Source organism: Oryctolagus cuniculus, chromosome 12 (genome assembly GCF_964237555.1).
Source record: "Oryctolagus cuniculus chromosome 12, mOryCun1.1, whole genome shotgun sequence".
Classification (NCBI taxonomy): Eukaryota; Metazoa; Chordata; class Mammalia; order Lagomorpha; family Leporidae; genus Oryctolagus; species Oryctolagus cuniculus.
Window position 1 is genome coordinate 24,181,597 of NC_091443.1, and position 121,896 is coordinate 24,303,492.

The following is a 121,896-nucleotide window of genomic DNA, read 5'->3' on the forward strand; positions in this document are numbered from 1 at the left end:
ATATATATAAATCCATATAAATGAAATGGTTGTTAAGTAATTAAAGCACATGCAGTGATATGTGTTAAATTTGCAAAAAATTTCTTATATAAGTAATATATGCTAGCATATATGTGGGAAATATGGAGAAATGATACACTAAGCTTTTGACAATAGTTACAACTAGAAACAATTTATTATAGGAGACTTCTGTATGCTATGTAAATTTTTGTAACATTTTAATTTTTGATAACATGCACCTATGAATTTGATATAAAGACTACTCTAAAATCTGGATATACAGATAGCAAGTGATATGAAAAGATATGAAAAGATGCTCAACATCATTGACAATTAAAAAATAAAAATGAAAGCCAAATGAAATTTCACTATTCATCTAAAAAGGGTACTTCAAAAAGCTTACGAAAAATGAAATTAAAATAAAGTTTATTTTGGCACAATAAAATTGAAATTTATGTATAGCTTTTTTCATAGCATACATTTCCCATGAACTTTTATTTTAAAGATGTATTTTATTTGTTTATTTGAAAGGCAGAGTTGGGGGGAGGGGAGACACAGAAAGAGACAAATCTTTGTTTCACTCCCCAAGTGGCTGCAGCAGTTGGAACTGGGCCAGACTAAAACCAGGAACTAGGAACTTCACTGGGGTCTCCCACGTAGCCACAGGGGCCCAAGCACTTGGGCCATCCTCTGCTGCTTTCCCAGGCACAGTAGCAGGGAGGTGGATCGGCAGTGGAGCAGCCAGGATTCGAACCAGCCACCATGTGGGATGCTGGCGTTGTGCTGCTTCACCTGCTACACCACAGCACCAGCCCCTACCTGCCACTTGTATCATAAAGGCTAAAATTAAAAATAATGACAACACCAAAGACTGGAGCAGATGTAGAGAAACCATGTCATTTATTTATTTATTTTTTATTTTTGACAGGCAGAGTGGACAGTGAGAGAGAGAGACAGAGAGAAAGGTCTTCCTTTTGCCGTTGGTTCACCCTCCAATGGCCGCTGCGGCCGGTGCACCGTGCTGATCCGAAGGCAGGAGCCAGGTACTTTTCCTGGTCTCCCATGCAGTGCAGGGCCCAAGCACTTGGGCCATCCTCCACTGCACTCCCTGGCCACAGCAGAGAGCTGGCCTGGAAGAGGGGCAACCGGGACACAATCCGGCGCCCTGACCGGGACTAGAACCTGGTGTGCTGGCGCCACAAGGCAGAGGATTAGCTTATTGAGCCACGGTACTGGCCACCATGTCATTTATTACTGGTGGGAATGTGAACTGGCTTAGCTACTTTGAAAATAGTTTGGTAGCTCCTTATAAAGTAATACACCTTATAAAGTTATTATATACCTGGTGTATAATCCAGCAATTCTCCTTAAAAAGAAAAGGAAAGAAAAACGTATTTTCACATAAAAATCCGTACGTGAGTGTTTGTAGATGACGTGTTCATAACCATCGACACAGGCAAACAGTTGAATCCTCCTCAAGTGGAGAACAGATAAACTAGCACCCATAATGAGGATTACTACTCGGCAATCAAAGCAGCAAGCCACTGATGCAGGCAACCACGTGGAAGAATCTCAATTCATTTTGCTAAACCAAAATAACCAGACTCTAAAGGTTATCCTTTTCCTGTTAGGTGACATTCTGGCAAAGGCACTGCTCTATAAGGTTCGTGGTAGCCAGGGCTGGGGGATGAAGAAAGTGGGAGCGCTGGAAACTGTCAGGGGGATGGGGCAGGGAGCTGTTCTGTAATTGTGCTGGTGACTACACATCGCTAAGCTTTTGTGGAAACTCAGAATTGTACATCAAAAATGAATTTTATTGCATGTTAATTTAAAAATAACTTTAAAGTCATACAACTATAAACAGATCTAATTAATCCTTTATGTAAAAAAAGTCTCTAAGTTTTGGTTCATCCTAGAAATTTTCTAGGTATAATTAAAAGAAACTGCTTTCAAATGGCCTAGGAGAGTTGTCAAGTGTAGATTGGCTAATACTCTTGCTCCTTGAAAGATTAGATCAGCACCACAGCTTGGAAACTATAGAAATGCAAACAGAAAGCAGTGGCACCAACACACAGTTCCTGAGGTGAGTGCTATATGGACTGTGGATGGCGCCTGTTAGGGCTGAACACCAGGCAGCTGGAGTGAAACAGATACAAGAGATGGCTTGACCATGTTCCTCTTAAATTCTTCAAGGCCATTCTTTCCATCGAAACGATGAATAAAAAAGATGCTTGAGAGGCAGAGCAAGGTTCTCCCTCCTGTGAGAGCTTTGCAGACCCAAATTCTGTCTGTGATACCTATTTGGACCCTGGAGTGTAAACTACTTAGGTCGGACCATGGTTTGAACAAGATTTGGCTCCCCTATGCAAATAGGAGGTTCATTCCCCAGGTCATAAATGGATGATATTAACAAGGAGGGAACTTAATCCGATTATAGTATGTGGGAGGTAGACCTAGTGTGTGGGGGGTCCTTTGGTTACTGGGGCCATGCCCTTGGCAGGTGATCTTCACGAGGGGCCTGGTTACAGAAGCCTGAGCAGGACCGGGCTGTTCCCTCTTCTTGGCTCACCTGTGAGCCTTCCCCCGGCCCACGCGCCTCCATTCCCATCCTCCACACCCAGCAGGCGGCACAACCTCTGGGGCCACCTGGTCTTGCACTGCGAACCCTTGCTGCATAAACTCTTTCTCTGATAAGCTTAGGTCCCCCTAGGAATCTTGCAGTAGCAGAAGATTGTCTAATAGAGGGGCAGCAGGAGCATCATCTCTTTACTAGTTACCAACACAGTGCTGGTAACAGTGCAAAGTAATAGCGCTGTTTCCAATGGTGTTTCAAGTTTGGGTGTTGTGTGAAGGGGCACTAAAAACAAAGCAAAAGCAAGAGAGAAAGAGGAGGAGGAGAAGGGGAAAAACATTCGAAAATAACACAGCAAGAATGTGCAAAGTTTTGTTTTGTTTTGTTTTTTGTTTTTAGCACACTTTCCAGCTCAGCCTACAAAAGAGGCCTACCCGATTCTCTTGGCTAATGGATGATTCAGGTCTGACAAATTTAGGGTTGTAAATAGAAGAGTCTCAGACAGTGTTCTGTGTAAAGAAGTCTCCGGATTGTCAGCCTAAGTAACGTCAGGCTGTGGAGCACCAGTGATCCTAGTGAGGAGACCGCTTCACCTGGCTACATGCCCGAGGGTCTCAGCTCAGGGCCGGGCCCTGTCCCAGTGCCTGGTGGTCATTTGATTCCCTTTCTCATAATGGTTTGCCTTTCCCCTCCTGCCGGGAAAGCCCATGAGGAAGCCGGCATTGTGCTGATGCGATTCTGTCTGTTTCTCTGTTTGCTGTGGCTGCCTCAAGCAGGGGCTGAAGGAGGTCTTCTCCACCCCAGCTATGGAGTTAACACCTGCACGTCCATCACGTGCCCTCCTGTGTCCTTGTCATTGAAGAGAAGGCAGCCAGAAGGCCCCAAGGAGAGCGACACTAATACTCCACACTGAGCTAAGGGAGGGTGCACTGTTCTCGTCGCCCTTTATCCCTGGCTTGAGTGGAACAGAAAGGGCTGGGATGGGGACTCCCTGACTGCAAGCTGGGAGACTTGGAGACCAGGCTCCATTCCTGTTGGTTCTGTGACATCTTAACAAGTGACTGTGTCCTCCTGAGTCAGTTTCATCACACTGCAGTGGGGGGTTAGATTACAGCATGTCCCACAGTCTATGAAATGGGGGGAGTACCTGAAATCCCAAGTGGAACCCAAGATACTTCCAGGGCCATTCACTGGAAAATGTCCCTGAGTGACAGCAGCCTGTTCATTCAATGCACAGAGTAAAAGGTAAGGAGGTGGCAAAGGGAGACACATGACACTACCAAAGGGTAACTCAGAAGGGTAGAGGTAAGCCTAACGTTGTGGGGCACAAGGCATTTGGTGTTTAGGACTTGGGCTTCTGAGGCAGTCCACTCAGGTTCTGATCTCAGCATCACCAGCTACAAGACCCCAGTACATAGATATAAAAGGGGATAATCCCTATCTATCTAAAACATCTATATTATAATGTTAACTAGATATAAAAGGGGATATATTCTCTGAGAGTTTCTGGAAGCATTACATTAAATCATGCATGTATATCTGGATCATGAAACATTTGATAATGTTATATATTATTTCTACTAGTATAACTACTACTGCTACTGATGGGGTACAGTGAATGACTCCCCCAGAACTCCATCTAGCAATGGATGGTGCTGGGGAAGGGACAGCAGTGGTGGAGAGATGGAGGCACCACATTTGGCATCCAAAGTTATGGGTTTTAGTTCAAGATCACACAGAGATGCAGAATGAGACTGCAAACAAAATTCCACAGTGCAAATGTCATCATATACTGCCACTTACCAGTGGAGATTTTTTTTTAATATTTTATTTATTTGAGAGGCACAGTTACAGGTAAAGAGGGAGAGACAGAGAGAAAGAGGTCTTTTATCCTCTGGCTCACTCCCCAAATAGCTGCAATAGCTGGACCACTGCTGATCCGAAGCCAGGAGCCAGGAGATTCCTACAGATCTCCCACGTGGGTGCAGGAGCCCAAGCACTTTGGCCATCTTCTACTGCTTTCCCAGGCCTTGGCAGAGAGCTGGATTTGAAGAGGAGCAGCTAAGATACGAACTGGAGTCCATATGGGATGCTGGCGCTACAGGTGGAAACTTAGCCCACTATACCACAGCTCTGGCCCCTAGTGGGGGTCTGTGAGAATTTTCCCTAACCTCTCTGTGAAGTACTAATGCTTTGCTCTCATGCATATTGGAATGAGTTACATGAGATGGCTCCTATGAAACTATGCATTTGAAATCACAAATTCTTCTACCTGTGTGAGGCTTGCTATACCCTAGCAAGGTTATGATGTAAAAGCTAAAACAGAAGTCTTTCTAAAAGATGACAGCTCTTGCTCTGTCATGCTGAAACATGTGGCTTGCCTTTTTCTTCCCCCTGATACCTTGGGGTTATCTTCCTGAACATCTATTACTGACAAACACAATGTTGCCATCTGTGGTGCTTTACTGTTTTAACTTGTTTCCAGATGTAACAGTACTTCAAAAAGATCATGGAGCATTAGAAACTAAGTGTAGAAGTTGCATTTAGCCTAGTGGATAAGACAATGGTTAAGATGCTCACATCCCAGTATGGACACCAGTTCTAGTTTCAGCTGCTCCTCTTCTGATCCAGCTCTCTGCTATGGCCTGGGAAAGCAGTAGAAGATGGCCCAAGTCCTTGGGCCCCTGCACACACATGAGAGACCCAGAGGAAGCTTCTGGCTCCTGGCTTCCCAACAGCTCAGCTCTGGCCGTTGCGGTCATTTGGGGAGTGAACCAGCAGAATGGAAGACCTCTCTCTCTGGCTCTACCTCTCTCTATAACTCTTTCAAATAAATAAAGATAATTCTAAAAAAAAAAAAAAGTGTGGGGCCAGTGCCGTGGCACAATAGGTTAATCCTCCGCCTGCGGTGCCGGCATCCCATATGGGATGCCAGTTCTAGTCCCGGCAGCTCCTCTTCCAATCCAGCTCTCTGCTGTGTCCTGGGAAAGCAGTAGAAGGTGGCCAATGGCCCAAGTCCTTGGGCCCCTGCACCCACATGGGCGACTAGGAAGAAGCACCTGGCTCCTGGCTTCGGATCGGTGCCGCTGTTGTGGTCACCTGGGGAGTGAACTAGTGGATGGAAGACCTTTCTCTCTGTTTCTCCCTCTCACTGTCTGTAACTCTATCTCTCAAATAAATAAATAAAAATCTTAAAAAAAAAAGATGCTCACATCCCACATCAGAGTACCTGTTCAATTCCTGGCTCCAGCTTCCTCCTAATTGCATACCCTTGGAGGCAGCTGGTGATGGCTCCAATAATTGCATTCCTGACACCCTCACTGTAGATCTGGATTGAATTCCTGGCTCTGGGATTAACACCAGCCCAGTGCTAGCAGTTGTAGGCATTTGGGGAATGAACCTATGAGTGTGAGCTCTTTCTCTCTGTCTCTCAAATAAATAAGTTAGACTTTATAAAAAAATATATATATATAGGGTCTGGTGTTATGGCACAGCAAGTAAAGCCACTACCTGCAACACTGGCATCCCATATGGGTGCCAGTTCATGTCCTGGCTGCTCCACCTCTGACCCAGCTCCCTGCTAATGCCCCTGGGAAAGCAGTGGAAGATGACCCACATGTTTGGGCCCTTGCCACCCACATGGGAGACCTGGAAGAAGCTCCTGGCCATTTCAGCTATCTGGCAGGGAGGAGGGGTATGTGAACCAGTGGATGTAAAATTCTCTCTTTCTCTCTCTCTCTCTCTGTAACTCTTTCAAATAAATAAATAAAATATTTTTTAAAATATATAAATTTATTTTGGTGCCCCAATGGTTCCAAAGTTCTTTTGTTTGGTTGGGGTTTTTGGTAGCACAATAAACTTACCTTTCCACTCCCTTTCCCCTCAAACTGTTTGAAGTCCCAATGTTCATGGTATCCTTTCCTTCCCACAACCTGAAGGGTGCAGGATCTGTTCTGTTCATCTACACCCTGACCCTTGACTGCTGGTTGGAGTCTTAGCTCTCCCTTTATATCCGCTGTGGTTTGGCCTCCACTCCCACTTCTCTTCACTCATACCATGTAGTTATTATTGGAAGCAGATGTAGGACTGATATTAAACACTCGCTTCGAATGCCAGGTCAAGGGGCGTCCTTGAGCAATAAAGGGACATATTGAGTTCTTTCAGAACATTTAATTGGCAGCAGTTGAATTCTCACAGACTGGAGCTTGGGGGCCAGAATGGGGAATGCATTACAATGAGATGGGCCCGTGACACAGTGATGGCAAAGGTGGCAGGGCCTGTGCCTGTTGTGGGAAGTAAGAATGGGAGAGAGGCAAAAGTCTTTGCAGGAAGAACTCCATTCATTCTGTATTGACTGAGCTTTGGCCAGGTATCAGGTATTGTGGAAAACATTGGTAAGTAAAACAGACAAGATACTGATCTTTGCTAGCGTGCCCTTAGCAGTGAGAGGAAAAGTGGGCCATCAGCTGGCCATTCGCAGCTCGGGGTATCAGGAAACAGTGGTGCAGTGGGTACCGATGGGAGACAGAGTGGGGCTTGGTCAGTGGGATAGGTGACAAAGTGAATATGAACAATGGGTGCTTAATTAAAATGCCTTTCTAAAATTAAATAAACTCTGAAATTAAATGCTTGTGTTTAGTGGTTGATGCCAAGTCGCCTGTGCATAATTACAAGCTTTGCAAAATCTCATGAAGGAGGCATCCAGTTTGCTGGATACCCATTTACTCTGGGTCTCAAAGCTTAGGAGACTTTTTTTCTTTTTTAGTAAACCTTTTATAAGAGATTCATTAAAATAGTAGACAGTGTCTGCGAATATCCTTTTATTAAAAAAAAAGATTCTCAAATGGATTTCAGGTTGGTTTTTTGCATAAAGACTTCCTATAAAAGTTAAAAATATGTAATTAAATCTTGACTTAGTCAAGGTATTTTGAGGGATGTGGTGAAATAGCATAATCCAAGTGCATTATTTTTTAGTGATTCAACTTACTATAGGAGTAGAATGTAGAAAATGCCATGTTTCCTAGGCTGTGAAGTGTGCAGGAAACTATTACCAAAAGCTGGATTTTGGTTAATTCCTGAGCAACTTCTCTGCCTGGTGCACAGTGATACTGGGCATGGTTCATCTCAGGAAGCTGCACTGGCCAAGCAGTGCAGCACCAGCCCTGCCACAGTCTTGGGAAACATTAGGACCCCTCATTTTCCCTCTTGCTTCTCCAGAAGTGGGGCCAGGTGAAGCTCATTCTAGTTCCACACAGAAGTGGGCCACCCTGGCGCTGTGGCGTAACAGGTAAAGCCACAGCCTGCAGTTCCCTCCGACACCCCACATAGATGCCAGGTCGAGTCCAGGCTGCTCCACTTCTGATCCAGCTCCCTGCTAATGCACCTGAGAAAGTGGCTGGAGATGGCCCAAGTCCTTGGGCCCCTACACCCACGTGGGAGACTCAGAAGAAGCTCCCGGCTCCTGGCTTCAGATTGGTGCAGCTCCAACCATTGAGGCCAATCGGGGAGTGAACTAGCAAATGGAAGACCTTTCTCTCTCTCTCTCTCAATCTGTAACTATATCTTTTTTTTTTTTAAAGTAGGCCATAGACAGAGTAAGAGATTTTTTCCTTCATAAAATCATGTGGAATCTGTCCAGACTCTTAAAGAATTTATATAAATCTTACTACTTTGTTCTGTACACTGTAAAAGAGATTATTTTATCTTGAAAAAAAAAACAGAAAAATCATAAGACTTTTGCAGAATCATGGTTCTCAGCATTGGCTAAGTTTTGCATGATCTGGGATATAGACTGGTTTCTGGTTTTAGACAAAGTTTCCCAGGCGAGGGTCATGTTGGGCTCTTGTTGAGAACCATGGCTGTTTCTGAAGCCTGCTCCAACCTCCTAGTACTAAAAGCAGGCTGCCTGCAGAGGAGTGGGCTCTTTCCCACTGCACTTTGGCAGTGGGGATGCCCCTGTGCAGCCCATGCAGTGTTTACCAGGTTGCCCATCATGTGAAAAGGAAAAGGAAGAGTGGTTTGGGGCCATAGCCTCCTTTCCGTCATGTAAAATGTGAGAGTTGGTTCCTCTCCATGCTGATCTCAACAGAAGGAACAGGACTAGTGGCTATGGGGGCCTTGTACTGGTTAGGACTGATCTACTCAGTGTAATCAAAAATAAGGAGGGGAGAGTGTTTGGCACAGTAGTAGTTAAGTTGCCACTTGGGACACCGGCATCTCATGTAAGAGCTCCTAGGTTCCCATCCCAGACCCTCTGCCTCTGATCCAGCATGCTCCTAATTCGTTCCAAGGAGGCAGCACTCTAGTGCTTGAGTCCCTGCCACCCAAGTGGGACCTGGGTTGAATTCCAAGCTCCTGGCTTTGGCCTGGCCCAGTCCTGGCTGTTGGTGGCATCTGGAGAGTCAATGAGTGGATAGAAAACATCCCTCACATCTCCTCCCCTTCCCTCCCTCCCTCTCCCCTTCTCTCTCCCTCTTTCTCTCTGCCTTCAATAAATAACTAAATTTTAAAAATAGATTTTGGAGCCTTCACATATCTTTTTTTGTTTGTTATGTTCTTTTGGTGTCATTTCTGATGTTCACACTTAGAGGATTTCTGATTCATCCTGGAGTTCACGGTCACTTTGGATGGATGGCTCACAAGCTGGGCTCCTGTCACTGGATTAATGAAGCACAGCAATGTGTGCTATTCAGATCACAGTTCAGCTGCCACTGGCTGTGGTGCCCTATGTGAGTCAGTTAAATTCTCAGAATCTCATTTTCCTTATCATATAGGTTGCCAGACAATTGCAAATAATATATTACAGTGTCTACTACATAATACTCAAGAAATATGGCTATGATTATGTCTAAATCTAGGTTGCAAATTCCTTAAGAGTGTGAGTCATGCTTTCTCTATGAAGTTTAGATGTTTATAATTCTCTGAGCATTTTGAGATGATATTCAATAAAGTAATAAAAGTTCAATTTTACAAATGATAGGGGCTGGCCTTGTGGCACAGTGGTTTAAGCCTCTGTCTATGATGCTGGCATCCCATATGGGTGCTGGTTCATGTCCCGGGTACTCTGCTTCTGATCTAGCTCCCTGCTAGTGCACCCAGGAAAGGAAGGGAAGATGGCTCAGATGCATGAGCCCCTGCCGCCCACATAGGAGACTGGGAAGAAGCTTCTGGCTCCTGGTTTCAACCTGGCCCAGTCCTGGATGTTGTGGTCGTTTGGGGAGTGAACCTGCAGATGGAAGATTCTCTCTCTCTATCTCCCTCTCCCCCTCCCAAAACTCTACCTCTGAAACAAATAAATAAATGCTTTAGAAATAGCATATATTAGGAGGAATTGTCTTATCAAGTTAGCAGAATTACAAGCCCATCATGTCATCACATTACTGAGCAAGGTGACTAGTCTACTGGTCTACCAAAGAATCAGTTCCACAGTCTTGGGTGGTAAAAAGCTTGGGTCTTGAATTATATTGCCTGATTTTCATCTGGTTTCAGCCCTCACTCGTTAGATTCTTGATAAAGTTACTTAACCCCTCTTGGGTCATTTTCTTTATCAACAGACAGTGTGCTTGTTGGATAAATGAAATGTTTCCAAGGATACTTCAAAAGGTTCATGGAAAATGGAATTAAAATAAGCTTAATGGTTCATGGTGCAAAACATTTTGCATTCCATGCATGGGAGTTTTTGAAAAGTTTGTGGAACTGCTATGATGAAAAAAAAAAACTACTTGCAGGTTTCAAAAATCTTTTACACTAAAATAAAGTAAAATAATCTTTTAGTTTTGTTTTCCCATGAATTTCCTGAAATGCTCTCCCAAATAGTCCTCAGCCAGAGTCCAATATGTTATAAAAGTTCCTTGAAGTCTTGCTATTCTTATTATTGGCTTTATTAGCATTGGTTTGACTCATGCATCAACTTCTCCAGGAAGCAGTGGCTGGCAGGTCATATGCAGCAGGAATGAGGTGACTCAGTTGGGTAAGGAGCACAGGACTTCTAGAAAAGATGTGCAGATGAAGCCAAGAGCAACAGGCTCCAGGAACACAGCCATAACCACCACCCAATGGAGATGGCGCAAGCCAGCACTTCTCGTGAGAAGTTGACCAACCCTATGTACTCAACCTTGTCTACAGCAGTCTTCATGGGAGTAGAACCTTTGAGGCATTTAGAGTCTGGGTGGGGAGGGATGTCTTTATGAAGAGGAGGGATACTGATGTTACATAAGGGAGTGCTCCATGGTTCGGTTCATCCTGTCCTATAGCTAGGAGTTGCAAGAGGGGAGACAGCGGTGCTGGCTTTTCTGCATCACGCCTTTGGCAATAGCATCTTCAAATGTGATGAGTGAGCAGTGGAAGTATCTTGTTTGCCAAAATCTTTTTTCCCCCCAGCAACAAGCCAGATGTAAGAAATATGTGAGGAATCAGGGAGTGGATTGTTCAAGAAAAAGCACAGGACTTATAAAGTGTTTTTTTTTATTAATTTATTTATTTGAAAGGCAGAATTATGGAGAGGCAGAGGCAGAGAGAGAGAGAGAAGTCTTTCATCTGCTGGTTCGCTCCCTGAATGGCTGCAATGGCCAGAGCTGGGCTGATCTGAAGCCAGGAGCCAGGTGGGTGCAGGGACCCACAGACTTGGGCTACCCTCTACTGCTTTTCCAAGTGGATTAGTAGGAAGCTGGATCAGAAGTAGAGCAGCTGATACTTTTTACAAGCACCCATATGGGATGCAGACACTGTAGACGGTAGCTTTACCCACTGTGCCACAGCACCAGCCCCATAGTGTGTTTTTAATTGTGGTTTTTGCAGTTCAAATTGGCATGGGTTTACTGAACAGCCCTTGTGTAGCAGGTACTGGGCTAGACTGTGAGATATAGAGTGTGAAAACTACATCCTGTCCTCAAGGGTGGGTTCACTTTCCAGGGCCACGTTGAACTACCAAGGAGCACTCTGCAAAGATCCTTTTATTTTCCTACACTTAAGGTCAGAAATAATGTGAAATGGAGATACCGAGTAGCTAGGAAGACACCAGAAAACAGGAAGACAAAAGGATACCATTCCATGAACATGACCGTGGACGTCATGAACATGACCCTGGAGGCCTGTTAGCCAGCTGGAGGGTTGGGCATCACCAGATCATCTCAGTATTGTAGGTGAGGAGCTAAGACAGGTGTGCCCAGGTGTTAGACATGCTCAGAGGAAAGGTTCCCTGTGGCAGGTGGAAACCACAGGAGGCTGCCTATGTGCTGTGACGACTAAACTGAATATTGAATGAGAGCTCATCGGAAGACAGGAAAGTGTTCCAGACAAGGAACAGCACACACAGAGGCCAAGCTGCTTGTGCAGATGGCAGCCAACAGCAGCCCATCTGAAGATGGAAGGCAGGAAACGGAAGGAGGTGATAGACAGGAGCCGATGTCGCTGCTGGACACCTGCAGCTTTGCCACGAAGGTGAGGGGGATCCACTGAAAGACTGTAGGTAGAGATGTGTGCAGGTCAGATCAGTTTTTAGATGTGTGTGGAGAAAGGCTCTTGAGAAAGACTGTCATTTAGGGCTGGGCACTGCTGCATGTAACAGTGGCTTTAGCACATGTGAGGCAGCTTCAAAAAGTTTGTGGAAAATGGAATTAAAGATGTTTATTTTGTGCAAAAAAATTTGAAATGCATGTGTAGTCTTTTCATAACACTTTCTGAGAACTTCAAAATTTTATTTATGTACTTATTTATTTATTTGAAGTACAGAGAAACAGAGACTGAGACAGATAGAGAGCTCTCCCATCTGTTGCTTTAGTCCTCAAATGCTGGGCCAGGTAGAAGTCAGGAGCCAGGACCTCAATCTGGGGCTCTCACATGGGTGGCAGGGGCACAAAGGCTGGAGCCATCATTTGCTGCCTCCCAGGGTGGGCAGAGCTGGAATTAGGAGTGGAGCTGGGACTTGAACCAGACAGCCAATATGGGACGTGAGTTTTCCAAGTAGCATCCCAATCACCATGCCCAATGCTGGTACCTCAGGACTTTTTGAATGCCACTCACAGGATCTCCCCAAATAGCAAGGAAACTGGTGACAGTCACTGACTGCCTTAGATACCTCTGTTCTCTGTCCTTTTGCTTTGCCATGCTTTTGCCCTCGTAGTTGGCATGATCAGAAGACAGCTGGCCAAACCCCAAACACCACATCCATGTGTAAGATGGGCAGAAGAGGAGAAAACAGCTATTCCCTTAATCTCACCAATTAAAAAGTCCTCCCAGAGGCACCAGACTTTAAGCAGATTTCTGGCAGTTAGGATGGGATGATACCAGATGGCCACTTTTGACAACAACAGAAGCTGAGAAAGCAAAAATCTTATTTCAAGAGAAGTTGTGGACAAGGGAGTAGGAGATTGGAATAAGCACTGGGAAAGCCAAGAATTCATTTCTGCCCCAGAAACTGGCAGGTGAGAGATAGGACAGGGCATTGGTAACACAGAAGGAGCAGACACTGTTGGCATTAACTGAAATTGAAAACGCTGAAATTCTGAGTGGTGACTCTGTTCTCCGATTTGGAGGTCTGAGGAGTAATCTTAGGGGATGTGCAGCAGAGACTTGGTGCAAATTCAAAAGTCAAGTGAGGGCTCCAGGCTAGGGATGTCTGTGGGGGTTCTTAGACCGTGGGTGGGGGGTGAGGCCATTGGAGACATCAGGCACTCATGGACAGTGTGGGCAGAGAAGAGCATTGGGAATGGGTTTTGAGACAATGGAGGCAGAGGAGGAGGAACTCATAGGAGATACCACAAAGAAATGGCCGGAGGCACTGCCTGGATCCCTGCAGAGGGGGCGGCTTGCAGCACAGCTCCTGGCTGGTGGTTTGCTCTCTGTGGTTTCGGTGACACACAGCCACAGTCTTAAATGATTACATGGAAAAATCCAGAAATAAAAATATATAATCTTTAAATAGCTCTTATTACAGTATATTGTCACAGTTATCCTATTCTTAGTTGTTATCATTAATCTCTTACTGTGCCTTATTTATGAATTAACCTTCATTATAGGTATATGTGTACAGGGAAAAACATAGTGTATATATATGTGTGTGTGTATATATATATATATATAAGCATGTCTTTGCAGATTCCTATGTATATGGTTTGGTACTAGCCGTGGTTTCAGGCATCCAATGAATATCTTCGAACATATCCACCAGGGATAAACAGAGCCACCTGCAATCATGATCTTCTTCAGCCAAGTGTAGCTCATTGCCAGGCCCGAGAGCTTACTCATTCCCGGGATTACTGCACCCATTACCTGACAATATGGGATCCCTGAGACCAAGGAACAAAAGCAGATGGCTGTCGGGAAAGCATCCAATACTGTCTGCCACCCCAGCTGTCTCTATGCTTAAAAATGTCATGGAAAAAAAATCGCATGTGCCGTGATTTATACCAAAAGAGTCAAAGTCCCAGAGTCTTCCCACAGTGATCGTTTTAATTCAGACACTTCCTCACTCGAAGATTTTTCTTGAGCATAGCACAATTGCCATTAAACCTGAGTCTGTGAAGACGTGCTAATTTGCTTGTCTATTTTTCCACACGTGAGCCCGCCCACCCTGGAATTTGATGGCTAGTAAAGTTATGCAAAGAATCACCATGTGCAACAAGAACAGGGGCAGTCTGTGCCAAGGCCACCTCTAATACCAACATGCACAGGGAGCCGTCAGCGCTATACATAGAACTTGCTCTTGAATGCCAACCTCTATTTGCCACCCTGGGGAACAAATGTGTTTTCATTCTCTTGGTTAAATTCAAAGGAGGTGTCATCATTCTTGAAGTCATGGTATTTATAACTGAAATATAAATACACACACACACACACACACACACACACATTGTGGAGACTTTGGGGAGGTCTATTGGCAAAGCCTCTGGTGCCATCCTGGCTTGGGATGAAGTCCTGCATGTAAATAACATTACTTCTCAAGCAGTGCTCAGTCCATTGTGAGGACCCAATCCAGGGCGACTAGAAACGTCTACCAAAGAAATTCTCTTTAAGCCCCAGCCTGAAAGGAACCCCTGCCTTCCTGCCAGTCTGGCAGGTCATGGAAATTCTACCTTGGAAAGGGAGATGTGGATACAAGAGAAGTACTAATTCAGTATTCACCTGCACGGGTGAAATGGCTATGACAGATTTTTCTTTCTTTTCCCCAAGGAACTAAGTGACATTCTAAAGCAGAAACTACTCTGTGGTGCCAAAAAGTCTTTAAAAAATATTATAATTATAAAAAATTATAATAAATGCTCAAAGGAGCGTCTGCTTAAGTAACACAGCTGTCCAGAGCCTCACGTTGGAAGGAGACTTCAGCCAATTTAAGGGGACAGAGAAGCAAGACCGTTCACTTTGGCCTCTTGTCTATTGGATTTACTGCTTTGTACTCAGTATCACATTCAAAACTAGTGACAACCTCTTGGTTCCAGGGTCCCCTTGGCCCATTTTGCTGTTCAATTCACACTACATGATAGCATCCCTTATTTCTTAACAAAGTTTGATGCCTTGTTTTCCCACACAGACTGTGAGCTTCTAGGGTCAGTGGCCACATCTTGTACTCCTTTATTTCTTACAGAGTTGGGTTTGTCAGGGTCAGTTTGCAGGAAATAGTTGTTGAATGAGTGAGTGACAAAAACTGGAGAGCAGTGGTAGGTGAGTTGCTAGGCAGCCTGGAAAGCAGATTGCAGAGTCAGGTCAGGGTGGCAGGAAAGGTGATGTAGGGGAAAGAATGTTGCTTTCAGGGCCAGCAAATAGAAGTCATCGTCTCCAGGCTGGCCTGCAACACACACTTCTTAAACTTTTCCTAATGAGTCAGGCAGGCATTGTGGCAGGCACTGAGTCAGATGAAATCCCTGCTTTGAAGGTGTGACAGAGGTGGTGAGGCGGACATGTGGAAGTCAGGGTTATGAAAAATATGCGACGGGAGATAGGCTCGTGGCACGCACAGGGCACACAGAAGATGCTTCCAGCTCTACTGTGGTTTCCAGGAGAGCTTTCATTCAAGCCTTTTTTCTTTTCTTTTTTTTTTTCCAAAGATTTATTTATTTGAAAGTTAGAGCTACTTACAGTGAAAAGGAGAGACAGAGAGAAAGGTCCTCCGTCCGCTGGTTCACTCCCCAAATGGCTGCAATGGCTGGAGCTGTGCCGATCCGAAGCCAGGAGCCAGGAGCTTCTTCTGGGTCTCCCATGCGGTTGCAGGGACCCAAGGTCTTGGGCCATCTTCTACTGCCTTCCCAGGCCATAGCAGAGAACTGGATTGGAAGAGGGGCAGCCAGGACTAGAACCGGTGCTCACATGGGATGCTGACACCGCAGCTGGAGGATTAACCTACTGCGCCACAGCACCAGCCCCCATTCAAGCATTGAAAGGAGAGTTGCTGTTGGTTTGAGGCTGCCTGGGAAGTTGCAAGGTCGTTAATGCCCTAGCACGTGAGGATGCACTAAATCATAGAAATGGATGTTGCATCTGAGAATTGAAATGTCAGCAGAAAGGTGGTGTGGCAGGAGATGAAGTTAGTGACCTAAGTTAGAAGCACTTTGCAAAGCGCACTGTGGCAGTTGGTACTGGTATGATTCCGCGGTTCAGAGTAGGTTAGAGATCAGACAGAACTGAGTTTAAATCTCAGCTCTGGTACTTAACAGCCACAGGATAATGAGAGAGGATGAATGTAGGAACCCCTCCTAATCTGATTCGTACCCAGTTCCAGTTCTAAACCAATCAGGAGCAAGGAGCATCCAGACCCCCTGCTGCCAAATCAGACTTCCCAACCCTCACTTGCTCACTTCCTGCAGAGACAGTAGAGAGCAATACTGCAATTTTGAGTGTGTCCTGTGCAAAATAAAGCACTGGGGATGCCCTGAATACTGAGCCGGGTGCACACCAAAGTGCCCTGCTTTATGCAGTTGGGGAACCAGAGACAGAGAAGATGTGGCCACACCTTCCCACAGGTGTTTCCTTCATTCAAGAACCTCTTCCCCTGTGCTGTCTCCCTTGTGCACCAAGCATGAGCCCCAGTCAACCTTGTGAGGGTGGCATCCTGGCCTCTTGTCCATTTCTATTGCAAAGGAGCCAAAGGACCTTGGGTCAGTATCAATGGAAAGTATTTTTAAGACTTAATTTCCTCAACACAGTGTCCAACTTGTATCATTTATCTGTGGCTGCATGATAAATTATCCCCAAATATAATGGCTTAAAGCAACGTGTGTTTATTAGTTCTCAGTTTTTGGGGGGTCTGGTATCTGGGCTCTGGCTTAATGGGGTCCTCTGCCTTAGGGCCTCTCACAGGACTGCAGTCCAAGGGTCGTCTGGGCTGAGTTGTCATCTCAAGACCCAGATCGGGGAAGGATCCACTTCCAAGCTCAGGTAGCATGGCTGTGAGTGGAATTCATGTCCTTGCTGGTTGTTGGCCCGGGGTTGCCCTCAGTTTCTTACTATGGGAGACTCCCCAGTGTAACAGTTGGGACCATCAGTCACTGAGATAATCTAGCAAAACGGAAATCACAATCTTGACTTTTTTTTTTTTTTGAAACATTCTATTGGTCAGAAGGCCAGGGGGTGGACATGTGGCCTAACACTGGCATGCCCATATGGCATATTGGAGGGCCTGACCTCAATACCAGACCCACTCCTGCTTTCAGCTTCCCATTGATACACACCAGGGCGGCGGGGGGGGGGGGGGGGCAGCAGGTGGCCATGGCTCGAGTTGTTGGGGGAACTGGATTGAATTCCAGGCTCTCAGCTTCAGTCTGTCCCCAGCTTGGCTGTTGCAGGTTTTCAGGGGAGTGAATCAGCACATGGGAACTCTGTCTTCATCTGGCTCTCTCTCTGTCCCTCTGACTCTCTAACAAATAAAGGAAGAAAGGGAGGGAGGAATCCCAAGGCCAGTCCCCATCCCTGGGCCAGGAGTTATGCGAGGGGGTGACACCAGGCACTGGGGATCCTTAGCCACCAGTCTCACCAGCTTGTCGCTGAGAGCCAATAAGGGAATATTAGTTGTTATTACTACGTGGAATTGACAGATTGGGAAAAACCATAGGGGACCCGTGGAGAATTTTAAATCAAGGGAGTAAATTTAGATGACTTTGAGCAAGTTAAGTCACCTACGTTTTCTCAGTCAACTGAAAACACCTGACCCTTGAAAAACACCATATACGTGGGAGCGTAGATAAGGTTTTACAAGTTGGAGAAAACAAACTGCTTTGGGCCAATTTTCCGTTTTGTGTTCGTGCAGCCTCACAGCTGGCCGTCTCCCGCGAGCTCGTTCGGACCTGCCTGGTCGGAATGAACACCCAGCAATCCATCTCTCCAGAGTCCCTCAGGGGCAGCTCCAAGGCTTAGCTTTTTCTTGCATTTCTTTTTAGGTAGCTCAGTTAAGGACCCCACAGAGGGGCTGAGAGAGAAAACAGATTCCGGGAAAGTGCAAGTCCTCCGGAATAAATAGAATCTGCCCCGGGGCCAGGCCCGCGGGCTGTCTCCTCCAGGGAAGGCGCCGGAGGTGGCAAGGGGGCCCGCCTGCGCCCCAGACGGTGCGGACCCCCCAGGTCGCGTCTCCCAGACTATCCCCTGGGAGGTTAAGCCGCCCGTGGGTATTTCAAAGGGTGGGTGGCTCGGGCCCCCGGGGCAGACAGAACTCGGGAGTCCCCCCAACCTCTGTGGGCAGTGACGCGCCCGAGAAGGCTGCCTAAATGCCCCCTGCGCATCTGGCCCCGATGGCGCGGACCCTCGGACGGCAGCGCCCCCGCACCCCGCGGCTGCCCCCCGGGGCTTGGGACTGGGCACGCAGAGGTCCCCTCCTGCCGCGCCGCCGCCCTTGGACCTGGACGGCCCCTGGGTCCCCCGACGGGAGAGCGGCCGGGGCAGCAGAGGACGAGGGGAGCGCGCAGCCCCGCCCAGCAGCGGCTTCCCCCAGCCCGGCCCGCAGCTCCCGGGACCGCTGTCTAACGAGAACCAGATGCGGGGGCCGCGGCCAGACTTTTCTCCGCGCTGGGGATTGGTCCCTGGCCCAGGGCCTCAGCCAATCCGCGCGCTGGGCGGGGTCCGAGTCGCCGCTGCGCGGCCGCCCGCCGACAGCCAGGGTCTGGGCGCGCTGCGGACCGGCGGGACGCGCAGAGCGGCGGGACGCGCAGAGCGGCGGGACGCGCAGAGCGGCTGGGCTGCCCCGGGCCGAGCGAGCATGCTGGACCACCGTGCGGCCGGACGGGCGCCGCCGCTCTTGCTGCTGCTGCTACTGCTGCTGTCGCGGGCCGCGGCGCTGCACCCGGACGAGCTCTTCCCCTACGGGGAGACGCACGGAGACCAGCGGCTGCGGGAGGGCGACGACGAGAGCTCGGCCGCCGTGCAGCTGGCCGTCCCGCTGCGCTTCTACGACGCCCAGTTCCGCAACCTCTACGTGAGTCCCGCCGCGGTGTGCGTGCGGCGTGCGGGGTCTCGTGGAACCCCTGGCTTGAGAAGTGGGGAAACGGGTCCCCTCTGGCTCCCGCGGCGCGACGCGGCGGCCGGACCCGCTGCCATGGGCAGCGAGGACCCTCGGCCAGCCCACTAGGGTCCGGGAGGAAGCTGGGGCCGCCCGGGGCGGGGTCTGCGGCGCGCCCCGCCAGGAGCCTGTGCGCGCCTGCGGGGCTGAGGGCTCCCTCTTGGGACCTGCGGACGTTCTCCCCGGGGAGTCGCCGCGGTTTGGGACCACCTTCACCGCTCGCCCCTCTCCTCTCCCAGGTGGGCACCAACGGCATCATCTCCACCCAGGACTTCCCCAGGGAGACGCAGTACGTGGACGACGACCTGCCCACAGACTTCCCGGCCATCGCCCCCTTCCTGGCCGACATCGACACGAGCGGCGGCAGGGGCCGCGTCCTGTACCGCCAGGACTCCTCCCCGGCGGTGCTGGGCCTGGCCGCCCGCTACGTGAGTGCAGGCTTCCCGCGCGCCGCGGCTCCCTTCAGCCCCACGCACGCCTTCGTGGCCACCTGGGACCAGGTGGGCGCCTACGAGGAGGTCCGACGCGGGGCAGCGCCCTCGGAGGAGGTGAGTGGCGGTGACCCGGGGTGCTGACCCCTGAGTCGCCCTGGGGCTGGCTGAATCGTGGGCCGGAAGCCAGGGCTTGCTTGGCTCGGAGTTGCCTGAATGCGCACGTGCGCCGATCCTGACTGCTCTTGTGGTGCTCGTGGGGCCAGAGTGGCTGGGAAGTGAAGAAAGGAACCAAGGCCCTGCCCAGGAGTCACTCACCCGGGAAGACTGCTTGGCAGCTGGGGCAGGAGAGGGCAAGGGCCGGAGGGCGGATGCTGATGCACTGTTTGGTTGCTTATTTCCAGGATTTCCCGCATGTAGGGATTTCTAATGAAATGTTCACTGCAGGGAAAATCAGAAAGTACGAAGAACTTAGAAAAGAACAGCCACGCGTTTTTCTACCCCTGTTAAGCAGTTCTATGCGCAGAGTTTCCAGCCCTTTCTCTGAGGCATATCTCTAATGCTATCGGTTGCCAATGATGAGTTCATGCTGTTTTGTAACTGGTTGTTTTTCACTGTGAGTAGGTTTCAGTGTCGATAAATGTGTTTCTGCAACATCATATATGGTGAGCTGGTAGGATTCCATCCCGTGGGCTTAGAGTCAGTGTCCTCCGTGGTAATTAAGGTTCTACCCATTTTTTTTTCATCCTTACAAATGATGCCATGAATCACCTTTCTAAAAAGTTAAGCTTTTGCACATGTGTTTAGTTGATATTCCTGGAGGTGCAGTGGGCAGGCCAGAGGGGATGTGTTTCTTATGAGGTTCTTGATGGCTTTGGCCAGGTAGCCCTCCAGGTATCGGTTTCCATGCCCCTTGGTGTACAGGAGCTGTCCTACGTGTGTTTTATGGTTTGTACTTGGAGAAAATGAAGCAATCAGGTTCCCAGTGTGTAGGCTTGGCAGCAGCATTTGGAGACTCCAGATGGACATGAGGTGGGGCCAAGGTGTCTGGATAAATGGCAGCCCTGTTCCTGGAGTGGGTAAAGGCTTCCTTCTTGGAACCTGGACTTTAGTCTCATCTGTCATAGTTCAAGGAGTGAAACTCTAGCCTGAGAAATGAAAAAATTGTGGACATTTATGGTATACAACAGGGTGTTTTGGTGTGTGTATAGTGTGTATACATTGCAGAATGGTGAAATCAAGCTAATTAACCAATACTGTACCACTTAGCACCTCTTTGTGGTGAGAATACTTAAAATTAACTTTTTAAACAAATTTTTATTAATATTTGAGGGAGGGAGGAAGAGAGAGAAAGAGAAAGAAATATGAGAATGAGGTCTAGCTGTTATTTGGGCCAAGCTAAAGCTAGGATCCAGGAACAAAATCCAGGTCTCTCACATAGGTAACAGGCTACTTTTATGAGCCTTAATGCTGCTCCCAGGGTCTGCATCAGCAGGAAACTGGAGTCAGGAATTGGAGACAGGTAGCATCTAGGGACTCTGCTACAAGATGTGGGCATCTTAACTGCTAGGCTAACCCCACCCCCCATCCACTCACACAGAATAGTTTTCAAGTATCCAGTGCATTGTTAGCTCCAGCTAGATCTCTTGACCTTCTTATGTCTAAATGAAATTTTGTATCCTCTAACATCTTTCCAATATCCCCCTAGGGCCGAAATCATTCTACTTCAGTTTCTCAGCGTGGAAAGATAGCACATACCCTTAACAAGTTGCTTTGCTGTGGAAAGATAGCACGTATCCCCTTAACAGGTTAAGCAGCTTATCTGCTGTCACTGACTAGTTCAAAGTGATGACCATTCTTCTTTAAACACTTTTTCTTTGTATACTTTATTTAATTGAAAGGCAGAGAGAGGTAGAGGGAGGAGAGAAGGAGAAGGAGGGAGATGGAGGGGGGGGAGAGAGGGAAAAGAATGAAGAGAGAGGGAGGGAGGGAGAGAGACAGAGAGAGAGAGATTTCACATCTGTGTGGCCTCAGTAGCTGGAGACCCCCTCAGTCTCCCACATGGGTGGCAGGGACTCTTGTGTTAGAGCCATCACCTGTTGCCTCTCAGGGTACATGTTAGTGGGAAGCCAGAGTCAGGAATGGAGCCAGAACTCAAAGCCTAGCCCTCCAGTAAAGGATGCAGCCATCCCAAAAGGTTTCTTACCACTGTGCCAAGCACCTGCTCCCAGCGCTGACTATTCTTAGTCCGTTTTCCTAGGGTAAGAGGATTATTTCCTAAAATCTGTATTAAGCAAAGATCTGGAAATAGAAATTTTTGAATTTATTACTTTTTACTTTTCAGCTTTTTGGCCAAGCAACATCTGGTTTTGTTGAGTAAATAGCTTCCTTTTTTAAAGATTTATTTGGAAGTCAGAGTTACACAGAGAGAAGAAAGGCAGAAAGAGAGAGGTCTTCCCTCTGCTGGTTCACTCCCCAGTTGGCCACAACTGCTAGAACTGTGCTGATCTGAAGCCAGGAGCCAGGAGCTTCTTCTGGGTCTCCTACATGGGTGCAGGGGCCCAAGGACTTGGGCCATCTTTTATTGTTTTCCCAGGCCACAGCAGAGAGCTGGATCAGAAGTGGAGCAGCCAGGACTTGAACCCGCACACACATGGGATGCCAGCACAGCAGGCATCGTATTTACATGCTACGCCACAGTGCCAGCCCTGTAAATAGCTTCTTTAAAAAAAATTATTTGTGAGAAGGAGAGAGAGCTCCCCCCCCCCCCCAACCATTGGCTCATTCCCTAAATGCCTACAATGGTCAGGGATGGGTCAGGAGGAAGCTGGAAGCCAGGAGTTCCGTCCAGTTCTTCCATATATAGCAGGGACCCAGTTGCTTGAGCCATCACCTGCTGCCTCCCAGGGTCCGCATTGGCAGGAAGCTGGAATCGGGAGTGAGCTGAGACTCCAGCCCAGGGCCCCTGATACGCGATGTGGGCATCCCGCACTGTGCCTTAACCACTGGTCCCAGTGCTTGCCGCTGTTGAAAGGCTTCTTAAGTGCAGGAGTTTGACAACTCAACGCTGATTGCACAGATGCACTGAACACATTCTTTGTGCAGGGCACTGAGCCAGGCGCAAGGCTGGGGAGGACATCAGGACAAGTAAGGCGAGGCCCTGTTTGTGGTGCTGCATTCCTCCATTGATTCATTGGTTTATTTGTTTGTAAGTCTGAAAAAATTTATTTCAAATTAGGTCTCGCGCGCCTATAAAAGAACATTTGGAAAACAAAGTAAATAGGTAAAACTATTTATAACCCCACTAGCTAGAACTTGCCACTACTCATACTTTACTGTGTTATCTGCAGCCTTTTGCTTAAAAGAACCTTATTTGTGGACTATTTATGTATATATAAATAATTCGCATGGAAACACAGTGAAGACTTACCCAGGAGACCGTCCATGTCACTTCCTGTCTGTCAGTCCGGGGACAGCCGGTGTGAAAACACACTCTGGCCCTCTATGGCTTTCCTGCGTTAGTAGGCACCTTGAGTAGTTTTCACTGCGAGTGTAGTGGTTTCCTGGCTTGGGGAGCTTTATGCTAACTAACCCTACCTGTGTAGGGGGCTGTAGTGAGGAAGCGACCCTGGATCTGAGTTTAGTGGAGGCATATTCCCAATAGATGGATGACCTGTGCCAGGTCCCACAAGCAAATAGAAGATAAAGTCTTCATGCAGAATTTCACCCTTAGTGAGACATAAGCAGGTTTCGCATAGAGGTGTGCTGATTCCTGGCTTTTTGGTTTTGATTGTGTTTTGCTTATACTCAGACTTCTCTGGCAAGGTGCATTTCCTTGGCTTAAGGGATGTTGATAGAGAGTTGCGCCTTTTCCAGAAGCTCCTAATGAATAAGGTTTGGCTTTTATCATCTCCATGTGATCTGAGTATCAGGGGAATTCTTGGAACCGTATTTCATTCTAAGGAAGAATGAACTTGGAAGGAAATCCGCTGTGAAGGACACTTCTGATGCCAGCGGCCCTTCCAAGTTCGTATCCCGATGCTTTGCAGGGGATTCAGCTGTGCTGTTTGACTTCTTCACGACAGAGAGACAGAGTTGAGTGAGGTGGATGGGGGAGAGCAGCAGGGCCCTGGAGGCTCGCGGGTGCTGAAGTTGTGCCAGAGCTCGGAGGTCCCAGTTTATGAGGGCTTCTTTGAAATGAAAGTGGCAGTTAGGACAAGATGACGTTTTAAATTGCCTTTCTCAGTTTCATCTGCAGCATGGGCTTTAGGCTTCTGTCATCAAACTTTCAAGGTGCTAGTGAGGACAATCATAAAAAAGAGACATTTTGAAGGAAGAAGTGGCTTTGGAGGGTTTTCCAGTGACTTTGTAAACAGTGACCAAGCCTCAGTCTTAGTCCCCGACCTGGGAAATGGGGTAGTGATGCCTCCCTTACAGGACTGCAGTGGAAATCAACCAGGGTGACTCACTGTGGCCCGGTGCAGGTGCTCGGCCAGCCTGCGTTCCCCCAGTTGGCTTGATGGGAGCAGATTCTGGCCGCTTTGTTTCTCTCCTGAGAGGATGCTGTGATTTCAGTTCTTTGCATCAAAACCCTTTAAATACACTTTTTCTGATTTACAGTGTTTTTCTGGTGTGTGTGTGTGTGTGTGTGTGTGTGTGGTGGGAGAGGAGTTAGGGTAGGGAAAGATTTGTAGATTCCATCTCTATGCTACCTTCCTAATTCAAGTCATTCTTCAGACACAGCCATATGCCGAATTGGCTTAAGAACTTGTTTCCTTTAGAAAGGTGATGAGGACTCTGGATTCAGGCTGGTTTCTTCCTTTTCTTTCTTTCTTTATCCCCCCCACCCCCCATTACCCATGTTGAAGGTTCTTTCGAATCTTTGAGTTCTTGTTTCAGTCGGTCTTTGGGGATGGATTTTTGGCAGTCATCTCTCCCGTTTGCAGGCCAGGGTGAGTTCTGCGTGGCTTTCTTTAATCTCAGCATGCTAACCTTGCATTGCAGAGTTACTGGAAACGGGAAGATAACAGAGGAGTGGTGTCTTTACCATTTAAAACCATTTCAGGTGGTGCCTTTTGCGTCCATGGGTGTTGGCATTGGGTGTGACTGGATGTTTTGATATTGCAGGAATGTCAAGATGTGATTGTCTCCGAAAAAATGTGAACAAGTAGAGTTTATCATCCCAGGGAATCTGAGATTTTCTGTCTTTCTTTTTTTTAACGAACAGAGGTGCGTCATAGAGCATGAGATCACGGTGTTGATCTTCAGAGAGCTTACTGCTGGGTGACGTGACAAGGACGGGTGTTTACTTTAGCCGTGTTTTCTTTGTGGGAAGGAGTATTTTGTTGTTGCTTTGTGGGTGAAGGTTGTGAACTGCCTTCCGTAGATCTGTGTCAGTGTGGGGAGTGTTTTGTTGACCTGGAATTCGCGTTGACGTGTGGATGTGGAGAATGAACTTGAGTTGGAAGAATGGACATGAAGAATCAAGTAGCGAGAGAGATTGTTCTGAGCTAGGGAGTGTCCTGAGGGAAGGCTGAAGAAATAGGCCAGGGAGTCCCGGTAGTGACGTAAGTCAGAGGCTCAGGAGGCTGCCCCGGCGAGGCCTCGGGATGGGGGCTGGCGACCTGGTCTGAAGGCTGGTGGGTCGCGGACCCCGGGCTGGGTGCTACAGGGGCAGTGAGAGACAACAACAGGAGTTGGGTGTAGCTTTCTGACTTGTGGGGCTGAGTTCCAGGGGCAGTGGGAGATCTGTTGTGTGCCTGGGAGAGCTCACCCCGAGTCTCAGGCTGAGCTGTGAAGACACAGAGGACAGAGACGTGGTGTGGAAATGGCCCAGCAGCACTGTGGCTTTGTGGACGACTGAGTCCAGGAGGCTCTGCCCTCAGGCATGTGATAGTGCTGAGCTTTTGTCTTGGAAGTTTTGGCAGGGTCTATGGGATTTTTTTTTTTTTTTTTAGGATTTTTTTTTATTCATTTGAAAGGCAGATGGATGGGGTATCTCCCATCTGCTGGTTCACTCCCCAAATTTTTGGCTGCAATAGCCAGGGCTAGGCCCAACTGAAGCCAGGAGCCAGGAATTCCATCTGGGTCTCCCTTGTGGATGGCAAGGGCCCAAGCACGTGGGCTCTCATTGGCTGCTGTCTTAGGCATGTTAGCAGGGAGCTGGAGCAGAAGCAGAGCAGCCAGGACTCAGCTGGCGTTCCAGTGTGGGATGTCAACATCACAGGCAGCAGCTTAACCCACCGCACCCCAACATCAGCCCCAGGATCTATGGGATTCTGTGTAGAAAGTGAATGAGGGGGGACTATGCATGGGCCAGTGTCCTGTGTGCAGTGGCAGATGAAGAGTGACACCAAGGAATGGGGTGTCAGAGGAGGACAGAGCCAGTGATCCACAGTGTGGACAGCATGTGGCTGGACAGAAGGCAGGGAGGAGAACCCCGTGACCCCCTGGGAGTCACCCTCCTTATTCATTTTCCTGTTCCTTTTGGACAAACCTCTTGCAGGGAGGGATGGCCTTGGTCTGCCTTTTTTTTTTTTTTTTTTTTTTTTTTTTTGCCAGGTGGCTGCAGTTGATGATTGGAATTGCAAATATGAGAAACTCTTGGAGGACATGGTTTGTGTCCATCAGCCCGGCTCTGGCAAGTATCAAGCCAGTGCTGGCCCTGGCAAGTATCAAGCCAGAAGGACTGGTGATGTCCTTTACCGGGAAGGGAGAGGCGGACCCCTGCCGGCTCTCTGCTGGGAGTCTGGCTTTTCTCTCTGATAACAGCCAGGCGGGAACCTTGAAGTGCAGCAGCTGCTGGCCTGCTGCTCTCTCTGCTGTTCCCTTCCCTGGAGGTGCCTCCTCCCCTCCACCCTGGGGTCCTGGGGAAGCTGGGAAGCAGTGACCCCTGTGTAGGGCTTGGCAGCCCATCTGAGGGTTTCCCTTCCAAGACAGAGCCCCGGGGAACCCTGGTGGAGGCTGCATCTGGGAATGCAAGGACCTTTCCCATCTGGAAGGCAGTCAAGGGGGGCTTTGAGAGGAGGAGTCCTTCAGGGCTGTGTGAGGCGGGCTCCCTAGCAGGTGGGTGGAAAATGGGGTAGACCTGACAGGGACATTTGCCAGGGCTCATTGGGTGTGGGAGTGGGTTTTGAACAGCTAAGCTCCTTCAGAGTGTCCTTCGTGGTCATAAATCCTAGGAGAAAGGAGCTGGTTTTCTTCCTCTGATAGCTGCCGGTTTCAGCAGAGATGTGGAAATGAAATGCTCGCCCTGGGAGAGATGGCTTGTCTCAAGGGCAGCATGAAGGAGGCGTCCAGTTGGTTTCAGCTGAAATGAAATCATTCGCTGGCCGCCTGGAGGAGAGACGGAAGTGGAGATCCGCGGGTTAAAGCCAGACCCTTCCCCCTCAGGGTTTGTGTGCTTCTCCCAGCCCTTGGAACTCTTCATGGTCTAGACACCCCTTATCTTGTAGTCTCCCTCAGTTTAGGACTAGGATTTCAGGGCTGGTGCTGTGGCTGTGGCTGTGGCGTAGGTTAAGCCTCCGCCTGTAGCACTGGCATCCCATGTGGGCATCAGTTGGAGTCTTGGCTGCTCCTCTTCCAATGCACCTCCCTGCTAATGCGCCTGGGAAAGCAGTGGAAGATGGTCCAAGTGCTTGAGCCCCTGTACCCACGTAGGAGACATGGAAGAAGCTCCTGGCTCCTGGCTTCAGCCTGGGCCAGCCCCACTGTTGTAGCCATTTTGAAAATTCATTCTCTCACTCTCTCTCTCTCTCTGCCTTTCAAGTAAATGAAAACTTAAAAAAAAAAAAAAAAAAAAACAAAACAAAAAAAAAACAAGAAAAGAAAAACCTAGGATTTCACCCATCTTGCCCTGACTTTGGGTAGTCAAGGCTGGCAACTTTGAAAGCTTCACTTTTAAGGAGGCTTTCTCTTTCCCTGATGGCTTTTCTTTGGTTAGATCTCACATTCACTGTGAGATGCCCACAGCAGCCCATGGCTGGGCCAGTCTGAAGCCAGGAGCTGGGAACTCAATTCAGGGCTCTCTGATTGATGTCAGGAACCCAAGCTCTTGAGCTGTTACCCCCAGGGTGTGCATTAGCCTCCCAGTGTGCATTAGCTGGAAGCTAGAACCAGAAGAGGAACCAGGACTTGAACCAAACACTCAGATACAGGATGCAGGCATCATAACAACCATGTCAAATGCCTACTCCTGAACTTCATTGATCGTGACTAAAGTGTAACTCTGAAGCATTACATCCATCTTGATTGATGATGTAGCGTATATTACATGAGCAGCCCCTGTTTACATTGGCATAAGTTATGGCTGCCTAGCTTCCAACAGATTCTAGAAAACATTCCTTGGGACCAGCATTGTGGCACGATGGGCAAAGTCACAGCCTGCAATGCCAGCATCCCATATGGATGCCCGTTCAATTCCTGGCTGCTCCACTTCTGATCCAGCTCCCTGCTAATGGCCTGGGAAAGCAGCAGAATATGGCCCAAGTGTTTTTGGGCCCTGTGAGAGACCTAAAGAAGCTCCTGGCTTCCGGGCCTGACCCAGCCCTGGCCATTGAGGCCATCTGGGGAGTGAACCAGTGGATGGACGCTCATTCTCTGTCTCTCAATCTTTCTCTTATCTCTGTCTTTCAAATAAATAAATAAATCTTTAAGGAAATAAGAAAGACAGCATTCCTTGCCTTTGGTTTGTGGAAAAGTCAAGCTTTGCTGATGAAACACCTACAACAATAACAGACCTGGGGGCCGGAGCTGTGGCGTGGCAGGTGAAGCTGCTCCCTGCGGTGCTGGCATTCCATTTTGGCACTGGTTCGAGTCCTGGCTGCTCCACTTCCAATCCAGCTCTCTGCTATGGCCTGGGAAAGCAGTAGAAGATGGCCCAAGTCCTTGGGCCCCTGCATCCATGTGGGAGACCTGGAGGAAGCTCCTGGCTCCTGGCTCTGGATTGGCTCAGCTCCTGTCATTGCAGCCAGTTGGGGAGTGAACCAGCGGATGGAGTGTCTCTCTCTCTCTCTCTCCCCTCGCTTCCCTCTCCCACTCCCTTCTTCCCTCCCTCCCTCCCTCCCTTCCTCTCTCTCCTCCTCTCTTTGTGTAACTCTGACTTTCAAATAAATAAATACATCTTAAAAAAACAAAGCAAACAATAACAGACCTCTCTGACCCGCTGTCTCTCACTTTGATGTTAAGCCTGAGTCTCTCTTGTCCTATCCACAGAGCTCTACTTTGAAATTAAGCCTCGAAAGGAAAAATGAGCCTTAGAAGAGAGCTAGAGCAGCATTTGGGGCGACTTAGGACATAACCCAAGGAGGGTGACGCTCCTTCCTTGCCGCGGTCTTCGGTGACATGGGGGGTTCCTCCCTTAGCCTCCCTGTGGCTGGCTGGCGATGGCGCAGGTCAGGGAATAGCGCTTCGCAGAGGCACGCTCTCTGTGAGGCCCCAGGGCCCTGCAAAACGTGAAGGGAGTGTGGTTAGCGAGAGAGGCCATCTCGGAGTCCCAGCGGAGCATCTTCTCGGGGTGATCCGGTACTGCCAGCACACTGAGGGGGGCAGGGCGCTGGACAGAGGTCGGGGCAAGCATCCGGCTGGAAACAGGAGAACGAGTGGGATGTTAAAGAATGATTCTTTAGGACCTGGGTGTTGCATGTGCGGCCGATCCAGGCTCCTGGTGTCTGTCTCTCTCCCTCCCTCTCCCCTTCTCTCTCCTCATCTGGCTCCCACATTCCCAGGCTGCCTCTGGGAACCTCCCCACCCCACCGAGGTCCTGAGCTTGCCCCTGCCGCAGATGCAGTGAGGAGAGCTCCTGGCCTTTGCTCCTTGGCACCGGCAGCATCAAGCATAATGTGGAAGGCGGCTCGGCGAATTGGCTGGTTGGCGTCCAAGTGAATGTACGAATGGCGTTACAAGCAGTCAACACCTAGCCGTCAAGATGAGCTGACCCGGCTGGAACCGGCTGCAGTGCTGTTTTGGAGGCTTTGAGAACTGACGGGTTTTGCCAGGCGGTCACGGAGCTTCTCGAGGGGCCGCCCTGGCAGTGCGGGGGGGGTCCCGGGGGCCAGGAAACTGGAGCGAAGTTCAAAACAAGGCTTCTTCAAAACGTTCACAGCAAATGCCATTAGGAAGAAAACCATGCATGGATTTCAAAATTTTTTTTGCGCCCAAATAAAACTATTGTTCAACTGAACTTTTTTTTTTTTTTCTACAAGCTTTTCCAAGTTCCCTAGTCTAGAAGCATCGAAGTAGATGGGGAAGATAGGGACCGTTAAATAGTCGGACGAAGATGCGGCATGAGCCTGGGCCACGTCACAAATGCCCTGGGATGAAATGCTCAGGAGTAGGTAGGGTGGCCTAGTGGTGTGGGGCATGGACTTGGAGGCCGACTGGCCTGCCCCTTACGTCCCTTCTGACCTTGGGCTCATCTGCTGGCCCCTGGATCTCTGGTTCCCCTGCCCAGGAACCATGGAAATCCCTGGATGTGACACAGTGCCTGGGAAGGAAGAGAGAGAACAGGAGGAAGGGCTTTTGATCAGCTGGTGCCTAAGACAGAGTCTGGCCATAGTGGGCGTGTCAGAGATGGCAAAATGAACGGGTTAGTGAGTGATCCAGACGGGAGCGGCTGACGCCCCAGTGCTGAATCAGGGCCGTTACTCTGGGGATGGATGAGTTAATTCTGCTTGGTGCTCTTAGCCCTGAGAGTGGTTTGCGTGAGAGAGATTTAACACCTTTTAAAAATACTTTTATTGCTTTAACATACGTTTTACCTACACATATTTCAGATCAAGTGTTGACCTAAATTGGTAGGAGGTGCTGGTCATAGTAAATAATAGCGCTTATAAAATTTTATCTGTAAAGTGAAGAAGACATTTTTAAAAGACTGTGTTGGCAGCAGCTCGGAGAAATTCTGAGAAAGGGAGGAATCCTTTGCACTTGGTGATGCTTTGCCTGCATTCAGGTTTTTTCATCTTCTGTTTATTTTTTTAAGGAGGTTTCCTGTATTTTTTTTTTTTCCTGCAGTTGAACACTTTCCAGGCAGTGTTGGTGTCTGATGAGTCTGATGCCTACGCCCTCTTTCTGTATCCTGCCAATGGCCTTCAGTTCTTTGGAACTCGCCCCAAAGAGTCTTACAACGTCCAGCTCCAGCTGCCGGCTCGGGTGGGCTTCTGCCGCGGGGAGGCCGATGACCTCAAGAGAGAAGGACAGTATCTCAGCTTGACCCGCACCGAGCAGTCTGTGAAAAATCTCTACCAGTAAGTGATGTGGGTGGAAGGCTTCCCTGACCGAATAGGGGGGCTTTTAGGAGGTACCCAAACGCAGGTGCCACGAGACCATTAAAGGATACCACGATGACCTCTAAGCAAGGTGTCAGGGCAAAACCAGGAATGAAATTGGACCCTGGAAGGTTCAAATTCTCCAGAATATAAAAGGCCCTGTTTTTCCTGCCCTGTTGGGTGTAGATACTAGAAATATAGCAGTGTGTGTATGTTTGCAGAGCTACTGAGGCTTGCTATAAAAAAAACATTGCTCTTGCAACCACATAAAAATATCCAGTGATGTAACTGCCTGGGTTGAGGCTAAGTTAATCATTTCATAGGAGGAAACATTGAGATTTAATCTTTTACTTTTAATTTTTAAAAATTTATTTATTTGAGAGATGGAGGCAGGAGAGAAGGGGAGAGAGAGAAAGAAAGAGAGAGAGAAAGAGAGAAGGCTCACATCCTCTGGTCTGTTCCCTAAATGCCCACGGTGGTCAGGCTCAGGCCTGGCCAAAGCCACGAGGTGGGAACTCAGTATGAGTCTCCCATGCGGGTAGCAGGAATGCAAATATTTGAGCTGTCACTGCTGCCTCCCAGGATCCACATTAGTGGGAAGCCAGAATCAGGAGAAAGAGCTGGGGTTGAACCCAAGCGCTCCCAGTGGGCTGTGAGTGTCCCGACTGGTGGCCTAACCACACTGGGTTACATGCTTGTCCCTGATTGACACTTTCATCAAAGCAGGGTGTGAGGCCAGTGCCCAGCACAGAGGTGCTGTTCCGGCTTCTAGCAGGGTTCCCATGAATGCACTGCTGGCTTTGCAGATGAAGCTCCCCAGATTCCCCACAAGGCGAGAGACTGGCTTTGGGGCATCTGCTGCCTTGCCACTTTCTGGAGGAACTTGAGCCTCTGTTTGGAGCTCTGCTGCAGGGGTGTGGCTGGCCAGGCATCTGAGTGACACTGACCTCATGGCATCTCAGCTAGGGATGCAGACAAGCAGTCGCACGCAGTCCCTGTGCTTTACTCGAGCCTTCCAGATGCAGAGCCCACGTCTGTGATCACCACAGGACGGGCCGATGGCAGCAGAAGGTCGATGCAGAGGGCGCCTCCCTTCTCCTGCTTGGTTTCCTTTGCTCCTTAAGTCTGCTGGGAGCTTGGTTCTGTGGTCAGCAGGAACTGAGCACCGCTGTTGTCTGGATTTTGCAAATGGACTTGATCACAGAGTTAAGTGGCCGGGCCCAAACCCAAGCACAAGACTGGGCCTCTGAACCATTTATTCTGCAAGTGGATTTCAAGAGGTTTCTGGAAAATGGAATTAAAAGATAAGTTTTTTTTGGTGCAAAAAAATTTGTGGTCCATGCATAGTTTTTTCATAGAACACATTTTCCCTGAACCTTTTGATTTTCCCTGAACCTTTTGAGGATCCCGTGTATTTTGTGCTGCGCCTGGGTCTCCTTTCCTGTTCTTAGGCTCCACATTCAGTGTCCTTAGAGCTCTAGCGAGGCTGCCTCTCCATCCAGGCCCTGCAGCAAACTTCCCTCTGTGTTCCTCTCTCCATTTCCCACCTCCTCTTCTACCTGGGAGCTCAGAGAGTCTCTCCTCAGCCTTGGCTCATACTGGGCCAATCAGTCGAACTGCGAAAATCCATAAAGTGTAGACCACACATTATCTACAGCTTTGACTCTGCAGACAGATCAGCGATGATAGAGTGTTGGAAAAAAGTGCTGACTTTTGCACAGGGTACAGGACGCAGTGGGGACCAAAGGAGTTATATTCCCCCACCAGAGCCATCCAGGCCTCTAACACCAACACGCACAGCACACGCGTGTGCACACACACATACACACACACACACACAGAAAGTACTTCTGCCTACCCCCGCCCATTCTTCCCTTGTTTTTACCTTTAATAATTCCCAGAAATCTCTGAATTGCCTGATGAGAGCAGAGTAAGACACTGGGCCAGAATGACTGATGGAGGGAGTTTTCAATAGCATAATCCACATTGACTGGAAAAAACAAAGCTGTATGGATGGTTCAAAGTACAGTGAAATAAAAGTAAAGATGATACACAATCACCACTTCAAGTAACAAGCAGTGTTAACAGTTCCTCCAGAAATTTTTTTTCCAAAGATTTATTAATTTAGGAGGCAGAATTACAGATGAGAGAGGGAAAGACAGAGAGCTCTTCTGTCAGCTGGTTCACTCCCCAGATGGCTGCAATGGCTGGAGCTGGGCTGATCTGAAGCCAGGTTCCAGGAGCTTCTTCTGGATCTCCCATGTGGGTTCAGGAACCCAGTCAGCCAGCCCATCTTCCACTGCTCTCCCAAGTACACCAGCAGGGAGCTGGATGGGAAGTGGAACAGCCGGGACTCAAACCAGTGTCCATAGGGGATGCTGGCCCGCAGGTAGGAGCTTAACCTGCTGCACCACAGCACTGGCCCCTTCTCCCAAAATGGAGGTGTACACAGGAACTGTTTTACACCCAAGTGGTCCTTGAGCTTTCCGTGCGGCATGTTCACTTCTCAGGTGGACGTCGTCTCTATTACCACATTAAGGTGGTAAAATACCGTGTCATTGACATTCTGTATGCAGAGAACTTACTGATGACCATGGAACATGTTTATGATGTTCCTGTTCTATATGTCAGTATAGTGGACAGCGTACTAGTCATTGCTGCCATTCTCATTTCCCCTTAACAAACGTTCCTGAAAGTGGGAGTGCTGAAGGGGCCAGTGTTGGGGCATAGTGGGGAAAACTGCTGCCTGCGACACTGATAGCCACGTGGGCACCGGTGTGTGTCCCAGCTGCTCTGCTTCCATCCAGCTGCCTGCTATTGCCCCTGGGAAAGCAGTGGAGGATGGCCCAAGTGCTTGGACCCCTGCACCCATGTGGGAGACCCAGAAGAAGCCCCTGGCTCTTGACATTGGCCTGGCTGTTGTGGCTCTTTGGGGAATAAACCAGCAGATGGAAGATTCTCTCTCTCACCCTCTCTCTCTTGCTCTCTTTTTGTCTCTTTCTGTCTCCTTCTTTCTCTCTAATTCTATCTTTCCAATAAGTACATACATCTTTAAAATATTTTTATTAATTTGAGAATGAGAGAGAAATGATGATGATGAGGGAGAAACAGGGAGCTTTTGGGGTTAGCACTGTGGCGCAGCAGGTTAAGCCACCACTTGCAGCACTGGCATCCCAAATGGATACTGGTTCAAGTCCCAGCTGCTGCACTTCTGATCCAGCTTCCTACTAATGTGCCTGGGAAGGGGCCGGCGCTGTGGCGCAGTGGGTTAACGCCCTAGTCTGAAGTGCCGGCATCCCATATGGGCGCTGGTTCAAGACCTGGCTGCTCCACTTCTGGAGCTCTCTGCTCTGGCCTGGGAAAGCTCCTGGCTCCTGGCTTCGGATTGGCACAGCTCCGGCTGTTACGGCCATCTGGGGAGTGATCCAGCGGATGGAAGACCTCTCTCTCTCTCTGCCTCTTCTCTGTGTAACTCTGACTTTCAAATAAATAAATCTTTAAAAAAAAATGTGCCTAAGAAGGCAGCGGAAAATGATGCCTGGCACCCACAGTGGAGACCCAGAAGAAGCTCCTGGCTTCGGACTGGCCCAGCTCCGGCCATTGGGGCCATTTGGGGAGTGAGCCAGTGGATGGAATGTCTCTCTCTCTCTCTCTCTCTCTGTCTCTGTCTCTCTCTGTAACTCTTTCAAATAAGTAAATAAATCTTGGAAAAAAAGAAACCACTGTTTACTTATGTGCTGCCTTATTCCCCAAGTGCCTGCAGAGGCCAAGGCTGAGCTGGGCCCAAGCTGAGAGCCAGGAACTCAATGCGAGTCTCCCACATGGCAGGGAGCCGACTGTTGGAGCCATCACCTGCTGCCTCCCAGGCATTAGCAGGGCTGGGACTGAGAGCAGAACCGGGACTCACACCTGGATACTCCAGGTGGCGTGCAGGCGTGCAGGCATGCTAACTGCATCTGACTGCACCGCCTATCAGCCAAGTGCCCATCCGTAGTGTTTGCAGGACAGCAATAATGTGTGTTCCCGAAGAGCCCACCACAGAACATTGCCACCAGCAGTGTCGAGCCGTGATTGATAGGTCTGCTCCCTGTAAGCTTTTGTGTCATCTTAATATTTGCAAATCTTACGCATAAAAAAGCTCTTATTTTCACTAATATCTTTGATTACTAATAAAACACACACCCATATCTTTGCTATTTTGTATTGTTTAGAAAGAACTTTTATAGATAAGAAAAATATGGCAAGGATATTTATCTCATACTCTGAATAGTTTGTCCAGTTGTCTTTAAGATTTAAAAGTTGCAAATTTCAGGTTGTTGAAGTTACTGATGTTTTCTTTTATGATTTTGGGTTCTGATGCTATTTTTAGAAAGACCTCCCTACTTCAAAATTCTATAAATGCACCTCAATATAATGTTCTATTTTATTTTTTTATTATTTAAATCTTCAAACATACACAGAAATATGGAGGGAATAGCTAAATGAGCATTCAAATCCCCATTACCTTGATTTATAAATTGTAAGCATTTTGCCATATTCCTCCTTATTTATTTTTTGGTTTGTTTTAAAGTAAGTCATAAGTGCTATGCCAGTTCACTCCTTAAAACTTCAGTATAGTTTTGTTTTGTTTTTTTTTTCCTGGTAAGTGGAATCTTTCCCTTCTTCAAACTTGTCTTAAAATTGTAAATGTAGGGGCTGGTATAGGGGTGTATCGGGTTAAGCCACTGCCTGTTACACCGTCATCTCATATGGGCACTGGTTCAGGTCCTGGCTGCCCCACTTCCAATCCAGCTCCTTGCTAATGCAGCTGGGAAAGCAGCAGAAGATGGCCCAAGTCCTTGGGCCCCTGCAGTCACGTGAGAGATCCAGAAAAAGCCCCAGACTCCTGGTTTCACCCTGGCCCAACCCTTGCCCATTGCAGGCATCTTGGGAGTGAATCAGTGGATGGAGGATGTTTCCCTCTCTCTCCCCTCTCTGTGTGTAACTCTGCCTTTCAGATAAATAAAAATCTTAAATTGTAAATGCAAAGGTCATAAATTACAGAGTTCTAAATGTTTGTCATACTCTTCAAATCTAAACAGGAATGCACACATTGGCATTTTTGAGATGGCAATATTCTATCTCATGGGAAAGAACAGTAGTAACTAAGCAGCTGCGTGTGCAGGGCCTGTGCTATGCGTGTTGCATGACTTCCTTATTAAATACTCGGCAGCCCCAGAAGGAAGGCACTGATGTCCCTTTTTGTGACCCAGTTTCCCTTTCGAGGAAATAAATTCCTTCTATCACCGAGCTCTCCAAATGACCTTGGATTTTTAGCATAAGCCCAGATTGCTTAATTTCCCATCATGCACAGTGACAAAAGCCAGAGTAGCAATTTATATTTAATTATAAAGTTATTTAGCTTTTATCTGCCATAATTTATGTTTTCCTCCTCTTTGAAGCTCTTCAGTTTTCTAACTTCGAGCAGACACTTCACAGCTGTAACACCTCTGATGTGATCATCAGCTCCATTGCCTCCGATCCCTAAGATTTTTTGCTTATCTTCTTTAGTTTTCTTTGTTTGCTTGCCAAAAAACACCACTGTTCATTCTTAGGAACTTACTGCGTGCTGCACACAGGATCACAATTTTGTTCTCTGTGCTCCTCTTTCCCTAAATGAGCTACAGCAGCAGCAAGCAGCAGCGTATATGAAAGGTCTTTGCAAGCTTCCTGGAGGAGGCAGGCGTCCGGCCCAGTGGTTAAGATGCAGGCCGGCGCCGCAGCTCACTAGGCTAATCCTCCACCTTGTGGCACTGGCACAACGGGTTCTAGTCCCGGTCGGGGCGCCGGATTCTGTCCCGGTTGCCCCTCTTCCAGGCCAGCTCTCTGCTGTGGCCCGGGAGTGCAGTGGAGGATGGCCCAAGTGCTTGGGCCCTGCACCCCATGGGAGACCAGGAGAAGCACCTGGCTCCTGCCATCGGATCAGCGCGGTGCACCGGCCGCAGCGTGCCAGCTGCGGCAGCCATTGGAGGGTGAACCAATGGCACAGGAAGACCTTTCTCTGTGTCTCTCACTGTCCACTCTGCCTGTCAAAAAAAAAAAAAAATGCCTGTCCCCCACACTGGAGTGCCTGTATTTGAATCGAAGCTCTGACTCCCATGTCCTGCTTCTGCCTGTGCAGACCCTGGGAACAGCAGTGACAGCTCCAGTAGTTGGATCACTGACATCCGTGTGGGAGACAGGGATTTCCTGGCTCCAGCCCAACCCACTGCAGCATTTGGGGAGTGAACTAGCAAATGGGAGCTTTCTCTGTCTCTGCACCTTTCCAAAATAAACAAGAGTTCATTTAAAATGTGTATTGTGAGAAGACTGTGTATGGATTTTAAAATCCTCACACTAAAATAAATTCTTAAGTCCATTTTCCAATTTTAAAAAATACCCTTGTACATATGCATCCAAATACACATGCATAAAAGAGAAAGACATTCATAAATTGTATTGAAAACTATTATTGCTATAGATATCCACACCAACAAATTAGTAAAGGTCTCTTGTTCTTAAGTAATTCAATGGATTTTTTAAAAGGATTTATTTTATTTATTTGAAAAAGTTACAGAGAGGTAGAAACAGAGAGAAAGAGAGGTCTCCCATTTGCTGGTTCACTCCCCAAATGGCCACGATGGCTGGAGCCGAGCCAATCCAAAGTCAGGAGCCAGGAGCTTCTTCCAGGTCTCCCATGTGGGTGCAGGGGCTCAAGGACTTGATTTCCCAGGCCATAAGCAGAGAGGTAGATTGGAAGTGGAGCAGCTGGGACTCAAACCGGTGCCCATATGGGATGCTGTCGCTGCAGGCTGGGGCTTTAACCCACTGCACCACAGCATCAGCCCCTTGGTGAATTTCTGATTATCTTACTAGTCATTCACTGTTATTCCTTGTTGTTGATTTTGAAGAAATTCATAGCATGAGAGAATTGGAGCATGATCTTTGGTATGCACACCAGAAGAGGACAAAAACTGATGCATTCAAGCTAGCCAGACCCTTGTTTGCTCAAGTTTTTCCTTATTTTTGGAAATCTTACAAGAAATTGTTCTCTTCAGAATACATTGCTGACTCTCAAATCACGGACTGTTGTAGTATTTGGGAGACCAAATGGAATGCATGTTCTCCTCCAGTGGAGAAAATGAGTGATCTATTTCCAGATGTTTCTGGAAAGACTTCTCACCGATGGTCCCCTTGCATTTTGACTAAGCTGTATTCTTACCTTCCCCTGAACTCTGTTAAGTGTTTGCTCAGTGATTTTTTTAGACTTAGGCTTTTGTGTTCCTTGGCATTTTGTTACATGAATTGAGCATTATCTGATGAATTCATTGATAATCCATGTGAACAGCGCAATAATTCAGGTGACTGTGGTGCATTGGTTTTCCACCATAATGCAGAGCCATGTTCAGAACATGGGCTTTATTGTTAGCATTCCATTTGGTCCAGACCCGGCCAGTTAGTAGTTATATGATTAATTAGATAGTTAATTTCTTGACACCTAAGTTTTCCTCTAAAATCAGGCCTGATCGCCACCTCTGGCTTGCACAGTGAAAAATATTGCACCTTGGTGGGCGGGCTGGCACAGAACCCAAAGCATATGGTAGCTTTTACTGTTGGAGGATTTGGAAAAAAATTGTAATCACACATTTTATTGGGTGTGTTACGTGTTTTTAGACAAGTAGATGAAGGGTAAAATATTCCCATAGTCCCTGTTGGTTTTATTTCCTTTTTTTTTTTTTAAGATTTGATTTTATTTATTTGAAAGGCATAGTTAAAAAAAAGGCAGAGAGAAAGAGAGATCTTCCATCCACTGTTTCACTCCCCAAATGGCTGCAGTGACCAGAGCTGGGCCAGTCTGAAGCCAGGAGCCAAGAACTTCTTCCAGGTCTCCCACGCAGGTGCAGGGGCACAAGGATTTGGGCTATCCTCTACTGCTTTCCCAGGCTATAGAGTGAGCTGGGTCAGAAGTGGAGCAGCCAGGACCTGAACCAGTGCTCATGTGGGATGCCGGCACTGCAGGCCTCAGCTTCACTTGCTGTGTCACAGTGCTGGCTTCCCTGTTGGTTTTCAAAGAACCAGATTTTTTTTTTTAATTTTGTTAAAGATTCATTTATTTGAAAGACAAAGTGACAGAAGGAGAGCAACAGAGAGAGAAAGAGATTTTCTATCTACTGGTTCAGTCCCCAAATGACTGCAACAGCCAGGGGTGGGCCAAGCCAAAGCAAGGAGCCCAGAACTTCATCTGGGTCTCTCACATGTGTGGCAGGGGCCCAAGGACTTGGGCCATCATCCACCACTTTCCTGGGCATGTTAGCAGGGAGCCAGATGGAAAGCAGCATAGCTGGGACTTGAACCAGCACTCTGATATAGGATGCTGGCGTCCCAAGAGGCAGCTTAACCTGCTGGCCTCAGATCCAACATTTGGATGGTAGAGCAGGTTTATAACTTGATGGTCGGACATTTGAAACATAAGGTTAAAAGGTATTTATATCAGAATTCCCATGTAATCCTTTTGGTTATCACATGAGCCTTTTCTTTGGTGGTGTTTATACACGAGTGAAAAATTCCAAATATGGTCTTGAGAGCTTTTCGGTGTTCACACGAAATGTCTGGGGTGTGTGGCACAGCAGTTGAAATGCTGCTCATGATGCCTGTATCTCATATTGAAGTGCCTGGGTTCGAGTCCTGGCTCTGCTGATTCCAGCTTCCTGCCAATGTGCACCTTGGGAGGCAGCAGTTGATGGCCCAAGTTCTTGGCCCCCTGCCACCCACGTGGAAGACCAATTGAGTTCCAGCGTCCTGGTCTCAGCCCAGCCCAGCCCCAGCTGTTTCAGGCATTTGGGGAGTGAAGCAGAGGATGGGAGATCTGTGTCTCTCTCTGGCTCTCTGCTTTGCAAATAGATTAGAAAAGATAGCATAAAATGAAATAGTGGCTGACTTTTACAGGAACATGGGCGAGTGGACGTGTTGGTTATGTTGGTAACAGTGCCCTGTTTCCTTCTTATTTAGATTGAGCAACGTGGGCATTCCAGGCCTGTGGGCTTTTCACATCGGCAGTGCCTCCCCGCTGGACAATGTCCGCCCTGCAGCCGTGGGAGGAGCCCTGCCCGCTGCCCACTCGTCGACTCCCCTGAAACATCCCTTCAGCCATGCTGTGGCCCTGAAGGCCGACCACCCTGAGGACAGTCTGGATTACTATGATGAGAACGAGGAGGAGGTTGAATACCCGCCGGCTGAGCCCGAGGCGGCCACCATGGACATTGCCTTCCACTCCAGCACTGACTCAGGGCCTGTAGCAGGTGGACTCTCTCCCCCAGACTCTGATCTGGCCTCCCCGCTACCTCCTCCAGCATCAAGTGAACGGCCATCCCACCTGCACTCAGAATCCACCACTGGGGAGCCTCCGAGCAAACAGGAGGCCCGGCTCCAGGAGGTACCGAGCCCGGAACGGAGACCCGGAGCTCAGCCTCTGGGCCAGACAGGGGCCGGGAGTGTGGCTGTGCCAGCAGTGGATGGAGACTCGGTGGCTCCAGCCCAGGAGGCCCCCACGCGGTACCCCGATGATGCGGGGGACACCCTCCCTCGTTACTCTGTCCCCAGCCTCTCGGCTCCCGTGGGTGGCGGGCGCTATGTGGCAGGAGTGGAAGAGGACATCACTTCCAACGCCGAGGGTGAGTGCATTCCGCTCGCATTGCCTGGAGCTGTGACTCCTCTCGCGCCTGGGAGCGTGGGTGCCAAGTTTGGCAAGAGGAAGGTTGGGATGGGTTTTCACTCACTGTTAAGGAGATGGAGTCAGTTTCCTTTGCCAAGGAAATCTTGGCAGGCAGATTCGCCTGGAGGCTCTTGACCATTAATAATGTGGGTTTTTTTTTTTTTTTTTTTTTTTTTTTTTTTTAAGTAAACGGGCCTCGTGAGGTGAGCCTGGGAGAGCGGGCCGCCAGCGGCAGCTGGGCTCTGCAGGGTATTGAGGAGTTCAGCAAGGGCAGCGCGGCCGGAGGCTTCCTGCGCGGTCCGGCGGCCCAGGGCCCCAGGCCTCAGTTGGCAGCCGCAAGCTGCAGAGGCACAGAGCTGTACTGTGCTTGCCGTGGTTAGAGAGACCTGGGGGAAGTGTGTGGGGGAGGAGAGCTGGGCGGGGGTGGGGGGGGTGCAGCAGATCGGGGACCACCTGTGTGTGTTGTGTCTGGTTCACGGCCCTGCAGCTGTGGCGTTCAGCTCCCTGGGGCCGCGTCCTTATTCTGAGTCTGGCGGAGCCAAGTGAGAGGAGAGAGGGACTCCTGAGCCCGGCCACGAGCCCCTGTGGCTTCCTCCTGGGGCTCACTTGTCATGGCTGCTCCTTCTTCTCAGCCAGGGCTGGAAAGACGGGACGGCAAACTGACCACAAGGCCGTTACATTTGTTCCAGGCTCTGAGAGAGGTCAGAGGTGCAGGCTTTCTTCTGAGCCAACATTCCCTCCCCCAGCCTGCACCCCCCAGCTTTTCTGTTTCCTGTCCCTGTTGGGGGAGGAGGGAGGGCAAACACATGCTGACTCAGCAGAGAGAGCCTTCGGGGTGCTTCCGGCGTGGTGGTGGTCAGCAGGCGTTTACTTGGAAAAGGTGCTTTGAGAGGAAAGTGGCAACCCCTAAGGTGTAACAGGGAAAGCGCTGGTGTCCGATTTAACTGTGGACCCTGAGCTGAGGCAGTGTCTGGGGCTCGAAAGCCTCCAGTTTCTCACGACCGTGTTGGGGGGATTCTATGCGGGATGCACGTCTGTGTCTCAATTCATGGTTGCCGACTGTAGAAGGTTTAAAGCCGTGGGCGTGGGCCAGGCTTGGGCGGACCTCAACAGAGGCGCTTACTAGATGAGAGCTTCCCTTCCCGCGAGCCTGGGGCCGGGCTGCAGAGGCTGAGCTTGCTCAACCTGCCGGTCCCCCCGATTATCATTTCAAGGACGTTCAGGGTGAGTTTCCTATGGCTAAGGAAACGTTCAAGGCAGGTAGTCAAGATGCTCATGAAGGGCCCTGGAGGGAAAGGTGCATTCTGAGCATCGTTTGCATGGAGAAGTTGAGGTTTCCTGCACTGGAAAGAGTTGGGACTGCAGAAAAGCAGCCCCCTGGGGTCGTCCATGAAGGAGGTGCTGGGGCCGTGCAGTGGGAGAGGCTGCGATTGGCGCACCGGGCACGTGCGGGGGATGCAAATGAACAGGAGACAGCAGCCTCCACCCTGGCAGCTGTGAGCCGTGACATTGACCAGCTGCTGGAGGGAGGCGGCCACTGACACCTTAGAAATGGCAAAATGCCTTTGAGGAAAGCTGTTGAGTCCACTGAGACCTTCAGAAAAAAAAAAAAATCCAACTAGCAGACTTTGGATCTCAGAGAAAAAGCCAGAGCAGCATTTTGAAGAAGGGGGTCTAGGAGATGTACGAAGTCCAGAAGCATGAAATTGTAAGATAACACTGGGGGGGGGGGGGCAGTCGATCTTTTTTTCAGATAGAACATTGGTGCCCCAGAGGTCTGTCAGGGAAGCCTGGGTTCCCCCTGGGAAGCTGGGGTGCTGGGCTGGCCGAGACCCTAAGAAGCAGCAGTGAGGCCGCTGCCTGGCCCTCCACTGACGGAGCTGGAGGCACGCGGGCTCTGGTGCCAAGTGCCCTTCGGCTTCCTTCCCAGCTCTGCCGTGTGCCAGACACCAAACATGTGCTCTGTTTGACCCGTGCATGGCTCGGCTGTAAAACAGAGACGACGCAGCCCTGGGGGCGGAGTTGGGAGAATTTACATCAGGCACGGGAAGCACCAAGCCCAGCAGAGTTTCCCTTTTAAGCCTCCTAGTAGACGTCTTGCTGAACCAGGATATTAACACTGGAAGTCCTAGAAAGATCTCGCCTCTCCTCTTCTTTCCAGGGGGTCTGTTTACAGACTTTTCCTTCAGAACTCCAGATTCTTTTCAGATCGTGTCGACACCAGCCAAGAGTCTGTCACACTCTATTTGGCTTCACGGATGTTGACCATTTGTTCTGCTTCTATCCGCCGCAGACCCTGCAGTAACACGGGGGACATAGAAGCATCATTTCTCTTGGGTGTCTTGTTTTTCCAGGGAGCCCCAGCAGCTCTGTGTGTGTGTGTATGTGTGTGTGTTTTAAGTTATTTGAGTGACGGAGAGACAGAGCAGTCCCATCTCATGGTTTTCTTCCCAAATGCCATCAATAGCTGGATCTGGGCCAAGTGGAAGCCAGGAACCCAGAACTCTATCCAGGTCTCCCATATAGGAGGCAGAGACCCAACTAATTGAGCCTTCCCTGCTGCCTCCCAGGGTCTGCATTAGCTGGAAGCTGGAATCAGGAGCAGAGCTGAATATTAGCCCGGGCATTGTGAAGTGGGGTGCAGAGACACAGCCAGAGAGATCTGCCATCTGCTGGGTTAGTCCCCAGAAGCCTGCAAGAGCCAGGGCTGGGCTAGGCCAAAGCCAGGAGCCCAGAATGCAATCCTGGTCTCTCACATGGGTGGCAGGGACCCAAGTATACTTGAACCATCATCTGCTGCCTCCCAGGTGTGCATTAGCAGGAAGCTGAAATCAGGAGCCGAGGCAGGACTCAAACCCAGGTACACCCTGTGGGATGTGGGTGTCCCAGGCAGCGTCTTAACCACCCATATGTCCACCCCTAGCTTTTTCTAAGTTTTTCTTTCTTAGTTTCTTTCTTTCTTTCTTTCTTAGTTTTTCTAAGCAGGCCATCTTTCTGCGAAGAAAAGGTCACTTGTTTTTCTTGAGGTAGCAATAAAAGGTGTTAGAAGCCAAAGTTGCTCCAGCTCACAGAGTGCCCCAGCACAAAGCCCTGTACCTCCTGGGACAGTGGGCTTCCCCTGCAGCTGGGCCGGTTCCTGTGGCTGGGCCAGAACCCACCGTGGAGAGGGCAGGCAGGCCCGGGACCAGAGATGAGCTGAAGTGTTTCTGGAAAAGTGGTGATGGGAGGATGGCTCAGGGTGAGGGCTGAGCAGGGTTTCCATCTTTGTTAAAAACTCCCTGTTGGGCCAAGCCTCAAGGACTTTGGCAGCTGCTGGTGCTGTTTCTCTTCGCTGTCCTCACCCCATTTTGCTTTCTATTAGAGGAGAGGCGAGGAGTAAAGAAATGCATTGCATGGAATACAAGAGTGAGAGTGTTTTAAAATCCTTGTGTTAGGATTCCTTTGGCAACTCCGAACCTCAGTGAACAGCGACCAGTAGAGCTGACTGGACCCTGGCCAGCATTCACCCCACCCCATGCCCTTAGATGCCTGCACACCTGTCTCTCTGTTGCTGCAGATGGTGGGTCCCAGGCTGGCCGGCCACAGCCACCCGGAGTAAGGTTAGGAGAGAGATAGGTGACAACTAACCTCCAGGTGTGAGCTCTATTTCATCTTTGTCTAACACACCTGGGCCCCAGGTTAAACACACTGACTCCCCAGCTTCACTCTGAGCCATAATCTGCATTTTTTTTTTTTTTAGCCAGATCCCATGATGATTCTGATAGCCATCGAACTTGAGTACTGCTGGTTTATTGGGAAGATTATTTCATCTCCGTGACCCTCAGTTTTGTCATCTGTAAAATGGGTACATGATATTTTTACCAGAATGAGGAAGCCTACGGGGAAATGTGAGCGTTCTTCAAAAACAGCTTTGGAAAACGGAATTAAACAGAAGTTGATTTTGGTGCTAAAGAATTTTGAAACCCATGCATATAATAAGTTTTCAAAAAGTTCATGGAAAATTCATATTATGAAAAAAACTATGCATGGACTCCAAGATTGTACCAAATAAACTTATCTTGGAATTCCATTTCCCATGAACTTTTTGAAGTCACTTCATACACTGAGAACAGTGGCATAAAGGGGCAGACAACTGACCCCCGAGATGGAGACTTTTTCTTTGGATGTTCTCACTTGCCATCCCGTCCAGCCTGCAGCCTCCAGGTAGTGGACCATCTTTGAGTGGAGCTGCAGTCCCTACAGAAATTGGAGAAGTCACCTTGGCAGGGATTCTGGGTTTTCCTGCCCTGGAAGCCTGTGGCATCTCGTTTCTCCCTGTCAGGGCAGGTACCTGCCCACTGGGCTTCTGCCTGACCCCTGCCCCAAGGGACCTTCACACGGCCATCTCATGGCTCAAGGCCCTGTGAGCCGTAAGCACTGACCTCCAGTTCTCCGATGGCCAGCAGTGAACTCAAGTGCCTCCTCTGGCCTTCTCCCTACCCTGAGGCCACTGAACTCATTTGTGACACGGATGCACAGTCCCCAGCTCAGAAATGGGAGGCTGGTGACTCTTTTGTGTTACCCCCAGGTCACGGGGCATGGCTAGAGGGCCACGGGGTGGCTGGGGTCCAACCTCACGCAGTTGCAGATGGCAGGTCTGAGATGGGCTTAGAACTGGCATTCAGCATCATCTCCAGCGATCCTGACACACTGGTCTTGGAATCGACTGAGGAGAAATGTTGCTGCCCCCGTGAACCCGAGTGGTGCCTGGCTACAGCCGTAAGTCACTGTCAAGGCCAGGCTGAACTTCTCAGAGGCTCCTTGGCTGTTGGCTGAACACCTGTTCACCCGTGCACCTGCTTCTGCACAGCAATGAAGCTCCCCCTTCCCCAGTACTCTCTCTGTCTCTCGTACCTGCTGTAGCCAACCCACCAGCCAGCCTTGGGCAGATCTCCAGAATATTCTCAGATCCCATCCCTTCCTATCTTCTGTACCATCATGTCCCACCACCAGGACACCAGCTTGCCCTCAGTGTACCCTTAGTCAGATCAGGGTGTGCTCCTCCTCAGTGTGCAGCCCAAGCCCTCCCCTCCCTCTCCTCCGACCTGGTCTCAGGCCCCTCCTGCAGGGCACAGTGATAGCCTGGCCTCTCCTGTCCATGCGGCTCCCTCCCTGACCTGCTCTAGGCCTCTGCACAAAACTCATCTTCTCCTGGCCTTGACCCTGGGTACACGGCCTCAGCTATCACAGCACACCTGTCTGTTCTCACCTGCTTGTCCTTCCATGCTTGCTTGCTGGCTTTTTTTTTTTTTTAAGATTTATTTATTTATTTGAAAGGCAGAATTATAGGGAGAGAGAAAAGTCTTCCATTTGCTGGTTCACTCCCCAAATGGCTGCAGTGGGCCAAGGCTGGGTCAGGCCGAAGCAAGGAGCCAGAAGCTTCATCTGGGTCTCTCACATGGGTGGCAGGGACCCAATCCCTTGGGCCATCTTCCGCTGCTTTGCCAACTGCATTAGCAGGAGCTGGATAGAAAGGGCAGCAGGGACTTGAACTGGTGCCCATTTGGGATGCTGGCACTGCAGGTGGTGGCTTAACCCACCACACCACAGCACTGGCCCCTCTTCCAGGCTTTCTTTTTCTGCACAATTCTTACCACGTCCATTCCTACCAAGTAACTGTGTATTGACTGCTACCCAGGAAAATCCAGGTCAGAATATGAACTTTCTTGGTCACTGTTCTCTCTCGTTTCCAGCTCTGTCTCCGGTGCCAGGCCTAGAGTGAGTGCTCAGTCAATGTTTGTGGCATTAGTGAGCGAATAAAAGAAAACTGCAAGAGGCATTTACCTTCTGCCTAACAGGTTGCCTGTGTTGTGTGTGCCCTTGGGCACAAAGGCAGGCATGGAGGAGGGTTTGTAAAGGCCCTGATACATTCCCCAGCTAGGGCTAGGACTGAATTCTCCTTTGCTGTCCTAGGGAGGGAAGAAAGTGTTCTTGGACCATAAGTTCCATCCTAAAAATACAATTTTCCATTAAAAAAAAAAACTGTTTGAAAAGATTCCCAGACTAGCTTACCAATAAGTAGTTAACCCATCGTAATTATAGTATGAGTCTTATGATCCTTTTGTGGGAACCTAACCACCATTATTATTCTGTAAAACAATGCAGTCTGGTTTCCAATTAACTTGTAAAGTTGTGTAGTTGCCGGCTGCACTGTGTTGCCTCTCCCAGTTTACCTACATGAAAGCTGTGGCCAAGCCTGGTGCTTTCCTTAAAGGAGCCACACTCCAGGTGTACAGTCTCTGCTCCAACTCAGCACCCCCTGTTTCACAGTGTAGCCCTGGAATGGGGATTGGGGCAGGGGTAGTTTTGCAAAGCCGCTGCCATGAAGGGAGCACATGCACACCCATCCTCTCCTTAATTTGTGGTCAGAAGACCGTGCAGAGTTGGGCTTTACGTGTACATGCATTTTCTGAGAACTGTGGCCCTGTGCACCTGCCGCAGGTTACCCTCTCCCCTTGGTGCTGAGAAGTAGCTGAAGACAGTGAGACTTCAGGCCATGCAGGTGTGAGGATGGGGCGCTGCCCTGGGAAACTGAGGCAGGCAAAGGGTGTTTCCTGAGGGCCAGCGGTGTGATGGCACCTGGGTCCTTCTGAAGCTGTCATCCCTCACCCCACATGCTCTGGGGGAGTCCTGGGGGTGAGGCTGCTGTCCCGTGCTCAGGGCCCTTAAGGAACTGCTCCTCTGCACTGGTTGCGGCTTCCTGAACTGGGGACCCTGGAGACTGACACACCACGTGGCATTCATTTCTTCTTGCCCTAAGTGTCTTTGTTCCTTACACGGAAATCATGTTCGCAGCAACCTCTATGACACTTTTGTCACAAGCCGTTCTATTCCTGTCTCGCCTTTTTTTCACTTTCCTGGTTTTTTTTTAAAAAGAGGTTGAGTTCTGCCTAACTTTCTATTTTTATCAAGCCAGAATCTCTCAGCCAAGTCTCCAGTCACTGACTCCATTCTCGCCATGGTCCTTATCAGATTTTCCACTTGGTCTTGGTGGTGTGTTTGTCCTGTCAACCCTGGGCTTGCTGCTGCCGGAGCACCTGTCTGGAAGCAGCGTTCAGCCCTGGTGCCGGTGCCGGCGCCGGCGCCGCGGCGGCTCTGCCTTCTCACCTGTGCCTCTGTTCCATGCGCGGCAGTGTTCACAGGTACTCTGCTTATCTGCCACGGAGCCTCATTTGGAAAGTCCGACTCAATGCTTTGCTGCTGAGGTCTGTGCTGATGAACCCAAGCACCTGATCGGCCCCTAAGCTAGTGCTCAGGATGTAGGCACTTGGTCCCCCGGAGCAGTGATGGAGAGTCCTGGTGAAGATCCTGGAGCCTGTGTCACTCCAGGGGAACCTCAGCTTCTTGGACTGCAAAGCAGGGATTAAAGGCAGTGCCTGCCACCCGGGGCTCTTGTGCGGCGAGTGCTTGTGGAGTAGCACCTGCGTGGGTTAAGCCTCATTCACTGTTGCTGTGTATTGAGTGCTTGTGGGGTAGCACCTGGCGGTGTATTTGCTAATTCAGGACTCTGTAGGGCTCTATTGTTACATAGATGCTGCTCTATCTCCCTCCATGTCTTTGTTTTCTGTTCTCCCCTGAGACCCTGAGTAAATCGGGTTGCTTCCTTCCCCTCTGGCTTCCTCCTTTTCAGACATAAACCTGGAACACAACTCCAGCCTAGCTTCTCCTAGAGTGTCCCTCTTCCTCGGAGCTGACCCTCGGCGCCAGCACCAGTGTCTCACAGGAGGGCTGCACACCACCCCGGGGATGTGCAAGCAGAGGTGTGCATGGCTCCTTTGCCTCCTGCTGGCTGTGTTTGCTTGGCATATTCCTCAGGGTTCCTGGGGGAAGGCACCCTCAACCCCAGCCAGCCACACCTGCCCCTGCGCTGGGTCCCTAGTGAACAATGACAATTGTCCACACTCCCGTTTCTGTGTAGCACGAACAGTCCTCTTTCTTTAACCTTAATTTTTTTTTTTTTTTTTTTTTTTTAATGAGCAGAGTGTAAGGCCGCCACAAAACACACCAAACACCAGAGTTAAGGGAAAGGTTCATTGTCTGGTAGGGGAAGCTCAACAGATTGGGGGTTGGGGTGTGGGGGAGGAGTAGAGAGAGGGATCAGGAGAGAGAGAGCACTGGTGCTGGAAGCAGGTCCTGGTATACCTTAGGGGAGGGGCAGGGAAGCAGGAGCAGCGAATCCCATTAGGGTGGGGGTGGAGCTGACATCTGTGGCTGGGCCATGGGGCTTGGCACCAAAGCTCACTGTGCCTGGTGGCGAGGGAGGCCAGAGCCTGCAATGGCGCCACAGATGAGATGACAGCGTTTTACTAACACAGAGTAGGTCGGAGATGGAAGATCCAGCTCCTGGTAGGGAGCCCACCCTGGTCCACCACGGTTTTCCATAAACGCTCTTGGCTCTTGCATGGGTATTGTGCTGTGCCGTGTGCATCACGGGAGACCGTAAAAAGGGACCTAGAGCGTGTTCCCTGTTCTCTCCCACCGCTCCCCATACACTTTCCTTCTTCCAGGCCCTGCTGTCCTCGGGAGGGTGTGGGATTGGGGGGGGCTGGCCAGTGAGACCAGCTGTAGCTCCTTGGTTTACAGTTCAAGGCTGCCTGTCTTCCTCCCAGGAGATCATTACTGTGAGACTGAACCCTGTAGAACTGCTTCTGTCGGGCCTTTCTAGACCCATAAAAATGGGGGTTTCGTAAAGTTCAACCCAGTGTGTAGTTCATGGTTGGCGTTCCTGTCGCTGCCCGCCGGACCCGGACGGGAGCAGCACGTGGCGCCGCTTGCCCGAAGACAAAGCCGGTTGGTTCTCCGAGCTGAATGTTACTCCTGTCTCTTGCCCGTCAAATCCCACGTGTTTTACAACCTCAACCGAGGGTGCGGCGTGCGTGGCGCGTGCGTGGTGGAGCTGGGAGCGACCCCTTACGCAAAGCGACTTTCAGTACGAGAGTGTTTTCCTTTTCAGTCTTCACGTACAACGCGGCCCACAAGGAAACGTGCGAGCGCAACCACGGCCAGTGCTCGGCGCACGCCTTCTGCACGGACTACACCACCGGCTTCTGCTGCCACTGCCAGTCCAGCTTCTACGGAGACGGGAAGCACTGCCTGCCGGAAGGTGATGGCCGGGGGCTGGGGCCGCCCCGCGCTGGTTGCTGTGCTGCCGTGAGCTCTGCTGTGTGAACCTTGCATCCGCCCTGCTTGGCTCAGCGCCAGAAACTTGCGCGCCAGAAACTTTTAGCGCTGCGTAAAGGAGGAATGAACAGTTTTGGGCTGGTTTCCCAATTTAAGGATTATTCAGAAATGTCCCTCCCTTCCCCCCTTTTATTTTTTGCCAGCTCATTAGCGTGGACAAGACGGAAGGGGGATGGGAGGAAAGAACCTCAGGATCTCTTTTTTTTCCCTGAAAATTGTCAGGAGTGAGCCATTATTTTAAAAAAAAATTTTTTCCCCCCAAATCTTTACTTGAGAGGCAGAGTGACAGAGAGTGAGGGAAAGACAAAGAGGTTTTCCATTCACTGGTTCACTCCCCAAATGACCTTAATGGTTAGGTCTGGGCCAGACCAAAGCCAGGAGCCTGGAGCCCCACCTTGGTCTCCCACATGGATGGTGTGGGCCCAAGCTCTTGGGCGATCTTCCGTTGCACGGTAGCAGGGAGCTGGCTCAGAGAGTAAGCAGCTAGGCTCAAACCAGCGCTGTGATATGGGTGCCACTGTTGCAAGGGGCTCAGCCCCACCCACCCGCCAGCCCGCAGACCCTTTCTCAGTGGCCAGGTGGCTGGCGAGGGAGTGGTTTAGACGACTTGCTGATGATTGAGCAGGAGGAGCTGAGGGTGGGGTTGTGCTGTCTGAGTGCCTCTGTCCCCAGCCTGTAGGGGTGGCCCAGGCTGGTAACGTTTGCTGTGTTTTAGGGGCGCCTCATCGAGTCAACGGAAAAGTGAGCGGCCACCTGCGCGTGGGCCACACGCCCGTGCACTTCACCGACGTGGACCTGCACGCGTACATCGTGGGCAACGACGGCAGAGCGTACACGGCCATCAGCCACATCCCGCCGCCCGCGGCCCAGGCCCTGCTTCCCCTCACACCCCTCGGAGGCCTCTTTGGCTGGCTCTTCGCTTTAGAAAAGCCAGGCTCCGAGAATGGCTTCAGCCTCACAGGTGAGGAGGGCGGCGGCCAGAGCTGCTCCTTGGGGTTGTGTTCTGGGAAGGAGGATGTGGGTGCCCCAGAGCCTAGGTGCGGTGTGTAGCTTCCTGCCCAGACTTAGTGGGGTGGGGGGGTGGGGTGGATCTTGCACACCTGATGTTTCTGAAAGTAATGTCATCCCCCTTGCAGCTGCTCTGGGGGAACGGGCTGATTGCCTTTGGAGCGGTTGTGTCCTCTCCCCCTGATTTGTTAAGGTACATTTGATTAGTTGCGTTATTATGCACACATGTGCAGAAGGCACCTGGGGAGGATTTTTCCTTCGTGGAGAGGAGGGGGTGCCTTTCCTCTTCTCTGACCCCCAGGTCACAAAGCCTCCCGGGTGTCCTGTGAGAACTGGGTTCTGGTGGAGTGGACCTGGGCCCTCTGCTTTTGTCACAAGCTCCCAGCACATGACAGTGCTTCTCAGCTAAGGCCTCCTTGTGTTGGCGAGGGTGGGGAGGCTACTTTGGGGGCTGCATCCCCGCCCCTCGGACAAAGCTTGCTTCCCTTAGTGGGCAGGAAACTAAGTGCAGGGAGAAAGGCTGTCTCTTTACTGCCCGCTGCAGAGCAGATAGCTCGTTCTGAGGGGTTTTCAGAAAGCTCATGGAATATGCGTATTATTAGGAAGCCGTGTGTGGACTTACTGAAATACCCTCAGGGAGGATCTTGCCTTTAATCAAGATGGAATAAGGATCATAGGTGCATAGCGGGGAGGGTGTTTGGCACAGCTCTGAAGATGCTACTTGGGACGCCTGCATTCCCTATTGGAGTGCCTGGGTTCAAGTCTCAGCTCTGCTCCTGATTCCAGCTTCCTGCTAATACACACTTTTAATGTGTGCCCTTCATATTATTGTGGGTCACTGATGAAAAAAATGTTTCATTTTTTTATCTGAAACTCAAATTTAATGAGGTGTCATGGTTTGTGGGATGGTTTTGTTGCTGTGTCTGTTCGGCGAAGTCTGACAGCCCTAGAGCAAAGTCAAGACTGTTCTCAGGAAATTGTAGGAACTCCACCCCGCCCCTACCCTCTACCCAAAGAAGCAGGGTGAAACGCCCGCTCTTGGGTGGGTCCTTAGGGAATTGACAGTTGATGGGGCTCCATCAGGGATGTCCCTGGTCTCCTTGGGCAGCTTCTTCTCCTGCAGAAGTGGGCAGGAGGAGGTGTGTCCTGGTGAGGCCTGGAGGTGCCTCTCCCCTGCCATCCTGTACCCAATGGCTTTCCCTCCAGGTGCCACGTTCGTGCAAGACACGGAAGTCACTTTCTACCCAGGAGAGGAGAGGCTTCGCATCACTCAGACGGCCGAGGGCCTCGACCCCGAGAACTACCTGAGCATGAAGACCAGTATTCAAGGCCAGGTGCCTTACGTCCCAGCCAACTCCACAGCCCACCTGGCTCCCTACAAGGAGATCTACCATCACTCAGACTCAGGTATTGGTCATCAGGCTCCGCCTCTGCAGGATGGGGGTGGTATCTGCCGTACAAGATAGTCATGAGGATGCGGTGGAAAGTTTTGGAACAGTGTGTGACCCACAAAATGAGCACAGGGTCAAATTTACGCCTGTTGTGCAATCCATAGTGAGCAGAGGCTGCTATGTGCAGGAGTATCAGTATCCTTGCCTTCCGATGAGAACAATGTATCAGTACCGGTGTTGTCTCTGGGGGTAGTAAGGGTGGTGTAATTACAGTTTGTAACCATTCTCCCTGGGGCACACATGGGTATGGATTATTGGAATGGCTACTTGTCTTGAACATTGTTTCAGCTGATGATTTCAGCCTGCTGTAAAATCATAGACAGTGTTACATAGTGTTGTAAAATTAACCTGATAAAACTTCATGTTCAGGACTGGCTGTTTGAAATCCGTGTGGTTTGGGGTGGGGATCGGTGTTTGGCCTGTTGGTAAAACCACAGTTAGGACACCTGTGTTCCTCATTGGAGTGGGATTTTGATACCTGCCTCGGGCTCCCAATTCCACCCTCCTGTTAACACGGATCCCAGGAAGCATCAGTGCTGGCTCAAGTAGTTGGGTCTCTGCCACCCACATGGGAGACCGGGATTGAGTTTCTGGCTCCTGGCTCTGTCTTGGTCCAGTCTTGGCCATTGTGGGCATTGGGGAGTGAGCCAGCAGATAGGAGTATGGACTCTATTTTGAGTGAGTAATAACTCTACAAGCATATTAATATCTCTGAGGAAGATTCCCTTAACATGTGTGGGCCTCTTTTCCCATGCTCAGGGTGGGAGTAACGTTTCCGTGCACCTTACACGGTGAGGACGCCGTCAGGTGTGATGTGTCCTATAAAATGCTGCCTGCCTGCCAGATGCTGCCGCGGTCTCAGCTGCTGTCCTGCAGCCACACCAGGAGCGGTTGGAGCTGTGCCTTGCCTTGGGCCTTTGCTTCTCCTGCAACGAGAGAGCTGGGCGCTAGCAGGAGACGTAAGGAAGAGAACAGGCAGTGCAGACCTGCGCTGTGCCCAGAATGGCCAGGGGCCAGCTAACTGGCTTGGGCTTGGCTCACAGACAGACTGAGGGAGATGGAAGGAACCACTGGAACCCTGGTGGATCGAATCAAGTCAGACTCAAATTCCAGCCACATCCCAGCTCTGTGTCTCGGGATGCTGGCCAGCCTCCACCTGCGGGATGGCAGTGCCAACCTCACGGGCTGCTGTGAGAGGCTGGCACCTGGTAAGGTTTGTACCTGGTGGGCACTCACAGTAGCACGTGTAGCAAGTCCCGCTCTCAGCCCTGTGACTCGCCGTGCACTCAGGTTCTTGGAATTCCCTCACATTTCCCATATAAACCCAGGGGCTCCCCAAGGGAGTGTGCTGTAGGAATTAGGTGGGAAGGCATGTAGGGAAAACCTGCCCCCCATAAACGTCTCGGCATTCAAGATGTTTACAAATTTACCAGCTTGCCTACGTAATGTGTCTGTCGCAGCTGTGACCTCCACGAGCTCCAGGGACTACTATCTCACATTTGGTGCAGTCAACCAAACGGGCTCCTACCGCATCCACCAGAACATCACTTACCAGGGGTGCAGGCATGCGCCGAGCCACCGTGCCATCCCCGCCGCCCAGCAGCTGACCGTGGACCGGGTCTTTGCCTTGTACAGTGAAGAAGAAGGTGTGCTTAGATTCGCCGTCGCCAATCAGATTGGCCCTGTGGAAGGTAAGGTTTTCTGCTGGTGTTGCTGCGGGGGAGGGCTGTTGAGGATGAGTGTGTGCCAGGCTCCGTGTGACATGCTGGCCGTAAGGAGGAATGAACACTGTCCCTGTCCTCGCGGTGGAGACAGGCAGATGTTGAACCTCTTGGAAAGTGTCCATGCCACGGTCCAGAAATAAAGCACAGAATGTGGGGCGCTCAACTGTGTGCCTGCATCCGGGTTCTACCTGTGAAGAAGGTGGAGCCAACCTGGGCCAGGTATTTGTGCCCTTGCTTCTACTGGGGTAAGCGCAGGGTGCTGTGTGCCTAGTGTGGAGGTGCAGGGAAGTTTGAGCTAAAAATTAAAGGACCAGAAAGATTCAACCAAACCCAGTGGGGCAAAAGGTCACAGCCTGGGTAAATACAACATAATAGAAATTCCTGTTTGAAGAGCTTTCAGTGCTCTGAGATTAAACACTGGGTGCTTTCCTGTTAAGATCAGGAACAAGCCACGGATGTCTGCTCTTGCCGCTTGCATTTGACATGGCACTGGAAGTTCTAGCCAGGGCCGTTAGGCAAGAATGTTGAACAAAGGCACCCAGATTGCAAACGAGAGGAAAAGTTATCTTTATGCTCATGCATCACGGATGTGTTTTCCTAAAGTATTTTTTTTCCTATTTCTGTTTACTTTTCAGTTTGTTTTTCAAATAAATATTTTTAACTAGAGGGAGAGAGAAAGCAGGAAGCAAAATACATGTACTGGTTCTCTCTCCAAGTGCCTGCAACAGCTGGGACTGAGCTGGGCTGAAGCTGGGAGCCCAGCACTCAATTCAGGTCTCCCCCCTGGGTGGCAGGGACCCAGTTATGCTGCTTCCCAGGGTCTGCGTTATCTGGAAGATGGAACTGGAACTGGATCTAGGTAGTGAACCCAGGGACCACAGTGCTGGGCATCTTAGCTGCTGAGCCAGCACCTGTCATCTTTCATGTAGCAAATTACAGAAATTGCTAAACACTACTAGAACTAATGACTAACTCACTTCAGTGTTGCAGGATACACACTCAATAGACAAAAATTATATTTTATTTTGCAATGAGTAAACTGAAAATGAAATTAAGTTCATTTCAAAAATAAAGTGCTTAGCAATAAACTTTTTTAAAAAAAGATTCATTTTTCATTTGAAAGTCATAGCCACACAGAAAGAAGGAGAGGCAGAGAGTGTGAGAGAGAGATAGAGGTCTTCCATCCAGTGGTTCACTCCCCAGTTGGTCGCAACGGCCGGAGCTGCACCAATCTGAAGCCAGGAGCCAGGAGCGTCTTCCAGGTCTCCCACATGGGTGCAGGGGCCCAAGCACTTGGGCCATCTTCCACTGCTTCCCAGGCCATAGCAGAGAGCTGGATTGGAAGTGGAGCAGCATGGACTCAAACCAGCATCCACATGGGATGCCGACACTACAGGCAGCAGCTTTACCACAGTGCTGGTCCCAGCAATAAAACTTTTTAAATATTCATTTAGTTATTTGAAAGTCAGGGTTAGAGACAGAGAAAGAGAGAGATCTCCCATTTGCTGGTTCATTCCCCAGATGTCAGCAATAGCTGGGGTTGGGTCAGGCTGAAGCCAGGAGCTTCATCTGGGTCTCCCATGTGGGCGCAAGGGCTCAAAGACTTGAAACCATCTTCCCATGCTTTCCAGATGCATTAGCAGGGAGCTGGATGGAAGTAGAGCAGCTGGGACACAAAAAGGTGCCTGTATGGAATATTAGCATCTCAGTTGGCGGCTTTACCCAGGAACAAAACTTTTAAGTAGTGCAATACTTGTTCAAAAACAATGTAGGGGGCTGACGCCGTGGCTCACTTGGCTAATCCTCTGCCTGCGGTGCCAACACCCCAGCTTCCAGTCCCAGTTGGGGTGCTGGGTTCTAGTCCCGGCTGCTCCTCTTCCAGTCCAGCTCTCTGCTGTGGCCTGGAAGGGCAGTGGAGGATGGCCCAAGTGCTTGGGTCCCTGCACCCGCATGGGAGACCAGGAGGAAGCACCCGGCTCCTGGCTTTGGATTGGCGCAGTGCCAGCAGAGGTGGCCATTAGAGGAGTGAACCAATGGAAGGAAGACCTTTCTCTCTGTCTCTCACTGTCTATAACTCTACCTGTCAAATAAAAATTAAAAAAAAAAATGTAGGTTTGAATTTACAAATTTAAAGACCCAAATACAAAGGTAGCTCAAAAATTTTGTGGAAAAATGGAATTAAAAGATAATGTGGATTTTATATTAACTTTCTGTAGACTTCTCACCAGTGGGAAGAGGTTCTGTGTTCATGACTTGAAAGACTTATTATTTAAAGATTTATTTATTTGAAAGGCAGAGAGTTATGGGGTGGGGGAAGGACCAAGGATCTTCCGTCTGCTGGTTCACTCCCCAAATGGTTGGGCTAAGCCAAAGCCAGGAGCTTCATCCAGGTCTCCCATGTGGCTGCGGGGCCCCAAGCACTTGGACCATCTTCCACTACTTCCCCAGGCCATTAGCAGGGAGCTAAATCAGAAGTGGAGCAGCTGAGGCTCAAACTGGTGTCCATATAGAATGTGGGCATCACAGATGGAGGTTTAGCCCACTGCACCTCAACACTGGACTTGAGACTTAATATTATTAATATGACAACACTGCCTATATTCATCTGTCAATACAGCATAACCTCGGCCGGCACCGTGGCTCAATAGGCTAACCCTCCGCCTTGCGGCGCCGCCATACCGGGTTCTAGTCCCGGTTGGGGCGCCGGATTCTGGCCCAGTTGCCCCTCTTCCAGGCCAGCTCTCTGCTGTGGCCAGGGAGTGCAGTGGAGGATGGCCCAAGTCCTTGGGCCCTGCACCCATATGGGAGACCAGGAAAAGCACCTGGCTCCTGGCTTCGGATCAGCGCAATGCACCGGCTGCAGCGCGCTGGCCGCGGCGGCCATTGGAGGGTGAACCAACGGCAAAAGGAAGACCTTTCTTTCTGTCTCTCTCTCTCTCACTGTCCACTCTGCCTGTCAAAAATAATAATAAAAATAAAAAATAAAAAAATACAGCATAATCTCTATCAGAATTCCAGCTGGCTTCTTTACAGAAATTGGCAAGCTGATCTAAAATTCACATGAAAATTCAAGGAACCCAGGGCAGACAAAACAATCTTGAAAAATCATGAATTTGGAAAACGCATCCTCAATTTCAAAGCTTAGAGTCATCAAAATAGTGTAGTCCTGCCCTCAAGATATACAAATCAATGTGACAGAAGTCAAAAACCAAAATAGATTGTCACAAGTAGAGTCATTGGCTTTTTAGACAAGGATGCCAAAATAATTCAGTGGGGGAGAATAGTCCTTTTTTAAACGGATGGTGCTGAGATAACTGAGTAGCACATGCATGAGAATGAAGGTAGACCCCGACCTCACAGCATCTGTGAACATGAATGCGAAATGGACCACAGATGTGAGAGCTAAAACCTGTAGAAGAAAACACTGGGGCAGATTTTCATGAGCTTGAATTCGGTGCTGATTTCCTAGGCAAGACACTAAAATTAAGGACAACGACAAAAAAATTGAGTATCATAAGGATGACATGTTGTAAAAAAATTATGTGTTGTGTTTCAAGGGACCTTAACAAAGTGAAAACGCAGCTGGTAATGAAAGAAAGTATTTGTAAATGATATTTAGTAAATATTTGCTCTAGAACAGAAAACATACTCATACAACTCAGTTGGGCACTTGAATTAAATGATATGCTCAGGGTTTGGGTGGGCCTTTCTCTAAGATGTATCTGTAAACATCCTATAAGCAAAAGAACAAAGTGTCAGCATCCTTAGTCATCAGGGGGATGCAAATCCAAGCCACTTTGCATCATGTGGATGATTGCAACCAAAAAATACAGTAGCAAGTGTTGGTGAGGGTGTGGAGTAAATGGAACGAGTGCAGGTGTACAATGGTGCAGCCACTCTGAAAAACAGAATAGCAGCTTCTCAAAAAAAAAAAAGTTCAATGCAAAGTTGCCATGCAAGCAGTTGTACTCCTAATTCTGTGCTCAAAATAAATGAAAACAGGTCCCCATATAAAGCACATAAATATTCAAAGCTGCCTCAGTAGCCAAAAGGTCAAAGGAGGCTAAATGTCTACTGATGAGTCAAGAAAAAAAGTCCGTGCATACAAAAATGTCATTGAAATGCATGTTTACTATGAAAAGACTGTGCATGGATATCTTTGGTTTTGCACCAAATAAACTTTTCCATATACCCTTTAAGGCATACCATGGGATGTTACTTAGCCATAAAAAGTAAAGTACTGATGGATGCTGCAGCATGGATGAATCCTAAAAATATTTACACCAGGGCTAGCGTTGCAGTGCAGTGGGCTAAGGTGCTGACATTCTTGTGGATGGAGTTTCTGGCTCTGGCCTGGCCCAGATCTTGGTGTTGGAAGATTTCTTTTCTCTATCTCTCTGCCCTTCAAATAAATAAATCTTACAGGAAAAAAAGCAGCCAGTCACAAAGAGCAGCATTTTGTATGATTGCGCATGTCTGAAATGTCCAGACAAGGCAAGTGCACAAAGAGCCCATTTTAGTGGTCACTCGGGGCTGGGGTGTAATAGGATGAGTTAATAGCTCAAGGGTCCAAGGTTTCTTTTGGAGACAGTAAAAATACTCTAAAATTCATTGTGGTGATGGTTGCACACTCTGAAAATACTAAAACCATTTAGTTGTACCCTTAAAATGAGTGGGTTGTGTGGCATGTGATTTTTATTTCTAAGAAAACTATTAGAGCAACAAAAGTCTAAAGCAGCGATTCTTGGCCATCAGTGAACCTGGGTTTAAAAATGCAGCTCTAACGGTGCTCAGCCAGAAAGACGTGGCAGCACCTTCAGTGCGTGCTGCTGAGTGAAAGAAGCCTTCAGAAAGGGTCGCACAGTGTGGGAGTCCAACCAGGTGACACTCCGGACAAGGTGCCACTGCTGAGAGGCAGCAGAAAGATGAGTGACTGTTGGAGCTTCAGGAGGAAGGAGGGAGGGGTGAACAGCTACAGCACACCTGTCCTGTGCACCGCTGTTGCGTGGGGACAACCGTGATGCATTTAGCAGCCTCCAGGACTGGACCACACAGGGTGAACCCTGGTGCAGACCATGGGTGTCGGTTAATATCATATCCGTGTGGCTCCATCACTTGTGAAAAATGTGCTACGCTGGTGCAGGTGTTAGTGACAGGTGAGACTGAAGGAGTGGAGCAGGCCTGTGACAACTCTGCTTTCCATTCACTTCTGCATGCATAGAAATCTGTTAGGGAAAATAGATATAATATAGTCTAGGCAAGCTAAAGGATGAGACCGTGAAGTCACGGAACTCGGTAGGTGGGAAATGACCTTGTCCAATCAAGGGGACAGTTTAATGTGGAAAATGAGTAAGTCTTGTTTTCTCCTGGGATCCCAGAGACCTGTAGGGGACGTGCACTGCCCTGGGGAAGTCTCTGGGTTCATCTCTGAGGTGCTTATGTAATCAGGAGGGATTCTGTGTGCGCACACTTCAGCTGGGACTCCTAGACCCTCTGCGGCTCAGCATGGAGATGTCACTTCAGCCGTGTGAAGCTGGGGAGTCTGGGCTTCCGTCTAGGGTGCACTGGAAGTGAGGAGCCTGAGTTTGGTTGGTTGGCTGGTTTGGCTTTAGGACACGTGGTTAGGGGTGTAGGCTCTGGGTGTCCAGAGCTGAGACTGGGAGGAAGTGAGTCCATACAAGACAGCACCAGAAAGGGAAGCCGTCAGTGCAGGCTTCTCAGGGAGACTTAACCACAACCCCTGGGGAAGCACGCTTCGCCGTTGAGTGTTCAGGCCAGCCCTTGGAGGGGTGTGAGACGGCTGATCTGCACAAGCAGCCACCAGAGGACGAGCTCCCCACCCAGAGAGCCATCTCGGGAAGCAGTGTGTGCTTGCCCTGGAGGGACTCCAAAGGGGACTATCGAAGATCAGACAAAGCCACAGAGCCAGCACGCCAGTGAGCACCGCGCTCCTAATCCAAGTCTTCAGGATTGTCTATGATTTTATCCCACCACGTCAAATAACAATAGTAATTAATAGTAAACAGCAAAGGGTGGTTTCCTGGGTGTTGAGGGCTGTCCTACCTCCCGTCCATGAATTAACTTATTCCCACAACCTTGACCGTATTAGGGAATTACTATTCCATTTTACAGGGGATAGGCGAGGTACAGGGGTGAAGGGGTTTGTCTGGTCTCAGCTGGGAAGTGATGAGCTGAAGCCAGAGCACCAGTTTCAGGTCGCATGTTCCAGCCCCCCACTGCCCTGCCGCTCCACATGGGCTCAGCGTCGTTTATTTTATTTTTTTAAGCTTTAGAGTTACACAGAGAAGGAGAGGCAGAGAAAGAGAGAGAGGTCTTCCATCCGCTGGGTCACTCTCCAATTGGCCGCAATGGCCGGAGCTGTTCGGTGTCATTTAGAGCAAATTTTAGAAAGAGGCAGTGCCTATCTTTAAAGGCTGCATTTCGTGCACAGTGAGAGGGTTCCTCTGCCTGACTAGAAGTTAATGGGGTGGGCAAGTGAGACGAGCAGGGAGGTGGCCTGGCAGTTAGGGTGCTGCTCGAGACACCAGCTTCTCCCATGGCAGTGCCTGGATTCGAGTCTGGGCTGCACCTCCCATTCCAGCTTCCTTCCAGTGTGCACCCTCAAAGCCAGCCTGTGATGGCTCAGGTACTTGGGTTCCCAGCCACCCACGTCAAAGATCCTCACTGAGTTCCTGGTCCTGGCTTTGGCCCGGCCCAGCCCTTGTGAGCATTTGGGGAGTGAACCAGTGGATGGGAGATGCCTGTGCAGGTCTCAGATATCTAAAAAGTAAAACAGCAAGAAGAAAACCAGCCAAACCAAAGCCTCTTTTCTTTCCCTTCTCGGCATCTTAAGAACCTTCTTTCCCCTTTTCCGGAGGGCGCTGTTGTCTGCTTGGACCGTGGGGACGACCACACGGCCGCTGCACCTGACGTGGGCTCGGGGTGCAGGAGGAGGGCGGCTTCCCCACTGAGTCATCGCAGCTTGCAGCCCCAGGTTGTCATTGGTGGAGCTTCCCGTGGGGGTGGCAGGTGCCTGTGGGGTCACAGGAGCGCTTCCTGTCCTTTCGCTTTGGGGGTCTTCAGATGGTCGGGAGCAGGCTTGGGCCGGGGCCGTGCAGGGAAGCTGAACAGATTGTTCCTTTAAGGAAAATAACCGCTCCCCTCTCGCTGAAATGAGTAAATGAGTTGCAGATCCTCTGTGGGCTGGGCAGCTCCAGCAGGTCAGGGTGAAACAGGCCGTGTCTGGAGGCGCACGCTGCCCTCCTCTGCTACTGTAATGGAGGAAGAGCTGGCAGGCCATGAATTACGAGGAGGGAAATGGTTTCAGAAGTGTCATTTTAAAGGGTTTTGTGCCGCTGCCTGCAGTGCTGGCATCCCATGTGGGCATTGGTTCAGGTCCTGGCTGCTCCACTTCTGATCCAGCTGTCTGCTAATGCACCTAGGAAAGCAGTGGAGGGTGGCCTAAGTGCTTGAGCCCCTGCACCCACATGGAAGACCTGGATGGAGCTCCTGACTTCTGCCAGTCCGGGCTGTTGCAGCCATCTGGGGAGTGAACCATCAGATGGAAGATCTGTCTCTCCCCTTCCCCTATGACTTTTTTTTTATTATTTTTAATTTATTTATTTGACATGTAGAGTTATAGACAGAGAAAGAGAGACAGAGAAAGGTCTTCTCTCTGTTGGTTCACTCCCCTAATGGCCGCTACGGCCGGCGCTGTGCCGATCCAAAGCCAGGAGCCAGATGCTTCCTCCTGGTCTCCCACATGGGTGCAGGGCCCAAGCACTTGGGCCATCCTCCACTGCCTTCCCGGGCCACAGCAGAGAGCTGGATTGGAAGAGGAGCAATGGGGACTAGAACCCCGTGCCCATATGGGATGCAGGTGCTGCAGGCAGAGGATTAACCAAGTGAGCCACGGCGCCGGCTCCCCTATGACTTTCAAATAAATTTAAAATATTTTTTTTAAAAAGGGAATTTTGGGGAGCTGGGTTCTGGGAGCAGGGCTCTGCGCTCTGAAGGGCTCCTGGCTCGGTGACCAGCTCTGCTGTCGCTGTCCGGAGAGGCTTCATTTTTGAACAAGGGGCCCTGCAGTCTCATTTTGCAATGGTCTCTGTGTGTGATGGATCCTGTCCGTGACATGCATTTTAAATCCGGAGCCTCTGGTTCTCCATGGTTGCTCCGCAGTTGGGCCAGGGCGGTATCTCCTGGCTGAGTTTGCCGGTCCCCTTGGAGTATGGTGATTTCTCCTCTGAGCGCCTGGCAGGGTAGCAACCCCTGCCTTCCACGTGAACTCATTGATCTTCCACAGAATGCGCTGCCGTGAATGCTCGAAGCTGGGATGCCCCGGAGAAGGTGGCTGAGCACTTGGGGTTATAAGTTAGAGCATCCTCAAGGTCATGTCTGCCTTGGGCAGGCTATGCTGAGCACCGTGTACAGAGTCTGCTCTGGGAGGAACAGAGTTGGTGTGGGACACTGGGCCATCTGCGAGAACATGAGCCTATAGATCTGGGTAGCACCCTGTGCTGGCAGTGACCCAGGAGCTGGGCCCATATCCTCAAGTCAGCTCAGCAGCCACAGCTCCATGGCTGCTTCTTTCCCGTCTGCAAGGAGACCCAGAGGGATGACGACTCCCAGGGCTGTCAGCGGGACCTGGGGAGCCAGGTGTGTGTGTGTGTGTGTGTGTGTGTGTGTGTGTGTGTGTGTCTCCACATGTGCTCTCAAATATAAGGGAGAACATGCAGTATTTGTCTTTGCGTGTCTGACTTATTTCACTCAACATGATGTCCTCCGGTTCCATCCATTTTGCTGCAAATGGTAGAGTTCCTATTTGGGGATGAATAGTATTCCATTGTGTATAGATACTGCAATTTCTTTATCCATTCATCTGGTAATGGACACCTTCTTTGATTCCATATTTGGGATGTTGAGAACAGTGCTGCTGTGAGTATGGTATTGATGTAATGAGTTCATGTCTTTTGGGTGTATTCCCAGTAGTGGGATTGCTGGATCATTTGACAGTTACATTTCTAGCTTATTAGAAAGTCTCCATACTGTTTCTCACAGTGGCTGCACTAATTTGTATTCCCACCAACAGCATGTCAGAGTTCCCTGTTTCTCTTTCTGCACATCTCCATATCCTCGCCTGCAGTGCTGCTTTCTGTCTTTCGGATAATAGCCATTCTGCCAGGGTGCGGTGAATCTCCTTGTGGCTTTGCCTTGCATTTCCCTGATGGCTGGTGATCCCGAGCATTTTGTCATGTGTTTGTTGGGCATCGGTGTCTCATCTTTTGAGGACTGTCCATTCAGGTCCTTTGCCCATTTCTTAACTGAATTGGCTGGTTTTGTTGTTGAGTTGCTGATAGGGCCTGGATATTAACCCTTTGTGGGAAAGGAAGCCCGCACGTGTTCTCTCCTCTGCTGTCAGATGTCTCTTCACTCTGCTGATTGTTTCCTTTGCTGTGCGGAGCTGCTAAGTCTGATGGGATCCCAAGGAAAGCAGACATTTCTGAAATCGGAATTTTGCCACATGGTTATTGAATCTTGGCTTCTAGAAGTAGTTATTATTTTGGGCAAACATGTATTCTTCAATTAGATGAAGAATTAAAATACTTTTTGGAATGACATAAAATAGTCTTCTGTAATACAAATTTTGAGAAAGAATTTATGTTCCTAAATTTCTACAGTTTGTAATATTTCTAGTGTAAAAACAGAATCAAAGATATAGAAAAAAAATCTCCTAAAAGTTATCTGATACCAAAATGAAAAAGTATCCAGAAAAAAAAAAAACCCACAAGCCTATAATCTTTGTATTGTCCCATTATAGAGGGGGAGGAGAAAGCAATCAGGGAGAAGCAATGATTAATTTAACAGTTTGGAGCTACAGAAGTGGTATTTAGGCATGAATAATACAGACGGCCTGTTGGTGTGGTTTACAATTCACAGTAAGAAACACGGATCCGAATAAGCCTTCACTGATTCCTTCTGTTATAACAAAGCTTTGCCTTGTGTTAGGTGTTTTCCAGATCAGTCATCTCTACAGTCCTTACTTCCCAACCCTTTGAAATAGACCAAGTAAAAGTTTAAAAAAATTCATTGGAATCAGGTTTTTATAAAATGGTTTGTTTTTCCTGACCAACTTTCTATGACAGGATAAAACAGGGGTAGGTAGACCCCTGGTCAATTTTAAGAGTGACTAGTGTATAAAAGTAAGTTCGGAGACAGAAAACTAATTTCCCAAGAGCATGCTTTACCTTGCTATCAGAATAAGTCTTCCTCGGCTGATGGAAGCCAGGGATCAACAATACCAGATTTGCTGGAAAATCCTTGGGGCAACAATATATTTTTAAAAATGGGTGAATTCCTCTCATCTTAAACTCTGGTGGAAGGTTGGCTAGCTGTATATTAAGTGATGTTTACTGTATAATTTTTAAAAGGTTTTTGTTAACTACTTTTTTAAAAAAAAGATTTGTTTACTTATCTGGAAGTCACAGAGAGAGAAAGAGACTTCCATCCAGTGGTTCACTCCCCAGATGGACCAGGGTGAAGCAGGGAGCAGGAACTTCGTCTGGGTCTCCAGTGTGGGTGGCAGGGGCCCAAGCCTGTGGGAGGTCTTTTTGCAGGACTTCAGCAGGGAGAAGGTTCAAGAGGGAAGCAGCCGGGGCGTGAACGGGCGCCCATGTGGGATGCCGGCCCTGCAGGTGGTGACTTTACTCCCTGGTTAACTATTTCTGCTACCATCTGTCTCACCCTATGAAACATTGGGCAGAGACTCAGTCCCGTAGCCGGTGATATCCAGTATATTAGAAAAGTCTGGGAATAAATTGTCTTCGTAAACTGTCTCTCCTGACGCCCAACTGAAAGTCCAGTCAGTGGCTGACGTAACCTGATCGGCTGATGGTGCGCTGCCCATCCTCTGTCGGCTCCCTCGGGTTCAGACTGAGTCTGGTGACTCAAAAATGGCAGGTGGAAACCACTTACCAAGAAGGCTCCATTGCCCACCTCCACCTGGAAATCATTCCAGGAACCTCTGAGGGGTTTGAGAGCTAACGGAACGGAAGGCAAAGAACCGATGTATAGGTATATGCTATTAGGAGTCTTCGCAGCAGCTCAGATCATTGGAACAGCTTTGAACTGAAGCTGTGAAGTTCGTTCCTTCCTTCAGTTCACCGCTCCTTTGGATTTCCTCTGGCAACATCCTGTGTCATTCATTACTGTCATTTACCTTTCGCATAAACCCTACTATGTGGATCCCTTTTCTAAAACCCTTATTCCTCTCCAACCCCGGGGTTTTCCCACTTCATTCTTGGCCTGCCCTTGATGGCATTCCTAATCTTCTCTGGGGTCACCTGCTGAGTCCATCCTTAGCCTCCCCCTGGGTACACTAGACCCCCGGCTTCTGTCCATTACTAAGACTCACCCCTGTGATGATGGACAAGGAGGACGGCTGGGCTTGGAGCTCAGGCCCCTGAGGTCACATCTCAGTCCTGGCACTCCCTGCACAGTTAAATCACTTTCACCTCTGAGGCTCATGTGCTCCATCTGTGCACTGCTAGACGAGAATGCTAAAGGCAGCTTGAAGTGCGAGGTGGTGTTTTGATAAGTCTCTAAGATTCTCTCAAATCCTGAATTCTGCGTACTTTTGATTCTGTCTCTAGAAAAATGGGAATACTTAGCTGGAAGAAATGGGGGGAAATAGCAGAACAAAACAGGAAAAGCAAAAAAGAATGTAAAAAAAAAATCAGGAAGATACCTGGGAATTTCATGAGATGTTGCTGAATGTGGAAGTAGAAGTTTGGGTTCTTGTTGTACCACTCCTGACTGTGCAAGCCTGGGCAATCTTCTCCACACCTCTGACGTATCCCTTCCTTGTGAAAGCTCCCTGTAATGGGACCAGCTGCTCACCACACAGACACCCTGAGAGTTACAGGAGCTGATGCAGCAAGAGCACATTTGAGATAAAAGGATGTGTTGGCCATTTAGTCCCTGGACACAAACCTATTGGAAGCAGGAAAAAGTACTAGTTGTCTGTAGGGTGGAAGAGCAGAAGCCATTTGTAATTCAATACTGAGGTGCAGGAGTGGGTGTTTGGCACAGTAGTTAAGGTGCCTCTTGGGATGCCCGCGTCCTGTATCCGAGTAGCTGGGTTCAGTTCCAGGAGGCAGCAGGTGATGGCTCAGGTACACTGGTCTTGGCCACACACGTAGGAGATCTGGCTGAGTTGCTGGCTTCAGCCTGGCTGTTGTGGGTATTTGAGGGGTGAACTAGCAGATGGGAGATCTCTGTCTGCCTCTCTCTTTCAAGTAAATAAATAAACAATGCAAAACCGAGATGGAGATAATTCAGCCTACTTTTGAATATTAATAATTTAAGAGAGTCCTGGGGTGTGCCACAAAACACAGATGGGCACCGACTCGGTTCAAAGGGTCCCTCTTCCCCAACACACACACACTGCTTTTCTGCGATTCTCGTTACTACAGCCGGATTGTGCTTTTGGGTTTTTGTTTCCTTTTCCTCACACAGGGGACTCAGACCCTGCTCCCGTGAATCCTTGCTATGATGGAAGCCACACGTGTGACATGACAGCACGGTGCCATCCAGGGCCAGGGACGCACTACACCTGTGAGTGTACGCCTGGGTACCAGGGAGACGGACGGAGTTGTGTGGGTAAGAGCCATGTTCCGTTTCTTGCCTGTTGCCCTTGTGTTCACTTGGCCATGGCCGCGTTGTATCTGTTGTCCTGGTAACTCTACCAATCCGCAATGTTAGCAGCTGCAGTCTAAATACAGTTATGGAAAATTAAAAGCGTAGTCTGATTAGGTTTGAGAGGATGGTGTGGAACCGCAGATATGGGGCTGGAACTGCGAAAACATTTATTGCAATTCTTGGATGTTTTAAGTTTTATTGTTTTGAGTCACTATATCCAAAAAGCAAGGGTGGGAATGTGGGGAGCAACTGGGAGCAACTCGGACTAGACTAAGTTACTGGAATTAAGACTTATTCTATGCATCTGCTTTCCCACAATATGGTGCTGGGAGAGGAGCAAACAGCTTCTACACAGCTGCCTCCAGTTCAACCAATAAACTGTAGGACCTGCTCCTGATTGGAGGAGAGCAGCGTACTCGGCATGTGGGTAGCAGAGTTGGGATTGGCGGAAGAGGACTATAAAGGAGGAGAGAGACAACATGCACCAGGAACATCTGAGGGAACACCTGTGCAGCCCCCGAGAGAGCCGGCCGGCGGTGTGCCGCTCCCCCGCGGAAGTGGGGAAAGTGGCAGGGGGAACCACCCTTCCACGGAGGTGGAAGGGACGGTAGCCAACCCGGGAAGAACCAGCAGCAAACCCGGGAAGGGCCGAGCAGACAAAAGAACAGCGCAGGGTCCTGTGTCGTTCCTCCACGAAGAGGGGGAGCGACATGGGAATATCTTTATGTATAAATTGTTAGCATGTTTTTCTTGTGAATACCTCTTATTTCTAAAATGTTTAAAGAATCCTTAAAACATTCATTCAAAACCAATCTCCCCGAGGCCCATCCTTGAGTGACTTGGAATACATTTGTGTTATTTCTGATGATTGGCAGTGTGCATTTGTGTGGGTGCTAAAAATCTTGCGTTTCGACTCCTGCGGTCCACCAAGCATCTGGCCCACTGAAGCACGGTGGGGGTGACGTAACCGAGTCTTCATACCTTCCGCCTCGGGGCCTTGAAGAAACAGCACTTTTCTGTTCTCAATTCTTTCCAGATGTAAATGAGTGTGCAACTGGCTTCCATCGCTGTGGCCCCAACTCTATGTGCGTCAACTTGCCCGGGAGCTACAGGTGTGAGTGCAGGAGTGGTTACACCTTTGCTGATGACCAGCACACGTGCATCTGTGAGTACCAAACTCAGTGCTCTCTCCGGACAAAATGGTGCTGAATTGTGCTCTGCAGTTCATCGGTGTTTTCAATTCTGCTGGCCAGAAGCTCTCCTACTTCTCTGTTTTGTTTTTAATATTTATTTATTTATTTGAAAGTCACAGTTACACAGAGAAGGAGAGGCAGGGAGACAGAGGTCTTCTATCCACTGGTTCACTCCCCAGTTGGCTGCAACAGCTGGAGCTGCACTGATCTGAAGCCAGGAGCCAGGAGCTTCTTCTGGGTCTCCCATGCAGGTGCAGGGACCCAAGGACTTGGGCCATCTTCTACTGCTTTCCCAGGCCATACCAGAGATCTGGATCAAAACGAGCAGCCAGGACTTGAACTGGTGCCCATATGGGGTGCTGGCCCCAGTTTTTTGTTTTTTGTTTTTTTTTTATTATTATTAAATTAAATTTGGGAGGCAGAAAGATGGTGAAAGATCACCCATCCACTAGTTCATACCCCAAATGCCTGCCACAGCTGGAGCTGGGCCAGGACAAAGCCTGAGGACCTAGGTCTCCATCCGGGTCTCCCATGGGGGTGTCAGAGACCCAAATACTGAGTCATGATTGCTGATGTGGAATGTGTGTGTGTGTGCATGCGTGTGTGTGTGTGTGTGTGTGTGTAAATTGCTTGGAGCATTGTAAGCTTCAATCAAAGATGGCTTGGAACTGATTTTCATGCCTATTTTTAAAAATTTAGGGCTGGGCCGGTGCCGTGGCTCAATAGGCTAATCCTCCACTTAGCGGCGCCAGCACACCGGGTTCTAGTCCCGGTCGGGGCGTGGATTCTATCTCGGTTGCCCCTCTTCCAGTCTAGTTCTCTGCTGTGGCCAGGGAGTGCAGTGGAGGATGGCCCAAGTGCTTGGGCCCTGCACCCCATGGGAGACCAGGAGAAGCACCTGGCTCCTGCCTTCGGATCAGCGTGGTGCGCTGGCCATAGCGCGCCAGCCGCGGCGGCCATTGGAGGGTGAACCAACGGCAAAGGAAGACCTTTCTCTCTGTCTGTCTCTCTCACTGTCCACTCTGCCTGTCAAAAAAAAAAAATTTAGGGCCGGTGCCGTGGTGTAGTGGGTAAAGCCACTGCATGCAGTGCCAGCACCCCATATGGATGCCAGTTGAGTCCCGGCTGCCCCACTCCCAATCCAGCTCTCTGCTATGACCTGGGAAAGCAGCATATGGCCCAAGTGCTTGGGCTCCTGCACCTGCACCCAGTGGGAGACCTGGAAGAAGCTCCAGGCTTTGGATTGGTTCAGTTCCTGCCATTGTGGCCATTTGGGGAGTGAACCAGCACATGGAAGACTTCTCTCTTTCTCTCCCTCTCTCTCTCTCCCCTCCCTCCCTCCCTCCCTCACCTCTGCCTCTGCGTCACTCTGCCTTTCAAATAAATAAATCTTTTAAGAAATCAATGACAGAGAGAGATATCTTCCATCTACTGATTCACTGACCAAATTGCCTCAATGACTGGGGCTGGGGCAGGCTGAAGCCAGGAGCCTGGACCTCCATCTGGTTCGCCCACACGGGTGGCAGAGCTCCAAGTACTTAGTCACCTTCCACTGCTTTCTTGGGTTTACTAGCAGAGAGCTGGATCAGAAGTGGAGCAACCAGGACTTGAACCGGCACCCATATGGGATGCTGGCATCCCAGGCCATGGCTTAATCCACTGTGCTACAATGTTGGCCCCCTCATGCCTAATGATTTAGCCACAAAATCAGTCATATAAGCACTTCTCAAACTTTAACATGCGTATGGACCAGCTAGGAAGTTTGTTAAAATTCAGATTCTGATGCCCCTGGGTAGGGCCTAGGGTACAGCCCCAGGTGCACCAGTGCTGTTGGCCTGTGGTGGTGCCGTGAGGAGCAAGGCTCACCCCTTGCCAGGCCTGACCGCATGGACACCTTTGCCTTCTTCTATTTTCAGTGATGGCCCCTCCTCCCAACCCCTGTGAGAATGGCACCCACACCTGTGCACCTGCTGAGCAGGCCCGGTGCATCCCCCACGGAGACGGCACCTTCAGCTGCGCCTGCCTGCCCGGGTATGCCGGCGATGGGCACCAGTGTTCCGGTGAGTACCTGCAGGTCGGCTCAGCGTCTCAAGCATCCCCTGGGACGCACAGCCCCGTGACTCTCTCCCACCCTTTGACTCAAAGAGCCTGCAGTTGGTAAGGATGACAGAGAGAGAGGTGTCCTTTGGGTAGAAGTTGGGCCTAGAGTGACTTGGCCCTGGACTGCACTGGGGAGCTTATCTGGTCGTTGTTGGAGAAGGCTTCCTTGGGATGTTGGGAGTGGCCGCCGGGGAAGCGGGCACAGCCACGGCGTTCCTGTTGAGAATTCCCCACCCTGCAGCCGCTGTGGCCTATGGCTCAGTTCCAGATTGGCAGTTGTGCTGTTCTTCCGGTTAAGCATCCTCTAAACTCACATCCAGTTCTTTCCCAAGAACTCTCCAGAAATAACTCTCCAGGATATTAATGCGCACCCAATTTGCAAGACTTTTCTCCCAGAACTCAATCTTTAAGACTTCACACAATATTTTATAAAAGTGTTAAACCAGAATGCATAGCTAACCATTCAGGTTTATTTATTTATTTACTTGAAAGTCATAGTTACACAGAGAGAGAGAGAGACGTCTTCCATCCACGGGTTCACTCCCCAGTTGGGCACAATGGCTAGAGCCATGCTGATCCAAAGGCAGGAGCCAGGAGCTTCCTTGGAGTCTCCCACACAAGTGCAGGGACCCAATACTGCCTTCCCAGGCCATAACAGAGAGCTGGATGGGAAGTGGAGCAGCCGGAACCTGAACCAGCGTCCACATGGGATGCCGGCACTGCAGGTGGCCGCCCCACCCGCTACGCCACAGTGCGGGTACCATTCAGGTTTACCGCAGTCGGAAGTAATGTGGGAGGTTGTTAAAGACTTAGGGAAACCTCTGGCTATAGATGTTGATGCAGCTAGCTTACTGTGTACTGCAGAGGTTGTTCAGGAAATCTAACAAAACCACGGAAGGTACCCTGACCCTACCTGGTGATACGCGATCAGACTGAAGCTCAGCTTCATGTGGGTAACACACACGCAGGCTCGCAGTTCAGATAGGAGGAAGCTCTGGGGCTGAGAGAATGGTGAGAAGAACCTGGGGCGTGGAGAAGGGCCCGAGGGCACGTGCAGGGGTGTAAACCTAGAAGACAGGCGTGGCCCTGCTCCCTGAATCGCTACTGCACTCAGCTTCTAGCCGTCTTGAACTCCCGGGTGCTTCCCAGGGTGCAACCAGCGCAGGTGCCCCACCGCCTCAGCAGGTGTGTGCTTCAGTCCTGCTCCCGTGCGCCGCCCCCCCCCCCCATGGTCTCCATGGGATCGGGTGACTGGACCAGCAGGCTCAGGCCATCGTCATCGTTATGGACAGCATGATGTGAGGGGTAGCCCAGCCCTCTGCCCCCCTCCAGATGTGGCAGGCTGTTAGGCATTGTTTGAGCCATGTTCTTTCATTACTGTTTCCGGTGTCCAGAAGCTCTGTTGTATGGAAGTCTTGTCCTGGGTTCCTGGTGAGTGGAGGCGAGTCGGTGCCAGGCCGCTTGGGTTCAACAGCAAATAGAAGGGGGCAGGCATCTGGCCTGGTGGGTAAGACTCTTGGTCTCACATTGGAGTACCTGGGTTTGAGTCCTGGCCCCAGCTCCTCAGCTTCCTGTTAACTCATCCCCAGGGAGGTAGCATCAGGAGGTAGGTAGGTCCCTACCGCCTGTGTGGGAGACCTGGTTTGAGTTCCTGACTCCTGGCTTTGGCCTGACCCGACCCTGGCTCTTGTGAGCATTTGGGGAGTGAACCAGCCAATAGAACTCTCTTCCTGTCTGTCTTTCAAATACATTTCGTTAAAGCAATTTATTTGAATAAAAGAAGTGGATGATAAGGGGCGTGGAGTCCCGTGGTTGGACTGTTAACACAGAATTCCGGCCAGTTTTCAGGATCCAGACTGTGAGAAGGATGTTGCAACAGTAAAGCATGAACTCAAATGGAGGGTTTTCATCCCAATTTTTAAAAAGATTTATTTATTTGAAAGGCTGAGTTACAGAGAGAGCTAGAGACAGCCAGAAGGAGATCTTCTCTTCACTCCTCAAATGTCTGCAACGGCTGGAGCTGGGCCGATCTGAAGCTAGGAGATTTCTTCCTGGTCTCCCAGGTGGGCACCGGGATCAATGCACTTGGGCCATCCTCCACTGCTTTTCCAGGCCATCAGCAGGGAGCTGGATCAGAAGTGGAGCAGCCGGGGCTCGAACCCAGCACCCATAGGGGATGCCAGTGCCCCAGGTGTAGGCTTAACCCAGTGCACCACGGTGCCGGCCCTTCCACGAACTTTTTGAAGACCCCAAGGCTGCATGGGTGGCAGATGATAGTGTGGAGAGCTGTGCTGGGCCTGCACCACCTCCCTTTACCTGGGTGATAAAGGGGCTCTTTGGACACTGAGCACTGTTCCCGAGACCTCCGGCTTCTCTCTGTCTCCAAAGGAATTGGTGTTCCCTGTTCATCCCCAGGCGCCGGCTCCCGCAGACCCCACCGTGGGCACTCCCCAGGAGACGGGGCTGTCATCTGCTGTGGACGGAGGCCCTGCGAGAAGGGAGCCTCGGCCTTCTCTGGCTTTCTGGAGATGCGGATTCCTCCCTTGTGCCGCCTCCCATGTCTTGTGGGGTTTCTCCTGCGCCTTGGTCATTGGTGACTGTCGCTGTCCACCTGTGACTTGAAAATTGCAGATGATGGGCCGGCGCTGCGGCACACTAGGCTAATCCTCCGCCTTGTGGCGCCGGCACACCGGGTTCCAGTCCCGGTCAGGGCGCCGGATTCTGTCCCAGTTGCCCCTCTTCCAGGCCAGCTCTCTGCTGTGGCCAGGGAGTGCAGTGGAGGATGGCCCAAGTGCTAGGGCCCTGCACCCCATGGGAGACCAGGAGAAGCACCTGGCTCCTGCCATCGGATCAGCGCAGTGCGCTGGCCGCAGCACACCGGCCGCGGCAGCCATTGGAGGGTGAACCAAAGGAAGACCTTTCTCTCTCTCTCTCTCTCTCTCTCACTGTCCACTCTGCCTGTCAAAAAAAGAAAAAAAAAAAAAAGAAAAAAAAGAAAATCGCAGATGATGGCACAACAATGGGAAAAGGAAGTCTGACTTTTCAGATGTGTCCAAAATTCCCAGGTCACAGGCTGCAGCGAGTGAGATGGTAGCTTTGGGGAATCCCCTCCGTGTGACTTCACAGATAACCTCAAGAGACTGCCCACGGGGTCCAGAAAGAGCTCCGGTGTCAGGAATTCCTGCCTCCTGTCATCGCGTGGGGCTCCTGTTGGCGCTGCTATTCTCAGCCCGTGTATTGTCGGTAGCTGGAGCTTCCTGCCCTGGGCTGCGTGTTCACGTTTGCAGCCTTGGCTCGCAGCCAGCATTACAACCTCCTGTAGTCCCGTGGCACTGGATGGCTGCCTGCTTTGTCCAGCTGGCTGTCTGACCTCAAGGGCAAATTTTTTTTTTTTTTTTTTTTTTTTGAGTACCTGAGAGGCTAGCCACAACTCTTGGCTTTTGGTCTCACAGGGGAACTTCGAGCCACCTTCCATCCTTTGTAGTTGCAGTGAAGGTCAGCAGGGAGCTGGCAGCTCACCCGGCACAACCTTTCTGGGTGCACTTGGACTTGGTTGCGTTAAACATCCATTTTTTTTTTTTTTCTGACTCAGAAGACATGATGTATAGAGACCCTTCAAAAGGTCATGGAAAATGGAATTTAAGGTTAGCGTGGTTTTGGTGCAGTTTTTAAAAATCCATGTTTGTTTTCATCATGGGCATTTTCCATGAGCTTTTGGGAGACTGCGTTTGTTGACTCAACCCTGCAGAGGGATTTGCTAATTGTAGCCTGTAGCTAATTGAGATTCCTGCCTAACGAGCAGCACACAGACGTTTAATGCCTAGCTCGTCTGCCTGGTGGGTGGTACCGAGAAGGGGGCTCAGTGAGGGTCTGGCATGAATGGTAGATGGGGAAAATCCCCGAAGAGTTGCCCTGGGTCATGGGAGGCTTCGTGTGGAGCCACCCCTGTTCTCAGCCCATTCACATCAAACTTGGGCCAGATCCCCAGGCTAATGTCTGCCGCAGGCTGCGCCATGTGGGTGCAGTTCATTCCTGTTTCCCAGGGTTCTGAGCATCCAATCCCCAGGTTTTCTCCATTCACCGGTTTTTTTTGTTTTTTTTTTCTGTGTTTTTTTTGTTTTTTTTTTTGTTTTTTTTTTTTTTGACAGGCAGAGTGGACAGTGAGAGAAAGAGAGAGAGAGACAGAGAGAAAGGTCTTCCTTTGCCGTTGGTTCACCCTCCAATGGCCACCGTGGCCAGCGCACCGGGCTGATCCAATGGCAGGAGCCAGGTGCTTCTCCTGGTCTCCCATGGGGTGCAGGGCCCAAGCACTTGGGCCATCCTCCACTGTACTCCCTGGCCACAGCAGAGAGCTGGCCTGGAAGAGGGGCAACTGGGACAGAATCCGGCGCCCCGACCAGGACTAGAACCTGGTGTGCCGGCGCCGCAAGGCGGAGGATTAGCCTAGTGAGCCGCGGCGCCAGCCCAGGGTTTTTCAGTTTGAGAAACGTGATGAAAAGATCCTCATTCCAGCGTGGAGAGGGAAGGGAGGGGCCTGGATTGTGCAGACAAGGAAGCCTCGCGAGGTTCGTGGGACAATGGAGTGGGAAGATGACTCCATCCTAGTGCAGAAGCCTTGGGATCTGCGCGTGGTTTTTTCATAAAACACATTTCCCACGCACTTTTTGAAATGTCGCACTGAGAGGTCTAACACACACAGATTTTCTTTTATGTCTTGCATCAGACCACTGATAACTCCCTCATTTTTTTTCCCCTCTTGTAAAAGGGGTAAGAAACTCTGGTTATGGGAGGGTTCTATGTAGCAGGACGTGCTTAGGCAGGACCGGGGGTGCTTCTGAGTTGACAAAGTGTCCGGAGCCGCGTCGGGCTGTCTCGCGTCTGTCGGTGGGCACTAGGGAGCTGGCGCCAACAGCTACAGGAAGAAACTCTTGTTTCATCTACTTGTCCTTATCGTGGTGTCGCTGGTAGGAGGTGAGTGTGAAGGTGACCGCTTCCTGGAATTCACTGGCCGCGAATGATGCTCTAGCAATATGCGGCAGGATATGTTCAGTGTGCGACCCCACGGTTGATTTCCACACTGACCGTTGATGGTCTCCTGCGTTAAATCACCTGTTCCCACATGTTTCCTCCTATTAAAATCACCTGTAGGTGTTGACATTTCACTGCTGATGCCCAGAGGTCTCCCGCAGTGGGCAGTTCCCTGCTGATCTGTGTGTCCTGAGACCAGGAGGAAGCATGGGTTTGCGTGCTGTGAAGTCGTGCCCCTCCTCACCGGCTCCCTCCCTCTCTTCCCGCCCCCTTCCTCTGTCCCTGGCCTCTGCAGATGTGGACGAGTGCTCCGAGAACAGCTGTCACCCTGCAGCCACCTGCTATAACACCCCTGGTTCCTTCTCCTGCCACTGCCAACCTGGGTATCTTGGGGACGGATTCCAGTGCACACCTGGTGAGACTGGGGGGGCCGGAGGTGGCACATCCACGTCTTGGCTCTGTCTGTGGCCTTCCCCTGTGATGCTCTGCCCACTCTGGGCTCCTTTGCAGGTTTTCTGGGTTCTGGATTTTTCCTTGGTTCCTTCTTGCCACCTCATTTCCTGGGAGCTCACTGGTTGCTAACCTTGGCCGCTTGTGGACTCGTCCACCCTCCTGCCTGGTAGCGGCTCTGGTTAACTGCCCTAGCGAGTGACCTGCTTTGCCTTGATGAGGGCGATTTACGATTTACGTGAAGGCTTGAAGCAAAACTTGCATTAAACAGGAGCTGCCTGCACTGGGAGCCAGGACTGAGCACAGCCTCGAGCTGGAGCTTCTCGCACATGAAATCTGGGTCTGGGAGGGGCAGCTGCAGCTCGACGTGTCGTCTCCAGGGTCTCCGGGGAAGTGGGGACAGGTGCCTCGGGTGCTTCTCATTTCACTGAGACACAGCAGGTGCCTAGGAGCCCCTGCCTCGGGCCTCGCAGGCTGAGCTGGGAGGATTGGGGAAAACCAGGTAGGTAGTGGCAGAGATAAAATGACCCGGGACTCCGCAGCCTGGCGCGCTGCAGTTTGTCTCATGTCAAGCTGTCTTCTGCTTAGGGGGAAAAAAATTAAAAAATAAAGTGTCTTGGCACAGGTGACCCGGAGGGCGGCAGGTGGCAGTGGATGGGTTGCGAGCCCGTGATTGCAGCCTCGTGTCTCCCTCTGCTCTACTGCAGACTCCAGCTCAGGGCTGAAAGCTTGCCAACAGCAGCAGCTCTACGCCCAGGCACAGCACGCGCGCCCCGGGACCCGGCTCCACGTCCCCCAGTGTGACGAACAGGGCGACTTCCTGCCGCTGCAGTGTCACGGCAGCACTGGCTTCTGCTGGTGCGTGAACTCAGATGGTCACGAAGTGCCTGGCACCCGGACTCCGCCTGGCTCCACCCCGCCACACTGCGGACCACCTCCAGGTGAGCCGGGCAGGGCCAGCTCGGGCCCACAGCTCCAGAAATGAAGGCCCGTGCAGCTGGGGTGGGGGTGGATGAGCGCCCTGCTTAGGCTGTGCACCTACCAGGCCAGACACTGGAGTGATGTGTGCATACCCATGCGCACATCCGGGTATGGCGACTGCAGACTTGCACATGTGGCACGTGGGATGTCCTTTCCACCTTGAGCCGTGGCCTCTTAGACCAGAGGCAGAGACTGGGTGTGTAGATCAGGCCGTGGCCACTCTGCGAGCCCTCGGCAAACTGGAGCATCTGATCAGTGCTTGGTCCAGAGGAAAACTGACTCCCTGTGGAGCTGTCTCACATAACTGGGCCATCCTGATTGCAGGAAGCAACCTGAAGACTGTGTTAATGGCAATCGGAAAAAGAAGTACAAAGGGACTTGGAAAATATTCACGGAAAATGTGCCTTAAGAAAATGTGTATTGTGAGGCTGGTGCTATGGCTTAGTAGGTTAAGGTTCGAGTCCTGGGTGCTTCCTGCTAGTGTGCCTGGGAGAGCAGTGGAGGATGGCCTGGGTCCTTGGGCCCTGCACATGTGTGAGAGACCCGGAGGAAGCTCCTGGCTCCTTGTTTCGGATTTGCCCAGCTCCCGCCATTGCAGTCGAGAGATGAACCAGCACTTGGGAGACCTCTGTCTCTCCATCCCCCCGCCCCCCGCCGCCTCCAACTCTGCCTCTCAAATAAATAAATAGATCTAGGCCGGCGCCGCGGCTCACTAGGCTAATCCTCCGCCTAGCGGCGCCGGCACACCGGGTTCTAGTCCCGGTCGGGGCGTGGATTCTGTCCCGGTGCCCCTCTTCCAGGCCAGCCCTCTGCTGTGGCCAGGGAGTGCAGTGGAGGATGGCCCAGGTGCTTGGGCCCTGCACCCCATGGGAGACCAGGAAAAGCACCTGGCTCCTGGCTCCTGCCTTCGGATCAGCGTGGTGCGCTGGCCATAGCGCGCCAGCCGCGGCGGCCATTGGAGGGTGAACCAACGGCAAAGGAAGACCTTTCTCTCTGTCTCTCTCACTGTCCACTCTGCCTGTCAAAAAAAATAAATAAATAAAATAAATAAATAAATAAATCTTTAAAAACAACAAGAAGAAAGAAAATGTGTTGCACAAAACCTGTACATGTCACAAAAATTTCTGTATGTGCTGTATCTTATGAAGAAACTATGCACTGGTTTCAGAATTTTTGCACCAAATTAAACTTAGCTTTTAATTCCATTTTTATGTGAATTTTTTCAAAGATTTATTTATATTTGAGAGGCAGAGTTCAGATAGAGGGAGAGACAGAGTGGCCAGTACGGCCAGAGCTGGGCTGATCGAAAGCCAGGAGCTTCTTTCCAGTCTTCCGTGTGGGTGCAGGGGGCCCAAGCACTTGGGCCATCTTCTGCTGCTTTCCCAGGCACGTTAGCAGGGAGCTGGATTGGACGTGGAGCAGCTGGGACTTGAACCAGCATCCATCTGGGGTGCCGGCACCACAGGCAGAGGCTTAACCTACTATGCCACAATGCCAGCCTCTCTGTGAATTTAAGTACCATCATATGACACCTTTGAGTGGATCCAGCTCGCTTCCCCTTGGCTGATATCCCAGTGATCTCTAGCTGTGACCAACATGCTGGGGGCGGGGGGGGGGGGGACACCATTCCTGCCTGTGCTGCCTTTAGAATCTGTGTTCCCCTAAGCCATGTGATCTGAGCCATAGCTGCTGCGCATGGCCTTGTTATCGTCCGGACCCCCTGTTCACGTGGGACGTGGTTGTCAGGTGGGTGGAGTGGATGCCGAGAGCAGGCAACCAGGCAGCTTTCTGCCGCTTGCTGAGTTCTGAGAGACGGGCAGGACTGTTTGTATGATTGTTACAGGAGAGCTGCAGTATGAATGCAGGACTGGCTTGCTGCCGTTTTCCTCCGAGTCACTGTGAGGTCTGGGAGCTCACCATTCACGGGCCCATTTTACCCCTGAGAAGGCTTTCGTAAACATGGTGATGCCTCACTTGGTGACGGGGCCAAATTCTGAGAAATGCACCATCAGGCAGTTTCATCTTCATGCCACATGGCGGAGTGCCCGTATGCAGACCCAGGAGGCATAGGTCAGTCGCTCAACATGTTCTCTTATTCAGCCAAGAGACACAGTAAGGGACTGGCATTGTGGCATAGCTGGTAAGGCCACTGCCTGTGACACTGGCATCCCATATGGGTGCTGGTTCTAGTGCCGGCTGCTGCTCTTCAGATCCAGCTCTCTGCTGTGGCCTTGAAAGCAGTGGGCCCCTGAACCCACATGGGAGACCTGGATGAAGCTCCTGGCTCCTGGCTTCAGCCTGGGCCAGCCCTGGCTGTTGTGGCAATTTGGGGAGTGAACCAGCAGATGGACAATCTCTGGGTGTCTCCCTCTCTCTGCAACTCTGCCTTTTCAAGTAAATAAATCTTAAGAAAAGAAAGACACAGTAAACTTAGGCTCTGTGAGGCTGCCTGTGTCACACAGCGCATTGTTCCTACAGTGTAAGTCGGAGGAGAACACTGTAAAACAGGTGGGGACATCCAACCTGCAAAGTCATTTGGTCTGGCTCTGCCAAGGTACCTGCAGGTGGGTCTTGAAATTCAACACATCTATAGCAGGCTCATTTTTTTTTTTTTTAAGATTGATTTATTTGAAAGGCAGTTAGAGAGAGGCAGAGAGAGAAAGGTCTTCCATCCACTGGTTCACTCCCCAGGTGGCTGCAACGGCCAAAGCTGTGTGGATCAGGAGATATTAGCTTCTTCCAGGTCTCCCACATGGGTACAGGGGCCCAAGGGCTTAGGCCATCTTCTGCTGCTTTCCCAGGTACATTAGCAGGGAGCTGGATCGGAAGTGGAGCAACCGGGACTCAAACTGGCACCGGCCCCAGCAGGCTCATTTTTAAGTTGATAATTTTGTATGGCCCAAGGATGGTATTAGAAATATCCATAAGAGGGGTGTGGAGGCAGGAGTTATAGGTTATTATTTTAGAGTTGTATCTGTGAAATACATGCAATCTGTTTTCTGTATATTAATAAAAATAAAAAATAGAATACTTGAGAGGCAATGAGCAAAAAAAAAATACACAAATATCTAAATGTCCCTTGGCAGAAGAAATGTTACCCTCCCCTGGTCTAAAACAATGAAAAGTAAATACATAAACCAGAAGCATAGGCACTTAGTATTATTATTTAGTGTTCATACCGTGCATAATTACATGTACTATACTTAAAAATAATATAAAGAGGGAGAGGCAGATCTTTCTTCCACGTAGGTGCAGGGGCCCAAGCACCTGGGCCATCTTCTGCTTCTTTCCCAGGCACATTAGCAGGGAGCTGGGTCAGAAGTGGAGTAGCTGGGACTCAAACCAGTGCCTGTATGGGATACTGGCATTGTAGGTGGCAGCTCTACCCACTATGGTACAATACTGGCCACCCTGAACTATTACTGCAACTGGCAGTGCAGTGGAGTTGGTTATACCAGCATCACCACAAACACATGCGTAACGCAGTGTGCTGGGATGTTATAGTGGACATGACGTAAGTAGGTGCCTTGATATAATCTGATGGGACCACTGTCGTACATGTGCTAAGTGACTGACTGAAATGTCCTTAGGCAGCTCGTGGTTGTGCCAACCTTGGCTTTCTTTTTTTTTTTTTTTTTTTTTTTTTTTGATTTATTATTTGAAAGAGTTAGAGTTGGTTCACTCCCCCAGATGGCTGCAATGGCTGCAATGGCCAGGACTAGGCCAAGCTGAAGCCAGGAGTTTCTTCGGGGTCTCCCATGTGGGTAGCAGGGGCCCAAGCACTTGGACCATCTTCCGTGGCTTTTCCCAGGCCGTTAGCAGAGAGCTGGATCAGAAGAGGAGCAGCCGGGACTTGAACCGGTGCCCATATGGGAAGCCAGTGTCACAGGCAGCAGCTTTACCTGCTACACCACAGCGCCGGCCCTCTTGCCCCGACTGGGCTTTCATTGTGTGCGCGTGATGAGAACTGGAGAACCACTCATCATTTTGGTTGTTTCAGTGACCTTAGCTCTCAGGGCCAGGACTGCAGTGGGTCTAGGATTCATAAGGGGGCGACTTAACCAGGGCTTGATCCACAGCGCTGCTTGTAGTCCTGCTCCATCCCTCCTTCTAGAACGAGATCCTGGAGGTGCAAAAAGAGTGCTCCGTTCCACTCAGGCCTTGGTTCTAAACCCCGGCTGGGATTTGAAGAAATCGTGCTGTTAGGGGAGGAGCTTGGTTAGTTCAGGACGAGGTGGTGCTAGGATGGGGCCGTGCAGGGAGGCACCGGGAGTTGGACACGGTGTTTGTGCAGACCTCTCGTGCCCTGACTTCTCTCTGGCTCTGCTTTGGCCTGGGCTGTCATTTCTGAGTAGTTTCATCTGTGCAATGGCATCAGCTCGAGGCGTGTGAGCACACTCTGTGGCCCAGCTGCCAGCCAGAAGCAGAGATGGCCATAGTTGGACGGAGAAGCGGCTGCAAATGGGAAGGAATGAGAAGGATGGCACGGCCAGGTGATCTGAGACGCCTGTTTCCCAGAACTTGGCCAGGCATCCGCATTCCAGCGAGAGGCGCCCTGTTGGGTGGTCCCGGGAACCCAGGATGGATCCTGTGTGGTCAGAATGGGGGGGGCGGGCGTCCAGAGCTGCTCAGGGCAGCCCCGCCTTGAGGCGGGTGGTTCCCTCTCCTGGTTCCTTGGGCCACATTTGGTTGAGGAAGCCCCAGTCCCTGCGGCTTCTCTGTGAGGCCTTAGGAAGAGCTGGGCTCTCCTCGCATCTGCTCCCTCCAAACCCGTTCTGTCTTGGAGCCGCGCCAGCCTGCTTTGAGCACTGAGGACCCACCGTCTTCCAGCCGCTCCTAGGAACTGTGGGTGCTGAAGCCCTGCCCCAGTGCTTCCACCTCTGTTCTCTGGAGTCGCTGGAGGGTTTGGAGCCAGGGGCTGCCGTGCACCACCCTTGGGTGTCAAGGGAGCATCCTGGCTGCTGGTGTGGTTTACGCTGGCTCAGGGAGGTGGGTGGAGAAGGGTGCAGGCAGACCTCGTGCAAAGACCTCGGCAGGAGCTTCAGTACGAGCCAAGGGGGCTGGGCCCAGGTAGTGGGGGTGAAGGTAGGGAACAGTGCAGAGACTCAAAGTGGAGCCCACCAGCTTGCATGAGGAGTCACGGCTGGGGGTGTCTGAGCAGTGGGCGTGCTGGTACCGGGAAGACTGCGAGAGGAGCGGGTTGAGGTTTCCGTCAGCCACGGGGGTGGTGGGTGCCGGGAGGCACTGGGCTGTGGGACTCCCCAGATCACAGGCTGTGAGTTGCAGGAGTTAAGAGGAGGAAGCACTTCCTTGTCGTTGGGTCATCTCGGTTCTCCTACGCTGAATACACCGCTCATTTTTGCACCTGCCGCAGTCTCCCTTCCGGCTGAGCCTCCCGCATTCGGGACAGCGCTCAGGGTGGCAACAGCCTGGCGGGAGACGGCTATGTGCCCGAGGCCGGCCCGACTGCACCGCAGTGGCGAGCGGTGAGGACAGGCATGGAGAGGAGAGTGCTGGAGGGGAGGGCAGGGCCGGGCATCCTGGCCGGGAAGGCTGGGCGTGGGGCCCGGTGCTGAGGCTGTCGGGCTTCCAGAATGGGTTGTCTGGGGTCAGCTTCCAGCTGTGGGCTGGCCTCTCTGCCACCCTCAGCTCGGGGGCTGTCTGATAGGCCACTGCGGTGTGGCCCCACCCTCTCTGCCATGCTTCCCAACATGCAAGCAGCAGTGAGGGGGGGTTGGGACGGGCGGGAAAGATGCAGCTGAGTCCAAGCCTTAGGAAGGTGACCCTGAGAGCACATAGGCCCCATGTCAGTAGGGGAGCCCTGGGCCTCTCCGAGAACAGCCACCGCCCCCCTCCCCACTGCTCATCTTACCCCCTCTTGATCTTCTGTGATGTGGGCCTTGGTGACAGATGGACCTGGCTCGAGGTGACAGGACTATCATCATGGTGTCTTCTGATTGCCACAGATGACTTCCCTGGTTTGGCTGAGACCTTGGTGCCAGACAGGAGGGGAGGGAGGCCAGGAGGCCGCAGGGTGGGGGTCTGGAGCCACCACGTGCTGTCCTGAGCTCCCGTTCAACGGCTCTTCTTCCCACCTGCCCAGGGCCCACTCAGAGGCCACGCACTGTGTGCGAGCGCTGGAAGGAAAGCCTGCTGGAGCACTACGGGGGCACCGCGCGGGACGACCAGTACGTGCCGCAGTGCGACGACCTGGGCCGCTTCGTGCCCCTGCAGTGTCACGGGAAGAGCGACTTCTGCTGGTGTGTGGACAAAGACGGACGAGAGGTGGTGGGCACGCGCACCCAGCCGGGCGTCACTCCCACGTGTAAGCTCTGGGGCCACCCTCACGCACGCCCAGCAGGAGCTTTCCCAGGGAGGGGGAGGGGCTCCCAGGCCCCGTGAAGTCACTGAGATGCTGGGTCAGCCCCTGACCGTTGGGACTTGGTCTGGGCTTTGTCCTTAGCAGTGTCCGTAATGCAAGCAACTGCGACTTGGGTCCCCAGGGGATCTGCTGGTTCACAGCCCAAACGGCCTCCTTGGCCAGGGCTGGGCTAGGCCGGAGCCAGGAGCTTCTTCTGGGTCTCCCACATGGTACAGAGGCCCAAACACTTGGGCCATCGCTGCTGCTTTCCCAGGCCATTAGCAGGAGCTGGATCAGTAGTGGAGTGGCTGGGACTCGAACCTTTGTCAGCACCGCAGATGGCAGCTTAACCACACCACCAGCCTGCGGTTTTCTCTTTAAAAAAAACCACCCAACCCCCACCCCCCCTTCTGCTGCTGTGTTCTGTGGGCGTTGATTTGCTGACTTCCTCCAGGTCCTTGGCCGTGATTTGCATAATTGATCCTTGAAAAATACAAACCCTGGAAAGGAGCATGTCCTTTGGAGACCGTGTGGGGCACAGCGGGCTGTGTGCAGACGCTCCGCGCCCACCGTGCCGTCCACGCCCACCCCCTCACTGCCCCTTTCCCCACGCAGGTCTCCCCGAGGCTGTTCCTCCCCTGATTGGAGCCATGCCGCGGCCCGAGGAATCTCTCACAGGCAGCTTCCTGGTCTACGCCCAGGGCCAGCGCCTCGGCCGTTTGCCCTTCAAGCGCACCAAGCTTTTGAAGGACCAGGCCTCGACCCTGCTGTCAATGCATGTAAGGTGCACGTCCCCGGGGCAGGGGCGGGGCGGGCCCGGCCCAGAGAACCCTCGTCTCGCGTCTCCTTCAGCTCCCCACTGGCATCCACCAGCACCCCACACCCGCCAGGCCCTGGCCTGCTGACTAGGGCGAGGGGGCGGGCAGCCTGCCTGCCAGCCTGGACCCCCGTGGGGTGGCTTTGACAAGGGATTTCCTGAGCACAGCTGCCGAGCTATTTGGGGAGCACCGAGCTGATTCATCAGCAGGAGCGAGTGTTGGCACGAAGCCCGTGCTGTTGGTGCTTGTGGCCACCTCGGCCCCGGAGTGTCAAGTTCAGAATTGGAGGCAGAGGAGTCTCCCTCGCGTGTCGGGGCACCTTGCTGGGGAACCCCTTTTCCCCACCGCAGGGCATTGGTATCTCTCCAAAGTGGGGTGCTTTGGCAGTAGGGGGGCCACGGCCCAGGAAGCAGCAGCCACTCCCGCCCCAGCACCTTGCTCCCCGGATCATCTCTGTTCCAGGGGTCAGTGGTTAGGCAAGGGGCGGGGCTGCAGCAGTGAGGCAGCCCTCGGCTGTCCCAGGAGCTCCCTGGGACAAGGCCCACCTGGCCTTTTGGCTTCTAGATTCTGGGCTGGGACTGGGGTTAACAGAATGTTTTCTCTCGTGTCAATATTCTCACAACTCTGAAAGACCCCTCCCACGTGTCTGAAGCCCCATGAGCCAGGGGCACAGGGCAGCCTCGACCAGTCAGATGCGATGCCCCGCCCCCAGAGTCCCCTTGGTCCCTGGCACAAGGCTCGTATGGACGGCCTGTGGCCCTGGAGCCCAAAGGACTTCCCTACCCACTTAGGTCCTCTTAGAGAAACTGAACTGGGACTTCCTCCCAAACCTGGCAGACATCACATGGGCTTAGGAACCCCATGACCTGGGGCTGACAGACGCCCGTGGGCACGTGTACTCCTGGCTGGGAGTGCCGTTGATATTGGGGCCCCCATCTCAGCCATCTGCTCTCCCCAGGTGGCCAAGTCCTGCCCGGTTCCGTGCGTCTCTGCTGACCTCCCTTCCCGAGGCCTGTTAAGCCTGGCCCGGGCACAGCTGCTGTGCCCCTGTGAGCAGGCGCTGCAGGACGAGGCAGACGCAGCATTTGAAGACTCATTTGTGTGGCAGGGAGGGAGGGAGGGAGGGGACCCTCACCAGCCAGAGCTGCGTGACCACCAACCCCCAGCGCCTTACCCATCCGGTCCCAGCCTTTGCTGTAGAGCGCGAGCAGCCTAATGCTTGCTGTGGCCCGACTCAGGGGCAGAACGGCGCGGCCCTCGGGCCGGGAAGCTCCCGTGCTCACAGGGAGAGCCCGCTGTGCCCGCACGTGCTGGTGAATTTGAGAGGCTCTTTCAAAACATGGACGACACTGGACAGGATTCAGGTTGTGCCCAGCTGTATGTTAATAAGGGTTTACCGTATGCTGTCCCCAGATCAAGGGCTGCTTCTCCAGAGGTGACTGTTTTTTTGCGACCAACAGTTGCACCACTTACTGAGGGGTTGAGTCTGTGCCAGTGGGTGATTAGGCTACTTCACAAGCATTTACAGTGCTCATTCTTGATGCCAACCGTGTGCAGTTGGGACTGTGGTTTACCATCACTGTAAATGAGGAAGCCAAGGCAGAGAGGTTAAACACCAAAGCCACACTGCTGGACAGTGGCGGAGCCTGGCCACTGACCCCGGGCAGGCCTCACTGCCCCATCTCTGGCAAGACCACAGGATAAGGCTGCTCACTGCAGCTCCGTGTGTCAAGCTGGAGTTGGACTGCTGATTCTCGCCATTTTGTGATTTGGTCCACGAAGGGCTCCATCATCGTGGGGCTTGACTATGACTGCCACGAGAGGAAGGTGTACTGGACGGACGTCGCCGGCCGGGTGATCAGCCGCATTGGTATGCAGCCAGGAGCAGAGCCCGAGGTCATCATCAATTCAGGTCAGCAGCTGCCTCCCGCAGACTTCGCACTTCGTTTGTGCCTAAGTCACTTGTCAGAGGAATCTCTCCTGTATTCCAGCAGGGGTGGTTACATTCCAGACTGAACGGGTGACTTACAGGTGGGGTGAGGGTTTACTCTGCTTTGCCCTAGCACTGCAGGTGCCTGGGACCACCAGGCTGGTAGGTCTGTTGTTCTATAGGAAATCATGGTAGGAAACATGACAACAGGATCTTTCCCTATTATCACGGGACTTAAGAGCCTCTCCGGCTTTGGTTTCTTCCCCCTGTTCAGACACAGCAGGCATCTCGGCTTCAGGTTCGCCGTACTTAACTGCAGATACTCAAGTTCTGCCCTTGCTCTATTCCAGGGCTCTTGAGACCCGAAGGAGTGGCTATCGACTTTATCCACAGAACAATGTACTGGACGGACAGCGGCCTGGATCAGATAGTTAGGACCAACCTGGATGGCTCCGAGCGCGAGATCCTCTTCTACGTGGATCTGGTGAATCCCCGCGCCATCACGGTGGATCCAGTCGGCGGGTCAGCTGGGGTTCCCTCCTCTCCTCTCACCTGTAGATCCTGATGTGCAGCCCTTGGATTTAAGTACCACAGGGGGAGGGTCATAACAGTAGGGTAAAAGCTCACATCCAATAATTTAAGCCAGTTTATTCCAGGCAAAGGATAAGGTCTGTTCTTTCTCAGAGCTTAGATCCTCTCGGAAGGAAACAAGACAGTGAAGACAAGTGCTCTGTGATGGGCTAGAGAAAGAGCGTTTGTGACAAGGGCTTGGCTACTTTTGGAAGTGAAGTGGGCCTCTTGAGCAGCATGTCCAGAACCAGAGTGAAGACACAGCAGGGCTGACCACCCTTGACTGGTCGGAGTAAGGAAGCTCAGCTCTGAGCCTTGGGTTCCCCACCTTGGACAAAGTGTATCTTTTTCTATTCCAGTTGACTTAGCCTCAAGAATTAATAACCCTCAAACACCCTGAGCCAGGTTTGGATAGGACACACATAACCCAAGCTTCCTGCACTGCATAGTGGAGTGGTTACACTTTCTTAGGTATTCACTCTGTGGATTTTACCCTAACAGGTTTCTTCTTTGAACAGCTCAGTAGCAATTTACACGAGGTGTGGAGACTCTGCAGTCTTGTTCTGGGCTTGAATGACATTATGCCTTAAGGGACAAAGCAGTGATGTGCAGGCCCTGCCCTCCTACCTCCTCAGCCTCAGCACGGAGGGGACACCCTTTCTGGCCTTGGCTCTCGGCTCTCCCGCCTTCATAAGGGGCTCAAGTTTCCATGATCTCTTCCTCGCCTTCTCAGCAGCTCACTAGCCATTCTAAACATGTGCAGCTTTTACAAAAGTGGTTTCACACTTCCTTCTGCTTTGACTGTAAGCCTAGTTCCCTACCTAAAACCTTTTTCAAGTGAACAGGGCCGTATTATTGTTACTTTACATTTTTAACAAGGCCACTTATAAGGTGCAGCACCTCATGTAAAGGGTTTCCATCCAAGTGTGACCCAAGACTTAAACAGATCCAAGGTTTGGGGCAGGCAGGCCAGGACTGTGATGGGACTCTGAAGATAACGCCCCCTCTAGGCAGGTAAGAGTCAGAAAACCTTGTGAGGCTGGCGGAAGTCGAATATGGCTGTGGAGTAATTACCTAGTGCTGCTGAACAAACTGCCCAAAACTGTACCCTACTGGCCAGTTCACAGGCAGAGTGCAACCATAGATGAGGCACCCAGGAGAGCAACTAGATTCCTGAAACCTAATACTGAAGGTGATATTGCATAGTGTCTGCCATATGCCCCACACCCAAAGCAGGGCACTAAATCCAGCCCAAATTCAAGACTCAAGACTGAATACCAGCCGCAGGCTGCAAAGCTCTTCTTTTACAATCTTGATTTTTAAAAATTTACAGTAACTTGTACTGGACAGACTGGAACAGAGACGCCCCTAAAATTGAAAGAAGTTCTTTAGATGGAACCGGTAGAAGAATTCTGATTGGCAAAGACATTGGATTACCTAATGGCTTAAACTTTGACCCGGTCACGGAAATGCTCTGCTGGGCAGATGCAGGTAATACTAATGGCTCGGACAGATACGCCTTTGTTTTGGTATAAGCACTGTAAGATTAGATGACAAAACCAAATCCCCTCATTGTTCTTTGGACTGAAACTTACAACAGCGCAGCACATAATTAATTACTCCTTTGTTTGGTCTATAAACCTTTAAAATTTTGTAATGGTTTTCAATGAACATCCTGAGGTTTACCGTGATTCCGTACTGTTCCCTGGCCCCAGCACGAGCACCTGGTTTACCTAAGAATGACAGACTAGTCACTGGTTTTTGGCCAGTATTGTAGCTTATGCATAAGCATGTTACTTCCGTTAGCACTGTGACACTGAGAACATCTGAGAGTGATGTGGCAGGACAGCCTCCCTCAGCAACACCCAGGTTTATTTCTGTGGTGTGCTCTTCAGTGTAAGCATGAGTGAGAGTCTGTGTATCTGGTTCTACCACATGGGTCACTTTTACAACCCAGCTGTCAAATTAGCTGTTAGTGATATGTCTGTAAAAAAAAAAAAAAATTATTAGCTAATGCAAAATTTTCAAGACTGAGTCCTTTAAGTTGAAACCTATGAGCCATATTGTCATTCTAGTTGCTTTTTCCCTTCCCATAAATTCTCTGAATATTTATAAGAACCCCTGGGCAAATAACAGACTGGTTACAAAGGGCAAGTTTTTATCCAGAGGATGTGTCTATAGTACTTTATAAGCTATGGCATGAAATTGCACAAATGACAAAACTTGTTGGCTCATTTCTGTACGTGCAATTCTTCCTTCAAAAAGGAACTTAAAAGTTTGAGCTTTAAAAAAACTAGAATGCTACCCAATAAATTAGTAATAGTGGGAAATTTTACAGTTGCTAACTTGCATGTGTTCCTACTCTGCCCTGGTAGCAGACTCCTCAAACAATTGATTGGAAAAGCAGCTTTTTGTGCTGCTCCATGACAGGAGCACTTCATTCTCCCCTGTTGATGTTTTAAAAGGAACCAGAAAACTGGAGTGTACACTACGTGATGGAACTGGACGGCGGGTCATTCAAAGTAACCTCAACTACCCCTTCAGCATGGTCAGCTACATCGACCACTTCTATTACACCGACTGGAGGAGGTAAGACCTCTCGCAGGCTGTACCGAGACAGCGAGTGACCCAACCAGTTACGTCCCCTGCTGAGTTTCCTTTCATTGTCCACTCAATAGTAGCACTGGTCAAGAGTTAGTGCCTTTGAAATGCTTTTACTTCACCCAGAAACATAAGTAGCTCAGCTGTCTGAAGAGGAAGCACATTAGTCCAAACCTGTACTGCAGCTATTACGATGACCCTTACGTGGTACCCAGCAGGTGTATTAGGTACAGGGTGACTTTTTAAGAATGACACTGTGGACATCAGTTTCCTACCTGAGAGAATGAAAAATAGGAAAGCTTACGCTAGTTCTCAGAGGAGCTGGGGAACGTTAAAAAATAATAAACACGTCTCAGCCCTTTTAGTCTACCCACTAGAGCTGTGATTTTTAACATGCAGCTAGGGGTTGGGGGTGATTTCATGGTGGCACTGTCCTCCTGAGAGCCTGCGACACACTGAAGTGCCCCAGAATTGGTCTTGGTGGCATTTCTAACAAATACATGGGTGACGCTGCTCTGGTAACCACCTTAACAACTGATGGGTAAATGACTCACAACTCAGTTGATTAAAAAACATTCTAGAAAGCTAGCAGTTTCCACTGAAACTGACTTTGTGGGTCTGACTTCGGAGGTGCACTGAGTTCACGCTTGCTTTCTGTCCCCAGGGACGCCGTCATATCGGTGAATGCAAACACTGGTGCGGTCACTGAGGAGTATCTCCCCGAGCAGCGCTCTCACCTCTACGGGATCACTGCCGTCTTCCCCTACTGCCCCACAGGTAAAGCCGGGTGCGGTACCCCAGCCGCCACCGCCATGGCACCATTCCCTGTTCCTGCCCCTAGTGGGCGCTACTCTGAACTGGAAAAGTTAAGGCTGAGACACACACAGGGAGGCTGGTCTTTACTACCTTTGCAGTTTTCCAACTATAAACCAAATAACAAATCTGCTGTTGCAACTTGGTTACAAGATACTCACCCTTGGTCCCCCCACTTCCCTCACAGGAAGCAAGTAAATACTGCAAGAGAGGAGGACTTGGCGTTTACAAACTGAATCCTGACCCTAATGAACATCTGCTGCAAAGAAAGTAAAAAAAGAATTGGCGGTTACAAGTTCCTGGACATACAAATGAAGATTTTTAGTACAAAGACTAAGTATATTTTGTGAAGAGCTTATACCTCAATCTTTACTACTGTATTTTTAAGAACAAAGGTCGTTACTGCAAGTTAAAAAAGGTAACAGAATTGTTGCTTAGTAAAGCAGCTTTTTATAAACATTTATATAATATTTAAAAGGCCAAATTCACTTGACTAAGAACAAATTGGAGTTTATATCTGATTTCTGCTATACAGTCTTTCTGGCCAAGAAATTAAAAGCACATGTGATCAGAATAAAAATAGTATCATAAAGATCATAAACCTTGAACAGAGAGGTTATGCATATGGATGGGAAGGACTTAGTTTCCCAGCAAGTTATGGTTTCTTACCTCTGCATCCGTGCATTTCTATCAAAAGGTGCTACAACAATTCAATTAAGTGCCTCTATTGAAGCACCCCAAGAGAGTGCTGCATCTATAAATGCCAAAGATGTAATGTGTAACAGTTGGTTTTCTAGATTACTCCAATAAAGCATTCTAAATTTTCCTATGATTTAAGGATCTATATTAATAGTCTGTATGCATGTACCTTAAATGAAAAGGAACCGATTATAAAAAAAAAAAATTCCACTTTCCCAAACTTTATTAAAGCAGTGAATTTCCTGGGATGCCTCCCGTGACAAACACATGCCAGAAGTGTACGTGGTTCCCAAGTAGTAAGAGGGGAGAAGCGGAACCCGAGTGTTCATCTCCCCACTTTCCCCAGTCTGTGGTCTGTCTTTGGGTCGGCGATGATCGCCTGCACAGCTACTATGGCTTCGTTAATTTTTGTCTGTAGCTCTCTCAGCTCTTCTATATGCAGCAACCGCAGAATCTGCGCAGCTTCGTTAAGAACTGCATCTGTTTCATAAGAAAAAACGTTGCATTAATGAGGCCTTCAGAAGCACCAAGATCCACTTTTCTTTCTCTACAGTTTCTGAAGTACTCTCATCGGTAACCTCTGCATTCTCCTTCAAGTAGTCACTACATCTCTATAGTCTAAATTAATTAATTAAAATCACTTACCTCCTGTGTCAAAACCAAGAATATGTTTGTCTAAAGCAACAGGCAAGCCCTTAAAAGGGAGGAAGGACAAAATGAGACTATGGTTAGAAACACTGTTTTCAGCTGAAACTGTGAAAAGCAGGGAACTCTTCTGCTGAAATCTGCTTTGTGATAACACTACACCTACTATAACCGCTTAGGAAAGAGCCTTTGCCCATTTAGCTAACCAGTCAGCCCCTGCACAGAGACATACACAAGAGGGTGTCTATGACATGAAGCTGGACAATCTGCTGCTTACATGGTATAACAAAATACATAAGTATCTAGTCAGGCACCGCTGAACACCTTTCTCAGAACCTACCCTGTTACTAGGTGATCTTGTCATGGTGGAAAACACTCCAGTGTACTTACACAAACCCAGACGGCTACGTCACAGGGTGATACAATCTTAGGGGACACCCACATATGAGCTGTTACTACTTTATTCCTGCCTAATCTATTAATGTAAATCTACCTTGGTTCCATCTGCTTTCAAGTAGCTAGTAAGTTACACAAGCTAGGACACCAAAGGGTGTGACAGCAAAACTGAGGAGTGGAATTGTGCTGAGCAGCCTTCTGTGTCAGTCATCCCCACGGTCTGCCAGAGACCACCACGCAATAGCCACCTCTCAAAATGTGCACATGCCCCAAATACCAGCTATGCAGTCACAAACAGCAACAGTATACTGTGAGAACTTCTCGACCGTATTATTACAGGCTGTTGTCTTTAAAATTAAGACTTGGAACATTAAAGGAAACTCAATTTTACTACACAAACGAGCAAAGATTTTCAGCTATGCTCTTGCTTGCACTGCCTTCCACACCACAGACTTTGTTTTGCTGAATGAATGACTTTTTTCAATTAGAACAATATACTGTCTGTTCTATACAGTGGATGAAATAAGCTGATCTTTAACCCATTTGCAGTAGCCCAATTCATGCATAATTCTAAAAGAGAAGAAACTGTATTTCAGTTTCAGGGGATGGCACGGCCCTGACATTAGGAACCTCTCACACTGCTGGGCCCTGCTAAGGGGGGTCAGAGGAAAGATGACAAAAGAGGGACCAAATCCCAGAATGGTGGCTGTGCCAAGGCATTCGCTCTACGTTCTGTGGAGCAGGGAGCGGGGCATGATCAGACAGACACCTGCTGCCACAAACCCTTTCAACACTCTCAGTGCTGTCTCACAGCCAATGAGACGAGCAATTTGAAAGTATGTGAAGAAGTTTATAGGAAAATGGAATTAAGTTTATTTAGATGCAAACTTTTTCAAAACCTTTTTGAAAATCCCTTCTACTTGGATTTTCTGATACAGTTAAATCTAAAAATATCCCAGAAATACTTTTTTTTATCCTTCAGGGAAGTTATCTTGGGGCAGACTTTTCCCAGTGCGTCCATTCTCCACAGCCTCCCCTTTCAGTGGGCAGACGAGCAGGCTCACACAGGCCTCCACGTGGACCACTGCTCCTCAGTCACCATCCAGGCTCTGGACGCACGTGGCCCGAGCTCAACCTCGATCTACGAGGTGGCTTTAGCCGAGTTACTTTCTCGTCATGTCTCATGCCAGATAATGGATCAGAACAATTTATTCTGAAGGAAAAAAATACCAGGGATGGGATTTAGAAAGAAAAAGATGAAAAATAGTAGCAAAGAAAAGCCGTGTCCTTCGTTTTCCAGCAGGAATCATAATCATCTAATTTCACAAGGGTAAAACCGTCTCAAATCACCTTCAACTGGGCAAACGCGCTGGTTGGTAGACGGTCACTGGTAGGTGCCTGAAGTAAGATAAACACACTGATTTTTTTTTTTTTCACTCAAAAGTGGTGCCCAGAAACTAGACACGTTCAGTTTGCCTCAGAACCAAACCACTGAAGCAAGCTATCCTTTGTCAGGGCCGACCTACAGAGAACTGACATCTGTCTTCACACAAAATGTAGTTTGTGGCAAGAAGAAACAGTCATTAATAACTTACAGATTTAATAAAAGCGTACATACCTCTTTTGTTTGATTTGCTTTAGCAACTGCATCCTGTGTCAGGCGCTCCTGAACCAAAATGCGAATTGCCTAAGAAACCCCAAAATAGTGTGCTTACTTTTGATAAACTGTTTACCATATTTTCATACATAGTCTTATGACCTTTTACACATATTTGTGGTTGCAAATGTATTAAACACTGGTTGCTCCATAGTTAATATACTGATGTTTACAATGGACAAACCTACTAAGATGTTTTCCTTATTACCACGTATTGTTTGAAAGCCTCTTAAGGTAACGCAAGAGATAAACATGCAGCCAGAACTGGAATTTTATAAAACTTCCTGCTCTAGTTGATTCATACTTTTTCCCATCAGGTTTTCAGTCTAAAAACAACTCCACACTTGCTATATATATCTGTTGCTCCTCAGTTTGATGAATAAAGCTGCCAAGGTCACTGCAGAACTGTTCCAAGGCAATTTACATAATAAGGGAAGAACAAGACTTTGAAAAAGCTAAATTTCAATAAAAAACAACTTTTGTCTTGTGGCATCCAATCTGGGTTAAGAAAATCCAGATAACATTCAGATTCAGTGTAGAGAATTTTAATAATCTAGGAAATCAATCTTTCCCTTGTATAAACTTACATTTAATATTCACACTCCTAAAAAGTATGATACATTCTGGCTTAATCTTTTCTGAGTGAAATTTAATCGGTCATCTTAGTGAAAAAGTGCAAAGTTTAAAATACGTTACAGGCACAGAGCCCAAAGCTCTTCACTCCTGTAAAAGCAGTAACAACCTCCACTAAGTCTGGCATCCCAAGTCCACTACCCTGTTTCCTGCCACTGTTCCTGCGCCACCACAGGGAATAAATCTTCTGAAGTGTGAGCCTCTGGTTTCTCTGAGCCAACAGGGACCACTTTCGGAGTACCAGGCTCCCTCTACAGTGAAGGTATGGACTGTGTGGCCCATCCAGGATGTAGCACTCTCACAAGGCAGACACAGTCGTCTCTCAGTTCATTCATTCTGGGGCCTATGGTTCTGACCAAATTCACCATTACTGATTCTGTATCTTCCACTCTCTTGGTGAATACATACTTTAAGTCCCTAAAAGGGAAAAGAATGAGCCCCAGGATGGATCTGAGTTTTTATGCTAAACCCTGGCTCTATCACTTTGTGTCACCTTAGACATCATTTATCATCCTTCAAGTCTCATTTCTTCACATGCATTATTTTTTGAATAAGGACAGTAGCCTCTGCCTCCACAACTGTTGAGAGGATGGACTGAGATCTTTGTAAGAAACTTAGCACGGTGACAGCAGAGTTAACACTCTGTGGTATTAGGTACTGGGCAATCTAGTGAGAACTGCTTGACGCCCTACATTCTTCCCCTGCAGTTTAGTCACTCAACCCTAGGTTTCAGTATCAACAGCTCATATTTAGAAGATGAAGAGATGTTTTCCATATACAGAGTTTCTGCCAAGAATCAAGAATATGAAACTGACCTTAAGCATTACCAGGTAATCGTCATGACGCTGAATCTGAAGCAGGTTAGCCAAAGCCATTACACCAGCCTTGAAATCAGGATTATTTACTATGAAAGATTAAAAATGAAAAAACAAAAAACACATTTCAGCTCCACAATCGTAATACTGACATATCTGTGAATATACACACTTATAAAAATGTTTAAAAATTTCCCCGTAACAATTCTCTTTAACTTTTAATAGTACTGAAAAAGAAAAAAACTTAAGGCAGTTAAATATCAACAATTAGATTTATGAGCTAGTTTTTCCTATTTCATCATTTCATATTTCATCAGCCAAACTGACTAATTAAACTCCTATTAGGTTTGTTCTGAAACTTAGAAAAGGCCCACTCATGTAGCATTTTTAATTAACATTTCTTCCCAAGGCTATTAATTTTCACACACAGATCCCTTCAATGGGCAGTTTTCTCTAGGCAGTGGCCCTGGAGTGTCCAACAAGCTTCCTCATTTGTAAGCATAACTCATCAGTTATAGGTCACAAGGAAATCAGCCAGCAAAAAAGTATTTAACATAATTTAATCTAGGTAATTAGAACTGTCACACTTTTAAAAGGAGAAAGAATTACTGGAAGACACTTGAGAACGATGAAAAATGTTAGGACTTACGGTATCATTGGATTAAAAAATTTCTAGGGGCTGGTGCTGCGGTGCAGTGGGTAAAGCGGCTGCCTGCAGTGCCGGCATCCCATATGGGCGTCAGTTTTGAGTCCTGGCTGCTCCTCTTCCTATCCAGCTCTCTGCTATGGCCTGGGAAAGCAGCAGATGGCCCAAATCCTTGGGGCCCTGCACCCACATGGGAGACCCAGTAGAAGCTCCTTGCTTCAGACTGGCCCAGCTCTGGCCGTTGCGGCCATTTGTGGAGTGAACCAGCAGACAGAAGATCGATCTCTCCCTGCTTCTGACTCTCTGTAACTGCCTTTCAGACAAATATTTTTTTAAATAAAGTCTACACACCCAGGAAGGCATAAAAAGGACCTCCATGATTAATACAAAGTAAAACCCCAGATTACTAGCAGTAAATCAAGTAACGGCATTTCCACACATGGTTATTCAACTGCAAGGGGAGGGAGAAAGCATATTATATCAAACAATGAAAAACGGTATAAGGACTATGCAACATAAATGCTATCTAAAGTATTCTTAATTTACTAAAACCATATAAACCTACACTTTAGGAAGTAAAAGAAAAATGTTGACGTTCAGTTTTACATATTTATATACTCACCATCCAAATTGATTAGTGGCTCTGCATTTTTAGTTGCATTGTCAGCATTTTTTGTATTATCAGGTACTAAGTCCTTGTATTTTTCAGCTATAAAAAATAGACAAAAATGCAATTTGTAGACTTTTAACTCTTAAAAGTAAACAATGCTTATCAGCTGTTTCACTTAACCAAACTATTCATAAGGCAACTCAAATAAAAATTTTTTGGCAAGAATATCTAACAAAAGATAATGCGTCTATACATACGCTAAGCTAAAATGATTAAATACTAGGCACAAATATTTTTATTAATATTTATAAAGGTAATGATTTTAATACTGAATTTTAGGAAGGAAAAGTGTCCTTATACAGCCTCCTCTGTAACAGGAAGCTAGGGATAGACGACTGAAAACCGACCCTTCCCCCAGCCTTCTGAATGTTGTATGTAAAGTCTGAAAATCCTGCTTTCTAAAAAGAGAAATCAACTCACAAACACAGCATCATATACTAACCTAAAACTTTTTTATGGAAACTTGGTATTCAAAATTACAAAGGTAGATTTTACAACTTTCATTTCAAAAACAAGAAGAAGTTATGCATAAAAACACTTAATGATTCACTCAACTAAATGCCCAAAATAATATCTTAGGATATCATGGTTATTTGATTGCTAATGAAACAAGAGGGAAAAATAAAAGCATTTAAACTTAAGTCACACAGGAGTTAAAAGGGGCTCCCACTAGCCCAGTCTGGAAAGACATTACACTGACAAAAAGGGTTATGACCCACCAAATGAAGTAAGAACCAAAGCCTCTAAACTGGCTTACACGAAGAAACAAATTGAGAAGGGAAAGCTGTTCCTTACAGAAGAGAGTTAACAAACAATTGCAGAAGGAACGGTGGAAGTGGAAAAACTGGAAAACCACCTGTTTGTGGGCGACAGAACACTTGATTCAGAAGACCCTCCTCAGAAGGACGCTCCGAGGAGAGGAAGGTCCGAGCACAACCACCGACACAGCCCAGAGCATCTCCCCGCGGAACAACACACGGATGACAAGGGGGTATCCAGAGCGCAGAAGTGCCCCCGGTTCCCAGGACTAGCCATCAGACAGATCACCTCAGTGGTATTCTTAAGCAAAGTATAAACCATGAAGAGAACCAAGAGGAAATTTCTTACAAACCCAAATTGAGGGACACACTCTCTACAAAATGAAAGTCGGTGTCACTGAGGGCAAATAAGTAACTAGGAAATGTTCCGGATTACAGGCAACTAACCAGAGAACACCTGAAAGCAATGCATACCCTGGGCCTGCCTTCTGCTCCTGTTAAGGGTGGGAAGGGGCAGACTATAAAGAAGATGACTGGACTGGCTGGTGAAATGCAACATCTACAGATCATAGTACTGCATCAAAGTTCATTTCCTGATTTTGATCAAAGTATTGTGGTGATCAAAGACAGTATCACAGAAAATGCATATAAAGTAGTCAACAGTAAAGAGAATCACCTGCAATTCTAGAAAATGATTTAGAAAAAAGCTGAAGTAAAAAAAAAAAAAAAGTCCGATTTTAATGAGTATTGAAAGAAAAATGGTAAGGCACAAATTAAAACGCACAATGGTATAGGCAAATTTTTTTTGACAATAGAATTAAAAGTTTATTTTGGTGCCAAAAGTTTTTGAAAACCATGCACAGGATTTCCATTATACTCATGTGTATGGTTTCAAAGACATTTCCACCGAGAGACGCCTTGGAGCGCTTCCCACAGACGGGCGTGCAGCACTGTGGCCACTTCCAGCAGTGACACGCCCTCCTCCTGCAGGACTCGCACGGGCCTAACGCTGCTTGTTGTACTGAAAACCGTGGTGTCCCGTGTCCACTCAGACAGGGCACCCCCAAACCAGTCCTGTCTCTCTTGCTCACAGAGGACAGGTCAGGACCACAAGGAGATGACCGAGTCCTGGTGAGCGCGGTATAGGCAAATTTAAAATAAGTAGCAGTAAATTGGAAGGCAACCTATTAACGTAAAACCACAGAAGAACACCAGCACCGACTACTGATAAGGAACAGTATTACTACTTTAACCAACTCAAAAAGTCTTTGTTCTTACAATTCTCAATTTTAAGATAGACGAAGGGGCTGGTGTTGTGGCTTAAGGGGTTAAACTGCCACCTGCAATGCCAGCATGCCATATGGGCACCAGTTCAAGTCCAGGCTGCTCCACTTCCGATCCAGCTCCCTAATGTGCCTGGGAAAGCAGCAGAAGATGGCCCAAGTCCTTGGGCTCCTGCATCCACGTGGGAGACCAGGAAGAAGGCCCAGCCTCAGCCTATTGTAGTCATTTGGGGTGTAAACCAGAGGATGGAAAATCTGTTTCTGTCAATCTGCCTTTCAAATAAATAAAAACATTTTTTCTCTGTAAATCTTTCAAATAAATCTTTTTTAAAAAAAGATGAAAGAAAACATGTTTCCTAGTTATACTTCTAATACACTTTTGATAACATTTGAAATATGTTCATTTATTAAATATCAAAAAATTAACAAACAAGCTTTTTAAATTCATTATAAAAGACAATGCTATTATTGAGAAACAAATATATGTACTTGTTATCAAGTGTGAGGATACACGATCATGCGGTACCTACCAGTCAATGTGGAAAGATTACAGAAATGGAACCAATAGAATGAACAAAGATATAACAGAGTAAACTGACATGTGACAAAGAATTTTGGAGGGAATAGCTTAAAAAAAAAAATCTTGATAAGCCAAAGGCTACTTCACTGCAAATCGGCTCACACAGGTCCTACCAACCCGGAGGACATGTAAAGACTTTTGTTACACATCCTAACAATCAATACTGCTAAGGCCACAAGGCTTGATTATGACATTGACTTTCTAAAGAAAAGCCCACATATTTTCTTTGTAAACTGCAACTGAAAGTAAAGAAGTCTCAGCTTAAGAAATTTCCTTAAAATATTTTGCCATCTGGCTTCTGAAATGGAAGCCTGAGGTAAGAACGAAATAACAACTAATCAAATCAGCACAAACAACTAATCAAATCAGCACACACAAACATCACCACCTGCATCTGCCAGTTACTGACACTGGTAGGTGTCTACGGCCTGCAGGAAACTATGTCGGTACCAAGACCCCTCCAATCCCTGGGACCTGTGCAGGTGTCACTTCGCACCAGAAAAGGGACCTTTTCTTAATGGTTACATAAAGGAGATGTGGGGATTATCCTGGATGCTCCAGGTGGGCCCAAAGTAACCATAATGTCCTCCTAAGAAGGAGGCACAGGATCAGAGCCACAGAACAAGTGGCAACGGAAGCAGAGTCAGAGAGCAGATAGTATGCTGCCACAGTGGACGATGGAGGAAGAGGCCAGAGGCAAGGACACAGGAGGCACTAAGATGACAAGCAAAGAAATGGATTTTCTCATCATTCCCCAAACTAAACCCGTCCTGCTGACAACTTGACTTTAGCCCATGAGACTGATGTCAGACTTCTGACCCAAAATAAGATAACAGCTTGTGTTTTAAGTTATCAAGGTCGTGGTGATTTTTTATAGCAGCAGTAAGAGACTAAGTACCAGGCAGAAACCAAGGCTGAGTGTCAGCTTACAAGAAAGAGAAGCAAAATTCCAAGTGGCAAATGACTTAAAAGCTATAATAGAGTTCTAAGCTATGAAAGACCAGAAGGAAATATTACTGCTAAGGTAGCACTGGAGCTGGATCCTAAAAGGATGGGCAGGATTTAGACCTGTGCAGATAAAATAGTAATAATAATAGCCGAGTGAGAAAATAAGGATGTAAAGCAAGTAAACTGTTACTCTTGTTTGGCTGTCTGGTGGGTGAATACTGGTTGACAACACTCATCAAAGGTCTTAAATACCAGGCTAAGGGACTTACAGGTTTTGTTTGTTTGTTTGTTTTTTTAATACAAAATGGGTTACTAGTGATGTTTCTGAATATGTAACTGGAGCTATTCTTTGGAAACTAGTATTAAGTAGCATTCTTAAACAGATTTACATTTCGGGAAGTCAGTTTGTTGGGCTAACCAGTTGAGAACAGGGGGTGACACCTAAGAGGAGACCAGCTGGGGAGACAGTATAATCATCTCTGCAGAAAGTGCCAAGAGCCTGAATTAGGGTGATGGCAGGGAACCAGACAAGACACAACAGACACCAGAGAAGATCAACGGGGGCAGGAGGAGAGGCAAAGGGAAAAGCCAAAGTACCAAAAAGGTGTCAAAAGCAAATGATTAAGACTAGAACTGATAGTATCATAAGAGAACATTAAAAGCAGACAATGGAGGCAAGAGTACACCTTGCGTTGAGATGCTGGCAGGCCTTACAAAGAAATGGTCTAGCAAGAAGAATTCAATTTTAATAGAAATTTTTGCTATGGGTACTAATACTCAAAAGCCTCCAATAATACATGTATCTGTGTATTTTGGCCTATAGTATATTAATGTATACTGACATTATTAAGACATGTTTCATTCTCTCGTGAAATTACCTGCTGCCACCAACACTCCAGAACACCAGCAATTGGAACACTCACAATTGACCTGGAAAGACTACAGCGCAGACTGCAAAAGGCGGCACATTTACTGTGTAATGTTACACTGTCAGAAGACAATAAACTAGTCTCCCTGAAAACACCATTTCCAAATTCTAAAAGAACAATTTAAGTATCAATGAAGGACAATATAAAGTGCTTTTATATCTTGTGATAAAAATGAACCACAGCTAAAACTTTTGTTTCCTGGACTTTAATACTCCCTTTCCCACCTTTCCTCTCTAAAACACACAATTCCCATAAAACATACCATTATCTCCATATTCAAGTCTAACAGCTAAACCAAGAAGCCAGTCAATTGCTTCCTGTCGATCTTGAATCTTGAAAGGACAGTTAACATCTCTAAGATACTGAGGGGGAAAAAAAAAGAAATCCAGTTTCATTATTACCATAAAGTTAAAAAAAAAAAAAAAAAGAACTGTGGAGTTCAAAGATATCTTACTTTGGATCTCCAAAAAGTTCTTATAACATTTATGCTACTATATTTCCGATGCAATTTTGTAACCCAAAGGAAGTTAAACATTTAAGTGTACCACTTTAACAATGAAAAAAAAAACCAGGGGCAGGCCTTTAGCACACAGGTTACCCTGCCACCTTGGATGATTCAAGTTCTGGCTCCGCCCTTCATTTCAGCTTCCTACTAATGCACACCCTGGGAGGGCAGTGGGTGATGGCACAGTCATCAGGTCCCTGCCACCCAAGTGTGAGAGCTGGACTGAGCTCCTGGCTCTTGGCTTTGGCCTGGCCCAGCCCTAGCTGTTGAGGGAACTGGTAGCAGGGTGATCTGTTTCACTGGCTTTCAAAAAAAGTAAATAAATTTTAAAAGAAAAAGAATTTTCATGATGCTTTTTTGAAATTTGTCTTTGCAGATTTCAGGCAGGACATGGAATCCAGAATAAGCTCTTCATTTAACAGATGAGAAGAAACAGAGGCCCGAGAGACTCCTACTTGCCAATGATTGCACAATTTAGATCTGGGACTCAAATCTAAAGTTTCTGATTACAGGTCTCAATAGTACAGACAACTCTAAAGAAGGCTATATAAAAAATTACCTAAACCATAACTTTCATATTATGGGATTGCCTGTGTATAGAATAAGCCTCATAATATATACATGTAAAGCACAATTGAGTGTTCTTTTAAAAAACTTTGTGTTTCTTATTCATTTTATTTGTTTGAAAAACAGAGAAAGAGAGGCAGAGATCTCCTCCACTGGTTCACTTTGCAAATGCTCACAGAAGCCAGAGTTGGGCCAGGCTGTAGCCAGGGGCTGGGACTCAACCCAGGGCTTCCACGTGGGTAGCAGGAACCCACTACTTGAGCCATTGCCTGCTGCTTCCAAGGATGTGAATTAGCAGGCAGCTGGAATTGGAAGCAGAACCAGGACAGGAACTAACGCACTCTGGATAGGGAAGGCAGGAGTCCCAAACAGAGTCCTAACTATGCCCTTTAAATAAAGCTAAGAAGTTGTATAACCAAATGAGTGCCATGCCTCAAATAAGTGTCTTATGAGCTTTAAATTAATTCCAGCAATAATATCTTAGGCAGAATTCTTGGAACTCCCTTTTGGAAGTCTTTTCAGGGATAATTAATGAATCAATTTTTAGCCATACCTCATTTTTAACCATTTTATTCTCCTCAAAAAACTTCTGAGTATTTAAAAAGAAACAAAAAAGGTCTATCTATATTAAGGATATTTAAAAGATGTAACACATGATGTTAAAAAATCTAAAAGAAAAGTTCCAAACATACTCACACAATGACAGTGCCACTCAATAAAGAGACCAAGCTGAAAGTCTGTTTGGTAAAGTTCCAACACATTCGCCTTGAAGTTATCCTACTTCACTATTGCTTCTGGGTGTTTTACATGAGAAAAAAATTTTTATATTCTTCAAACACTTTTCTACATGTGAAATTTTAAAACTGCCTTATACACATGAATATACTACAAGGTACAGAATACAGAAATATAACATCTTGATAATGTATTTCAAAGTCTTAAGAAGCCCATGAAAATTGCAAAAGTATTTTCTTAAGAACAAAGGCAAATAATCCAGCAGTAGCAATAACAAGCGCACAGCATTTGCTATGCACCAGGCACTTCCATGAACAGGTCGTGGGGACTTCAAAAAGGTCATGAAAAATGGAATTAAAAGCATATTTGGCACAAAAAGCTTTTGAAATTCATGCACTGTTTTTCATAATACACATTTCCTATGACCTTTCTGCAGATCTCTTTTAGGCAAACATTTTAATTTGTTCTCACCGAAAGAGATTACCTTCTAATTTCCCTTTTCTAAGAACTCTGTGAAGCACTCTAGAATGTGGGTACAACACTCACAGAGCCACTCCTGAGGCTCACAGCATGGGTTTATCATCTCCTTGTCAAAAAAGTCACTGAATTTAAGGAGAAAGGTGTTTAATCACTTTGCTCTTACACATCAAATACCGATGATGAAAACTTTTTAATGTAGGTAGAGGCTGTAAAACATGGGGTGCCCCGTAGCCGGTTAAGCCACCATCTGCAGTGCCAGCATCCCATATGGGGGTTGGTTTGAATGCTACCTGATCCACTCCCAATCCAGCTCCCTGCTGATGCACCTGCGAAGGCACCAGAGGATGGCCAACCACTTGGGCCCCTGCACCCACGTGGGAGACATGGTAGAAGCTCCTGGCTTCAGCCTGGCCCAGCCCTGGCTGCTGTGGCCATTTGGGGAGTGAACCAACAGATGGAAGATCTCTGTCTCTTCCTCTCTATGATTCTTTCAAATGAATAAATAAATCTTTAAAAAAAAAAAGTTGTAAAATGTGATCTTTATTCTATTTTGAAAACAAGTATTTCTATTAAAATATCACAATATTAAACTAAGTCAATGGAAAAAAAATTTAGCCACAAAAATGACATACACACAGACCTTCCTAGGACTATTTCTACTGCACATAACGGACATCTGCGTACATTAAAAATAAGCATGGCCAGCACCACAGCATAGTAGGCTAAACCTCTGCCTGAGGTGCTGGTATCCCATATGGGCGCCTGTTCGTGTCCTGGCTGCTCCTTTTCTATGCAGCTCTCTGCTGTGACCTGGGAAAGTACTGGAAGATGGCCCAACTGCTTGGACCCCTGTACCCATGTGGTCAACCCAGAGGAAGCTCCCAGCTCCCGGCTTTGTATCAGACTAGCTCTGGCCATTGCAGCCATTTGGGAAGTGAACCAGGGAACAGAAGATCTCGTCTCTCTCTCTCTGTACTCTGCCTCTCAAATAAATGAAATCTTAAACAAAAAACAAGCATGAACACGGCAGTCTTAGTTTTTAAGTTTATCAATAATGTTTTGTTATTCCAAAAGATTTGGTAAAAGTGTATTGGGGGCTGGCGCCGTGGCTCACTTGGTTAATCTTCCACCTGCGGCACCAGCATCCCATATGGGTGCCGGGTTCTAGTCCCGGCTGCTCCTCCTCCAGTCCAGCTCTCTGCTGTGGCCTGGGAGTGCAGTGGAGGATGGCCCAAGTGTTTGGGCCCCTGCACCTGCATGGGAGACCAGGAGAAAGCTCCTGGCTCTGGCTTCGGATTGGCGTAACTCCGGCCGTAGCAGCCATTTGGGGAGTGAACCAATGGAAGGCCTTTCTCTCTGTCTCACTGTCTATAACTCTACCTGTCAAATTTTTTTAAAAAGTGTATTATTACTGCACTTTTAGTGTAATGTAAAAAATCTGATTTTGGCCATTAAATCAAAGACTACATATCACTATTTAAGAAGCTTCACAATATTTCCAGAGGAAATTATTTCTATGTAGTATTCAGGCTTGGTAGGAAGGGATATCATTCTCTCTAGAATCAAAAGAAACACAGACAGGGCCGGTGCGCTGGCATAGTAGGTTAAGCCTCCACCTGCAGCGCTGGCATCCTATATGAGCACCAGGTTCTAGTCCCGGGTGCTCCTCTTCTCGTCCAGCTCTCTGCTGTGGCCCGAGAGTGCAGTGGAGGATGGCCCAGGTCCTTGGGCCCTGCACCCCATGGGAGACCAGGAGGAGGCTCCTGGCTTTGGATCGGCGCAGCTCTGGCCGTTGGAGCCATTTAAACAATGGATGACAGAGCTTTCTGTCTCTCTCTGTCTATAACTCTACCTCTCAAATAAATAAATAAAATCTTAAAAAAAAGAAACACAGTTAAAAAAAACCGGAACCACTGAAGTCCGCGTTTCCAACGACGATCACTGTCGTCCAAGGACGAGTCATCGCAAGCTTGCTTCCACGCAGCTCTGCTTTGCTTCTACTTCCCTGACTCGTTACCTTTTCAAAGAACTTGGGCCAGTCGCTGCTGTGGATGTTTCTTAAGTTCCCTCTGTCTTCAATCTTGTAGTGTCTGATTTTCTGATCTTCAAGCCAAACGATGAAGTTTCTAAATTCTGTTTCATCTGCAACAAAAAGTCACCAAGTCACCAGAAATATTCACCAGAATACTTTCACGTATTCCCCAGAACACTTCCTCCTCCACAGATAACTGGTCTCGTGGACTTTTCTCAACCCCAAGATACTAAGTTCATGGAGCTGACAGAAGTACGAGTCGGAAGTACAGACGGGAGCCAGACAGTAACAATCATCTGTTCCCGTCCCGGCCTGGGTTCAGATTCTGGGTTCTATGGTTACGCGGATCTGGGGACACCACCTATAGTCTCTGTGCTCCAGAGTCTTCCACCTACTCCATGGGCTAATAATATTAGCACGTATCTGGCATCGCCGGGAAGCTTATGTGAAGACGAACAAAGTGTCTAGCATAGAGCTGCGCTGTTTTAATGTTATTAATATTCCGGTTCCTTTCAGGGGGAGACGAGACTACTTAAGGCTTAATTTTTGCCACAGAATTAATAAGGAAAAATGAAATAAGGAATAACAGATCAAATGACAAAACTTAGGGAAGACAGCAGGTATCACGGAAGGTTACTCCCACATTAAGGGCACCTCGTACACGATTTCAGCCCACCCCCTTTCAACACACCCTTATGATACGGGTAATAGCCCCATTTCACAGACGAGCAAACTGGGGCGCAAAGGTTCACACCCACATTTGAGCTACAGCGCCACGGACCCTTGTCCACTAAGTAAAAGGCAAAGTGGAAAAACACACCACTACCGTTTGCTACGCTTCTACGCAAGACGGAAAAAACCAGCACGTAGTCGGCTCGGAAATCGGTTTCAGCAGGCCGCCTGCGGTGCTCTGAGCGCCGCGCCGCAAGCTGGACTCGGGGGTCCCTCTCGGAGGCCAGCAGGAACACGACTTTGTAAAGACTTCAACGCAGGAACATCCCCCAACACTCCGGTGTTCGCGACGCAGCCTGCCCGCTTAGGGGCTACTTCACTTCCGTGCACGCCCCGTGCGACCCCCCGAGCCCGCGCCCCCCGCCCCGCCCGGGCCTCAGCGCCTGCTCTCTGCGGCTGCTCCCTGGGCCGGGCCTCCCACTCCTGGAGCTCGGCTGCTGCAGCCCGTGACCCCCTCTGCACCCTCCCCAGAACCCAGCGCGCCGCGGGCCCCCAGCAGGTGCCCCAGGTACAGCCTAACGACCCCCGCTTAAGTGAGAAAACAACGAAAGCCTCCCGTTGGGTGTGCCAAGGCCGGGTGGCGGCAGCAGTTTAGCAAGTGCAGAAAGTGTCGGCGCCGAGGCAGGGCCGGGAGAGGGGGCTCCTTAGCCCGGGGAGCGGCCCCGGGGCACCCAGGGGCAGCCAAGGCCGCCGAGGGTCCCGGTGAGGAGGCAGGGTGGGGACGCTCGGGGAGGGACCGCCGCCGGCCCCGGGCCGCCGCCTCACCTTTGCAGTTGAAGCCAGAAGGGTTGTGGTAGTCCAGAGCCGTCAGCTTGCGTCGGAACATGGTCCCCGCTTCTCGCTCTGGTCCCCCGGGCCTCAGCCGGGAGAAGAGAAGCGAGGAGAAGCAGGCGGCGCAGGCACCGGCGACGCGGCGAGAGGGCGGGCGGGCGCGGCGACGCTACGGAGTGACGGCGGCCTTGGCCAATCGGAGCTTCAGAACGGCGGCCGCCGGCAAGCGCCTACCAATGGGAGCTCCGGGTGAGGAGGCGGGGCCACGTCCGGGCACGTCGACGCTCAAATTAACTTTATTGTCCGCTTCCTAGTCGCACAAAAGGCCGACAGGAGCCGGCCAGGCAGTTTCCTCTGGCTTTCCACCGCGGCGTGTAGAGCGTGAGACATGTAGGCTGTCCGCTGCTGTCGTACGTAGCAGCGCTCACTGGATCACAGAACTGCCCATTAGGATTTTGGCTGCATTCATTCATGCGTGCATTGCTCTTCCCACATACGAGGTGTTCTTGTAGCACTGTTAATACATTGCAAAACAAAGGTTAGTTGGTGGTCGATCCACAGGGAAACGTAGAAGTATAAAAGCGTGTGCACATTCCAGCTTTCGCCAGCCGCTGAGTGAGGTCAGAACGAGGAAGTCATCGTTAGGTGCCCTCAGTCACAGCACCGCGTGGATCACCACTTCCTGCAAACTCAGATCCTCCTGTGCCCCGTGAACCTCACTGATGTCGCCTCACATCGGGCTCCCGTCACTCCTGCTTACTCTGAGGGATTTCTGAGGGCCAGTCTTGCCTTCTGCAATCACAGCGAGAAGCATGATTTTCTAAAACACAACTGCCCATAGCCTCTTCGGCTAGGTATCTCTTAACGGGTGCCACTGCCTTCTAGAACCAATAAAATGTTCTTACTGTATTGACGAAGCTTCCTGAGCCTGTCCTTCCCTGCTTTTCAGACACTGGGGAGGACGCACTGGGCTAGGCAGAGCTGGCCCCTACTTATGGAGTTTACAACATTAAGCAGATGACCTGAGTGTGACCCACAGCTTGAAATTGGTGAGGAGTTCACCTTGCTGGCAAAACAGGAACTCCCTTTGAGGGCAGTAGATGGGTAAGGGCAAGCAATGAGTGACAGCTGGCTGGGGGAGGATGCAGCTTACGGGGGCTGGGCGGAAGCCTTGAGGACCAGCAAGGGCTCTGATCAAGAAGGGCTTCATGACAGCTACGCTGAGATGCTGAAGTTCTCGGGGGTAAGCCAACCCTGGATGGTTCATTTTATTTCAAGATATTAACTCGACACCATGTTCGCATCGATGGGACACAGGAATGAGTAAACTCTGTTTTCGGGAAGTTTAAGCAGAATAACCAACATATGTGTGTGAATAAATACTTATAATCTAGAGTTAGAAAGTGTTAAGCGAATTATAAGGCCACTGTATACTTACTTAGGGAATGAATCAAGAAAATGAGTTCACAAGTGGTTTGCTTCCAACAAAATCTGGTCAAAGATGAAGCTATACTCAGGCACATACTAGCTGTGTAAGTATTGAAATATTAGTGGAAAATAAAAAAAAAACATCAATGAAGGGAAACTAAGGGAGGAAAAAAACATGCGTGCAATTGCAGATAATGCAATTAGCAGTATGAGGGAAGGGAACAGCTGACTTGCTTGAGCTTGTAGGGCTGCTCCAGGGAGCTTATTTTGCAACACTGCTCAGAGGCCAGACCACCGGTCAGTGCAGAAAAGCAACATGAAATCAGCCTGAGTCACGGTGTATGGAAAGTATGCTGCCTGAGCAGCAGGAGAGTCCTTCCTCCCTTCTGGGTGCGGGTCCGCTGAGAAGCCCTGCTCTGAAAGGCCAGGCCAACTGCTCCTCAGCAAGCCAGCTTCTCGAGGGTGCTCTCCCTTCCCCGTCGCCTTGACGTGTTCCAGTAAATAAAGCTTTCCTCCCAGCCACTGCCACTTGAGGCTGGTTATTCGGCAACACCGAAGCCAAGAGACCCCTTTTGTCCATGCTAATATTCTTGCCACTGGTTTCTGGAATTGCCTCTAATGAAAACAACTGTGCTGTAAAAGGTTGAGCATCCGCCTGTGGCACCAGCATCCCATATGGGCACCAGTATGTGTCCCAGCTGCTCCTCTTCTGATCCAGCTCTCTGCTGTGGCTTGGGAAAGCAGTTGAAGATGGCCCAAGGGCTTGGGCCCCTGCACGTATGTGGGAGACCCGGAGGAAGCTCCTGGCTTGAACCAATGGATGGAAGATCTCTCTCCCTCTCCCCCACTCTTTAACTCTGCATTTCCTAAATAAATAAAATAAATCTTAAAATAAAAGTGTGTGAGGTTCATTAAAAATTTCAATTTTTTAAATTCAAAATCCATTTTTCCCCTCTGCATTTGAAGGTCCTTTGGCCCACCCTGAATGAAGTATCCAATGGGAACTGAATCTTAGACAATCCCCTTTCCGAAGACCACGGCCTCTATGTATGTAACTGTCACGTGACCTGCACTCCGATGTCAGGGCTGATCTGGGCATTGCTGGGCCTGCGACTTACCGGTTGGCCCATTCAGCAGCATGTTCCAGAGTTGGCTGAATGCCACGCAGTCTTTAAGGAGCTCCAGAGGCATCTGTGAACTTGTGCGGGGCAATCCCTGCCTGGGGGAAGTCACCATCTGTCAAGGGAAGACAGACAACACAATAGTAAATAAACAAACTGCTATTTTAGAAGGTGCTAGGTCTGATGGGAAAATCACAAGGGAGAGATGGCAGTGGGAGCTGATGCAAGTTGCAGTTCTAGCTCAGGGGTCAGGTTAGGCATCACTGAGATGGCTCAATGTGAAGTCAGGCTTGAAGGAGGTAAGGGACTTGGCCACATGGACATCTGGGTGAAGAGAGTTTAAGATAAAACTCTCAGTGCCAATATTAGAATGGTCTTAATATTTTTAAATGTTTGGAAAAAAATCAAAAGAAGAATATTTCATTGTGGTGGAATGAGAAGGCCATGCCAAGATGGCCGCTGGCAATGGAAACTGCCTGGCAACAGGCTGCGATTGGATGGCTTCGGAAACCACATGACAACAGAGCCTGACTGACAACAGGCTGTGATTGGATGGCTTCAGAAACTGCCTGGCAACAGGCTGTGATTGGTTAGGGCATAGACCGCCCCTCGACTGGATTGGCTGCCTTGGCTATATAAGCTGCTGAACCAACTGAAATAAATGAGTCTGCAGGCTGCTCACCTCTGGCCTGCTTTCACCTGGCTCCCAGGGTCTGTGTGGTGACTCTGCAGCTCTTGCCCCCACCACACTCCTTCTCTCAGAACGAATCCACCTCAACATTTAAAAATAGGAAAATTATATGGAATTCAATTTTCAATGTTCATAAATAAAATTGTATTGGGACCCAGCCATGCTGATTTGATGACTGGCTGCTTTGGTGAGACAAGGGCCGAGTTGAACAGATATGATGCAGGCCAGATGGCTCACAAAACCCAAAATATTTGCAAGGTGTATATGGTTTCAGACACGTAGAGGTGGCAATTTCAATATCATTCCCAGGACAAAACATTTAAGAAAATCAACCAATCCAAGGCACAAGTTGATCTTTGAAGGTTATTATCACAATTTGCAGTATTTCTTGAAGTCTTAGCAGTTTTCCTAGACTCCTTTATTCAAATTATTCTTCCAAAGACAGTGAACAGAGCAAGCTGGTAATAGGATTATCCACAAATTTCCTGCCATTACATAGAAAAACAAGTTTTGCATTCTAACGAATATTATCAATTGAACATCCCATACACTCAGATTTGTTTGAAAAGTTGTGTGGTGCAGAAAAGTCTCTTCTCTTTCCTGTCTGAGACATTTTTAAAATAAAAGCTTATATATTTGAAAGGCAGTGTTAACAAAGAGAGAGAGAGATCTTCCATCCACTGGTTCACTTCCCAAATAGCTGTAGGAGCCGAGACTGGGCCAGGCTGAAGCCAGGAGCCTAGAACTCCATCTGGGTCTCTCACATGGGTGCAGGGGTCCTAGCACTTGGGCCATCCTCTGCTGCTTTCTCAGGCACATCAGCAGGGAGATGGATTGGAAGTGGGGCAGCCAGGAATTGAACCAGAACTTATATGGGATGGCCGTGGTGTGAGCAGCGGCTTAACCCACTGTGCCACAACACCGGCCCCGCTGAGGCCCTTCTTGCTAAACATGAAGACTGGCTGTGACTGAAGGTCAGGCTCTGGAGCCCCATGACTTAGCAAACAGCAGGCGGTGCACCTCAGTTTTGAGGGTAGAGTGAATAGGAGTGAAGAGGACAATGAGGACTCGAACGAGGGGCATACAGCTTCCACCTTCCACATCTGACACTGCAGGGCGAGAGCTCGCCTAAGAGTGCAAACACAACCAGGCCAAAGAGGCAGAGACAGGCCATTCTTCCCAACATCGTACAAGGGGCTCGACCCCACTTCTCAGATGCCTAAGCCAATCCATTCAGTGCTGTGCTTGAGCCTGGGACAGCTGGAGTTTGGCTCTCCTAACTCAAAGAGTCCTAATGGGAGGAAAGAAGCCGAGAGATGGAGTAGGAAAGATCCTCAGAATTGGTGGGAATCGACATAAGGTGAGCAGGAGACAAAGACACTGACAGTGACCTCTTGAGGGTCACAAAATCAGAGGCAGGGTGAAGAATGGATCGAGGGGCTGGGGCTGAGGCCCAGTGAGCTAAGCCACCACTTGTGAACCTGCCATCCCACAGCAGAGTGCCAGTTCCAGTTCCAGCTGCTCTGTTTCCAGTCCAGCTCCCTGTTGATAGCCATGGGAAGGAAATGGAGGAAGACCCACACACGGGGGCCCCTGGCCACCCATGTACCCTTGTGAGAAGTCAGCATGGAGTTCCTGGCTCTCAGCTTCAGCCTGGCCCAACCCTGGTGCAGCCCTTTTGGGGAGTGAACCAGCAAACAAAGATTTCTCCGTCTCATTGTCTTCCTGTCACTTTACCTTTCCAACAGGTAAATCTTATCAAAACAAATGCACATGAAGAAACGGGCATCGCAGAAGGGACCTGCCTGGGGAGGCTGGAGTTGGAACCTGATGACTTCGTGGTGGCAGTCGCCTGTCAGTACCCCTGGGAGGTCAGGATGAAGGTGAGTGGCCGAGACCAGAGGTGTCCCCTGAGGAGTCATCAACATAAAAACATGTGATTGAAATCTCGAGCATGAGCTCCCCAAGAAAACAGTGAAAGCAAACAGGCCTGAGGCTGTAGCCTAGGAAACCCTAGTGTCCACACAGGGAGCAGCGTGGGTGCATGGGAGAGGCGTGAGGAGAGGCGTGACGCGTCATGGGAACAGGGAGAGGAGGATAAAGAGAGCAGGTGCAGGCTGGGTTCCAAGGGGCAGAGAGGGGAGGCTGTGCAGAGGCTGTACAAGCGACGCCAACCTTTGGGTGATAGAACCCTGTAGAAATTTCCCCTAAAAATGACAGGAAACCTACCTGGGAACGCTTGAGCACAGCCCACAGCAAGATGGCACATGTAACAGCAACCGGCATCCTGTGAGACTCAGCCACTGCTTCACCAGTCTCCTGTGCGTAGCCGTGTTCTCTCTGCTCGTTTCCTGTCTCCCCAGCTCTGAGATGCCCACAAAGGCTTAGCCGGACCTTCCAAATTCCCGAGAACCGAGTCTTCTCCAGGATGCTCGGAGCCAGGCGGTGGCTGCTACCATGGGGATGCCCCCCGCACTGGGAATTCTGGTTCCTCAAAGGCCCTGGGCCTGCGGTGTAAAAGGCCTCTTCCTGCCAGGTGGGCTCCCATGCAGGCTTCCCTGGGGGCCAGATGTCGTCTCCCTGTGCAACGACAGCGCTGGGCTCTACTGCAAGTCACAGAGAAGGCAGGGGCTGGCGAACCCCCCTGGACTTGCCTCCATCCACCCTGGCTCTCAGACCTGTGCGCCAGGCTCCATGTTGAACCCAAGCCACTCCGCCTTCTGTTTCCAGGCCTCCTGGACATATTCTGTGCTCACAACGTGCAAAACTCTGCATGGCTCACAACAGGTCAGCAAAGGAAGCGGTCAGAGCTGGACGAAGAGAGTGGGGAACAGCCGTCCTCTGTCATTTCAGTGGGTATTTATTGACAAGGTGACCATTAAGCTGAGCCACAAAATTTGAGCTGTTACTGGATTTCCAGAGGAGCAAAAGTGCAGGGAGAACGACCTCAGCTTTGTCGGGAAGGGTTCGATCCCGTGACCTGCAGGTGGGTCAGGGTGGCAGCAGGGCAGTGAGCGAGGCGGGGGCAGGGTGGGGGGGCAGGGAAGGTCAAGCGAGGAGGGAGAGATGGAGTGCAAGGGCTGGCCAGCAGGGCTGGGTGCCAGGGCAAGAAGTGGGGGGTTTTGTTCTATGGGGAGTCGCAAGCCGTGACAAGTTTTAAATGGGGTTGGACAAACTGTGACTTGGCTGTAACACTGTGTCGGGGGCTTGTTTGTCACCCTTATCTCTCTCTGCAGCCATTGTTGTGAGTCACCAAGAATCACCCATGGGAATCCCTCACCTTCAGACCTCCCGGTGAAGACCTGGCTTTGTTGGAGGAGCTGCACAGCCACTGGGGTCCTTTTGCAATCATGGAAAATAAATTCTAAGGTTTAAAGAGTACCCTGGACAGAAAAGGAGAAACAGCCCCTGTTAGTCAACACATACACGATAGGACGACTAAAAGTATGTGGAAAATGGACTTAAAAGTTAAGTTTATGTGGCATAGCAGGTAAAGCCACCACCTGCAGTGCCAGAATCCCATATGGGCACCAGTTCCAGTTCTGGCTGCTCCACTTCCGATCCAGCTCTCTGCTATGGCCTGGGAAAGCAGTGGAAGATGGCCCAAGTTCTTGGGCCCTGGAACCCACTGGAGAAGGCTCCTGGCTCCTGATTAGTGCAGCTCTGGCCACCTGGGGAGTGAACCAGCAGATGGAACACCTCTCTCTCTCTCTGCCTCTGCCTCTGTCTGTCTGTGGCTCTGCCTTTCAGATAAACAAATAAATCTTTTTTTTTTTTTAAAGAAGATGTTTATTTTGGAGCAAACATGTTGAAATCCATGCATAGTTTTTTTAGTGTGCTCATTTTCCACAAACTTTTTGAAGAACCTTTGTAGGCATGGATTTCAACATTTTTCACACCAAAATAAACTTAATTCCAAACTTACTTAAGGGCTCACCTATAGTCCCAGCTCTGTCATTGTGATTTGTATTCCTTCTAAAATTTTTATTTAGAAAGCAGGAGAGAGGCAGAGTTCCCATCTTGTGGCTCACTGCCCCAAATGCCTGCCACACCTGGGGCTGGGGCTGGGGCTGGGGCTGGGGCTGGGCCAGGGCCAAAGCTAGGATCTGGAAACACAGTCCAGGACTCCCCTGTTAAGTGGCGAGGGCCCTCTCAACTTGAGCCATCACCACTACCTCTCAGGATCTGCAGCTGGAGTCGGAGCAAGGATTCAACCCAAGCACTCCGAACTTCTGGGCTCAAGCAAGCATCCTCTCCCCTAGGCCAAATGCTTGCTATTATGGTGACGCCCGAGTCCAACATTTTGCTGTTTTCCAATGAGCTGTTGGCCCCAATTCTTCCTGTAGGCTCAGAAGAAGCCTGATGGTTTCCCTACACATCCTTTCTCTTAAAACACTCGCTGGAAAATACTGCAAATGCCCTACTCTATTGGGGTTCCATAGCAAAGAGGAAACATTGTGCTGTTGGTAGCCCTGGTTCCTGCCTAAACACTTTGTCTGCTGGCAGGTCACTCCTCCCGCAGCCTTGACAAGCGCGGGCAGTGCCCTCTTGGAAAACAGGTGCTCAGGCACAGGCGTCATTAGCCAGTGCAGAGGAGACGCGGTCTCTCTCATCCTCCCCTTCCCAGCTGCCATCACGCAGCTTCCCAGAGGGCACTGGTGGAACCTGAGCCCTGACCTCACTGGTCCCGCTAATGACGCTGGAGGGATAAATACTTCAGACTGTTACTGAGGGTTTGGTTATTTCCCCAGTGAGCCTGCCTTGCTGGCAGCGTACGCTTCAGCACTCAGTGGAGTGTGTGTTTCTAACGTGGTTGTCATCTTCACACTCTTTCCTCACGGCCAGGAATACCTGGTTTGGTTTTCCCGATGGCACAGGTCTTCTCAGCGCCCTGGGAGATACTGTAGATCCCAGCCTGTTGGTTGCAAGCAGTGCTGGACAAAGTGATACAAAGCAGTCCCCACATGTGAGCCTGATTCCTGCCTTGAACCTGTTTTCCACACACGGTGCAGGGTCAGTTCCTGCCCACTCCTCCAGGGGTTGCATGTGGCTTTGGGGGGACTTCTGAAATGCCAAGGGATGGGTGGCAGGGGGTGTCCAGTGTCCTCACTGGCTCTCCTGAGCACCCCCTGAAAGTTCTCATTTCTGCCCAGTCCTGGGTTCTTGGTGCACCTGTCATGGCCGCGCGTGGACAGTCTACTGCTCACCTCCGCACACCATGTGAGTGGCAGCCACTCCCATATCTCTGGCTTCTGTGGCCCAGGGGACATTGACACCCTGTGAAACTGAGCAGCTCTGCCCATTGTCTACTTCAGACTGCAAATGGATGCTCTGTGTGCAGCCCTCAGATGCGTTCTGTTTGAGCTGTACTATCAAGTAAAATATATATTGGGACCAGCACTGTGGCACACTGGGTTAAGCCCTTGCTTGCAATGCTGACATCCCATGCCGGAGTGCCAGTTCTAGTCCTGGCTGCTCTGCTTCCAATTCAGCTCCTTCCTAGTGTGCCTGGGAAGGCAATGGAAGATGGCTCAAGTGCTTGGGTTCCTTCTACCCACCTTGGAGACCTGGATGGAGCTCCTGGGTCCTGGCCTGTGGGGAGCAACTGGGAGCAACTCGGACTAGACTGTTACTGGAATTAAGACTTATTCTATGCATCTGCTCTCCCACAATATGGCGCTGGGAGAGAAGCAAACAGCTTCTACACAGCTGCCTCCAGTTCAACCAATAAACAGCAGGAGCTGCTCCTGATTGGAGGAGAGCAGCGTACTCGGCGTGTAGGTAGCAGAGTTGGGATTGGTGGAAGAGGACTATAAAGGAGGAGAGAGACAACATGCACCAGGAACATCTATCTGAAGGAACACCTGTGCAGCCCCGGAGAGAGCTGGCCGGCGGTGTGCCTCTCCCCCGCGGAAGTGGGGAAAGTGGCAGGGGGAACCGCCCTTCCACGGAGGTGGAAGGGTCGGTAGCCAACCCGGGAAGAACCAGCAGCAAACCCGGGGAGGGCCGAGCAGACAAAAGAACAACTCAGGGTCCTGTGTCGTTCCTCCACGAAGAGGGGGAGCGACACTGGCCCAGACCTGGCTGTTGTGGCCATTTGGGGAGTGAACCAGCAGATGGAAGATGTCTCTCTCTCACTCGCTGGTTTTCAAATAAATAAATCACACACACACATATATGTGTGTATATATATGTATATATATAAATTTGATACCACACTTATGAATCAGAAGAATTCATGTATTCTAATTGCTGTCATCTTTTCCTGTTTTATCGACTTTTCTGAACCCACAATTAGCCTTATAGCATTTTTTTTTTTTTGACAGGCAGAGTAGACAGTGAGAGAGAGAGACAGAGAGAAAGGTCTTCCTTTGCCGTTGGTTCACCCTCCAATGGCCGCCACGGCTGGCGCGCTGCGGCCAGCGCACCACACTGATCTGAAGCCAGGAGCCAGGTGCTTCTCCTGGTCTCCCATGGGGTGCAGGGCCCAAGCACTTGGGCCATCCTCCACTGCACTCCCTGGCCACAGCAGAGAGCTGGCCTGGAAGAGGGGCAACTGGGACAGAATCCGGCGCCCCAACAGGGACTAGAACCCGGTGTGCCGGCGCCGCAAGGCGGAGGATTAGCCTAGTGAGCTGTGGCGCCGGCTCAAATGACCTTTCAAACTCCTTTTTCCCTGCTCTGCTTCCCACTCTGCCCTGAATGGAGCAAGAGGCGCCACACCCCCCAGCCCTTCTCAAATTGTGAATGAGGAGCCAGCTGTGCGATTCCCAGCCCATCGGAGCTTCATCTGGGGGACTGTGTTCCAAGATCCCCAGCAGACTCCCAAAGCCTCCACTGAAATGGACCCTGCGTATACCACGTTTTTCCTATCGCCCTGAGATGTCACCAGGTAGCGCCCGAGTTAACCCGCCCCTCCACGCTCGTGTCCTGTCCCCTCCTTCGTGGTCCCTGGGAACTGGTATGGACTGGCTCTTCTCCAGCCCCAGCCCCACCCCCTGATCTGTGCCTCCCTAAGCCCTCCAGGTGAGGGGATGTGCTTGGGATTGATGACAGCCATCACAGGGCAGGCACCACGTGGGTTTCTGGAGATGACGTCTTCCATGCCTGAGAGCCCACCTCGGGCCGGCTCCTGGGCCTCCGCTCCTCGGCCACCCCACCTCCCTTCAGGGTCATTCACCCGTTCTCGCCCCACCCCCGAGCCCTGAGCAGCAGCTCGGACCACACCTGCCCTGCCTGCATCCCGCACGGCTGGGTCTCCAGAGAGGCAGCCTGCATTCGGAGCAACCTCCTCCCCACTTCTTCTGGTTTCCCAACCTTTCAGGCATTGAGTTGATTAAATTCAGAGCGAGAAATAGGCCAGATCCTCTGTTCCACAAACACTAATTACCTTCTCTGTCCCACTCATTTCCACCCTGGGAGGTGGAGGAGTTCTTTCCCCGAGGATGGTCCTCTCCGTGGTCCCCGGCCCTCACCGCTGGGCAGGTGGCACCAGGCCAGCTGGTGTTGGCACAGGTGTTTGTCCTAAGACCTTTCCCGGTTCCTCGGACAAGCACCGGTGTCCCTGCGGGGAGGACATGTGGACGTCTGAGCTGGTACTGCAGCCTGAGGGTCACAGCCTCGTGACCCTCAAGTTACACTCCCAGCCCTGGTCACAGCCGCTGCGGCACGGCCCCCACTTCCCACCTGCTGGGGAGGCCTCAGCCTGCTTGCTCAATCCCCACTTCGCACGGAAGCCCCGAATTTCGCTTTTCCTGGGATGGTTCCATTCTCGACAGCTCCAAGCCGACTTGTGATAAATGAGCGTAACCCTTCCCAGGATAAACACACTTGTTCTCTTGCATGCCTTATCTCAACCGACTGAACCAAAGTCCAGTGCACCACCAAGCTACAGATCCCTCTCCTCCTACTCCCTCCTCTACCTCTTCACCATGAATCTCTTTGCTTCTATCTTCAAAGTCAGCTTTCTTAAAGATGGTCCTCAAATCCCTCCAGGGTCCCGGGGCTGGTCCTTTGGGTGCCCCCCAACCCGCGGCTGCAATGGAATTCCAAATAACCAATCAAATCCTGGCACTTGGCTGCTAAAGCTTTTCCGGGGCCCTGTGCCACTTTTGGGATGAAGGTCAATGCATTCTCAAACCAGGTGTCTGAGAATTTGGCCTTGAACTTCCTTTCCCACCCTTGGTCCCAAAACACACTCGACTGCAGACACAGGGAGCAATGTGCCCTTCCCAGAAGGCACCGGCAGCTTTCCCACAGCTGTGGCTTCCCTGGGCCCAGGAGGCCTCCTTGCCTTCCTCCTTTCCCAGCCTGGTAAGTTCCCATCAGCCATTGCATCCCAGCTCTGATGTCAGCCATGCACAGGTGTCCCCGTGTCAGCAGGCCTGGCCAGTGTCCCCACGGTCTGCAGCTCTTTAATGAGGGCCTCTGCCCAGGACAGGTGGGATCCACGGTGCTGCCTCCCATGCACCTCGGGAAGCTCCAGGATACCGCGGGTGGATCCAGCAAACCAGCATGGTAGCAGCCCCCAAAGATCAACCCTGAGTCTCCACACCTCAACACACCCTAAGAGGCATCACCACAGTTCCACTCACCCCTAATCAAAGCTGGAAGCTCGCAGCAGGCCCAGCCTCTTGTCCCAAGTCAGCAGGGCCCGGGCTATGCCAGACCCCATGCACCCTGGGCCTCCTAAATGATGCTCAGCACTGCAGGAGGCGCAGAACCCAAACCAACTACGAGTCCATCACCTGTACTAGCATCAGAGCAAAGCGGCAATGACTTATGTTTCACTGTGGAAATTTCTGGAAAGTCGCATCAGGTTATCAGGAGTTTACACTTCTAGACTCATTGCTTTGCTGTGTCCGGCAATCTTAAACTATTACAAGACAATCCTTACCTGATCCTAAGTAAGCTTCCCTCGTGGACGTGACAAGATCTGCCTTAGAAGACAGCATCTGACCTGATGGTTGGGATGCTGTTTGGGCCTGGGTTTGAGTCCTAGCTCCACTCTTCCACATTTTCTTTATTTATTTGACAGGTAGAGTTATAGACAGAGAGACAGAGAGAAAGGTCTTGCCTCCATTGGTTCACTTCCCAGATGGCCGCTACGGCCTGCGCTGCGCTGATCCGAAGCCAGGAGCCAGGTGCTTCTCCTGGTCTCCCATGCAGGTGCAGGACCCAAGCACTTGGGCCATCCTCCACTACCTTCCTGGGCCACAGCAGAGAGCTGGACTGGAAGAGGAGCAGCTGGGACTAGAACCTGGCGCCCATATGGGATGCCGGCGTTGTAGGCAGAGGATTAACCAAGTGAGCCATGGCGCCGGCCCATGGCTCCACTCTTGATTCCAGCTTCCTGCTAATGCACAACCTGTGAGTCAGCAAAGTGATGGCTCAAGTAGGTTGGTCCCTGTCATCCCTATAGGACTGAGTTCCCATGTGGACTGAGGTCCCAGCCACTGGCTTCAGCCTGGCCCAGGCCTGGCCATCGTGCGCATTTGGGGAATGAGCCAGCAGATGGAGCTCTGTCTTTCTCACTCTATGTGCCCCCCAATAAAAACAATTAACTTTTAAAAGGACATCTACATCCCTTATCGGGGTGCCTGGGTTTGACTTCCAGTTCCCGAGTGCAGCGTGCTGCTAACGCATACCCTGCAAGGCAGCAGTGATGGTTCAAGTAACTAAGTACCTGCCGCCCAGAGCGGGCACCTGAATTGCATTTCCAGCCGGGGTCTGGCCTAGTCTGGCCATTTGGGGGAGCGAACAGCTAGCTAGGAGCTCTCTCTTTCTCTCCCCCTCCACTCCAACCCTCTCCCCCACCTAAGGAGAGCTCGGAGTCCGGTGTCCTGCTGGGTACCAGCCGACTTCTCCAAGGCAGGAGACAGTAAGCCCGCTTCGCCTTGCCAGCGGCTGCTTTGTGGAGCCAGCAATGAACCTGGTTTGGGCTCACTCGGGCTTCTCCTCGCCCAGGGGATTGTTTACGTTCAATGGGGATTTTGTTCTCTCACCAAGTTCTACTGCGAAAAAGCTCTCCATCCTCAGACGTCAATGCCTAGCTCCTGTGAAAAACTCCACCGGGCCCGGAGACGACGCCCACGCGTGCTTTTTGCGTCTCTTTTCCCAAAACCCAGCGGCCGAGGGACATTCGACAATGCGGCGCCGTGCGAGAGCCGACCAGCAGAGGGCGCTCCCGAGAGAGCACGGCTGAGTCCAGCCTCCTTGCCAGGGAACTGGAAAATTCCCACACAGGAGGCACCACTTAATTTTAATTATTGTAATTAATGGTAAATTCAAGCAGGCTTTTACAGGACCGACACCAGCACAGCCACGCAGGGATGGAAGCGCCAGCTGTGGGAAAGCCGGCAGAGCGCCTTCCCGCATGGGGAGGGGTCTCTCGTCCAGCGCCTTCGCTGTTGGCCAGGGTGGGGGTCTCTCGTCCAGGGGAGTGGGGTCTCCTCACCGAGATTGCCGGAAGAGCAGAGCTGCCTGCAGCTGGTTCTGCAGCCTGTGGCAGGCAGCACACGCGTGGTGAAGCTCTTTAGAACCACGCACGCGGGGGTTCCGGATATGGTATTCTCAAACACGAAGTTACCCTGGCCTGGAGTTGGCAAACGTTTCCCACAGAAAGCCAGAAAAGAGAGATTTGCACTTTTGCCATACAGCTCCCGTCTGCCTAGTAGCCTGAAGGCAGGACAGAAACTAGCGGGGACCTAATGACGGTATTCCATACAATTTTCTTTTTTAAACACGTAAAGTGCTTCCCACCCACCTCCCCTTTCCTCCTTTCTTTCTTTCTTTCTTCTTCTTCTTTTTTTTTTTTTAAATTTGACTTATTCATTTGAAAGGCGGAGTCACAGAGAGGGAGAGGCAGAGTGAGAGAGAGAGAAGTCTTCGATCTGCTGGTTTATTCCCCAAGTGGCCGCAATGGCCATGGCTGGGCCACACCAGAGCCAGGAGTCCCATCCCGGTCTCCTACGTGGGTACAGTGGTCCAGGTACCTGGACCACCCTCTGCTGCTTTCCCAGGCACACAAGCAGGGAGTTGGAGCGGAAGTGGAGCAGCTTGGACTTGAACTGGAACCCATAAGGAATGCCCGTACTGCAGATAGCGGCCGAACCCCTTGTACCAAAGCGTTGGACTTTCAAGTGTCAAAATATAGCATTCTTATTTTGATTTTTTCATCATTAAAAAGGGTAAAAACCATTCTTAATGCATAAGCCATACGAAAACCAGCTGGATTTGGCCTAGGGTCTGTGGTTTGGGAATTCCTGCCTTAAGCCAGCCCTCAGCCCACCCTCTATACTCTGTCTGTGTTTCAGAGAATATCTGTAAATCCTTAGCCCTGGGGTCTAGAAGTAGTCACCACCCCCACCCCCCACCAAAAAAAAGGAACCTCAGACAGAGGTCCTACTATGTCTATTACTGAGCTGTTCAAAATTTGATAGTGAATTCAAGGATTAGTAAAAGCAACTGATTCTCAAGAATCAACACAATGGATTTCTCTTTCTGGTGTGAATTTTGACTGCAAAGAAATCTGTTCTCTTTACATGAAAAATTTTTAGAAAATGCATTTCTTGCCAAGGACGCCATCTGCTGGACTGGCACCAAATTGCAGGAGAGGGTGAGGGTGCCGTTGTGACTCAACTGCTGCAGCTTCTGCTTCCTTAGCTGATGGGATGTCAGCGAGGGTGCCAAGAGCCTGAATCCTGGAAGGCACTGAATGGATGGTAGCGTTATTACCCAAGACCGGGGAGGGGCCCTAAGCAATGCCTTGTCTCTCAGTGCGAACCAATGGTAGTGGCTCACGCAATAGACCTGGATTGCAAGATCCTGGAGAGCCGGGTGCACACCACGTTCTTTGTCTTACTCGGCTCAGGTCAGTGCCCAGCGCCTAAAGAGTTCTCAGTTGTAAGGAGATGCTTGGGCCTCACTGGACAGCTGCGCACTGTCCACAGCATCATTTTCCAAGTTGCCTACTTCCGGCTTTCTGGGGACTCTGGACTTTTCTTTGCCACTGAGCTATTCTGTAACACTGACATTGGAGCTAAGTGACAGCAGTACAACATACCTCTTGCTTTAGACAAGCAACTAGGCTCAACTGATTCTCTCTTCCTTTGTGAAAGGGGCTCGTTTGGCACCCGCCTGCAAATCCATTTGACTATTCCCGATCTCTAATGTGTCGGCTTTTTGACTTTAGCTTTGAACCAGGTGTAACATCTGCCTGGTTTCCTTATTAATGATGAGTTAAATAAAATCTTTTACCTGTGTTCACTTAATACCCGTATGAGTATTTTTCATTGTTTTGGAAAATTGCCTTTTAACACCCTGCTTGATTTTGAAATTGAATTTCTAGAAAAAAATTTGAAGGACATCCTAGGGGACAACCTACAACACGTCCATCTTGCCGTTTGGAATCACCTCTTTCCACTTATGCACAACTCATGACTCCCCCACTGGACAGCTACACAATGCTGAATGACACATTTTCCCATCTTTAACACGGGGAGTTGGCCCACATTCTATAAGGCAGAAATTCTCTAACTTTAAAGTCTAAGGACCTCTTTCCCCTTCTTGTACTGCTTTTAAAAATTCTTGAGGACCTCATTAAATTATGAGGGCTCTGGTTCATGTGGCCTATGCCCGTGGCTATTTGTTATATCAGAAATGAAATGAGAAATTTTAACAAATAAATGAATTCATTGAACAAAAGAAGGAACCCATTACATGTCATCAAAAATAACATTTTTGTGAAAATATAC

The 121,896-nt window shown here is 49.7% G+C and overlaps 2 protein-coding genes, 1 non-coding gene and 1 pseudogene across 4 annotated transcripts; 2 read left to right on the top strand and 2 right to left on the bottom strand.

Moving 5' to 3' along the window:
- Positions 1-18,548: 18,548 nt before the first annotated feature.
- Positions 18,549-90,252, top strand: NID2 (nidogen 2). 2 transcript variants are annotated; one of them, XM_051822843.2, is made up of 21 exons: positions 18,549-18,965; positions 19,289-19,597; positions 30,491-30,723; positions 39,772-40,433; positions 49,467-49,616; positions 50,409-50,654; positions 51,908-52,108; positions 53,613-53,843; positions 66,393-66,536; positions 67,612-67,740; positions 69,685-69,828; positions 75,192-75,311; positions 76,054-76,287; positions 82,431-82,652; positions 83,304-83,467; positions 85,289-85,418; positions 85,787-85,958; positions 87,340-87,497; positions 88,472-88,595; positions 89,272-89,384; positions 89,608-90,252. In XM_051822843.2, the coding sequence occupies exons 1-21, from the start codon at positions 18,750-18,752 to the stop codon at positions 89,616-89,618; spliced, it is 4,113 nt and encodes a 1,370-aa protein (XP_051678803.2). In that variant the 5' UTR covers positions 18,549-18,749; the 3' UTR covers positions 89,619-90,252. The 2 variants fall into 2 exon arrangements, with proteins under 2 accessions (XP_051678803.2, XP_051678804.2); XM_051822844.2 differs by lacking the exon at positions 75,192-75,311 and having other exon boundaries at positions 18,651-18,965.
- On the top strand, positions 30,820-31,897 carry LOC138844576 (mitochondrial import receptor subunit TOM6 homolog pseudogene; annotated as a pseudogene).
- Positions 90,253-90,324: 72 nt separating the features above from the next.
- On the bottom strand, positions 90,325-106,518 carry RTRAF (RNA transcription, translation and transport factor). The gene is made up of 8 exons (XM_002718245.5): positions 105,896-106,518; positions 104,384-104,508; positions 100,342-100,441; positions 95,534-95,620; positions 94,266-94,354; positions 92,779-92,847; positions 90,765-90,813; positions 90,325-90,599 (listed from the first exon to the last, which is right to left on the bottom strand). Exons 1-8 carry the CDS (start codon positions 105,954-105,956, stop codon positions 90,445-90,447), a joined length of 735 nt encoding a protein of 244 aa, XP_002718291.1. The 5' UTR covers positions 105,957-106,518; the 3' UTR covers positions 90,325-90,444.
- LOC127484045 (small Cajal body-specific RNA 23) lies at positions 97,354-97,478 on the bottom strand. The gene has a single exon (XR_007910826.1). It is a non-coding gene; the product is annotated as a small Cajal body-specific RNA 23 (non-coding RNA).
- Positions 106,519-121,896: the final 15,378 nt, after the last annotated feature.

What these genes read in the sequence shown, in the direction of transcription:
- NID2 (XM_051822843.2), top strand. Translation starts at nt 18,750, where the DNA reads ATGCTGGACCACCGTGCGGCCGGACGGGCGCCGCCGCTCTTGCTGCTG. An exon ending in GAATGGCTTCAGCCTCACAG is followed by an intron (nt 50,655 to 51,907) that starts GTGAGGAGGGCG and finishes CTTTCCCTCCAG; the next exon opens with GTGCCACGTTCGTGCAAGAC. An exon ending in CGGATTCCAGTGCACACCTG is followed by an intron (nt 75,312 to 76,053) that starts GTGAGACTGGGG and finishes GCTCTACTGCAG; the next exon opens with ACTCCAGCTCAGGGCTGAAA.
- RTRAF (XM_002718245.5), bottom strand. Translation starts at nt 105,956, where the DNA reads ATGTTCCGACGCAAGCTGACGGCTCTGGACTACCACAACCCTTCTGGC. An exon ending in AAGCAAATCAAACAAAAGAG is followed by an intron (nt 90,814 to 92,778) that starts GTATGTACGCTT and finishes CTCCCTTTTAAG; the next exon opens with GGCTTGCCTGTTGCTTTAGA. An exon ending in TCTTGGTTTTGACACAGGAG is followed by an intron (nt 90,600 to 90,764) that starts GTAAGTGATTTT and finishes CTTATGAAACAG; the next exon opens with ATGCAGTTCTTAACGAAGCT.